This window comes from Cyanistes caeruleus, chromosome 3 (assembly GCF_971803275.1).
Source record: "Cyanistes caeruleus chromosome 3, bCyaCae1.hap1.1, whole genome shotgun sequence".
In the NCBI taxonomy this organism is placed as follows: domain Eukaryota; kingdom Metazoa; phylum Chordata; class Aves; order Passeriformes; family Paridae; genus Cyanistes; species Cyanistes caeruleus.
In genome coordinates this window covers 70933647-71077825 of record NC_141703.1, presented here as the reverse complement: position 1 = coordinate 71077825, position 144179 = coordinate 70933647, and the positions used below count along the sequence as shown (strand labels likewise).

General features: G+C 39.5%; 1 protein-coding gene and 2 long non-coding RNA genes across 6 annotated transcripts; 2 read left to right on the top strand and 1 right to left on the bottom strand.

Annotated features, from left to right (window-relative positions):
* Positions 1 to 43376: 43376 nt before the first annotated feature.
* LOC147654232 (uncharacterized) lies at positions 43377 to 54720 on the bottom strand. The gene is made up of 2 exons (XR_015284751.1): positions 54569 to 54720; positions 43377 to 47427 (listed from the first exon to the last, which is right to left on the bottom strand). It is a non-coding gene; the product is annotated as an uncharacterized LOC147654232 (long non-coding RNA).
* Positions 54721 to 55154: 434 nt separating this feature from the next.
* LOC111923643 (uncharacterized) lies at positions 55155 to 120616 on the top strand. Of its 4 annotated transcripts, XM_086881842.1 has the most exons (7): positions 112213 to 112438; positions 112515 to 112601; positions 113913 to 114041; positions 117169 to 117230; positions 117392 to 117487; positions 118488 to 118560; positions 119012 to 120616. In XM_086881842.1, the coding sequence occupies exons 2-6, from the start codon at positions 112593 to 112595 to the stop codon at positions 118543 to 118545; spliced, it is 354 nt and encodes a 117-aa protein (XP_086737968.1). In that variant the 5' UTR covers positions 112213 to 112438; positions 112515 to 112592; the 3' UTR covers positions 118546 to 118560; positions 119012 to 120616. The 4 variants fall into 4 exon arrangements, 1 of the variants encoding a protein (XP_086737968.1); XR_015284749.1 differs by lacking the exons at positions 112213 to 112438; positions 112515 to 112601; positions 117169 to 117230 and adding exons at positions 55155 to 55249; positions 60962 to 61051; XR_002861196.2 differs by lacking the exons at positions 112213 to 112438; positions 117169 to 117230 and having other exon boundaries at positions 112526 to 112601.
* A 1820-nt stretch (positions 120617 to 122436) lies between these two features.
* On the top strand, positions 122437 to 126839 carry LOC147654231 (uncharacterized). The gene is made up of 2 exons (XR_015284750.1): positions 122437 to 122519; positions 123116 to 126839. It is a non-coding gene; the product is annotated as an uncharacterized LOC147654231 (long non-coding RNA).
* The last annotated feature ends 17340 nt before the right edge of the window (positions 126840 to 144179 follow it).

Here is a 144179-nt window from a genome sequence, read left to right as displayed (position 1 = left end):
TGGTAATCATAGATAAGTTCTACTAAGGAGTTGGTCTGGGTCTGAGCTCTGACTGAAGCTCATCTCCTGCCCATGCTGAGTGGGTGTATTTTGGTGCTCAAATGTGAATTTTAAGCCAGATCAGGGGCCTGCTGCTCCTTGCAGGGATCCAAGGCAGGTCTGCTGTGTATAGTCCTGTGCTCCTCACAAAGTACAGGACTTCATAATGGGCTGTCCTTGCTACACATGAGTTAAGAGAAATGCACTGTCCTGTAGGTTTGGATTTGAGAAAGGGAAAATAAACCTTCTAAATCAGTATTTATCATCTGAACCAGAAGCCATCACAAGATTTGTGTCACCATACGCAAGCTGACTGAAATTGAGAGGTGATTGCATCAACTTGCATTTATGCATAGGGGATTTAAAAGTCCAGATCCCTTTTTAGTATGATTTAGGGATTTAGGAATGCCTGCATCTTGGCAGCTGGTACAGGTAACACCAAAACTCAGAGGGGGTGCTCCATGGTACTGCAGTCTTTGCTGAAAGAAAAGGTGTGATCTTCCTGGTAGAGGCCAATACTCTCTGATGAGCTTCTTTTAGATATTCCAAACATGGAGGGAATTAAGCTTGATATGAAATTAGTTATTTTTGTATTACACAGGACTTCTGTTTTAGTAGAATAATACAAACTATTCTGAAAACACAGTACTTGTATAAGTCACCCTTAACAAATGATAGCAATTGCAATGCAAAGTTCAGTCACAATACAAATGTGATTCCCATCACTGGATTCTACTATAGGCTCACTGTACTAGCTGAGTTGGGGAAAGATAAATAGGAGGAAAAAAGTTCTCCATTGAGATGGTGGACAGTCTTTGGAAGAGAGTTTAAGGAGTGTCTGGACAGTACTTTAAATCATTTGGTTTAGTTTTTGGTGGTTCTGTGAGGAGCATGGAATTGGGGTCAATGATTTTTATAGATCCCTTCCAACTTGAGATATTCTATGGTTATGTGACTCTATGACTCACTGTCATGACTCTGGACATCCTCAGTTTCTAGGAAGGGATGAGTGTGTTGAAGTCGCTTCAAGCCCACTGTTGTCTTCAAAATTCTTTCGTTAGTTTATTCATTTTCATAGTCTGTATTGGACTGACTCCCCTCATAATGGTCTGGATAACTCAAGGGGACATTTACAGCACTGGTTGATCCACTCAGCTGCTGATAGCTCTTTATTGAATACAAAGATCCCCTCTGGACCCCTTTGTGTTGAGATAAAGTCAACTGCTTTGTGTTCTTTGAGCTTCATGGACATGTTGCCCTTGCCGATCTCTTCTGAGCTTTATTCCACTGTAGGGGTTTATTGGTCATTCACATCCATTAGCTCTCAAACATACCCTCAGTTAAAAAAAAAAAAGAAAAAAAGAATCAAAATCCCCTCAAATACTGTATACTGAATCCATTTTTGGGCACATCCTCCTGAATTCCTCAGGCTGCCCTCCCGGCCTGAGAATACCTGTCACCAAAGGGCAGGTGCAGATGTGGTTCTGCTTTCTGCTCTCTCCTCCTCCATGCCGTGACAGCTGCTTTCTTGTTTCCTGCTGGATATGGTCCTGGACTCACATTCACTCCCAAATGCAGGCTATTTTTGGGGACAGCTAGGTGGCACAGGCTGGATCCATATCAGAGGCCTTGCTAACAATTTAGCAGACAGGAAAACTGAGTTGTGGTGCCCAAGGACATGCCCCTGGCCTTTTTCAGTTACTGGTGACAACGCCCTTACAGGTTTACAAAAGTGTTTAGATGTACCAAGAATCAGTGAATATCTTCAGATATATCTGAGCTTGGGGAACTTCTTATTTCCAGCTACAACCTGATCCCATGCTGAGAGAAACCCTACATGGAGCTTCTTTCATTTATCCTTGAATATTGTTTATTCACAGAAAAGAACATGAGCAAGTGCCTCAGAGACAAAGATCTCTGTGCTACAGCCAGTCCAGGTAACGAGGAGATGGACTGGCACAGGACACAGCCACCATATCAGCTAAATGGGATTGCTGCCTACATAGATCTGGCCTTTAGAAATGTTTGAATGAACACAAGAAAATGGGAACGAAATTATATAAACAGTTTATTATCTGCTACATTTTTATTACTTTTAAAAAATAAAAAAAAAGTGTTCCACCATTCACAGGTCATCTCATTTTGCATGAAGATCTATCAAAATAAAAAAACCCTACACTGTACAATAGATGTCTGAGAATGGCATCATGTGGACAATGTTTATTTCATTACAGACAGAATAATTTTTTCCTTTACTCCCCATTGTATGTTATTAATTCTATACAAATGCTAAATAAAAAGTGAAGTTTTTTTTTTGTCAGCATGCTGGATTACCTCTTTCCAGATTAAGTAAAAGGATGACAGTTGGGTTAGCTGAAGCTACTTTGCCATGGAGTGTTTTCTATCATGATTCCCTTGTTGGAAATGAAAGTGCAACATCACAGCAACATTTCCTTTTCACATCACTGTCATATAAAGATAATATTCAAGAAAAAAATGTTAATGGAGTAATTTTAAGACTGTCTTTGTGTAATGTAGAAATATGGTGCTTGTCTCTTCACACTCACTTGTAATGTGTATAGGCAAAAGAACAGTTCATATATTTAGGTTTACGAATAGAAAAAATTAGAGATATTACACATGAGGACATGCCCAGTATTATTTTATAGTCTGGAAGGGGGTCCCTGTGCCCATATATATTTAAGTGTGCACCTGCCTTCAATAAGCTGACATCAGGATATGCAACCAAACTGTATGCCAAATTTGCCTTGTAAAGCAAGTGTAAAAAGAGCAGACTTTTGGTCAGAAAAAAAAAAAAAAAAAAGAAAATAAGTAAGTATTATTAAATGAAAAGCAATTTTAGTTGAGATTTGGAGAAGAAAGTGTTTGAGTGAGGCCAATGGAACAATGGAATCAAAACCCCAATAACCAGAATTGTAAAGGACTTTTTAAACTTTTCTGTTTGGAAAAATCACAGCAAATATTTTAAGACAGCTCAGCTTGTCATGGGCTTTTGTGCAGATCCTTCCAGTTTTTCAGATATGTCTTCTCTGCTTGAGAGACTGACCATGTTTGCTTGGACCACGTTTGTTTGACTGCGCCCACCTAGCCCTTTTAAGGGCTGCCTTTTGGGCAGCTTTGTCTCACTTCTTTGCAGGGACCAGAGACACAGGGAGTCTGAGGTCTAAGAATGGCCAACAAGATTGCCATTGCAACAGGAGCCACTCATCTTATTCACTGCATATCTATTAATGTCATAATCCACATTACTGCAACTGAGGGGATAATTTGGTCTCACATGAAGGTGCAGAAGGTATCTTCAAATAAACAAAGTAATAGCACTGAATCCTGTCTGAAGAAAAACTCTGGTGGCTTTGCAGCAGACTTTGATGCACCACAGGCCGTTTTATTTCTCTCTACGTAGATTTGCACGTAGCAAACCAGCAAATGCCATAATCCCCCCACAAAGAGCAATGCAGACTGTGTGCAGGACCTGAGCAGAGACAAAGTGTCCCTGCTACAAGTTATCCATGGGAGGTGGAAGGAAAAATCCCCAGGTAGTTGCAAGCTGTAGGGGGTTACATTGATGCATTAGGATTTCAGCTTTTATAATTTTCAAATCCTGTACTGCTTTAGGGTATAACTCTAAACTCCAAATAGAGACTTAGTTACTGTCTTCACATTTTGGTCAGACAAAACAATACCTGTAGGTCTGAAACTCAAGGACACCCTACTGCCTCAGGCTAGATGCTGCTTTTAATTAAAAATCAAGAGAATAATTCATGGTGACTGTGATCTATGGAATTTATGAAGCCACCTCTGCCTGCTGCTCCCTCCCCCTTGCTGTAGGTGGGAGGAAGGCTGAGAGTGGGATAATCAGAGTGTGAGCTCACAAGAGCTGCGCTCCAGCCTGCCTGACCCTCCACTTGCACAAGCTCCAGTGGAAAGTAGAGGGGTCCTTCAGTACTCTTCAGTTCTTCAGCAGAGGTGGACAGTCCATGTCCCAGGGACTTTGAGGTTCACTGAAGAATGTGGTTTGGACTAAGTAGTGTGTATTTGGATTACCTCAGAAGTCTTCACCCTTTTGTGATTTTCCTTACAGACGTCTGATCCAATTTTTGTCTCCTTTTTGCTCTACAGAAGAGTTAAACACTGCTTTTAGAAGCTTCTGTCTTCCAACACATCTGACCATTATGTACAGAAAAGGATCTGTGCCTTTCAGAACTCAGGACCCTCCAAATGAGTTCCTGTTACAAGACTATCTGGAGCATATTTTGGTACAGATTCTGCTCTTTTGGAAACCTGTGATATGATTATAAAAAAGAAGGAAATTGGTTCTGAATTTTTCATTAAAGAAAATAGCCTATTAACACTTGGGTGGTTTAAACCTGTGTGGTAGTTCAGTTTGTGGTGCATTTTTGGATGGTTTAAACCTGTGTGGTAATTCAGTTTGTGGTGCATTTTTGGATGGTTTAAACCTGGTTTTATGTTTAAAGATCCTAGTTTCACCTGGAGCAGTTTTGGAATGACAAGTAGCTTGGAGTTCTGTGGCAGTGGAGGGTGAGTTCTCACAGGAGGAGGAGCACTGGGGATCTGCAGGTGAAGGGTCAGGCTGGCTCTTTTCAACCAGCCAGGGACCAACAAGGACTATCAGTGGAAGTGGTGAGCTGGAGGGTGATGTGGCTCAAAATCTGGAAAGCTGCCCCCCAGGTCCATGTAGTAAGTTGTGGCTTACAGTCTGTGTGCAGAAACATGATGTACCTTAATCCTGACTCCAGCTCTCACTGCAGCCTTGGGTAAGTAAACTGCATGGGACAAGGGAGGAAATGATTCAAGAGCACTGCCTTTGCTCCGCTGGGGTCAGTGTTCAAGAGGCTTGCTGAGCCTTATGGCCTCTGCCATAGAAAGAGTTAAATTTATGAGCTGGGGTAAATCCTGTAAGAAATGTAATGTGGATGATGAGTGCTTGCTCACAGCAAGTTTCCCATCTCTGTTGAACCCCTCACATGAGTTTTCCTTTGGTTTTAGTGCAGTGAAACTTATACCAGTGTGCTTTTATGCTTACATGCCAGAGGAACTGAAGAAATAGATACTTTCTTGGGCAGGTGCAGTGTAAGCTCTGTCAAGAACAACTGCACAACATTATGCAGAGGGAATTACACCAACACCTTCCAATGGAAAAGTAAAATTGCAGTTAAACACTGCTATCGGTAGCTCTACTATCCCAATGCAGCAGGAGAGTAGCAGGGCAGTGGTATGGTAAGCAAGAGGCACAGAATATTTATTTTCTGTGTCAGGCAGAAAAGTTGCAAAAGAATAAAAAATATGCAGGCTTTGAAAAGGACCTGATTTTTTTTTCCTCTGTATTGTTTTACTTGCTTGCAAATGGTCCTTTCCATGGTAAAGCATGTTTCAGAGAATAGTGGCCAGACTCCAGGTTCTAAAACTGATGATATCAGCTCTTCAAAGCTGCCAGATCAGAAACATAAAGGTATACATAAAAGGTTCATTTCAGCGAAAGCTTATTCATTATTTTCAAAGCAGAGGAACATTTTCCCCCTCCTACAAAAAATTCTCTTTCATTAAAATGTTTATACTGTGGTGTGTGTATGAGGGGCTGTCCTTTGAACACATTTCTTGTGGCCTACAGCACAGAAGAATTAAACTGGCATTTAACCAGTAGATTAAATGTGGGCAGGACCCCTCTGTAATGTGGTAGATAAGCAGGTGGATGCCAGATAGGAATTAATATCTGTCTGCTATAAGAATAACAAGCAGAGTAATATCTCCCTACAAGAGTTCACTGAAGACTTAAGAAAGACAACAAATGACATAAGCCTTATCCCCTCCTTTATCTCTGCCTTCCCCAGATGAATGTTGTACTTCATCTAGAAGGAACACAGTATTTCATATCTGAAAATCTGAAATAACCTTGCAAATCAGTTATTTAGAAGAGATTAAACGTTGCCTCTGTCTCCCCCAATGTATATTTTGAACAAATGGAAAATAAGAATGCGTGTAATTACTACATGTGAGTAATTGTAAACAACAAATTTTAATAACACTATCGCCAGCAATAATGGATTAATTGTAGCGCCTGGGGATTTTTCTCAGGAGCCTGATAGCAAGTGTGTGCACAAAGAGAAGAAAAGGCAGCTTCACTCCAGAGAACTCATTGCATGTTGGGCAGGAATGGAGCTGGTGGACAAACACAAGCAAGAAGGTGAGAGGGAAAGAGGACAGCAGCGGGTGCTGACCATGGAGCCACCAACCACTCTCACGGCACATCAGACAAGCAGTCTGCCTTCCTTTGGGAAGCCTGAGGAGCAGACAGTTGCTCCCAAGCCCTGCAGGGGATGCTTTGGATTCCATACTTTGTTTTTCAGACTTTTTTTGCAAAGAGTTGAAAAAGTCAGAAAAGAAGTTACTCTTCCATGAACAAGAGAGTCTGTAACACTTTCTACATCATATAGAGATGTACCAGAGGAAAAAAGAAATGGGCCAATTAACAGTCACATGAGATCAAATACTCACAGATAAAGCAGAAGATACAAGTTCCGTGCAAATAGCTACTGTCAAACCCTGATACAAAGTCTCAGGCAGTGAGATTGTAGTAGATGTCAGCAAATCAGTTAGTTCATTCGCTTGTTCAAAGCCAACACCAATTCACTTAATTTTTCCCTGCTGATACTTCTTCCACAAGTTGAGTAATTCCAGTGATAGGATAATACAACCTTTCAAAGTAATCTATTGTAGCTATTAATGATCTGTAACATTAGAGTTTTTCCAGAATTTCCTGTGTGGAAATTCATGATGCATCATCTTCTCCCTCAGAAAAAGTGGCACAGATTCCTCTTTCTGTGGACATAGCTCCAACCACAGTCTAACCGAAAGCTCATATTTTCCTTGAAAAATGATTCCCCAAACTGTACATAAACTCATACTCCTTGGCCTTTCCAATGCCAAGAAGTGTGGGAGAATGACTTCAGATGCCTTAGAATGACCCCTTCAGCCAGTACGAAGTTTGGGATTTGGTAGAAATTCAGTGTGGTGACTTGTGCACTGCTTTCAATTTCCCATAACCATGCTTTCCCTTCATTCTCCATTTGTACTTATGTAACTGGTTATTTCTACCTACCTTTAAAGCTTATTTAATTAAATGCTGATCTTTTGCAATCAGTATTGAGTTTCTGAAAAAATCATTCTGGACTACAGTCTCATCCCTAATTGAGTTTCTGACTTTCCACAACTGTTGTTACCACCAGCTAATTCAGATACAAAAGATACATATTAATATATCAATGTATCTCTTTGCTGTCTGTGTATATGTATATAACAATGTATATTTACTTCATCACACAAGTAATTCAGGAAGATACATGATAATAGTGGACACCTTTCTTTTTGAGAGTGAGCCACCAAAAATGGCTCTGTGTCTGGTTCTGCATCTGGTTGTGAACTATAGCACGTACAAAAGTTCTGAGCTTACTCATGACAATGTCATAATAATCAGTGTCAAAAATTTTACTCAGGTCAAACTATATATAAACTAATGTTAAGCTATATGATATTTACTATTATGGGCTTTCCCTGTGGTCCTTCCCTCATTCACAGAACAGGTTTGCCAGTTCTTGCAGGAAGCTAGATCAGTTTTGCAGAATTGGAAGTTTCAAAATATACTTGCTGCTACCATGTTATCTTTTTTTTTTTTTTTCTTAATTATTTTTTCTTTCTTTGGTATATTTTAAGGAAATTATTTGTTCCATCACTGTAAGGGGACTTAAAAGTTGAACCGGCTTATTATTGCCCACATTCCTTTTTACATCTGTTTGAAAAATCTTATCTCATTTGAAAAAAGCATCTCATTTGTCCTTTTCCAGTCTCCAACTATGTCACCAGTCCCTTACATCTTTCCAAAGATAACTGATAACTGTTTCAGAATTTGTATGAACCAATTTTCCAGACATGTCTTGGTAACTTTCACAGGGCCCATTGATTTATGAGTTACCTGAATACTTTTCATTCCTTATTTTAATATTTTGTAGTTGTGCTGGTTGCCATTTTATGACAACAAAAATCAACCAGGCATGAAATACTTGGCCCTCCTTGTCATCATCTGTTGAATGTTTTCCTCCTCTGATGAACCATCTCTCCTAAGATCTTTCTCTCACAATAAGGTACCTATAATGTATTATCCTGTTGTTTTTAAATTTTTCCTTCTTTCATATTCAAATATATCTAACACATATTTCTGCAAACCACAAATCTACACATATTTTTAAGACATGTGGTGTGTCCATGGATTCTCATCTGTAATTACTGTTGCTTCATGTATACCTGTTTCAGGTGGTTCCAAGGGCAAATTGTCTTTCTGACATATCTGAGGTGATTGCTGAAGCTTTGGGTTATGGTGCAACTTGGGGTATGCTGGGCCTTCGGGAACCGTGAGTTCTTTTGCTGTATTTAGACAATTGTTGCCTCATCCTTCTATGTAACGTCTGTCTTTGCTAAAACCACATCCTCTGGCTGTTGCTCATATTACAGCTAAACATGGATTCGGTGTCGCTTGCACTTTCCTGCTTAGCAATAATTTTTAACGTCTTTCCTCAGAATTATTTTCTTTTTGCTACTGGATGATCGCTGAGCCCAAACTTTTCTCTTCATGGATTTGCTTTCCCCTACTCTTTTCTGGGTTATCTGTCAGACTGATGAAGTACAGGGTGTGCTCTCTCCCTTGCTGTCTGTGCACTGCTTTCTGAAGAGGTGTTCTGGCACAGCTGCAGTGACCTGCAATGGCAGCTCCTCTCTTTGGGAGAGACCCAACATTTAGAACCTCCTGGCACTTTTGGCCTTGGTCATTACAAAGACTCATCTGGGTGTCCTGGATTATTTCTTGATAGGCTAGTTTAGTTACATTATTAGCAATTAAAAGCTGCATGTTTGCATGTTTGGAGGCTGCTACTTCAGCACACCTCAGGTAATTATATAAACCTCTGGGAAATTCAAATTCTGTATGTCAGAGAGTCAGCAGATGAGTTTGAAATCACATTAGGGTCATCTGATATGAGAATCCCTGGCTCTGGAGTGGGATTTATGAACTAAATCAAATATTGTAGGAAGCTTTCCAACATGTAATACAGTAAGAGAGACTTGGATAACATTTCTTAGCATTTATGTCCTCTGAGCATAAAGCTATAAAACTCAGTGGCCTCTCCTTAAGTAAAAGTATTTTCACATTTTACACTGCAGGTATTTGACGTGGCATCAGTTTTCTTCTTAATGCATGGAAGACTTTGTGCTAATAGTTGTGCAGTGCAAGCTGTCAACTCTTCTATGTGGCATCCTGGGCAACAAACTGAGGCAGCAAAATGTTACACAAAGAGGTGCAAGAGAAACAAGGAGGTGGGAAGTGAAGAGTGGGAGAGGAAGAATTTGTCCTAGAAAATTTAATTTTTTTTTTTTCTTTTTAAAGACTTATGTACAATATCCATGTCCACCAGCAGCATGGAAATAGTGAGCAAGCAAGGCAAAGGAGTTCTACTGGGGCTGAAGAAACACTGCATTTATAGCGAAAAGAAGGCATAAAATTTTCCAATTTGCCTTTAAAGCAAGAATTTGTCTATAAACTATGAAAGGAACAGCTCACCAGATGTTTTGTAACAATTGGTTACGTATTAAAAAGCAAGCTACTGTTTTAGTCTTAGAATTAAGAAATCAAATGACTTCTGATTGTTTCTGATATGCAACAGCATCAACATATGCTTTCAATGAATAGGAAATAATGGGCTCTGCAGTTTTACAGAAATTGTTACTTTGTTGCAACTTTCAAAGACATTTGTTGCCCTGTTCATGAAATATTTGTATTTCTCCTTATGTCAAAGGCGCAGTATTCAGCCTTTGTCCTGCTTTCCCCATTCAACAGGATTTACACGGGCTAAGTGAAAGAGGAATTTGTCCTCTTGTGGCTTTCCTGCAATTTTTTTCACTTGACCCAAAAGCTAAAAAGTAGCATTGAATTAAGCAAATCCTGTGAAAAGTTCTGTATAAAGAAAGCACTGCAGACCACCTACAGTGTGACACTTAGTGAGATGAAAGGATATTAACTTAGGAGCGCCTTGTGCTTTCAACTGAAATCTTGTTCCTTGTATTACAAACAAAGATAACTAACATAATTTAATTACACCCTAATAGTGGTTGAAATGTATATGTCTTTTGGCATAATGCAATTTTTGTTTAGAAAATAAAGTAACTGCACATACCCTACAATTTTGCAGGAATTCCCTCCTGTGGGAAAAATGTTACCAAGGGGCTGTTGTCTTATGCATATTTGCACATACTATTTATGTTAACAAGCCTGGGATTTTTTTTTTTCTCTTTTGAATTGAAATGAGGTTCATGGGGTAATTTTATTCCTTTCTCCTTTATTTTAAGACTCTCACTATCACCATGTCACGGCTACTCAGTTCCAATAATATGTTTGTGGCTTCTAGCATTCAAATGACAATGAATTGCCAGAAAAACAGCCACTTAAATTATTTTTGCTTTTAAATTAAATAAAAAATGTACATTAAAGCTTAAAAAAAAAAATAAAAAAATCAGGAAATATTACAGCTAAAGGCAAAAGTGAGGTTAACGGTATCCCTTTAATCTTTGCAGTCTCAAACATTTACTTTTACCACAGCATTAGCTCTACATGGATATATTTACATGAAACTGGAATGTATGAAAACCAGTTAAAGAATGTCACACAAATGCAATGAAATATCTCCTGGCAGCTCCTAACTAATGTTTTTATGCTAAACCTACTGGGCTGCACTGGTGTGACTGAAACCTCTGTGTTGAATATTCCACTGTGCTTCCTATTTTTATATAACAAACAATAGCTGGTGGGTTTTTTTGGCTTTTTTCCCCTCCTTTATTTTTTTCCCTGTAGAGAGACTTAGTAAAAGCACTTTTGGCTAGGTAAATATTTACATTTTTGTACCTAGGGGATTTTACCAGTTGAAATAAATTATAAATCAACAAAAAAAATAATCTGTAGAAATATTAATTTTTACACAAAGATTTGAAAAAAATAATTTATCTGCTTTCTTTAAGAGTTTAAGAATATTTTAAAGATGGATTTATCATTGATGATCCTAATGCCAGCACAAGTCACCAATCTCACAGTAACATTGCACAGTTTTGTTTAATCACTTGTTACAAGCTTTGGACTTTGGAATTGATTTTCTCAGCCAAAGATCCCATTGTGGAAAAATCCTGTAGACTTAAGTAAGTGGTAATCACCTCTACATACTTGTAAAAATAATTCTTGAATGTTGTCATCTTTGCATAGTATTAAATGCTTGAAAACTGTCATACCAGGGATGTTTCCCTATTACTATAGTTTCTGGATTTCAGGTGTTTCAAAGTCTTAAAAGTTTTACAAATATGTTTAGGGCTAGGAAGGAACGTTGTCTTTGGCGTTTTGCTCCATAGCTACTTAAAGGAAGATTAATTGTACCTGCCTGTGATGTGTTTGCTACTGCGTCTCTCCAGGCTCTGGCTGCTGGGTTAGGTACATGGCAGAACAGGACATTTACTCAAACCAGGACTAAATGGGGTTCCTATGCTTCCAGTAGAAGCTCATTGAATTTCTCTACTATCCCATCATACTGTGGGGTTTCTCTGAGTTAGAGTTCACAATTTCCTCTCAGATATCTTGTATATCCAGGTTTACATACTCTACCACAAGACACTTTGGGGTTTAACAAAGGGCAATATCTCTTGGTGTCTTAGCCTTCAGGAGCTACATTCATTGTATTTGAAAGGGGAGGAGGGAGCAACTCAGAACTCTGTAAGAGAACTGGTTTAGCAGCAGCAATTTTTTTTTGCATAAATTTGGTTTCTCTGAGTGGTTCATAAAATATGCAATATTTTGTTTATAGCCTTTGAAAATTAGCCTACATTTAGTGTTCACTGCAGGGCAGACGACCACTCGGATTTTAGACTTTTGGTACCTTATCTCACATAAACACCCTTTTCTTACGGTTGTTACAAAAAAATTGAATACAAAAGACACTGGGCTGTGAATGGTGGGAATCCAGAGTCTGTGAAGTGGCTTTGGAATGGAGCTCACGTTATCTCTTGTAAATTTTAGGGTCTTCAAATAAAACTTATTTCTACTTCAAAATAATTTATGAGCTGATTCTGTTTTCCAATTAGTTATTAATGGCTTGTGTTAACAGACTATTTAGAAATTATTTGCTACCTGGCACAAATGTTTCTAGCACTGGTCAGCTGAGTACTGATTATCCATATCAACTGATTCTCTTCTGCATCCAAACAAGGCAACTTCCTGCTGCTGTGCTGGGAGCTGCCAATGAACTGAAGTAGGAAAAGGTGTATTCCCCTACCCTGGACAGAAGGTACATCTCATCTCATGTCAGTATGTCCTTCACTGCAGGAGTCCAAACAGGTAGGAGCTTATACCTCTATGGGAATTGAGCTATACTCTCATAAGAGCATTTTTTTTTTTCCTTGAGGAATGCAGAAGATTAATTAAGGTTCTACACATAATTTTACTATGTGTTTCAGTGTTTTGGTTTTTTTTTACATCAACATGTTAATGTTCACCTTGTGATCTGCAGGCTGCAGATATTCTTCTGAGGAACCTTTTCTAAACTGCCTTTGCACATCCAGACTCTTCCACTTGAGGGCTTTGCTACTGGTCCTTAACTTTATGACTTTTTACCTTCTGGAACCTTGCATTCTATTCTTTTAAGATCCCTTTTCCATATTATTAAATATATTTTTGAATGCTTACCTTTTAACAGGCATGCAGTCTCTCTCGGCTGGAGATCATCTGGAAACTCAAACACATTATACTGAGTTGCCCACATCTCTCATGGTAATATCAGAGGAGTACCAGACCTTGTTTTAGGGTGTCCCTCAATTTTGGTAAAACAGTATTGAAAACTGCTTTCAGAGGGAAGACCTTCCAATAAAATTTGGAACATTATCTGGTAAGTTCCTTTGGAATTCTTCCAGTTGGTTTGTGATCCTCTCCTGAAGCAAAAACCTCTCCAGTGGCACCTGTGAGTAGCAAAGGCTTCTTCCCTACCATGAGCTCTGCCACTCTTTCACAACTTATGGAATACTGGGACTTAACACAGGTAGCCACACTTTACCAAAGCTTGGTGTTGACTCTAGCTAATGCATTGGTGGCCTCCAGCATGAGCTAGGTAATCTTTAATTACTCAAAAAGCCCCTAGACAGAGAAATCGGGAAGGCTGATGTTGAAATCCTTCCAAATTACTAGTTTAAGTTTGTATCTGGCACCATGCGGGTGCTGTGGGCAGCCCACTACACAAACCTGCATGAATGCAGGCCATTTGTATTGGTGGCTATAACTAATTTTAGCTTGAAAAAACAAACAGCCTATCTGTGGTTTTATTCAAAAATTGTAGTGGAATTCAATTATGAATGCCTGCTCAGAGCCGTTTAAATCAGAAGTTGCTGTTTTTGTTGAACACTAGGGTCTGTAAAAGGCAAAACTCCCAGTTTACACTTACTTGAAAGAATAACAAAGCAAAAAAATCCCAGGGAGAATAGCGAGGAGATGAAGTTAAAATGAGTCTTTAAAAGTCTTCTAACTGGTGCAATCACCTTGTGCAGCTGCAATATCTTCTTATAGTGATAATCGTACTTGTATAATTTCTTTGTTTGTACTGTGGTGGAACACTGTGCTGCGGTGTGAGTGGAGACTTCTACAATTATCTGTATCTCTGTGTGCTGATAACTGCACTTTTGGGCTGAAAATTATCTGTCTGATTCTATCCCTAAAAATTATTGGTTTTTTTTAGTTTCTGTATGATTTATATGTGAATTCTGTTTACAGGGAAGAAAAATCCCAAACCCTTTTCTGCTGTGAAAGGATTGGTCTTGTTTTCAGAATTGTCAAGTAGTCAGAAATACCAGTCAAGTCAACAGGAGCTGCAGGTGCTGAACACTTCAAATCAAGCTATTCCTTTCTTGTCTTCATGTGTGTAACCAAAATGACAACATTACAAGCTGAAACTTTCCTCATAACTAGTCTCTGAGGAGGATTAGTCTGAAGGCTGGTTTTCTCACTGAATGAGTTGATTGTGATATTGAACAATTTGATTTCACTCCCACGTATTTGCTGGCACTGTGTAGGCTGCAAGGCAAGCCCGGGCCCCTGAGCTGGGGGTGTGAGTGTGTGTACCCTCCTCTTCCGAGCACTCAGGGATGCAGTTTTCCTGAGGAAAGCATTTTGGCCAATGCCCCCTCAAACCTGCAGGCTTGGAGTAGCTGCTCTCACTCTGTGATTGAACTGCCCATTTCACACCCTACACCGATTTTCCTACTGTAACCCTGAGCCAGGAGAAGGGATCTGCCTGTCTGGTGCTAACAACTGATGACACTGATGCAGCAGCACTTGTGTAGGGACATCAGCCAAATCTGAAGAACCTACTTCACTGTGCTACTCTGTGTTGTCTACACTGTTATGGTCACCCCGAGCACAGGCAGCTGCCCAGCAATTTGGCACATGACTAAGCTTCCAGATGTTCCTTGTGTGTGCCTACATCATGGCACAGCCTTTAGACAGGCCCTTTGAAATGCCCTCTTTGTTGCTTGCAGTACTATGGTGCCAGCAAGATCTTGCTTTGGCACTGCAGGTAGGAAGGGCTGACCACTGCACAGATGGATCTGCTGCTGAACAAAACAAGCAGACAGCAGAAGAGAACAGAGCAGAGCTTAACTCAAGTGCAGTGTTTCCTGCAGTGTGTGTATGAGCTGTAGGGCTCCCTGATGCTAATGGAAGACCACAGACTGCCTTGTGCTCACCCCTTCTCTGTGAACCTCCTGGTGGGTTATCTTGATGTCATGTCTGGAAACTGGAGCACAGGGAAATTGTATGATTTATCTGATGTGGCAAAGTCAGGATCTGTATCTATCTCTCCTATCTCAGGCTGATTGTATCTTCAAATCCTTCCTTTGCTTTCAGTGTTATTTTGTGTTTCCCAAGTGTCATCCCACATCATGGGACAAATGCTGTACAGTCACCCAACTCTTGTTTATGGCTGGCTGGCCATTCTAGCCGTTTGGTCTAGGAGGGGTTAAAGGAGTCTAGTGATCATCTTTTTATTACCCCAGTTTATTTGCTTCTGCACTTGTTCTCACAGGGAAGAAATGAAATGTTTGGAGGTGCAGGCCTATGCAGATAAATCATAACAGCAGGCACCTCAGGGCCATCTCTTAAGGAGACATATTTTATCTGCCTTAAGGAGATGTAGTCTCAATAGAAGCAACAAACCTAGTCCAGTTGCATTTTTTAAAGTGCCTGCTGTTAACAAGAAACTTCACCAAAATTAGTGAGAATTCTTCATAAAAGCTGAGAGACAGACTGTCTTCTTTATAGCGTGATTCATGCTCTGAGTCAGCCTGTGCATCTCCAAATGGCCATGGCTGACCTCCCTCATCATGCACACAATACCTGACCTCGGAAGAGGTGAAGCCAAGTGGAGAAAAGAGCAACCAGAAGCTATTTATACCAAATGAGGAAACACGTGCGACGCCATATGAGGCAGCTTATATGTAAAGCCTTTCAAGTCCTCCACTCCAGGGTACTTAGATTGATGACTATGAACATGGTAAACATGAAGTGCTATTTTGTGTTCCCAGCCTGAAAAATGACAGCCCTTCTGTGATTATAAAATGTTATTGCCACTAGAAGGACTTCTTGTTTTGCAAGTTAGTTCTTCAAAACAAACACATTAGAGAAATCTTTGGTTTGCTGTGTGGTAGGTGAGTCAATGTTATCACCAAATCTGAATAAACAAGTGTTTATTTTTATATATTAAAAATGTAGCATAATAAAAAGAGTATTTTGAAGACATGTTTTAGTTTATTCTCATTTTGCAGTACAATCAATTTTACTTAATTTGTATTTAAAATTTCTTTTTCTCTGTGTGGCTTAACATAAAAATCGGAAAAAAAAATTTAAGAATATTTCCAGAGTCTGGTTATCTCCCAAATATTTGAACAATGGCTTTTGGCTTCTCTATCATTTTGGGTGGCTTCACCAGTTCTTGTTTAGGTAACACTGTGAATGCACATTTGTGGGTTCCAGTTTGACTTACAGGAGTGCAAATAATTAGCAGCTATCTCAACAACAAGATTTATGAAGTTATAGCTGAGCAGAGTACAGCTGGAGAGAAACCCGGTGTAAAAGACTTCTGGATTTTTCCAGCAGGCTTCTAAACTAGGGGTGGCAGCTATGTAGATGTTTTTATTGCCACCATTCTGCATTCCTCACGTGACTGTCAGGTGTCTTTTTCACCTTCTCAAGGCTGACAAAGAGTAATATCATCAACATTTAATCTTACTAATGTGTTAGGTGACTGCTGCATCACCTTCTTCCACACAAAGATAAAAATAGCACTTCCTTTCCCTTGGGCGAAAAATGTGTTTTTTCTTGCCACATTTTGCAATTCTAATGTCCTTTACTGCTTTCTTTTGTTTCAGGGGCTGTGAATATGCATTGCCTATTTTCCATCTTCTATTGCAGCGACTGAAGTGTCAGAGCATACTACATGAAGTGGATGAAATTTAACCCTCTTCAAAAAGTGCAAAGGAAGCAGGTTAGAACAGGATCCTAAAATCCTTGAGGAGTGAGTGGAAGTGTTTTAGACAGTGGGAGAGTACATATAAAGGAAATAAAAATGTTGAGCAAAAAATATTACAGATATATCCTGAATTTAGGATTGTTTTTATAAATATTTACCATCAATTATAACACTAATCAGCATATCTGAGCCCTTCTGCTGGTACAAATTGTCTGTCTGCTGCTGTAATGAAGCAGTGTTTAGCAGTGTTGATTTTTAGTGGCATTTTTAGTTGATTTTTGGGTCTTTTGTGATGGCAGAAATAAGTACATACTCATGAGAAAGAAAAGAGAGACTCAGTTTAAAACAGAATGGTGTCTTATACTGCCTGCTCTGTACTGGAGGTAGACAAAACACTCTAAAGAAAAACCAGCTATCGGACTCTATTCTGCCATATTCAAGACATACTTTGTCTTGCATCTGGGAAAGGCAGACAATTACAAGGACATTAAAAGTGTGGGACTGAAGAATGATGAGGACACCTCGAAAAGGACCAGTGTTAATATCTGTCTGGACACCAAATGCCAAGAAGAAAGCTGAGCAGAATGTGTCCAAACCCATTTGAACTTGGCATAATCCTCCACCCGAGGAGCTTAACTATGTCTGTTGCTGAGCGTGCTGGTTGTGACAGCCTTTAGGAACCCACTCCAGAACATAATGAAAAAATAATACAGAGATTTTCTTGGAGATTTCCACAAGCCCCTGTTTTACTTCTGGGTTTGTTTCTTTTCATGTGCATGGATTCATATTTTTCCTTAATTTCATCTGAAATACCTATACATGACACCTTGATGTATTTCCCATATAAACCACTTCTAAAGGCAGAAATTTTTAAGTAAGTAATACACAGGGTATATTTGATAGATCAGTTTCATACCACAGAAATGGCTGACTTTAGATCACATTAAGATATTAGATTTTTTTTTTTTACTTTTACATAGCTAGTGAGTACAGCCTGATCATCCTGGGGAAATGCAGCCAGTCCAGCCAAGCCCATCTGCATAGAGCAGCATCATAGCACACACACTTTTGCCTTTACGTACTGAGGATTCACCTTGCTTCTTACAGGGCATGAGCACTGCTCATCTGAAGTGTCAATAAAATACACTTCAGGTGGTAAAATTTCAGGGTCAGATCTAACATAAAAAGCACAAAGCAAATGCCACTTCATCCGTACATCAGCCATGCTGTGATCCATACTGGTAATCCCACAGAGCCTTACGCTTAAATGAGTGTTTGAGGTTTCATGACAGGAATGCAAACAGCCTGCTAAGTCTTAAAGCCAGTGTATTTCTCAGGTGGTAGGATTGCAATTTAAAACTCTTATTTCTTCATTCATGACAACCTTGCTGCTCTGCACATGATGGATGGTTCTGAGATATGTTCCAATGAGATGCATAGGAAGAATGAACTCCTGTGGCTCTTCGAAAAGCACGCAGTCAAAAGAGTTGTAGTACAATATTAGTTATCTAATATATACAGTGTGAAGAGTTCATTTCAGGAAGCTTTAAAAAGCACATTATACAGAAGATCCATTGTTGAGAAGTTGCTAAGAGGTTTCATGGTGCAGGCAGAAGATATAGTTACAAAATGTAAATAAAAGATACTTAATAAAATGGCAAAGGAACTCTGTGAATGAAATTCCTCCTGTGTAGCAGCCCATTCAAGGTTTACGACCACTCAAGTTCCTCCTAAATCCCCAGCAGAAAATTTCAGTCTTTAAGATTTCATCTAGATTTTGCTGACATGCAAAGACGTGTCCTGGATGGAATCTGAAGACCAGAGGAATGAAAAAAGACACTTCAAGTGCACAGAACAGCTTTTAAAAATGCCTTTTTCATCCACTCCCCTTGGCTAGTTTGATTGAATGGTTTAAAGCGGCTTATTTTGTTAACATGCCTAGTTGCTACTGCCTGGCTATGCACTGCTATTTTTTTGCTGAGAAATTAAGCTTTCTGAACCAGAGAAACCAATGAAGAAAACCTCAAATCTTTGCCTTGCTGGGGCCCTTTTCAAGAGTTCACCTATTTGCTTATGTCACTTTTGTTTGTTTTGCAATAAATTCAGTGCTGGGGTAGTCCCTTTAACAACTTACTTTTATGTTTTGCCACTATCTGAAGTAGTCTTTAGCCAAGGTCTCTTGGGGGAAGGCAAAGCACAGAACATTTTTTAATTCCATTAAAAATTTCATAGGTAAAATGATTTAAAAAAGAGTGCCTTGCTTTACTGCAGAAAAAGAATATGTTTTTCAACATTAGTGAGGAATATTATTAATACTTTTCCATGTACTCTGTTGCTAAGAAAAAGAAATAATTGTAAAAGCCTAATTATCCAGGCCCTTAGTCTTAACAGATTAACTTGTCCTTAGTTTCTAGGAGACAAAATGAAAAGAAGCGAAAACTGAATGAGGAACTTGAGATTTTATTCATCAGCTTGTCTTTCTCTTTCACTGCTTCAAAATGGAATGAAATAAAATTGTAAACAAAGAATTGAATTCTCACTCAGGGGTAGAGACTGTTCTCCATGGCCAGGTATTTTATCGCCAGGGCTGGACAGCAAAGGTCCCGGGCTCACTCTGGCCCCTGTCTGGCAGCAGCCAGAGGTATTGCCACCACAGAGGGGGCCTGACTTCCCTTTGCTCCCTCCTATCCTGGAAACTGCTATGCAAGACTCTCCCTGGAGGGTGGTGAAACCCCTGAGCAGCTTCCTCCAAACCTGCTCATAAACTCAGCCCACACACAGCACAATCAAGTCACTTCCATGGGGCTCTCCACAGTGGCCAGATTTATTTGATCATGTGGGTGTCATATAGGCTATTAATAGCCAGGACGAAGAAAATACAGAAGAAATAGAGCTTGGGGTATTGCTCTGAATATGAAATTTGGTAAATATTATGATTCCAGCAGTACTTGGGTTCCGCACTCAGACAGTCTTTGCCAAATTACATGCTCTCCTTCTTGTCCTAGCCCTGTGGCATTTGTTTCTCTTCCCTTTATCATGAGTGAATAAAAACAGAGAGAACAACCTTCCAGGAGGAAAAAACCTCAAGAAAATAAGTACAACTTGAGATATTCTTGTAAGGAAGCAAGGCCATTCCAGGAATATAAAGTGTCTCTTACCCTTTAGTGAGATGCCAAAGGCTGTGTCTACACAGCTCGGTGGCTGAGTTCCCTCTCTTGAAAAGAGTCTTGGCATGCCTGGTAGGATGCCTATGCACATGGCCATGGCCAGGCACCCAGGCTGAGCTGAAAGCTTGTAAATGAGAGCTGAAAGGTGGCAAAGATAAAAAACAGATTCACAAACTGCTTCTCTGCCACAACTTACTCTGAGATTAATGGGAGTTCATTTCGGGGCAAAGACAAACAAGCTGGCTGAAAAAACAGGAATGTGAGCTTCTCCTGTCCAGGGATGGATGAGTTTCATCTTGACAGACCTTAGCCATCTAAAAGTCAGAGGTCTCTCTTGAAACAGTTGGCTTCAATCTCTGCACAAAGAACAATGAATAGGCACTTCCAGAAGGTGGGTAGTCCCATTCCATCCTCTTCCATCCAAGATTTGTTACCCCAGAGCAGAGCTTGTCTCCCTCTGTTGTCCCTGGGGAGGGTCTAGAGACTAGGTCCCTAGCTCACTCTGTCCTCAGTCTTTTTTCACTTGTGCTTCATTTGGGCAAGTTTAGGGGTGACTGGAAGGTCTGCTATGGCACCACTGTGGTCTAAGGACTACGGTGAGCTGTCCTGTCAGACATGTGCCACGGCCTGAACGCTATGTATATGTTAATCCTGCAGTGAGCTGGTGTTTGGCAGGGACTGAAAAGACAGTATTCAGTCTACAGCTTTTAAATTGCACCAGAGCTTAGAGTTCATCTACAAGCTTACTGGAATACTCATGCACAGAAAAAAATAATCTGACTTCATGCTCACCAGATGTACCGCAATGGCAGGGCTGATTTTACAAAAGGAGTTGCAAGGTCCAATTTAAAGATCAGTTTGTTTGGATTGGAATATTGTTTAAGAATCAGATGAATTTCAAGTCAGTGAGTGCTCTGTTTTAGTAGAGATTTTATAGATATGACTTGCATGAAAACAGGCTCAGCTGACCTTCTCTTTCAAAAATTTGTTGGCTGTATGCTCCTTTTGCTAAAGGTCAGGAGTAAAATCAGCACCTCAGATAATATTAATGAAGGTGTTAAAGTTACTCTGATGTACATTTTGCATAAAAATAGTCTAAAAAATGGATTTACAAATTACCTCAAGATCACTTCAAGCATGGTTCAATAGGCAGATGCTTCTCCTGCTATGCTGCTCTCTAATGCCATGACATTCTTAATAATGCAGGTACAATCTGCAACCAGTATACAATGGTCAGGACACTCCAGAAGAAATGGAGCAGCTGGAGGCTGTCTGAAGACCACACAAGTCAGGGAGGTGGGATCCATTTACTCTAGCATTAGGTGTCAGAAAGCTGCAAGCCTGGTTTAAGCTAGTGGTCTAGCCTGCTCCATAAGCATTGCAAAGGTGGAGGTCCCTCTGGAGTTGAGCTAGCTTAGTCCCTTAGGCTGGGGAGGGGTGAACCTTGTCACATGTGCCTGGGCCACATATTTGGATGAGGTGCCTAACCTTTAGATGGCAGACAGAAATCTTCCCACCAAGATAAAAGAGAATTGATTCTGGGCCAGACACTCAGAGGTTTTACCTGCAAGGAAAAAAATATGAGTGTAATCACTGATACAAGGGGTTTCCAGGATGGTAACAGGGTGCCAAGACAACTCCCAGTTGGGGAAAGCATGGTTTTCTCCTTTGAGCAGAGTGTAACTCCTGTACATTAGCTGAAGGGTTAAAAGTTTAAATCTTGGCAGAGACAAGGATAGTGGGTTTTTCATGAGGTTTAGGAACATGGAAAAGGCAGATTACCCTGTTGTCACCTTTTGCCTACTCCCTTTGCCAACTGCTGACATGAAGTGGATTTTTTTCTGAAGATGAGGATTAATGTAATGGCTGCTTTTATTCCTCAGTATTTTTTTTTATGAAATTTGATCACTCTTCTTCACATTCCTATTCCTCACCTGCTCTGGGGAGCAAACACAAATATTTGAAAACAAAAGCAGTCCAGGCCAAAAATTTCAGACTATATTTCACTTGAACTCTCACCAATATTTCTCCTTTTAAATGCAGTTAATTCCTTTACAGTCTGATCACTGCGAAAACCAACTAGCTCTGAATTTCTTCAATACAAGATTTCTAAACGCTTTCATTGCTGTTTTTGTTTATAGATATGCACTGCTGAAGACCATATGAACAATATGTAAGATGTCTCTTGCTCTGGACCTACAAGGATAGCAAAATTAAAATGTTACAGTACTGCAGCATTTTCAGAGGTTTAATGTCGTGATGTTATTGGGGACATTGACAGAAATCCTAATCAAGGATGGATAGGCTGACCTATGGCCTGGATCCCAGTTCTGGTCAGAGTAAGGGGGAGTCAGTGTCTTCTGACACATGCACCCAGGTGTCCTTTGGCAGGGTGGCTTGTACAGCTTGGGAAACATTGAGAAATGTTCCTAAAAGGCTGTATATTCCTAAAAGATTGCATATTACAGAAGTCTTTCAAAGTTCCTGCATAGGTTCTCATCTAACCTTTTATTATAGTTTCTGTTTGCAGAAGCTTTTTGGTTGTTTTTTGCTTAAAGATGATTTTGGAAGGTATTAGTTGCCTCAAAAATGTCATTAAGGCCCGGAGCTGCAGTGTAAACACCAAATAAAGATGAAGGAATGAGTTTTCCTTAATATTTTGGTCAGAGGGCCTTCACTCGAGTGGCTAGAATCAGAGGCTTTAACATTTAAGAATGACTATATTTTGGAAGTGTGTTGCTGAGAAAGATGTGAAATGAAGAATCCACATTTTCAGAAGTTAGAGAGTTTTATAGTTTAGAGGACTGTAATGTCCTGCTTGTAGTTGTTTCTTTTTCCATTAATTTTAGTCAGAACTTCAAAGAAAACAAAAAAAAAATCTGTGTCAAAAGCAGATACAACTCACTTCATTAAATGCTGAAAAGCCTCTTAATATCTAAATTAAAACACATGTCTAATTCATTCCCTTTAACTGCATAAATACCCACACACTTTTTAATCTCATGAAACATATATTTTCCTAACTGTTACAATAAAAAATTGCAAGAAAAATACTTAGAAACATTGTTAATATGATAATTCAGTGTTATCTGATTTAGCAAGTCAATTAACCAGATCAAGGCCAGAAGATCTTATGTTTCTTTTGCTTGACTCCTGCTGAGTTGAATATGACTTTTGCTATGCAGAGATCAAGTAACCACACTGTTAATTGTACTAGAGGTACAGAAAGGGCATTAGAGGGAAACATAATCTGACAGCAAAATCAGAGGAGCCATAGGATGGAAACAACTGCCAGCCTTTATACAGGATAATAGCCTGCTATGCAAATGAGAGTGGCAGCTAGGAGGAAGTTTCAGTTCTGTCCAAACATTTTATTTTTATAGTGCTGTAATAATGAGCCAGCACAAGGATGACTGTGGTTGAAAACTGAGTTAGAATGAGGCACTAAGTCAGGCCAAGAATGCACCAAAGTACATCCCTGGAGCCTGTTCACAGCAGCAGCTGCTTGGTGTGTGCTGGAGAATTCCCAGCTTTATCTGCGATTGCAGTTAGGGATCGAAGGATCCTTTTTACCTCACATTTGTATCACTCTGCTTTTAGTGCCTGGCAGCAGCACCAGAAACACCTGAACCCTCCATTACATGAGATGTGAAAAGCAAAGCGCATATGGGGTCCAGTGGCAGAAGGAATAAAGCCAGCGCTTACATTTAGTGATGCACTCAGTTTTCTTCCTGCTTTATTGTTGAAAGTCTGCTGTTCTGCAATAAAAATGAAGGAAGAGAACCTGGGGAAAGGCAGGGAGGAGAAAAATTTAAAACAGTAAGTTTAGTGGGATTGAGGAAGCTGCACATGTAGTATTGGAAGGGGTTCTGGAGCTGCAATGTTCCCCTGGGTGCTGATCTCTACTGTGGAATTGCTTTCATCACCACATTTACAGCAGGAGAGGAATATCTGAAATGAGGTGGTGGAGGCTGAAGAGGAAGAACTCGTGGTTTTTTGAGACTGGGGAAGAAATGCAGCTTCATGGGAGCAGAGATATAGAAAGTATAGTTAGTGGCGAAAACCACACTTGTTACTAAAAGGATTTCCTGTAGCACTCAAACCCATGACTACTCAACTGGGAGATTTTACCCAGTATAAATAGATTTTTCTCCCTTTTTCTCGTAGCATCTAGGTGAGTTGGTGTAACCTGTGAAAAAGTTTCCTTTAAAATCTCAGTGTGCTGGGCTCTGGCCAGCCTGCTCTTCCACAAGGGAGCCGCTTCTCTGGTGTCAGGCTGGTGGGTGTGCTGTGGAGCAGAATCTGACCTTTTGACCTTCACGTATTCCAGAAATAATTTGGGAAATGTGGAAGTTTTTCTTAGCCTTCAGCTCTGTGGTGGTTTGTAATCAAAGCCAATACATAGCAGTAACAAAAGGAAGCTGTCACATTGATAACTCTGCACCGAATGCAAGTGTAAATGCTCTCTGTCCACAAACAGCTACTTTTTGGTGCCATTCATCTTCTGAATGCGTGCTCGGATTTTACTTTGGCTCTTTTGTAGATGTTTGTTTTTGCAATTTGGACAGGTGAAACCAGCAAGTATGCAATTTGTGTAAACTAAGTGGTCTGTTAAGTGAAAAAAGCTTTAAAGTATACTGGCTGCAGCTCTGATTTCTAGTCCAGCAACTCCAGCACAAGGACAGGACATGTGGATGAGGTCTTTATTTTGAAAGCAAGTTCCTTTAGAACAACAGAGTGATTTTTGAAAGGTGTGGATATATATGAATTACGAGATTTCTAAAAATGTCCCACAATAAAAAAACAACCCAATGACCCAAAACCTCAGAGGTTTTAAAAAAAAAAAAAAAAAAAAGTAACCTGTGAGTGAACTTAAAGGCTGTTATATTATTTTTAAAAAAAGTAAGCTGGCAATCTGTATTTCAAAATGAAGACTGTTCCATGGAAGAGATCTGTGGCTGGACTATTTTGCTATGTCTTAGTATTAAAAAACAACCCATCTGAAAATCTTCCCACTAGATATCCTGATGAAAACCAGAGTAGTGGCATAGATCCAAAGGAATTAATGGAGATATATCAATTTGTACCTACTGCAGGTTTAACTCTTGATTTGTATTCAAGAGCTTCAGCTCTTAGGAATACAACTAAACACTGATTTTCTCTGTGGTATGACTTAGCAATGGATGCTGTAAAACACCTCAAAGTTGGGAGAAAGAACAAAGAGGGGTAGGGGAGAACCAAACACAAGAAGAAATGTCTAAGTGGCCTCTGCATTTATCATTGGGCAATCTCATGTAGCTGGGAGCTGAACTTTGTTTGCTCAGGTATCTCTGCAGTTCCCTCTGTTGTGGGAAAGGAGCTGTGTGGCACCATCAGTGACATCTGTGGTCCCTGTTCTGGGTAGGGCACCAGCTCAGGAGATGTTTTGTCCTGTGGGTAGCCCGTGTTGGTTCTGATGTCTTCTGGATCAAAGGCAGTGAGCTCAGCTCTAGTGCAATGCAATCTGCAGTGGAGTGGCACGCATATTTTTGCCTGAGAAAAACAAACAAATATTTTAAAAGTATGGGCCAAATAAGCTAATATCATCCCACACAGGATTTCTAAGAAATTCTAGCAATTTTAGAGATAAAAATAACATTAATTGGAGCACTACCAGCTAAATTAAACCCTAGTAAACCTAGGGTTTACTTTAAATCCTAGGAGGGGAAAGACTTACGTAGTCTTGGTGATGATATGGGAAAATGGAAATGGGTAAAATAACAGCTGCACAAAAAGAGTAAATTCATCCTGCTACTTCCCATCTAATGTGCTGCTTCATACATCCACCCTTACAAGAATATGTCTTTAAACTAGTTATTTTTCTACTAGTGGGCCATTAGAGTGGCCTGGAAAGAGGTAAGACTTTTATTTCGTAATAACTTTTATTTTACCAGCAGTTGAAGCAAATTTTGAAGAGATGAAACACGAAATTTGGTTTAGTTATCTTTACAGTATGAACAAGATCTTTATTCAGAGTTTCTTACTCTCCTGTGTTTTTAGGAGACCTCTGTGGGAATAACTGTAGACTGGGAGCTGGATGTGCTGAAGGAAAATGAAGTCCCACTTCACAACAAGGTTTTCAAAGACCAAAGCAGCACTTTATCTCATGCATCTATGACCATGTCATGACCATGGACTGGTCTAATAGGAAAAATGCTTCAAATGTTAGTAACTGAAATATGCTAAAAAATGCAGAAATGACCTAATTTCCATATTGTGCATAAAATATCACAAATAGTTTCAAGAAGCTGACCCTGGATCTGGTATTAAGCCAGCAGGAACTAATTTTGGTCTCAAGTATGAAAAGGAAGAAATGATCAAATAGCTGTTCAAGTTAGCTCAATACAGCCACACTTCCATTTACTAGAAGTTCAATGGTATGATTATCTTTGTGCATTCTTTATGTTGGCTGTTGATTTCTTTTGCTTCCTATTTTGTTGAGCTCTGTAAAGGTCATCCAGAATCATTCACATGAATCTAAAATATGGCATGATATTTAGTTACTGTCGGTTATTTCTTTGCCAAAATAGAAAATGCCTGTAGAATTAAAATAGATCCTTGCATTATTCCCCATGGTCTATTCAAACTCAAGAAGCTGGAACCATTACTAGAGCTAAATTAAGGAGCATATGACTGATAAAATTTAACACATACAACAGAAGTTGAGAGGTATTCGGAGCCTGTAGTTTTTCATCACAAAACAAACCAATAAATCATACCAAATGATTCATATAAACATGTAGTAAGAGTATCTATTTACTTGTCCAAACCTTGAGAAAACTAATTTGTTAGTTTGAGCAGTGCTGTAGCTGCTGAGTGCTTTGCTCTGCCTTCAGATTTTGATGTATGAACCAGATTCACTGGAAATTAATTGGATGTTGTGAACTTGTCTTTTGGATTTTGATTTCCTTTGGTCCCCCAGACTGCTTGCAAGGACATTATGATCATTAAATATGGCTATTTCTTTAGACAGATATGATAAACTCTGTTCACCTGGTACTCCTGGCTGCTGGAAAGGAGCTCTTTGCCCTCCAGCCATCACTTCTCATGTAGTGACTGCCTGCTTTGCCACTGCCAAAACCTGGTACAAAACTCGCTTCTGAGCACAGGTGTTGCCTGTAACATGTAAATGTAGTAAACATGTTTTTTCTCTCCCATATGACTTCAGTCCTGATGTACCACTGGAGCTTTTACAGGAGTAATGAACTTCTGCTCCATCATAACAACAGACAAGAGAGAAAAACAAGGGTAGAGGGCTGCTTTATTTAGGTACATATTTTAGCCAGAACTTTGCGTGCAGGGAAAGAACTGAAGGGAAAAAATCTCTTTGCTTCATCTGTTAGTGGCAGAGAGAACTACAGCTATAGAGAGAACTTCATATAAATTCACCACTCCAAACATGTTTAGGGATACTTTGGGAGTCGCTATAAACTGATACAATGCAGAAATCTAACTGATTTTAGAAATGAAATAATATTTGTTTAGAAAATGACACCTGCACTGTAGAAAAGAATGCTGAATACTTTCTTCGAGGGTCTTAGAGACTGTCCTCTCTTTCCTTAGGAATCTCTGCTGATAAAAATTGCCTTTCATAGGTAGCAAGTGTTAAACAAGATGTAACATCTCTGTGTTTTTGGCCTCTGGCAGTTACTGCATCCGACTTGACGAGCCTGACTGAATTCCCACAAAGCACTTGCTTCTGCCTGACCATACCGTGTTTCACCCAGGCAGGGCCACACCTGCTGCTGAAGTGGCTGCAGGATGCTACCCATGAAAATGAATCCCACACCCTATATGGTAGAGAGGAAGGAAAGGTTTAAGTGTGCTGTCAGGGTTCATACTGGTGGGTGAGGCACGGGACACCACTCACTAGCAAAAGTGAGCTGAGCATTTGATTTTGTTATCGTTCATATGGGCACACTGCTGCTGTGATATTCAAAGCTGTGCTCTCCTTTACAGTGGAGATGCCTTTTCATCACAGATAGAGAAAGCATATATTAGTTTCAGAAACTGAAAGTGTAGGTTTGGGGTGTTTGCTAGCTAGGGATTGTCTCTTAAATCCCTTTGGTAATCGTGGTACCGATGATACTTCATGAAAGATGAATTATATATGTCTTTAACATATTAATTTTTTCATGGCTATTAACATAGAAAGACTCGTATTGCTTGAGGATATGAAGAGCAACTTACCCCCACTGAAGAAATTACTGGGATCCTCTGGATTGTCCTGTGCTGTAAGAATACATGAAAGACTGTGTGACAGGAGGAAGTACAGCTGGCTCTGTTGGACTACTCCTACTTCTTTTTTTTAACTTGCCTATTTTTGTTGGATTTTATTCTTGACAATATCCCTGAAGTATTTATGACCAAAATTCTTTGCACATGATTACTAACTCTTGAAAAGAGTCTCCTTCTCAAGAGATCATTAGATGGCTGGCATGGTTGACCACAAAAGCAAGGCAGAAATTTCATTCAGAAATCAAAGAAAAATGACATGAAAGAGAAAGCTAAAAGCAAAGGGAAAAGGGAGTTTGAATATGCCTTACATGGCCTATTGAGTTCACATTTTATTTGTACTGGGTAACATGAGGAACAGTACTGAACATTGCAGTGAAGCTCCAGGGAGCTTTTTAATTCTTTCCTTGCATCCCAGAATTGATTGTTTTCTGAAAACAGGTACCTTAGGACTCGCTGAGTAGCTTCTAGCCTTTTACCATGTCTTCCTTTGTTTTTGCACTAGTGACTCTCTTATTCCCAGACCCAGAAAAGCCATATGACTCTTGTTCCCTAGTGCATGAACTGACAACAAAACTGCCCCAAATTTTAACCTGCATGAATAGCAGGAACTGATTCTGTCTCCTGCCATGTGCTGCTGTGTTCTTACTTACCTATGTATGAGCTCATTTTGCTGGAGGGACATGATTTTATGAAATCTTAAAATTTACAGGCTGAAGGAACAAGAGGCTCTGTCCTGGAGTCCCTTTCCTTAGTCTGTGGTTTCCCTGCTTAACCTCCCGACTTCTCCTAAACACACTCATTTCTTCCATAAATGTGACCAGGCAAGACCTATTGATTGGCCTCACTGCTTTTCTTTTTAAAATGAAATATTGACTTTTCACAGTAAAATGATACTTTCTTTCTCCCTTTCATACTTAAACCAGAAAGGCGTGGATGCCTTGCATCAAGCTTTTGGAGGTTAGGGTTAGAGAAAGGTAGTCACTCTGGAAACCTTGTTGTATCATGTTATTTTGATGAAAGGACAATGAGAATTTGGCCACTGCGGTATGTCTCCCTGTGTGGGATGAGAAGAGACTCCATAACTGCACTTCTGAATGGCTGATGCAGAGGGATGGACTTGATGGTAGGCATGGACTTGTTCACTTTTATTACCTGCACTCTGACACCTGCACAGGATTAAAGAGAAAATCTGTTAAACAATGACTCTATCACGACTTGAGACAGCCATGTAGTAGTAGTTTCCCTGAAAGGCATCTGTCAGAGACTCTCTGGATGTCAATAGGAATGGTCAGAGCCATCTCTTTTACATACTGGTGGGGTGTTGAAAAACAGTGGGCACTGCTTGCAAGAGATGCAGATTCAGATTCTAATCTCACTTTGAATCCAAATAACTCTGCTGAATTTATATAGTTTATATTTGATTTACACCACTTGAAGACCTAAGAAGAGGTGTCTGAGGCTGCTTATTTCTGTAATATAAATCAACAAATTCAAGCTCGTCTGGAATAGTCAATGTCTGTTGTCAGCTTTCAATTTGCATTGTCAGAAATTTTTGCCTTCTTACTGGAACAGTAACCCCCAAAACCTTTGTGTTTGCTGGAAACTGTAACATTAAACCCTGGATCAAATACCCAAGACTTATGTTAGTTCTGTACAAGTCTTTATAGTGGTCCCTGGTGAGTTTGACTAAAGTTAGTAAGTGCCAAGCTCTATCTAGAGACTCTCTGGGCACTGTATACGACTTCTGCCTGGCAGATGGATTCTATGGAATTGAAGCAGAAGGAGAGTTTAAAAAAGGCAGCTGGGCATTAACTGGAAGGCAGTATGACATGGACTCAGCTGGTCAACAGCAGAGAAGTTTCTAGCCTAAACTTACTGTTTACTTACTTTTTTGTCTCTTTCAGATTAAAGACAGGGTAGAAAATGAGTAAGCCCCCTTAATGATAGGATATATGCAGAACAAATAATGTCTCCCAAACAATCTTAGTGTGCTTCTATTTATGGTGAACTGAAGATCTAGAAAACCATGGAGTAAATCTGTTTTTCTGAGGGCTCTCACTGTACTCTACACTACAACCTGATTTGTACAATAAAAACTAAACATATGGTGGTACCCTCTTGGCAGAAGCAGACTTGCTGTGTCTGCATGTCCTATCTTTTTTGTTGCAGATCTAATGATCATTTTACTCTCTGACACAAGTTAAGATCACTACTGTTGTGGTTTTAAAGTTATTAACAAGTAGCAAAACACATAAAGAAATTAACTTACATTCAGTTCATGCATATAACTAAGTTATATGCAAGGAAAATTTTACAAGTAATGTATAAAATATGCTGAGAGTAATTTATAATTTACTTAAAAACTGGATTTTGTTATTTACTGAAAAACTGGATTTTGTTATTATATGAAGTGGTGATTTGAACTCATGGGCTAAATTTTCTCATCGATTCTCACAGAATTCAATTTTCTCCAGTTTAGGCTGGTGTAACTGAGCAGAATTTGCTCAGTATGTTTAAAATAGAGACAGAAATTACTCATAACCAAGGCACTTGTTCATTACTATTCACACTTGTCCCCTTAGCTCTGTTGTTGCTGTTGTTTTTTTTCTATGGCAGCAAATAAACAAATTAACATAAATATTATTTGGTAGGTTGTTCTATTTAAAGGTGTTGAGACCATGGAGAGAAAAAACATTAATGATGGAAGCTACATGAAGATCCACCTCCTGCAGACTTTGTGTCTCTGTGATATAAGCAACCGCTCTAAATTGTTCTCAAGGTTTCCAGACCAATTTTGTTCAACCTTTAGTAAAAGATCACTTCTAGCAGGCAACCAGTTTTATTAATCGCTTGGGTGGTCATATAAGCCAGTGTGCTCTGTACACATATGTCTTGTAATAACTCTACAGTGACTATAAAACTGCTGCACATTTTATTATATGGTGACATATAGGCAGGAGAGGAGATGTTATAGCAGTAGGTGAAGCATATTTCTTGTAGCCTGGAGTAGTGAATGAAACTGATATTCAGGATTTAGAAAGAAAACCCCATCACTAGAGACAAAATTACAGTGTGGTGCTTTTCCTTTCCACCAGTGTTTCTGCAGGGAGATCCGCAGTGCAGCCTGCAATTCCAGTCCACAAGGGCTAAAAATAGGTGCCCAGCACTTGCTGGTTGCAGTACTTCACATCACACGAGCATGAGGGTCCTGGGGGACTGTGGTGAGACCCCCCATGATCAGCAAGCTGCACTAAGAGGCCGGCTCTCTTGCAGGAAAAAAATATCTTGTTTGTGAATTTCCAGAGTGAGGATGATTCTCCAGACACCCCTTGGCCTTTCTGCTGCCCCCAGCGAGGATGGGGGCCTGGGGGGCATCCGTGGTGGGCACAGGGGTATTGGGGTGTTGTGTTTGTCTGCACCTCCCTCCAGTCATGCCTGCCCTGCTGCTGGTACTGCTGTCTAGGGAGCAAATTGTTGGGTGCACTCAGTGCAGCTGGCCCTCGCCTGATGTCAACCCGCGTGCACTGGCTATAGATGGGTGAAGTAAAAACAGCCCCTGCTTTCCTGTTTACGCACTCAGGCTTCCTCTGAGAAGTTCTTGAATAAAAACAGCTGGGCTTGACAAAATAGCCTTTCTATTTATTGCGTTGGGAGCAAGCATAGTGATGGTGGAAAGGGGCTGGGTTGACCTAAATCGCCTGCTGGCGGCTGTGGGTGGTGTGACACCGGGTGGCTTCGCAGGAGGGGGCTGCTTGTGGCCTGGTTGGCGTGCTAGGCCCTGGGCCCAGGGGCAGCCCATGCTTAACACACTCCACCGCACTTACAATCCCTTTTGTGAGAGACCAGGAAAGAGAAGAAGTTCATTTTAGTGGTTTTGTGTTGTCCCAGGCTCTTTCCTTCTACCCTGATGAATTCTTTCTTCCAGTCCTTCCCAGTTAGGCTGTTAAAGCTGGATTTTGGGTGTTTTCCAGGAGCAGTAAAGGACATGTATTTTCAAATATGACTAGAGGAGTCATATACATAGTACATTTCTATAGATAGGAAGACGTTAGATCTTGTGTCTTAATAGTGTTTGGGGTATTAGCTGTGACAACTGCTCTTCCTTAGTTCACTGTGAGAAGCAGGACCTAAATTATTCTTAGAGACATGGACACAGGATAAGTGCAATTGAAAGGGACCTTGGAGTTCATCCAGGCAAAACTTCTGCTCAAGTCAGGGCTAGCAAGGATATAAGGAAGTGGAATAAAGCTGTGTCAAGGGAAGTTCAGTTTGAATATTAGGAAAAGCTCCTTCAAACAGAGGGTGGTCAGGCACTGGAACAGGCTCCCTGGGGAAGCAGTCACAGTACCAAGACTATCAGAGTACAAAGAGCGTCTGGATAGTGCTCTTAATCAGAAGGTTTACCTTTTAGGTAGTTCTGAGAGGAAGAGGGAATTGGACTGGATAATCCTTATGGGTCCCTTGCCACTTGAGTTTTATATAATTCAACTTACAGGTGGATCTGATTGCTAGAGTCCAGATATATTTTAAATACCCCAAAGGATGGAGATGCCACCAGCATCTCTGAGCTCCTGTCTCAGTTTTGCACCACCCTCACCAGATCTGGTCTTATTTTCCCTTAGTGCAGCCTTTTACTGCTCCTTCTCATCCCTTCCCATGTTCCTCTGAGAAGACTGTGAGTCTTCTCTACAACCTCCCACTGTGTAGTTCACGACAGCAATTAGACCCCCCCTTAGTCTTCTCCAGGTTGAAAGACTCACCTCACCATCAAATATCAGCTGCTCCAGTCCCCACACCTCTGCTGGAGGTGTCCTAGCTGGACAAAATCTCTCACACAAATGGGGTCAGTTAAATTACTCAGTTAAATGGGCTCAGTACTCCAGAGGGAGACACAAAAGTGCCAAATAGAGTGGGCAACCTCTTCCTTTAGTCTTCTTGCTACCACCTTGCTATTGCAGCCAATGCATGGTTAGTCTTTGAAAGATATTTATATCTTTCATATTTAACTTGCTGTCCAAGACCAGCCCAGCCCTTCCTTGAAGAGCTGCTGTCCTCAGTCTGTCCTCCTGCATCAGGTCAGTGTCAGCTCTAGCACATTATCTCAGAGGAACATTGCTCTCCTGTGTCATTCCTTCAAAGGGTTGACTGTCTCCCTCTAAGCCTGCCAGCCTAGCAAGTCTTTCACCCACCTTGGAATCTGCACAGTGTCCATGTCTTCCCAGTTTGTCTCTGGGGATGGTGCCACGAGGGACTGTGTCAACAGCCCTGCTGATGCTGAGGCAAATGACATGCACTGCTTTGTTTCTCCACAAAATCAGTCCTCCTATTGTAGAGGGCAACTGGGTCAGCCAGGAAGTTTGTCATTGGTAAATTTCTGCTGGCTTCTCCCAGCCACCTTCCCCTCCTTCCTAAAAATGACTCCTGTAAGGATTTCTCCATAATCTTTACCAGAACCAAGGTATTTCTGACTATTCGGTATTACTTCATCTCCTTGATTTTTTGAAGATGTTTTTGACAGACTGTAGTTTTCTTCATATATTGGAATTCTTGATTTCTAGTAGTCTGGACTAAGATGTACATAAGAGGTCTAGAACTTAGGGAATCTGTCAACTATTCCTTAGAGTAATCCACATTGCCTAAAAACTAGTGTTTTTAATTTTTGGGTGTTTGTCAAGATACTACTATAAGCAAAAGACAGATAACTTTACATTTCTTTATTTACCAGAGACAGAATAGCATCATAATAATGGAAAAATTTGAAAATAATAATATAGGTCAAAATTAGTAAGTATATTTGAAAATGAGAATACAATTGTAATTCTGTACATCCCAAATGAGGTGTCTAACTATTAAAGTAATTAAATGTCTTTTCAAGTGTAAGAGTTTGTACAGTGCAGCTTGTTTAAAATTAAAGAGTTTGATGGCATTTTGGTGGGCTTTAAACTAAAAATGCGTGTCTAATTTTATAAATCAGTCTCTTACCTGTGAGACAGCTAAAACCCCCAAACTACCATTTGAACAGGAGCAATACTATTGAAAGAACCTAGTAATAGGTCAGTGTTAGCGTGTATAAGTCAAGCAGCAAAGGGCAAAAACATACTTATTCACTGGAAGTCAGGGGATCTGTTCAAGGAAACAAGATTTTTTGGTATATCTGGATTGAGAAAAAATGCAAATGAAGTTCACTCACCTCTTCTGTCTTAGGTTAAACTGTGAAAAATTTTCTGCAGTGCTGGCAGTTTTGACAATTTAATTTTAAATGTGTAAAAGGTGGTGCTGGGCATGGTGTTCCTACACGATCAGATGATCATCCAATGGGCCAAAACTAATTGCACAGTCGAATCAAATCAATGAAGAAGTGAAAAACATTTCTATATTTTAAAAAGTATATTCTTTAATTTCATGTCATTGCTGGATTTCATAGTTCATTTGCTGTTGTTCCAGGCATAAGCCATTTGGCTTACACACACGTCTGGCCCACATTCCTGCAAGAGGTCTGCATTTACTACGGTGAGAGAGTCTATCAAAGAAAAAGAGAGAGATGTGAAGATTCTTGGAAATTTGATGACTGGAAAAATGATAGTTCTTGCCAAGGATTTTTCTGAAGACTGGAAAAAACAACAGGACTGGGACCAGCTATCTGTGGGGTAAGGGAACTTTTAGCGTTGACGTCTTCCATTCCTCAGAAAGACACAAATTCCAACCCATTAATCTCTGGTGGGGTCAGCAAGGTCTCCTGCTGCTCATAGTGCATCGGCAGTCAAAAATATTCTCAAAACATTTCAATAGGATTTGGGAGCTCTATCCAAAACATTTTTAAAAATGTCATCTGACAAATAATATTTTTAGCGCAGCCTGATACTTACTAAAAGCTTAAGAAGCTCAACAAAGTATCATGAGTTAAGAGTTTACAAAAAGCAAAAATCTTTCTAGTTGTGAGAAACAAAGCCACTGACATTGCTACTAAATCTTACAAGGTATTTATTAGCAAAAATTATAATAACTTTACAGATATAGACAGTGTGTGACAACAGACACTGATTTAAGGAAAAAATTCCTTTGAGCTATGGTAAGAAGAGGTTTCTCAACATCTTGGCCTCCTTGTTTCATGTATAAAATTCTACCTCTCTGCTGGTAAAGAATAGCCCTTGTCTGACTGTCAAAATAGAAAAAAAAAAAAAGACAGAGGCCTTGCTGAGATGATTGAGCCCTGCAATGGCAAAGATGGATAATTTCTCTACTGTGCCTGAGAGGAGGAGCTGTAAGGAAAACTACTGGTCTCATGTTCAAATGATACAAATTAGGCTATCTGAAATCATCAATAACATGGACCACTTAGACTGTTGAACTTTCAGAAAATTTTTAAGTTTCTCCCAGTAGTTTCACGGTTTGGATAATTTCAGTGAGGTTTTCATGCATTCACAACATTCCTAGTATTTTGGGAGTGGCAATAGCTTCTGATGAAAGTGTGTCAGTTGGCACAACTGGGCCCTGTCAGCCTCAAGGAGCACAGTGCCATCACCAAGATGCCCTCTGTTATTAATAACACAGTGCAGGTGATAATTTTGCCCATAGGTTCTGTTAGTTTAGCAAATGTTTATTCACACTGAAACATATTTTACTGGCAGAGAGCTCCAAATTCAGACTAATCCAAATTTTCTCTTATTTTTAACAAGTTTTGAGTAATTGTTTTCTGAGAACCACAATTATTCCTTTAAAAAAGTCATATATGTAGGGCTCCAACAGAACACATGATATCTTAAGACAGGAGGACAGAAGGTGCCTGCTAATCTTTTCCTGTAATTTTCTTGATCCTACAGTGCCTTGTACCGAGGAAATGAGACAGTGAGCCAAAACCATCTCTCCAGGGAGTTGCCAAAAAGATGCTTTGTCCCTGAACTGTGAAGATGATTTTTTATTTCTTACTCCTGTTTAAGAAATGATGCACAGGCTTGCTGGAACTTCTCTATTTGGTGCAATGATCACAACATGAGCAAATCAGACATCCACAATAAGGGGAAGACAACGATGTGTGATTACTGTTTGCACCATTGCAGGAGTGGCTTTAGCCTGTCAGTGCTTGTCTTGCAGGGTTTGGGTGGACTCTGAAGGTCAGAAGGCAGTGATGAACATCTGAAGACTAAGTTGTTTGACAAAGAGTCACAGATTCACACATTCACAGAATGGTTGATGTTGGGTGGGATCTCTGGAGACCACCTAGTCTGACTCCTCTGCTCAGAACAGGGTCACAAGGGGCTGTCCAGGACTGTGTCCCCTTGGGTTTTGGATATTTACAAGGATGGAGTCCCTATAGCCTTTCTGGGAAGCAAGTCCGATCACTGGATACTGCTGAGAAGAGCCTGGCTCCATCTTCTTTACCTCCCCTCCCACTGATTAACTGCATCAAGTTTTTTCTTTCCTAGGCTAAACAGTCCCAACTCTGCCATCCTCTCCTTGTATGACAGATGCTCCTGTGCCTTAATCATCTCTGTGGTCCTTCCCTGGAGTCACTCCAGTATCTAAGAAACGCTTTTGTGCTGGGAGCCCAGGCTTGGATCCAACATTCCTGCTGAGTCTCACCCATGCTGAGAGAAGGGAGAGGGTGACCTCCCTCAGACTGCTGACAACATTTTCCTAATGCAAAGCAAGATGCTGCTGGCATCAAGGACACATTGCTGGCTCATGTTCAACTTGGTGCCACCAGGGTGCCCAGATCTTTTTCTACAAAGCTGCATTCCAGATGGCCAGAGCCCACTTGTATTAGGGGCAGGACTCGGGATTTCTCTTTGTTGAACTTTATGATTCTCCTGTTGGTGCATTTCTCCACCCTCCAAGATCCCTCTAAATGGCAGCATGTCATGCTCATCTGGTGTATCATCCACTCCTCTCAGTTTAGTATTGTCTGAAAAGTTACAGAATGTGCATTGTGTTCTGTGATCCCGGTCATAAACAAAGACACTAAACCCTATGAGCCTCAGTACCAACCCCTGAGGTTGAGGTTCCACTGGTGACTGGCCTCTATCTGAACTTCATGCCAGTGATCACAAATGTTTGAGCATGGCAGTTCAACCAGTTTTCTGCCCATCTCGTTATCCACTCATCTAGCCAGTATTTCACTTTGTCAGTGAAGACTTTATATGAGACAGGGTTGAAACACTTGGTAAAATCAAGATTAAAAAACTTCACTGCTTCCCCCTGATCCACCAAGCCAGTCATTTCATCATACAAGGCTTTCAGGTTGGTCAAACATGTTTTCCCCTTTGTAAATCCATGCTGATTGCTTCTAATCACCATTTTGTCCTTCATGTTTGTAAATGGCTTCCAGAAGGATTTGATCCCTCACCTTCCCAGGGACTGAGGTGAGGCTGGCTGGGCTATGGTATCACAGGTCTCCTTGCTCTTCTTGAAGATAGGAGTGACATGAGCTCTCTTCAGCTGTCAGGATCTTTTGCTGCTTGTCATGACCTTCCAAAGACAATTGAGATTGACCTTCTAGTGATGTTGGCCAGATGTCTCTGCACTCATGTGTTTGTCCTATCAAATCTTATGTTCTTGTTTATATTTCCTAATCTGATCCTTCTCTACTATGGAAAAGTTTTCCGTGCTCCAGATTTTCCTTCTGGTCTCATGGCCTGGAATTACTGAAGGCTGCTCTAATTGGTAAAGATCAAGGTGGATAAATCATTGAGAACTTCTAGGTCCTTTGTCTCCAGGTCTTCTGCCCCCTTCAGCAGCAGGGCCACATTTTTCTTAGTTTTCCTTTAGCTGCTCATACACCTGTGGAAGTCCTTTTAGTCACCGTTTATGTCTCTCCTGAAGTTTAACTTCTCATTTTCTTTGGCTCCCAAAACCCTGTTCCTGCACATGCAGACACTGTGTCTGTAATCTTGAGTCACCTGCCACTGCTTCCATCTCATGTACGCTTATGCACAGTGACAATTCATGTCTCCACCCCTCCCTTCTCCTTCCCTGCTGCTTGGCAGGCAGACAGCTAGGCCACTGCCAGAATTGCTCAAAGATGTAAATGGTTTGGCTGTCGTATAAGGCACTTATCTTTAGGTGACTACCCCACACTGCAGCAACAGAAGTTGCAGCCAGCAATTGAGTTTTGAGGTCTTGACTAAAATGCCTGCAGTTCTCATCAGTGACTAAGCACTGAATTTTGTTTTCACTAGCTCAAAGTCAGAATCTCAATTACTGAGTAAAGTGCTGTGGTCTTTTCCCAAGCTGATGGCTTGATATCCAGATTTAAACCCCAAACACATTTTCAGAACTTGGCAGGTGTAATGAAGCAGTGGAGACAGCTTTAACTGTGGCAAAGATATTGAACAAAACTGGCATGTGGAGGACAGGAAGCACATGAATATTTCAAAGGCAATACTAATGCTGTTGCTGGTCACTCTCTTTTGATACATCTTTGTTAAACCTTGAATAGCCTGTGATTTTGCTGGCAGTGAAGTCTTGTCTTAATAAAGCAAGAGGAACATATGCTATATTGGCACTGCTTGTGTGTTGGGGAGTCTCAGCTTTTCCCTCCATCAGTTTCTTTCAGAAGTTAATTGTCAGAACAGCAGTTATGACATTATCCATTTATTGCTGTGCTTCTTGACTCCGTTTTCCTTACTAACAAGGATGTTTTTGTGAGTATTTCCATAATGCTGTGCAGCACCTAACCCATTTGACTCCAAAGAAGCAAACATAACAGTAGACTGGTTAATGCCTTCTACCATATTACTCTGTGAAAAATGGCCATTTAAATGCAGGCTAAGAGGTCTCCCCAAAATGGGCCAACCAGATATGGGCAAGTCGGTGTAGAGAAAAGAAACAGAATCACGGAATCACAGAACAATTTGGGTTGGAAGGGACCTTTGATGCTCAACTAGTCCAACTCCCCTGCAGTGAACAGGGACACCTTCAACTACATCAGTTATGATAAACAGGACAGCGAAGGCACAGACTTAATTTTCATGTTTGTAACTCGGGGCTTGCCTGACTACTGTGACAACCTCGGCGGCTGTAGGTAGGGACAGAAGAGGTGACTATCAGGTGTTCCCTGTATTTTGGACCATCTGGTTGCTGGAGTGCCTTCTGGGCCAGCAAGATCTGCAGCTCCTGCTGCCACTTCAATTGCTGCCATCTAGTGTCACCTTGTGGGAGGACAAACAGCCAAGGTTGTGCCTGTTCTCATTGTGACAAGATCAGGGAAGATGCTCTCCTTTTGCCTTCAGAATCAAGTTGACTAGCAAGTGTGGTTTCAGCCATGGGAGAGGCTAGCTTCACACAGCTTTTATCTCTGTTTTACCTGCTAGCTGGAAGCTAGAGCAGTTATCCAGGAGCCTTGAGCTATAGACACTCTTTTCTACTGAAGGAATTTGAATCGACATCATCTATTTACATCTATTTATTTATGACAGTGCCCTCCATAGTAGCATAAGCACTTTCTGCTTCTAATCTATTTCTTGTCCTGCCATATGTGAACACCCTCTTGCCACTTCTAGAAATGCCACCACAGTGGCTAGGATTTGCTGTCTTGGTTCTGTGTTGTGCTAGAAATTTGGGCCATGACTAAAGTGAGTCTTTTTACAAGTTTCCTGAGGCAGGCAGGATTTCTGGTGTCCTCTCTCTCCTGCAGTACTCCAAATCTGGGACAGAATCTACTTCTTGGACTACTGAAAGGGCAATTGATTTACTCAGTATGGGTATGTAGTTACCAGCAACACACAGGAACATTTTATAAGGAAAGTTTATCTGAAATAACCAGATGAGACTCTGTATGTGCTGTAATTATCTTAAAAAACCAGCCTGCTCATTTGATAGTACTTTTTTTTCCATTAGAATGTGATTTTCAAAACCTTTATTTTTCCTGACCGCAGTATCCTAACTGATGAAGAACACCCACTTGTAGAGAAAATTTGAAAGGTTTTTGCTAATGGATACAGCGGGGTTTTAAGATAGAGTCATAGGTCCTTTGGCCTTAACTGGAATTTTTTAGGAACAGGGATCCTGAATGTGCAGCAAATGCATCTATATGTGTATTGTCTAGGGTATTAGCAGAACTATTCAAGTGCAAGTAAATATGGGAATGTTATGTTGAAAATCTCAGTTATTTCTAATTGATGAAAATACCCTGGTGTTTATACAAACCTACACAGTGACTCACAATGAAATGAAGTCAGCAAAATACCAGACGTTTTTACATCCAAAACAGAGACAAGTGCCATATGTTCATAAAATACTTTTCTCCTTAGTAAATGTTTATGAAGAAAATGAATGGATAATTTCCAAAAAGAGAGACTTGTGTAATACTATTTTCAGATAACAGAAGTATTTTTCATTTATTTTTTTTCCTTTTTATTTGCTTATTTTCATTGCAAATTAGACACATAGAGAAGTATCTACTATAGCACTTGTAGATATTACTTTATTGTGCTTCCTGACCACAAATACAGCAAAAAATACAGGAAAACATTTTTCCCTGCAGACCAGAAACCTCTGACTATTACTGATTGATAGCCCAGGATGTAATGCCCATGGTCAGACAGAACTGTACCTAGTAGCTAGATGTTGAACCTGGTGGGACGCGATGTGGAAGACATTTTTCACCTCAAAGCTTAGTCTTGGGAGATACTCAGTTCAATAGAGGCTGAGCCCTCAAAGGACATGATAAGAGTTACTGTTTCTCCCCCAGTTATGGGAAACTGGGTAGAAGCAAACAAAGTTTTTAGTCCTGACCCAAATATTCTCTTATTGAGCTTTTCTCCATTAATCACAGTTATATATGTTTTTCAATTGCTTATGGATCTTTTAATAAGGAGAATACTAAGCTACTGATCAATGTTGAAAGTATCAGCAGATAGACCCAAGCAGATTCTACAGATAAGTAGCAAGTGTTTTCTTTGTTTTACAGTATAAGGACAAGGAATCATTAAATGAAACTAGTAGGGGCAGTTTCAAAGCAAACAAAAGGACGAGGCTTCATTGAGGAGAGTTAAGCTGTGGAATGCTGTGATGAAAAATACTATGGCTGTTAAAGGTTTACATGGGTTCAAACACAGCTGAGCACATGCACTAGCGTAAAAGGTCTACCAAGAGCTGTTAAAGGGATAGATACATTCCCAGCCAAGGAAATCCCAAGTCTTGTTTTCAAGTCTATGCCTTGTTTTCATACTCTTCCTATTACATCAGTTCCTGGAGCTGAGCAATAGGCTGGATTGACCTGTGGTGTGAATATGTCTATCCTTAGTATATATATTAGCTACATGTTTGAACTTTGTCTTTCTGACAATAAGATGGCAAAAAGGAACTCTCACATTCAGTTCTGAGCAGTCCTCAGTAGCTCATAGTGGATTCCAGGTAGCAGGAGAGTTGCAGAATGTAAGGAATACAATGTGGTGTGCAATACGAGTGCGTTATGATAGCGATCCTGGGAAATAAAAGAATAAGGACAAATTGTGTTTTTGTTTCATCTGTCTGGGAGAAGAATCATTCATTTGACTGAGTTGCAGACTTTCATAATCTGGAACAGTACACTGCCTATTTTTGTATGCAAAAAGAAAGTCACAGAAAAAACACACATGTATGTGGATTCATCCAGACTCTTTGCTGGTGTTGAGAAATAATTTTACCTGTTTCCTAGATTCAAAACAAGCTATTGTAGCTAATCATACTATTAACATTTTAATTTGCTTTGGGACTACTCAACCAACCACTAAGCTTATTTATTTTCTTTGACTTAGCTGTATTTTTGACATCTGATGGTTTTTCAGATGTTGCTGCTCACTTGGTCCAATATAAAGTATCCTCAGTTACTTTCTAGTATTTGAATAACTGCGTGTGAGGGTAAGGGATGGGTTTACCACCCTTTCCTGTTCTACTGGAGAATTTGATATCTGGCTTCTACACAGTATCACATCTGATATTCAGAGCTCCTTAATTAGACCATAATGGGGTAGGAAGTGTGCCTTATGGGTTGTCCTGCACAAATTGTCTGATAATTTATCATGGTCTCAGTGGTAGTTCTGGAAACCACAACCCATATTTTGTTTGCAGGCAGGTTTTTCTTAATCAGATGTGGAGGTATTCAATCTACTTGGCGCTTTGTGTCTCAAACTTAAGGGACCATGTCTACAATCAGTGGATCTTTCAGGGTTTTATTTCTTTCATAAATTTGTAAGCTGAAATTTGGTTTCCACGTTTGTGAGATGCAGGAAGACAATGTTTATCAAGTCCCTTTTGTTAGCTAGAGCTGATGATAAGGCATTTATCATAGGCCTTATAAGGCAATTATCATATCATATAGCTGGCTGACATTGTCTCTACAATCCAATATCTTGATACGAAGCCAGCATTCAAGAATGCAGTGCTGGCATTTGCATTTCCAGGTGTCAAACTTTATATGCTGATCTCCAGTCTTTACTGGTCAAGACCTAGATCTGTTCTGGAGCAGTTTTTGAGGCTACTGTGCTGGTCCTTCAAGTGCAGAGATTCTTTAGCTCTTGCAAATTCTCAAAGTTGTTGTGCATCCACTGAGCTGCTGGCAGGACAGCCCTAGCAGGATGCTGGTCCTTGCTGCTGAATGAAGCTCCTCGACCCAGTGATTGCTTCAGACTTCCATTGTCTGATGATCATGATTCTCTTTGCAGTCAGGCTGTAGCCTTATTCAGTGTGCACTGCAAGGAGCAAGGGTGATTTCCTCTCCTTGCTGTTTTCATTTTGGTCTGTCTCTTCTAATGTATTTACATAAATCTTTAATTCATATATTCGCACAATGCAGAGTAGCTCAGTATTGCAAGCTTTGAATTTCACCTATTTAACTTATGTGGTTTTTTTTTTTTTCAAAGCTAATGAAATGGTTTCTGGCATCCTTTTAGCATGTACACTTTTTGAAAGCTCGATATTAATAAAAGTAAATTTTTGTAGTTTTTGCCATTTTTCATGCTGTAGTTCAGTTGTTGCTGTCTTGCATCCATACTCTGTGTGTTAACCTGGGACTGTATGTGCATGGAGACCCATAATCTTTTGTTATTCTTGTAGGTGGCTCTGAATGCCAAGCATTATCTTAATTTCCTATATTTGCCACCATGAGAAATTCGACATACATCTTGCTTTTTTTTTTGTTTAAATTTATTTTTGGTGGGCTCAGTGAGAGAAAGACCTGCTGTTTCAGCACATCACAGCACATAAACCACTCCTCAGCAGGTGTTTCTGCACAGGCTCCTACCCTGTGAGGAACAGAAAATTACCAAAGTGTGTTTACCTCGTGCAGCCAAAAGCAGCTTTCCTGGGCATGCCCCATGGCACAGCTGCTGCTCAGCCAGTGGTGGGTTGGGTATGCTCTCTTGAAGAGACTCCAGAAAATGGGACCACTCCAAAGCAATTCCTTAAGCTATCTACAGACTCATTACCCATTTTATCTCCTCTCTGGTCAGAACAGGAAGTAACATCCGACTTCAAAGGTGGCTCCTAACCTGGGCATTGTTTCAAACCCAAATGGAAATAGGACAAACCAGGCTGAAGAAGAAAAAACCTGTGCCCTCTCCCAGGTTGCAGCAGTAACCACCTCCCACATTTAACATGGGAGAGAGAGCTGTTCTATCCCAAGATAACCCCATGGTACCTGCACTATGAACCTACAGCTCATCCTGCTCCATCTGCACCCCACCTTATGTCTGTTGGTGAGGACCATGTCCAGCTCATTACAAACTGGTGTCTCTGGCCCTACCAGGCCCAAGGGCTGCCCTCCCTCCATACATTTATGCTATCTTGATATACATTAAGCTCATCAGAGTCTTGTGGTAAAAGCAAATGAATCACAAATGAAGGGAGAAAAAGAGAAACTGTTTTCACATGGGTTCTGAAAACTCTGAATTCACTGTGTACTATCTGAATGGCAAGGCCACAGGCAACTAAAGGGAATATGAGAAAGGAAAACAGTCCCCTGACTTGCTTTCAATTTGGTATCTGCCTTCCTGCCTTTTTTAAATGGGAATATGTGGTGCTGTGGGTTGGGAAATAAACAGATGTAGCTGGAAGCAACAGATCTGCTTCTTTAGTCTCACAGCACAGCAACACTTGAATAAACACGAAATGTCCCTGGGAAGAGCCCTCCTGGAGCTACTGCCAAGTGACAGACGGGTGAGTTGAAAGGTTGCAATGAGGGAGTCAAACAGAAGGGCACGTTCATTAATGCAGAATACAAGGAGAGAGCAGGGAGAACCAGTACTTGAGGAGGCAGAAGGAAGACTTGATGCTTTTGCAGTGATGAAGTACTGCCACTGGAAATATGGTGGCATGCTAACAGGATTTTTTTGAGTTTTTTTTTATCCTAGTAAGAGAAATTTCCCATAAGCTTGGTAGAACAGGGAATATGCATAGCTTTGGCAGGACTGTATATAATTATATAATATTATTATATAGCTATATAATGATATAATATTGTGATACTTTCCTTGTACATTGTGCTGAGAGGAGGGGAATTTTGAAAGCCTACTACATTAATACATCCTTTCTACAGGTATTGCTCTTGCTGTAAGGTAGGAGACACCTCACCCCAGTATGTCGTACAGCATCAGGTATTTTTTGTCACAATTGTTGCTAATTCTCATCATTAATTAGTAAAGTAATTTCAAGTCTTAGTCTCATGCTAGAAGGAAACTGAGGGGTGGGTATGAAGAGTAACTGAAAGAAAGTCTGTTTTATTTCCGAGAGACCTGGGGTGAGGCCAGATCTTGCGTAGCAGGTAGTGTTCTCAGAACAAGTGAGAGAGTTTTAAGGCAAGAGCTTGTGAACTAGAATGAGACCTCTTTTCACTTCCATTGCAAATTTTATATACATCTAATCAGTAGTAGTTTTCTCTGAAAATAAAGATGCCCTTATGTTGCAAGTCTTGCACAGCAGTTATATGCTTGGAAAAATGAAGGTACTGTAAGACTTGCTGTGTTTTAGAGATCTTGGACTGCTGGAATGGAAAGCCCATTATTTTAAAAGGAAGCAAATCCAGATGACTTGGATGTGTCACCAGTCAGCATGGGCTCTGAAGCTACCTGTTTTCTTACATCTTCATTTCCTTCACTATGTTCTTCCTCCTGTCCCTAGCCCCATCTTCTGATCTTCTTCATCTGGGGACTTCTGAAGGAATCAACAGGATGCAACCATGTTTTTGTTCCCATGGTGTCTGATTGGGGTGATATTTCTCCACTTGATGTTTTTGGCTTCTCCACATTCCTCTTTTTTTTCTATGTTTTAAATAGGCTGAAGAGGATCTCATCACAAGTTAACAGCAGAATTCCCTTTTGACTCCTACAGGATCTCCCACTCTGTCTGGAGAAAGCAAGGACTGAAGGCAGAAGCTGGAACTTCTATGGTCAAAGAGTGGTTTTAATCCCATTCAATTAATCTACACCAATTTGTATAAATCTGTGAATTTATGACAAAGCTCCGATTTTTTGCTTCTGGGTGTTAAGCATTTGTTACTTCAGTATGATGAATGACCAATATATGCAAATTTCTGTCATTTGCTTGCCCTTATACATTTTTTTTTCACAAATATATATCTACTGTCTTACTAAATATAAATATTCTACTAGAAACTTTGCAACAGTTATGTGTCTATGAGCTGGAAAACAAGGAAGAAAATTTTTGCTCAAAGAGAAGAGGATGAAAAAGACACTCTACTTTTTCAGTAGCTCATGACCATATCCAGAAAGTTTTTTTTATCCCAAAAGGTGTCCATGATTTATCAGTGCATTATGCATCTTCTGCATTACTGAAGGTCATTTTCTAAGACATAACACTGAATAAATAAAGTGGTTCACTGAGAGAGAAGATGGATGTGACCTGCAATCACTAAAGAATCTCAGTAGACCTGCAGATTTTACTGAACTTGCAGGGATAGTTTGGAAATAGTTCTCCTGTATAATATAGCCTTTCCCATGCTGCTATTTAACATAAGAAAAGATTCATAGCTGTAAAATGCTTGGGGAGCTGCACTGAATCATGTACAGAAGAGAACTCTCAATACAAGATGTCCTAAGCTGAAGTCTTACACAACAGACATGCAAGTGCAAGGGTGGGTTATGAAGCAAGTATTGCTGCTAGCATGAAAACACGGTATGTTGCAATAGCAGGAACTTCCAAAAAAATTTCATCTCCTATCAAAAGGTAATTTTTTATGATGCAAACAGCTGATAAATCTTAGACAACATTAATATAGAACTAAAGTCATATGGCCAGGAATTAGACACAGTTCCCTGTGCAAGCGGATCAGACCTCACAGCATTAGTATGCAGATGAGGCACAATACTGACTTGAGAGAGAATTCCAGAGGAGTGGTATGAAATCATGCAAACTTCCAGGGCTTTTCTTATGAATAAAATATGAAAAATTGCTCACCAAGTGAAGATGGCCATTATGTTGAAAATTTTAGCAGCAGTTGTATTGCTTGCAATCATGGAGAGCATGTAGAGCTAGAAGATATTGTATTATTCTACCCATTTGGGACATTCTACTTAGATACACAATATTTAAACCTTTCAGGTGTTGAGAACACTGAGAAAACTTACTTCTAGAGAAAGATTATATGAGGCCTTGAAAACTTGAGAATGCTCAGAAAAGACATCATGTTCCCTAGTAGCATGTTCCCTAAAATGTTTGTTAAAAGCTTATTTAAACCCTCCTATCCTAGCAAAGATTTATTTGCACATCTGGAATTAGGTATTTAGGCATTTTCTTAAGAAGTATGTAGCTCCTTCTCATCCTCTCTACCAGTTCTATGATGTTTTCCATCCAGATATAGGTAAAGAGCTTGGCTTGGACTTCTGAACTTTTTGCCACTGAACAAAGGAAACCAGACACTGCAAAATTCTCTGAGTGTCCTATTATAAAGCACTTATATGTCCATCTTGTGCCAGAACTTCCTCCGTGAAGTGCTTCTGGTGAAATGCCAGGAGCTTGATCCCCTCCAAGGACTGGCAATTAAAAGGCCTCCCCAAGCCCTGGTTCTGCAGTAAAGGCAAATCTTTCTAGCTGCAGAGAATTCCTTAGCTCATAGTTGGGGAGCTGACTGCCTCACTCAGATCAAAATGCCAAATACTTTCCTGAACTTTCTGCATCGCCTTGTTAGGTACTTGGGTTCAAGCAGCAGATTGCATAAAAAGCCTTGGAGTCCAGGGTGAATCCAACTCCAGAATTACTTGATTTCATGCCCTTTGATTCCCTTGAGATGAGCTGTGCTAACAGGGCAGTTATCTTCTGCTTCAAGATTGTTGACTGAAGAAGTATCCTTCAGAAGGAGGCTGGATTTCCTTGAGTTCATCCTACATTTTAAGTACAGAGAGACATGTGGGTATGAGTTTTGATGACAGATTGTAGCTCTAAGCACTCTAAGCATAACTTTAGGTAAAAACCAAAGCTCTTAGTCTTCAAGAGATATTCTGCAAACATGGCAAGAAAACAAATTTAATTTCATTTTACTTTTTCTTCCAGGACATGCCTTGCTCACAAAGGAATTTTGAGAGGAAAGGGGTGGCTTGGCAGTGCAACCTCTTCAACAATGCTTAGATCAAAATTCTGGCATGATGTTTGAACAGAAGTCTCCTGTGGTAGTATACATTGTATACTGTCTGGTGTGCTCTGCCTCTTTAAGTAGCCCATCTTAAGCAAAAAACCTTGCCAGGGCCCAATCAAAGGCCTGCAGAAGTCAGTGATGGGCTTTAGTCCCTTGCAGAGACCTTGCTGCCATGCCCAGCCCTGCTCAGGTGTGCACCTGCTGCATCCTGGCCAGTGGCTCCACACAGAAATCCACTTACTCATGTTTACTGCTGTGGGACAAGCTCTAACAAGCCCTCAACACTAACTGGCTCTTCACAGCCGGAGTTCAAACATACAAAATGAGGCATACCCTGTGTATTCAGGCTCTTTCTACTCTCTAATCAACATCTATCTTTACTCCCCTGTCTAATTTCACCCTTTTTAATTTACTGTGTGAAACAATTACACATTTTTGCTTTCTCTAGTGTACATTTCCTCTAATTACAGCCCCCCAATATCCTAAGAAAGATTCTATGTAATTTTTTTCAGGGACTGTAACCGTTCTTTAGCTTGGGAATAGAACCTCAGCTGTGACCTTACATGTGGACCATTCCTAATATTAGGGGTCTAGTCTTTACAGTGTGACCACTTTGCTAGTAAAAAGGGGGTTTAGAAGAAAGGGAAATTATACCCTGATGAAGGATTGCCAATTCTCACACTATTATTATGAGTCTCACAGTATTTTGCTTGAAGTCTTAACTCCTCAAAGCAGGTGCTTTAGTGAAGGTCTCAGCTTTCTTTCTTTTGCCCCTTTTCCTTTTTCTATTTTTTTTCCTTTAATTTCAAGGGAATATTTCTAGCTCTTAAATTTATAAAGATTATCTTTAAAATTTCGTCCTGTTCTAGCAGGATCAAGAGGCAAATAAAAGCACTTCAGAAAATTAATTAAAAACCGAGATTTTCTAACCAAGCTTATGAACTAGTCCCATTTCCAGAATAAAGGACTGATCATATCATGAGATACAGTAGTCTACCAAGCTTCTAAAGACAAAAAATTGTTGTGAGTTTATTGACTGTTAGTAGTAAATGTAACAATTTTAATATCCTTCATCTTAGTTCTTCACCAAGTTCTCAGGATGATGACCTTGGCTAGATATTTGGGTTGACACAGTAATAAAAATTATGTGTGGAGCTTGGTAACACCACCTATAATTAAGGTTTCCTAACATTCTGTATTTTAAGATCCTGTTTTTTTGTTGCATATAATTTGCCAGATTAACTATTCAAACTGTAATTACTCAGGTGTTTTCCTGGGATAGAGGAAACATTTTTTCTGAGTAAATTTCTATCTGAAGTGTTGCTCTGCTTCCTAGAACAGGCTGAGAGGAAAAAGGTCATTTGAGAAGAGTTTGCATGAAAAAAGTTGAATGGTTTCACTGACAACTGCTGGCATTTACCTGCTTTGCACCAGAGGCCAGGGGTTTGTCAGGAAACAGGCACTGCTTCCAGAGGTGGGCCTTGTGCTATCCTGGAGAAACTGTCCTCAAATTTGGGCCAATTTGGAGCCCCTGCAAACTGCAAGGTCACAGATGTTTGTCTAACCTTTGGTTAAAAACCTCTGCTGCTATTCTGCAACCCCTGAAAGTAGATTGTCTTAGTACTTAACACTTATTAGAGAGGTTTTCCTAATATCTGTCTAGAATCTCCCTGGCTGTAAAGTAAGCTAAATTCCTCTTGTACAGCAGTGAGTGGACATAAAGAACAACCTATCACTGTCCTCTTCAGAATAACCTTTTGTGTACTGCAAGACTGTTATCATGTCCCTGCTCAGTCTTCTCATTTCTAGACTAAACAAACCCCATTCCTTCAACCTTTTCTCATCGTTCCAGTTTTCTAAATCTCTTATCATTCTCTTTGCTCCCCTTTTGGCTGCTTTCCAGTATATCTGCATGGGCTTTTTGCTGTGCACTGCCCCAAAATGGACTTTGTTGCAGTAATGTAATGCAGAGTGAGTACTGCTCCTGCATCATATACAACATTCCTCCCAATCCCACACAGAATTAAATTATTCTTTATTTTTTATCAACATCAGTTTATATATGCATTATTGATTTATCTTGCACAGTGACCTGTCTCTTGGTATTGTTGCCTGCTTCCTTACTCCTAATTTTACTAGCATTTTACTTCTCCTTTCTAAGTACAGGGCAATACATTTATCTTCACCAATTTAATTTGGTTAATTTTAGACAATGCCTCCAATTTATGAAGGTCACTTTCAGTTCTAATCCTAACCACTTAAAAGCTTTCAGATCCTTCTAGCTTGACACTGTCTGCAAATTTTACACACTTTCTCTCTTTTCCATTATCCAAATCATTAACAAAAATATCAGATAGACTAAACATTACAGAACCTGGTTGGACCACACTTGAAATTCCTTCCCAGTAGAATATCAAGTAGCAAAATAACTTTCTATGCACCCTTGGTGGGTGTGTGACCTCACATATTTACATGCTCCTGTTTTCAGTAGCAGCAAGAATATCAAAAGCAGAGAGCAGGAGGCAAAATTCCCGGCCCAGGAATCCACCTGTCTGCTGCTGCTGCTCCTGGAATTGTGCAGTAAAGCCCCCCCAGGAAGAGAAGTGGCAGCTCTTGTGGGAGGGATGCAAATGAAGTACAGAAGACCAGGGAGCAGAGACAACCTGTGAGAGGCAGAAAGGCTGCTCTGGAACCCTGACACACTTCAGTGTCTGTGCAGATGCTCCGGGGATCAGGACCCAACCATCTGCCCTGGAAAGCACACCTGCAACCTGCCACAGAAGAGAACAGGTTCTTGAGGCTGCTGCTGCTAGCTCAGCATCATGGGTCATAGGAGTGCCAGAGCTGGAGTCTCAAGCTGCAATTAAGACTGGGAAGCTGGAGAGGTTATTGTACAGTAAAAAATGTTTAAAAATATATATACACAAGTAAATCTGTGAATGTTGCAAAGACAAGTGTTCAGTACTCATATACCACAGGAATGAAGACTGCTGATGGAGATTTAATTATTCCCTTTTTGGGTATGCTTTGTGCAAAAATTTACAATAGCTTGATTTTCCAGTAGGTCTCAAGGAAAATGGTATCAAGGATTAAGTGTTTAGATAATGCTCCTGCTTGTCTTTATAATTCAGTGTGTTTCAGCACACTATATTTGCCACACAGTAGGGGTTCATGTAACACAGGCTGACAATGGATTGCACTTACCTTTATAAAATTCTTTTAAAGTATTCTTATCAGGTTAAATACAATTCTAACAAAACCAAGATGATAAGGAAAAAAAATAAAAGGAATCATCTGGCAAACTATATTCAAAGACTGCAGAGTCTGTGCATTTTTATTTATAGATTAAGATGGCTCTGCTAGAAGAGGCTGGATATAGGGAAAAGAGGAACATTTTTATGATGAATGTTGATCAAACAGTAATGGAGAAACCACCATTATTGACTGATACAGGACATCTCTTACAGGCATCACCTGTCAGGCCAACCACATGATGGACTTGTGGTCATTATTCAACAATCCAGTCTCCTGGAAGACACAAAGAAATAGGTTGTGCACCAGGTGGACTAGGATTGCAGGTAGGCATGAAATAATGGGGTTGGGAATGTTTTTTAATATGAAAACATCCCCTTTCTAGCAAGTTTTTCTAAAAATTAATTTTTCACTGTGTAAATAATCCTGAAAAATTTATGCTCATCAAGAAAAAATGTACTTTATGAGATATCTATTGATTATTTAGTCTACTGGTCCTTCTGACACTGGAGCTTCCTTGGATCAAGAAAAACCTAGAGAACATAGAATTACTCTGGCTTTAGGGATTTTCTTCTTTCATTCATGATGTGCAAGTTAAGTGTTCATCAACCAGTATCAAGGACACACTTTTGCAAGCTACAGAGACTTTTTTAACATTATGGTAACCCAAATATCCTCTTACTAACGACATAAATCCACCCTAGGCAGAGGTATGAACATTGGCATGATATCATGAGCTACAGAAGCTTTGAAACAGATCCAGTGCTTAAACAAACTTTTGCAGTTAAGCAGGCTTTGGGATTGGATCAATTTACACTGCTTTTATGCTGTTTACTTCAGTGATACTTTTGATGGCAGTGTTACTAATGGACATATTATGCAAAGGTGCTGCTCCCCTCAGCTTCATAGTAGAATTTCTGTCCAATTTACTGAAAGCAAGAACTGATTCTGAATAAATTTTAGGCACGCAATGAAGCAGTTATCCTGAAGTTTACTGTCTGAATTCTCTCACAGGTCAATGGAAAGAGTATGAAAGCCTGCAAAATTTCCAGGCAGAGGCAGACACATTTGCCCTCTGGAAGCATTCACAAACACATGCTTCTCTCCACTGACTATAAGGGAAACTTGGCACTTTCTTTCAGGGCACAGGTTACTTATACACCTAAAGTTTAGGTAGGTTAGGAGGTGTTATACACAGAATATATTTGCTTTCTGCTTTGCAAACAAGAGAGAGGCCCTGTTTGCTCTAACACGTGCCATACATTGGAGAAAATCTAAGGGCAGTGGGCCTTAATCTCATTTTAGCCAGGTGTTAGCCTGGGGTAACTCACTAATGACAGTGGAGTCTTGCCAACTTTGCACCTGTGCAGTGAGAACAAAAGTAAGTCCATTAATGATGCTTTTAGAACTGGCTGGAGAACAGCAATTCCACTTCATGATAACTTTGAATGTTGCAGAATTGATATTTTTCCTATATTGGAATGAAAACAAAACCTTCCAAGCCCTTTGTCAGAATGTATTTGAATGGAAAAATGCATTTTTGGATCAAAACCCCATCACATTTCTGTCTGCGCTTTCCTTCTCTTTTCCTCTAATCTTAGAAACCTCCTTCTCTCCCCCAAGTCAACATGGTCAATTTTCCATAAAGCCTGTCAGCCTCAGCAGAGAATATTGGTTTGGCAAGGAACTTCAGGAAAAGAACTTTCCAGACACAGCCATTGGTTAATTCCATACAAAGATATAACAATTAGAGAGCAGAGAACAGACAGGAGAAAAGTTACCAGAACTATAGATTCACTTTAATCAAATCCTTTCCTGAGCTCTGAGAAAGATTCTATAACTTTTTGCATTGTTTTTGGTTTTGTTTTTTTAATTTTAATTTCTATTGTCTTGTCCACTTGTGACTTGCAGCTGAGACTACAAGCAGTAGTGCCAAAACACCACTGGAAGTACCGTACTTTATTGTTCTGGCCATATTCTGGTGTGTTGGTACATATTGTTCGTATGCTCTAGAGGAAAGAAGCTGGTTCCTATCAGATTTCCAGCTGAGGCCAGGCTGGGTCACACAGTAGTTTCCAGTGTTGCCGTCACAACCTAAAGATGACAAAGAGTATGACCCTCTGCAGGACAAGGATAAATTTGAGGCCATTTCTCAGATTTTTTTGAATGGCCATAAAGGTAACTGGTCACTTTTGCTTCTGTGTGCATCTCACACTGGGTGCTGAATAACCTTCAGACATGGTACTCTGGGTAGTTATTCTTGAATATCAACAAATCCATCTTTTCTTCCCTTTTGCCCAGAAGAAAAGGTCAGAAAATTGTACCAGCTCTGAAAGTCTTAATTCAAGCTGCTTAAATTGCTGCTCTGTACTTTTCGTGTCAGAAGTATTTTCCAAAAGTGAATGTGTCACCTAATATGTTACTTTTTTTAGAAACAAACAAATATTTCCTGGAGATTGCTGAATGTCAGTTATTTAAAATGCCGCATTTATCCCGGAGTCCTGCCCTGCAGATAGAAAAGAAAGTTCTTATGTCCACAGTTCAGAGCAGCTACCATGGCCCATTAAATACAGTCAAATTTTGTTATCATTCTTCCTCTTATCCTGCCTCCCTCTATTTTTTTCCACTTAAATAGATTGGACATTCAGAGCATCTCATGCATGTTGGAGGAATTTCTTGATGTTGGCAACAAGCTGATATAATGGCAATCCCCCACAAGCAGTGCAGCAGAGAAGAACAGAGTTTTTGGACTTGCCATCTTTACAGAATATTTCTTCCAACTCAGGCAGTATCAAAAAATCATACATTAGAGACAGCAAAATAATCAGGGATGCACTAATTCTCTGTAGGGAGTACTGAAACAACTACTAATAATGCAAACTAGCAATTGCACAAAATCAAAACCTAAACTAACAAGTGAGGAATGTGAGCTACAAATTGATGTTCACTGATCCTTGTTCTTACAAATCCATCAGCCCACAGGAATCTTTGTAAAGCAGGAGCCTCTTTCTTTTCCACCATGGGGCTTCTGGGAGCACATGGATCCCTTTTCTTTACTGTACATATACTTTTTAGAGAACAGCAGGTTAAGCTGAGGGTCTTGGGTGTGCTTTCAAGAGGCTCAATGAACTTAGGCCAAGTCATCCAAGAATCATCTGGTGAAGAGTAAAGATTGGAATCAAAACCTCATCCCTGTGGCATAATGAGAGAAACATTCATAGCATAAAACCTTTTCCAGGCAGGAGAGAAGAGCAGGCCTCTCAGAAACCTGCTGGATGTTGTCAAAAGGATCACCTTTGGTATTAGGGACTATGGCAAGTTGCCTTCTTGTTCCTGCCTTGGGTATGTTTTCTGACCTTGTCTTCTTCATATATACCAAAGACTGGACTCTTAGTACAGATATCTGTTTCTGGTACTGAACTGGTCACACATCCAGTCAACAGAAAGGGTGGTCAATGAAATCATAAGGCAAAATTTGTGTATAGGTACTTAATACAGGCAGGAAGACTTGTGTCCCTAAAATGCATCCTTTTCTTCACAGCCCAGTCCAGGAACCTTGGCTTACTATATCCCACATAAATACCTGTGTTGTAAGCCTGAACTTAGGTTACATAAATCCCACCCAAAATAACACTTACCTTAGAAAATAAATAGCCAAGCAGTCAAATAAAATTTGAGCAGAGCATCATGACCTCTCCCACCAGACAGTTTCTTCCTGGGAAGAAAAAGAGGATGAAGCATACACAAGGGTATTAATTTGCTTTGACTAACATGTAATTAGGAAGTGAACAGATGCACTACAGGTGCAAGGCAGTATAAGAGTCTGTGTGAGATCAGCATGCAGTAGAGACACAGTGAAGTTGGTTTAACTAGGGAGTGGGTTGCACACCAATTACATTGTTGAAAGCCTTGATATATACAGTAACTGTTTAATGATAATGGTGGAAGAATAATATTTAGAAAAACAAGGAAACAGGGAAAATGCACCATATTTCTAAAAAAGAAATCCAGAGAAATCTTTGTATTATTTTAAAAGTAAATGCATGGCCTAGTGTCCTGATTTCAGCTGGGATAGAGTTAATTTTATACTTAGTAGCTGGCACAGTGCTGTGTTTTGGATTTAGTATGAGAATAATGTTGATAAAACACTGATGTTGTAGTTGTTGCTAAGTTGTGCTTACTCTAAATCAAGGACATTTCATTTGCCAGGGTGAGCAGGTGCACAAGGAAATGGGAAGGAGGATGTCCAGGGCAGCAGACTTCAACTGGCCAAAGGGATACTCCATACCATAGAATACCATGCCAGTATGTAAACAGAGGTGAATTGCCTGGGAGGGGCTGATTGCTGCTTGGGAACAGGCTGGGGACTGGCCAGTGGGTGATAAGCAATTATGTTGTGCATTACTTGTCTTTCTAGTTTTAATTATAAAAAATTAATAATTTCTTTCTCCTTTTTATTATAGTTACTGTTACTATTATTTTGTTGTTGATATGGCTGTTGTTGCTTCAGTTATGAAACTATTCTTGTCACAACCTACCAGTTTTACTCCTTTTCCCAATTCTTAGTCCCTCTGTGGGGAGCAGGAGGGAATGAGTGGCTGGGATTAAACCATGACATCCAGCAATTGAGATCTGAGCCATAGAAATACTTTGTATTGATATAATTGGGACATTTAACTATTAAAATCAGAGCCAACACCTTTTGTTGCTGGGATAAACCACATCTCCTAAGCTCTTCTTGCTGCTGTGTCTCAAGGCAGTTCCTTCTGTTACCTTCACCTGTTGAATCCAAAAATTCTGCAGGTTGTGCCCACGCACCCTTCCAGCCTTGTCCCCTGAGCTGTTTGTCCACAGCCTGCCAGGGTTTCTGCTCTGCAGCTCCCTCTTCCTTGAGGTAAAAGCCCCTTCTGGAAATACCTCCTGGAGAAGACTGTTTTGATTCTGGTGGGGGACATATCTGTGAAAGCTTTTCAAAGCTCTCTTTTTATGACGTCTCGTGGTTCAGTCCATATATATTTTAGCCTGTGATTTAACTAAACCTTTCTGTCTTTAAGACTAATAATTTGAAATCTTTCTGATTGCCATGATCAAGGCAAGGTGACTCTTAAGCTACTTTTGGAGCAAAGACTTTTCTTTGAAGTGTTTGTTCTGAGTCAGAAATTTACTCCAACCTGGGTTTTAAGTGACCTGTAAGTATCTGGTTAAACCCTATCAGGGCCCACAGAGATTCTGGCCTGTGTTTCAAACTAAGCATGTGCTTAAATAATGAATTTAAATTAATGCTTCTTGTATCAGGGCTTTAGTTGATTTTTTTTTCAATAAGCTGGTATAACATTTCATTCTAGTTGATGAATTGATGTCAAAGTGCCAGAATGGTTAGGTTCCCAGCCTCTAATTTCAGATCTTCCTCTCTGATCTGGGATAGCAATCACTGTCTTGATTTTACACAAAGTGTTTGATCCTCCATGCATGTAAATAAAAATCAAAGTTTCCATTCATTTCTGTTGTGCAGGAGTACTTCCACAATATACTGGTGGTTCCTGTGGCCTGACACTGAAGCATTAAATTAAGAAACATGCACTTTTATCTCCAAATCTCAGACTTTTTTCATTTAAAAATACCTAAAAAAGCAAGTACCATCACTTGTAGCTTAAAAAAAGGAAAATAATTTTCACCTTACTGTTAAAAACAAACATCCTGTTTTCTGCAGATTGAGCTACACAGCTTGGGTTTAAACATGAGACAGAAAGAGGCTTTTGCCTAGCCTTATGGTTTTGTATAATGGTAATTATATGCATGAAAACTGGGTTTCCTTCAGCAGTGTTTCTGTCAACAAAAAACATATTGTTATGCACTATATTCTCTCTCTCTATTTTGTGTTCACTTATGGACTTCAATATGATCACCACTGATGAAGAATGATACTTCTAAAATGAAATGTGAGGGTACACAATGAACAAAGAATTGTAATGTCAAATAGCTCAGATATGAAGATAGACAAATTCAAAATAGTGATCAGACAGTATTTGGAGTCTAAGAAAATGTGAGGCAAAGAACATGATCCTAAGAAAATGTTGGAACAATTCAGCAAACTTTATGTCAGATGCTCCATTAATGAAGGCCATTAACTGAGATCTATTACTAAGAAGAAACCTGTGGTCCAATACAGGAATTATTTCATGGTCTGTGTTTTCATTCAGGATATCAGTCCATTAAATGATTAGAATGGTACATTTTTGCATTAAAATATGTCATCTAGCAGTAACACAACAGAGACATTAGTCAGGACTCTGAAATCCTGTTAAATTAAAAAAAATTACACAAAGATACAGGATTCTTAATTATTTCTAATTGAAGTTTCTTAGAGTGGCTTGGATCCACTAGTAAATTCAGTCAATAAAGTGTTTTGATATGATTGAGAGCAGGGGAATGAGGAGAGAAGGTAATAGGTGCAGAAATAAGATTATATTCTGACATCTTGCCACCCTGGCTAGGATTTCTGGGCCAGAGTGATGATTAAGCTGAAAATGAGCTCTAGTGTGGGGTAGTGTGGGTTTTCTCATATTCTGTATGAATTCGTTGTACTCATTCATATATACTGTTCATATATTCCTATATGAACCGTAATGTGATGATTGAGTAAGAAAGGCAAGATTAATTTACTTCTCTACATGCTAAATAATTAGCTGCTGCTAATTGCACAGTGTGCACCATCTTGACATGTTCACATTAAAAAAGAGTGAGACTGCAGAGGCTGTAGCAAAGAGTGACATGGAAAAGACCTGCTGGTGAGAGACTAGAAGCCAAAGTGTTTGCCAAAATAGTCATTGTGAGATGCCATAATTGCAATGTGCTAGCACCCTCAAATTGGGAAAATATTGTCTGCTTTTTTGATGGAGTGGAGACAAGGACTCAGCTGGACAATGAGCAAAACCAAAAGAAGTGGGTTTAAAACTGGCTGTTTTTCTGAAACATTAGTCAAGATATTGATCTCAACAGAGGGGTAGCAGATAGAAGACCAAATGAAATGTTAAGATGTTTTGAGGAACTAAATGTTTTCTTACTCAGATTTTTAGATGAAAGCAGCAGAATTAGGGACAGTATTATTAGAATACAGACCTAATCCATGCCACTCTTCTCTCAGCTGCTACAAGATTTCGCTCCAGGGATGCTGAGAAGAAGATAAGTTTCCATGGAAGCAAGAACAAAGGGGAACTTTCCAAGGAGTAATATTTAAATCCTGAACCCTGAATTTCTGTGTGACCTGGAGCTTTTGTACACCTGGTTGATGGGGAAGGTTTTGAACCTAAAAAATCACTGACTTGAATTTTAGTGAGAGTTCACTGCAGGAACCTTCAGTGAGTGTTCTGTGATGAAACTGTGTAATGAGATACATGGATTCCAGAGATGTTTTTAATCTGAAAGGTTACTCCATCAGAATTATTGCTTATACATATCATGGGCTAGAATGCTATGAATGACATGAAAATAAAACCAAAATACAAATTCATACATACCAAATTTCCCAGAAGCTGGTGATTTTGGTAAATTGGGATGTAGATAAAGCTGTTTGTGGCTTTAAGTATTTAGCATTCAATTGAAGAACTTGCAAGACCAAAACCACTATTTGTCATCTAAAGTTTTATAGGAACAGTATAATTTTGTACAGTTCAAACTTCATCTTCTTCATGTCCACCTCCAGCTCACAGAACAGCAGTCCTTGCTGGTTCCATTATCCCTTGTTTCTCACACTGAAGGACTGGTGAACTCTGTGAACCTAATAACAAACCAGTTCTAGTAATTCAAAACTCATGTGTGTCAACCTCTTAATAATTACCACTGTACTGACAGGCTTATTCCTGCTTACATCAGCATATGTAAGCAGGCCCAGTACTTTCTTTGCTTTGATATGATATCACATTCTCATTTTTTCTCCAAGGACAATAATTATAACTCATGGTCACTCAGCAACATGTATCCAGTGACTATGGACAGTGGAGTTAAATCTTGTTAGAACTTTTACTTCATTCCATTCAGTTTGTATTAATTTAGACTATTTACACTTTAAATCCCTAAAATGGAAGTACAGTTAATTAGGTATTATGGAAAAATAATTTTCTTGATGAATTCATTAGTCTTTTTAATTTGACTTCTTGCTGAAGAGCTGGATGAGAAACTCTTCCACTCTTCCACGTTTCCATTCAGAAATGCTTTTGAGTTTGCTTTAAAAAAAGAGATAATTAAATGGGAAAGAGATGCTATCCACAGCTCTCTGGATTCAGATATCTGTTGGGGGTTGCAGTGTAGTCATAGAGGTGATAAGACTCAGCCTTTAGGACTGCTCTTTAGTATAGTACAGAGGAGGAAACATTATCTTGTGGGAGTAGTTAAAGAGGGAAGGAATGAACGTTGTCAATGTCTATTGCCCAAAATCCAACACCTGTACTTCTTCAATAGGTCCATGTGTTGCCTGGTGACACCTCTGAAGAGTGTCTTGCCACATTTTCTGCTGAGCATGATGGTTGAGGGGCTGCTAGATCTGCTCTATCTATCTATCTATCTATCTATCTATCTATCTATCTATCTATCTGAGGTATCATGGCATAGGCATCTTCAGTGCAGGAGAGATCGTACAATCCAGTTCTCTGGTGGGTGAAAAATGTGTATTTACATTTCCTTTTTCTAGGTAGGAAGGAAATAAATTATATCCTCAGAGGTGTGAGTTAGGGAAGGAAATAAATAAGATCTATGCAAGAGGCTTTTCTTTTAGGAGTCAGTAAAAGAAGTCCAGTGGCAGACATGCATAGAAGATCAGACATGTAGAAATGAGAAAATTCAGTTTAGAAACTGAAGCAGCCAAAAGCCAGAGTGTGTAAAGTTCCTAAGATCAACATCTGCCATCTGAAAACTTTACAGATCCAGTGTTAGACACCATGATCTTTTATCAGTTGTAGCTTTGAGCAGCACTGTGGGACTGTTCTAACTCCTGTGCTCCTGAGTGATGTTCATTAAAAGAGAAAAAAGCAGCTGAATTTCAGAAAAGCTTGTTTTGTATCGAAGTGTTAGGGTCCAGAGGACACTGTCAGCTCAGAGCTCCTACCCAGGCACCCTCAGAGCTTCCCCCACCCACCCACAACACAGGACCCTATGTCAGTCCCCCTGGCTTCCCCCCCATCTACCCTTCCCCTGGGCATGGCTGGAATGGCAGGACAGGCTCTGCCTCCACCCTGGGGAGCCCCCAGCTCTGACGAGCCTCAGGGAGTCCCGGGTCCCCATGGTGCCCTGAAGCAGAGGATTCTCCTTATGATCCTGGGAGCCAACTTCTTTCACAGTAATCCATCAGTGAGGCGATGGCATAGGTAATGAGTGATTGCATGCCTTGGCCTCACGTCAACAGAGACTTACATGAACCAGAGTACCTAGTCTGGATCAGAAATGATATGCTGAGACTGATCTTAACTCAATTCAAACTTGTAAATCACAGATCATAAACTATAATGAGACTTCACTTTAAGTAAGGACAAGAAGAAAATCTGTGTCCAAAACACCTTGTATACAGTGCAGACTTGGCCATCAGACACGACGATGACATAATGTTGGTCTTTATGGAGTCAGCCTTTTGCAAAAAGCCAAATTGACTGGACATTTCTTATTCTTTTTTTTAAAATATATTTTATAGTAAAAGAAACTACCTTGATTTAGACTGCTCGTTGTACATGGAAGAATCTGCTGATACCTAGTTTTGAATTTTCCAGTGATATGTGGCAGCTGAAGTGAGGTTTTCTGATCATTTATTTTGAGAGAAATTAACAGAGGGTGTTAACTTATCTCTTACTTTTGATAACTTATCACAAATTGAGCAGGATTTGTGAGAAACTGATGCTGAATTTCTGTGGATATGGCCCTTCCATATGGTTGGAAACTTCTGAACATAAGGAAAATTTTGTCTCTGGCCAGAAATGTTGAATGGAAAAATTCAATTATTGTTTGATATGGAAAGAGAAGGTGAGTCATGCTCATTTCTTCCACAGTGAACAGCATGGACTTTCTGCATCCAAAGACACAGAAGTAATTACTACTGCTAGTGAAAGTGGGAGCAGACTGACCTGCACTATTGGGAGGTAAGGGCCTAATGTGATGCAGCAAATGCCATGATGCCCTTTTGATATGGTAACAAAAGTTTTTCCACTGATTAATTTCTTTAGTCATATTTTGAGTAAGTTTGATGATTGCACATCTTACTGTCTGTAGGAGGCAGTTTGATTGAAAAAGGAGGGCATCACTGTCACAGAGAGGTTATTTTCCAACAATTAATGCTCATCTGCTTGCATGTAGCTTAATGTAGTTGAAAGTTAGTAAGAAAAACCTCATGGATCTTTTGGGATCTTGTAGCCAGTTTATTATTTTTTAGGAAAACTAGAAAGCCTCTGGGCTGCCTATGTACACAGAGGTGTATGAGCCATTTGTTCTGTATCAAAGTAGTCCTGGATCCTGAGGGCACAGGGAAGGAAGAAAAGGCACCCAGGATTGCACCTGGGATGTTTTTCTTTCTCTCTTTGGATCTTGGAACACATACCCTGTGAAAAGAGGCTGGGGCAGCTCAGTGTGTTCAACCTGGAGGAGAGATGGCTTCAGAGGGACCTGAGAGCAGCTCCCAGTGCCCATGGAAAGGTCACTGAGGGTACAATGAGCTCTTCAGTGGGATGCACAGAGAAGGGTCAGATTTCTGGAACTCAAATTAGGTTTAAAGGTGGAGGGTGCATGGGGTAAAGGCATGGGGTGAGAGATACATCACCTCATCTTTGGAGGTTTACAGACAGCTGACAAAGCCCTGAGCAGCCTGATCTGAATTCAGTCTTGACCCTGCTTTGAACAGGAGGTTGAACTAGAGACCTTCTCAAACCTTCTCGAACCTCAATGAGTCAATGTCTTTGGATAATAAAAAGCAAAGTAGTGTGACCTCTTTAGCATTACAAAACATTATATGCTCTTTGTAAAATCTGATGTATTATTATCATGATTAGATGAATTATGACTAACTTTACCACTTATTATATGTATAAAAAAGAATATACTATTTCCTTCTTGACTAGTTATCTTGCTCTTTTAAAATCATATTTTCCCCATTGATCTTAGTCATAACATTAACTGACTCATCTTAAAATAAGTTATTTACATAATCTTCCTATAGTCTCTATGCAGAGTTTTTTTTCTGAAAATAGCTTCATAATGTTTGATCATTGTGTGATAATTATGTCTTTTCTGAATGAAAATTCTGCTTTTAATAAAATCAGGCAACAACATTATCTTCATGGTCCCACAAAGGACTATACTTGCAGAGAGTGCAGGTCCTTCTAAGTAGTGTGAGATGATAGGGTGGATTTCCTTGGAAGAGCACAAGCTTCAAAGGGTTTGTATTGTAGACCATGAAAATTCAAATTTGCCTCTTCAGCAAAGATGGAGAAGAATACTTTCTGTAAAGGCAGCAGCAGGATTTACTTCCTAACACTGTCAGATATGTCAAAGAAATGACATGTCATGTCAAAGAAAAAGCCATTTCCTCCTGAAATCTTTACTTCTGAATATTGTTTCTTTTGTTTTAAGATGACCTTAAACTAGAAAGGAAAAAAATGTTCTTTGATTTTGTAATTTTTTGCCTTGATGCTCTACTAGGAATTTTTTATTTGTTTAGATATAATCTGCACCAATATAAAGAAATAATTATAGGAAAGACAAGTAAAATGGTCCTGTAAATTTGCCACTTCTAATTCCTTTTCTTATACTATGACCTCCTCTTCAACCCTCATAGTGTTAATCTAAACCTCTCATTTTCCTCACATAACATCAAAGAATAACTCAGGTTTCTCTTTAAGGGATACATGCAAAAACCTCTATTAAATCTTCAGCATACATCAAGATATTCAAGTACAGAAAATTATTCAAATTTCATTTCAGTGCCATTTAAAAGATATTTGTCAAGCTTATTTAAACAACTTACTCTCGTGAGAGTTAGTGTTTGCTTCATTTAGCCTTCCTTTCTTTAATGAACTAATATTGTTCCTCCGATGACATTCATGAGTGCCTGCAGGACTTCCTGGGTGACTTGGCAGAACTTGGATTTCTGGCTCTGTGGCAGCAATAGGAGATATCAAAAAGGGCTGTGTGGTCTAGAGAGGGCACCTTGCAGCAGTCCTGGCTGTATCTTTTAATGCTTTACTTTGCATGTGTATCACATACACGAGTAAACGCTTAGATGTTGGACAGATTTGCTTACAAAGCATTTACTAAATATTTTCAAGGTACCCACAAATTCCAAGAGTGCAAGAAAGAGGTATTTCACTACTTGCCCCGTTGTGAGGAATTAGTATACATTTTTTTGGTCTTATTGTGAGAAAGACCTTCTGACCAAGTGCAAGATTTTAACTAGCCGGGAATGGAGCTTAACTGTAATTTACTAGGCTCAGGAACAGTTAAAGACCAAACCAGAAAGATCTTCTGGTTCCCTGCCAAAGTAATAGTACCATATTACCAAAGTAATAGTACCAGGGACTATTTGTGCATAGTACTGATCCATAAAGCATTTCTTTTTGGAATTTCACACAAAGTCCATCAAAAAAGAGAATGTTATCCCTTTAAATTCAAGAAAATACATTTGCACGTATTGAAAATGTAGCAGGTTCCCTTTAATAAAGGTAAAATCAAGATTTTGGTTTACATTTCCTTAATGGTTTAGCTAGCTCCTCTGTATTAAATAGGCCCAGCATTAAATAGGGAGAAACGTCTTTCCATAGAGAAAGTGGGATGTTAACTGCAATGACCTGGCCAGATTCCGGTTTGAATAATTGCACATACTTAAATAAAGTGCCCTTTGACATTTCTGTTTAGGATAAACATAATTTATCCCAAGTGATCTTGAACTGTGGAATACTGATAAAAAAGTCTTTGCATTTCATGTGAGAGTGAGCTGTATTACATGGATGGGCAAAACTAATCTGGGCTGTTAATGTGCCACCATGTGTGGAAAGGCTGATCCTGTGGAAACCAGTGGCAGAACTTCATTATATTCCCTAAGTGCAGGATTCCACTTATCATTCCTGTGTCTGGTTTTGCCATCAACCTCACACGGCATCTTATGTAAGTTACTTCACTTCTTCATAGAAAAGGTTTATCCCCCCTCTAAATCAATGTAACTTAAAAACTGATCACAATTTTAAGAACAAATAATAAACACCATATAAGGTCTCTGTTTTGATATAATTATTATGACCAAGTCAAATAAAAGTCTTTTTAGTTTAAAGTTTTCCATTACAGTACTTCATTTTTCAGTTACTTGTGTCAAATGACCTGAGCACACTTATGTTTTCCCTGGAGGGTAGGGACGTCAGCCTCAGATCTTTTGGAAATGTCATCAGAAATGGCGTGCATTTTTCCTACATCCTTCCTAGCTGTAAAGAGCTCCCCATATTTGGCTGAATTGTGTCCTTCTTGAAACCTTAGTTCTTATTAGCTCAGCAGTGACCTGGCAGAAGTTGGCACTTAGGTTTCCGAAGATACCATCTGCACTGGGCATCCTCTGTCCCAGGGCTGTAGGAGATGAACATAACTTTCCCTGTAATTTCTCCTCCTGTTACCATGTACGGCTATGGCACAGCCTCTAATAGCAGGGTCTAATATCCTCTGCTCCTGCTGCTTTTCCTTCTGGTGCCCTAGCAATGAAGAGATGGAGGCAACCTGAGGGGAACGGGAAGGATGCAAAATCAAGGGACACAGGATGAGGGAAAATCTGCTCAGAGCAACTTACTCAGCATCACAGAAGAATTCAGCGGTACGCTCAAGCATAAAATTTGCTTTTCCTAGAATAGCGTTATGGTTGCCAGATATGCTGTGTAACGTGGGATTTCCTGAATTATAGTCTCAAATTCCACGAACTCTATTAAAACATAGAGGTGACCGGTTTCCCTGTATATTCCAGAACCACAGTCTTTGTAAAATCTGATAATCTACTACAAACTTTGATCTCCATCTTCTCTGTGGGTGTTTTTGTGTTTCATTCCTCACATTGTGTTGGTAAACCCACTTCTGAGGGTTATAACAGAAGGCAACAAAACCCACACATTCACATGTAGGATTTATGCCACTGCTAGAGTGCGATATGCCTGGCTGACCTCACGGTGGGCTGCAAAAGGACCTTCAGAAAAGCGGGTAAGGAAGGAAGAGAGTAAGGCTGAGAACAAGCTGAAATACCAGTTTTAGTTCTGGACCTGAAAGTGTTGAACAGTTGGGGAAAAAGGCTTTCTGGTGGTAACCCCAGGCCCCAGTACATGGGGCAGGTGTGATAAAGGGGTCACAGTCATGTCTCATGCTGGATAAATGGTTTTGAGACCGTTAGGGCTTCCTGACACCAGGTAGATCCCTCTGAACAGCCCAGTCTGGATGGAGTAAGACTATTCACAGGGATTCTGCGGAATAAACTTTGTGATCAGGTCCATTTTTGGTGATCTTCACTTTTTTGTTCTATGGTTGATATGCCGGCATGTTTTTGACGGTCCTCAGATTGGAACCAACCTGAGGGCCTCTACTTGAACTGATATTCAGTGCTCTTCAATACGTGAACTAAAGCCACAGTGAAAGCCATCAAGAACTGCTGGATATGAACAACCCTGGGCACATTGTTCTTGTGCATGTGCTGGCACTTCAAAGGCCCCAAACTTTGATTTCCAGGGACAAGCAGGCTCTGTGGTGTGCCTGGCAAACACACAGCTGGCCTCAGCCGACCACAGAATCTGTTGACAAAGGCTGTCCTGAAGGTGCCTTGCCTACATCCTCAAGTTCACTCACTCCTGCCACCTCCTGCAGATGAAGCTGGAGGCTGTTGGAAAGAGCTGTTGCCTCCACTGCATGTTGTTGTGGGTCACCTTTCCCCTCACCTGTTCCTGGCGGCAGCAATGCCTAAACAGTGTAAAATTTTGTTTTAAACAGCTCGGTTGTCCTGGTCTTCCTCAGCATCCTTTCCCCTGCTGCACTACGTCTCCAGGCACAGCTCCTCTGTGCCATGGCTGTGGCTGCTGAAGATTGTCTGTGCTTGCTAGTGTTCCTCTCCCTATGCCCCTTTCCAGCACTCTCATTAGGAATGTGCATAATTCTGTGCTTGTAATTAGTATATGCTGTTTGAGGCCTAATTATACTGTATGTTCTGGTTTATCAAAAGCTGCTCATCTGTTGTGTGAAAAACAGTTTAGGAATCTCAGGCTGCCTTCTGCAGGAGTCCTCCTCCTTTGAAGTGGGAAGATCAGAGTCACGGCTGGGTCAGCACAGCACGAGTTCTGCCTCCGCTCAGGGTGCCGGGTGTCAGCAGCGGAGCAAGATGTGCTCCTGCTGTGCAAACGTGGCTGGAGTGCTTCACGTCCCACAGTGCAGCCCAGAGACAGCCCTAATCCCCTGCTGAGCCCTAGGAACAAGCCATGTCAGAGCTAGCTGCATTCCCTCCTTCTTCCTTCCCTTTCCTCTCTCCTTCCAGTTAAATCTTCTTCTTGCTCTTAAGCATTTTCTTTTAGTAGTGACACCAGCTACCTTCCTCTTTTTTAAGAACAGTTGATATTCACACAACCCTGGAAAAAAGTACTTTTTCATAGGCCATGGGTCAGTATTTTCAATGGAAATCATAGTGTGTAGTATCACAAGCTATTTTAAATCTAATGAGAAATGCAGGAAATCCTGCAGTGAAATAAAGCTGACCTTGGTGACCGTGACTGTCTCTCAGCATTTTTACACTGGTGCAGTGTAAAACATGAAGAAGCCTGGTCTTAAACAGGGAGGCACAAATATTTATTCTACCTAATATTTTATAGAAGCAGGGAGTAAATAGCTTTTGCAACCACCAGCCCCAATATCTATTCTTTTGACCGAGGGAATATATTTTAAAAAGGAGTTGAACATATGTAATAATAAAAGGAAGAAGAAATATTTTCTGCATGTATTACAGGATAAACTAAACCAAAGATATCCTGACACCTTATTTTATTGCATTCCACGTTTGAATATATCATTAAGAGTTTTGTGGGGTGGGGGTAGAATATCTGGGAGTTATCCAGTGTAACAGCAAGGATCAGAAGAAGGTGCTCTCACTCACTTGGGAAAGCTGGCACTTGCAGGCATTAATAACATAAATGATAGTGTGTCCAGGGCAATCATCACCTTGCTGGTTTTGGACAGTGCCTGTTCTCTTCAGCAAATGGAGATCTCTTCTCTTTACAAATGGGGCACCTCCTCTACAACTACTCACTGTGTGATTAGCAGGACTTGGGCCACATGGAGCAGCATACAGTGATAGTGAATGAGATTTGCCAAATGCAATGGATAGCTGACTGAGAAAAGATCTGTTGGTGATGCAAGCTAACCTCATGCCACTGAAAGATACGTCAGCCTATCCTAGGAAAGAAAAATGTGATGTGGAACATAATCTTTTGGGTGTGTTAACAACTCAAGACTGTCTAGAGAGTAACAGGACAGGAGTGAATGCCACCCTGTGTCTCCCATGGAGGCACCCAACAGAAAATGAAGACAAGGCTCTTGTGTGTCACAGCACCCTGCACACCTGCAGGATGGTGCAGAGACTCACCACACGCAGCACTTGTCACAAGGACATCCAGACACACTCCGTCCTGGAGACCTGACAGATTAAACACAGAAGGAGATGCATGGTGGCATCAGATAGATGTGACATCATGCTAATAAATCGTGTTAGTGGCACTCCTTGTTTGCAGGGCTTATGTGAACTCTTCTGCTTTCTAGAAAAAAGGAGAGTTTTACATGGTTTGTAATTAAGTGTCTGCTCATGCCTACAGAAAGCTGTATGTGCCACATGCTGAGGATTTAAAGAGTATGTATAATTTGTAGGATTAACCCATATATTTTTATATGCATGTATATGCCTACACTTATATAAAATATATCTTATTATGAAGCATCAGATATATGTGTGGCAGCATGAACTATGCATACTCTCTAAGTATTCCCCACACCCTGAGTCTAAAGAAAAAAGACAAAGACTGGTTCTTGCAGAAGCCTGAAGAAAGAGGAAAAGGTTCCTGACCTCAAAGTTAGATGATGTTGCTTATCCATTTGGAAATATGCTCGTGAGTCTCACTGGGAAAGGTTTCAAATACACACCCCACTGCTTCAATTCTGTCATTCAGTCATACTGAGCTTGCAAAGCAAAATACAAAAGTGGTGTCAGAATTGTGATGCAGAAGTTTTGTTTTGGAGAAAATCAGACAATCCCAGAGGATACCTGCAAGAAGTTCAGTGCCCTAAGCACACAATATGCTCAGACTTTGGGAAAATTGCCTGACAGGCTTTCAATAAGTCCTAGACTTGAAACACATATCAAGATACTTATTTTTAGTGTCAACAACAGGCATTATGTCCATAGCAGGATATTTTGGCATCTGATCTGATAGATTTGCTTATATAATTGAAATAATATCTTGGCTTTTTCTACTCTTGGCTTCTTATTGGGGAAAAAACCCTGAAAAGATGAGGAACATGAATCATAATAAAAATTGTAAATTTTGTGGTATGTATTATCGCTTGGCTTGTTTTGACCAAATGATTTTAGAGAACCATGTTATGCTCCTTTCAGAAGATTTAAATGTTCTCTGAAGTCAGTGATTCAGCAGTGTTTCTATGAGAAAGATTGTTTTGATGATAACTCATTAGGGAGGATAAAGTCAACATGCACATTGATTTTAAAATTCTATCTTGAAATGTATACAACTGATTGGTTATTATCTTTGAATCTGCAGGGATTGGCACCTAATTTGTTTAACTCCTTGGAACTGGATTTAGAGAATTTAACATGAAGCCTTATTTAGAGATGTTGGCTTTAGTCCACATTCTGCATCATGTGCAGCTGTCTTCTGGATCAAGGTGATTATAGGAAAGAAGACAGGTCATGGTCAAGTTCTCATACTCAATTATCCTTCCCTAACATTACAGGAACAAACTGGGGTTACTAAAAATTCTTAATAGGTTTTATAAGGTCTAGAAATCTTCCTTATCCCTTTTTTCATACCATCTTGGTTTTTACACTCAAACCTAATCAATCCATGACAGTAAGTCTGTATTAAGATGGTTTATCATAAGGAGACAAATTGCTTTCCATGTTATGGTATATGACTTCTTGATACTACTTCACTTGCAGTAAACCATCATTACAGATTGTTGTTGAGAATCAGATTACTTCTGAAGAAGTGTAACTGTGCCTCAAATAAATTAGTTCTCGGTATCTGTGATCTAATAATTGAAAAAGTATATGGGAGAGTAATTGACTGTGAGTTCAAGGAGAAACAGGAAGTAGGAAATCACAAAGTTTCCAAAGACACCAGACATCATGTGAAGGTGAAGGAAAAGAGGAATGGCAATGGTGACTATACTGAACTGACCTGGGCAAAGGGACCTGAAGAGTCCTTCCAACTTGCTGGGTACAGTGAACAACTACAGTCCCATTCATAACCTCTGGAAATTCTACCACAATACTGCTTCCCTAGTATGTAATTAAAATAGGATCTTTCTCAGACTGAGAGTTACAGCCATAGAAAAAAAATCCACATGAGATTTTTATGCTTTCTTTTTCTTTTGTTTGCATGTGTCTGGCTGAATAACAAGCTGAATAATGCAGCTCTGATTTTTTTCAGGTCACAGTTATACTTCATACATAACATTAACAAATATAAACTATCATAATCAGAAGAAGTCATCATGCATTGGTGACATTTACAATGCTTTACTTTTCATCATCTGCTGTACCAGGGAACCTTTGGAGTCTGCTGCTGGCCACTGCGTGCAAAGGCTGCCTCTGTTTTGTCTGGTCTAGAAGGCCACACTCCTGAGTCTAAAATATATCCCAATGCCCTGTGAAGAGCATCTTGGCTGTGCTTTCCACTTGCTTTTGCAGCTGCACTGTCCTGGAACACAGCAAAGTGAGTGGCCTGCGGCTGTGGCTGAGTAATCCTGAATGGACAGAAGGAGCAGTGAATTTCCTGCTGTCACCACAGGAAAGCACAGGGTGATGCTATGACCCTCTTTTGTGGTCATCCCACTATGACCCTCTTTTGTGTTGATCCCCTGTGTTAGATTATATTCTGTTCATTTTTGAAATGTCGCTACTAGAAGATTTGAGAGCTGCTTTATAAAGTGTCCTGTAAATATAAGGTCACTATAAAGTAAAGGGTTACTATAAAGTAACCACTGCTTTGTTTTAAGGTGTGTCAATGTCATACTGCTGTGTTAGGCTGGAGAACTGAGGGACCATTTTCAGTTTACTGCAAGCCACTGGAAATACTTTCAGGTTTGTAACCACAGCAAAACCCTTCTATTTTAGATATGGTCAAATATAAATTCACTGGCAACAGAAAGCTCGCTTGTCTGACATCAAGAATATTTCCCCTCTGAGATAATATAAAAAGCTTTGAGGTACTTTTCTGGAAACCTTGACATTTGCTTTATTCTCTATGATTTTATAGAGGTTTTGTGTGCTTCTAAAGTGCATTGAGAATTTAAAGCTATAGCATTTTGAAAAAGTGAGGATCAGTGGTTAGCACATTAAGTGAGAGTCAGGGGACATCAGGATAGCTCTCACAACATTCTGGAATAACTTATCTCTATCACTGTTCCTTATTTTCTGCTTTAGTCAACATAGCTATATCAGTGGTTATCTTTCATGATTCTTGCACACCCAAGTCAAGCATGATAGCGATTGTGACTATTTTTGTGATTTTTAAAGCATTAAGTTTTTTGATTAATTTAATTTAAAATTATGCAAATCTTCAGGTTTTGCAGGTTTAACAGCAATGAGAATTGCTAAGTAAGTCTTAGTCATGAATGAAGCTCAAGGAAGTGCTCATTGCCCTTAAATCTTTCTGTGTGGACTCAACCTACAATTTTTGCAAAATGTGTTTCTGGTGTATTTATTTTTTTTTATTCTTCTTTTCTTACTGTGACAACAATAAAATAACAATTCTTGTCGGGTTCTAGTCATATTCTCTCTGGCAATGGCTGGACCATGGTGACAATATTGGGAACTTAATATCTTGGAAGATCTCACTGTAATAACACTGGTCCCCTTCCAAAACTGACTTAAAGGGGTTCTAGGTTACGTGGACTATGTATGCATCATTTCTCTGTATATTTATGAACAAACTAGCAGTTAAGGGCTGGTTTTATAAAGAATGCATGTTAAACACACTACCAAGGACTTACTGAATATAAAATCACAATTGCAAAAAAATTATATCTTTTTCAGAAGAGTCAGCCAAGTGCTGAAAGTGACTCTCAGCAAAGGAGAATATGTTTTGCAGGTATGTCAGCTCTGAGTCCATCCAAAACAATAACAGATATTCAAAAATCTATGGATGAAGTGTTAGTCATAAGAACAAAATAAAGCATTCTGCTTTGCAATGATACAGTCTTTTTGTTTCCTTCTGTGGGGGGCTATAGAGGCTGCGCAGTGGAATAAGATACAGATGTAGAAGTCAGACCTTCCTTATCTTCAACATGATCAGCTGATTTCATGCATGACCTTCAGGCTGAAGCTTCAAAAGGGCCATTCAGCATTAAAACCTGAGATGTGAACAATCCAGGGAATTTTGGGATGATTTTCTGGGCAATTAAGTCCACAATCTTCCTAGGAACAATTACAGCTCATCCATATGCTGTGCTGTGTTTTCCTTGTGAACACCCTCCTTAGGCACACCTGTGATGTTGGGAGAAGAAACTGGGGCTGGAGTTTAACCTCTCCTTCCTTTTCCCAGCAAAAATGCAACCCTGTGGTCTCTTCTACATCTCACTGCCCTAATGTCAGTTTTAGAAAGCCACACTATTCCCTGCTGCTCTGTATGAGTGACCTGGGATCCCTAGAGCTGCTCACTTGCTGCATCTTCTTCCAACCTCTTGAGATCCTGAACATTGTGCCACTCCCCTACTTTCTTTGTCCTCTCACCTGCTGCACATTCATTCCCAGATTTTTTCCAGTCCCAGATTTTATCAGGACCTGGAAGAATCCAAGTCAGGGTTAACAAGAAACTATTTCTGTGGGCAATAAGAAAATTGGTGGTCAACTACCAGCTTCAATGTTTCAAGTGTTTGATGCAGGATAAGAACTTATGTGTTTTGTGAGTGGGAGGGCTAAGGGAATTGTATTGCTTCCTCCTGTCTTGAATGTGGTTAGACTAAATCATAGGGTGTAGAGAAAGAAATGCCAGCTGTGCTGCAGTACTGCACAATGGAAACAGCATCCACAGCTGCAGTCCTTGGTTTTGGTGACAATGTGAGGAGTATTGAGACAAGCAGATTTTGACTTGTTTTTCTAAGAATAGCCCTGCCCTGCTGATGTACTCTTGGACACAGCACTATTTCCAGAGAACTGAATTTGAACAAGAAAGTCCAGTCAAAGCTAAAATGCTCTTGGATAGGTCAGATCCCAAAAGACCTGGTTATTTTAAGATTGACCTTTACAGTTTCAGATCAGAGTCTGCACTATATTTCAATGGCACTTATGTAAAACTCTTTCTCCTGGATCTCTGCCTCATTAGCTATACTCAGTTTTAGCGTTGAAAAGTTGTAATTTTGATATAAATGAAGAAGACTTAAAAGGGGAAAAATAAAAGGGCTAATATGGAGGTATTCCCAGTGCCTTACTAATGAGAAGTGAAGAGAAGAAAGATTTTCTTCACTGATACAGAAACTTTTGACATGTGATTCCAGCCCTCTGGAAAGGATGAGCCTGGCATTAAAAAACCATATTTCTTTGCATCCCATATAACAGGTAATTTTTACTTTCTGACAAAGAAGGCAGCAAAGCAGCAAACCCCACAAACCCACAGAGTGCAAAAGGGCTGCTGTCCAGTTGATTCATATTTAGTGAATCAACTAAGCTGCAGTACCTCACTTGCCCATTGTGTAATGTCTGTGGCAGAGCTATTTTCAGAAATGGCTTCAGCAAACAACTTTGAGACAGGATATAGGCTGAATATCAGCCCTTCTGGGTATTATAACACTTCTGGATTGTGTAACATGCCTCTCTGAGAGAATCTCAGGAATCTCTTATATTTCAGATATCTGGGAATGTACTTCATCTTTTTTTTTTTTTTTCCTTTATTTTTGGACTGAAGTTTCTGTTTATTTTCAGTTTAAGTTAACTGAAATTTTATGTGGCTAGTTGGAATGATATGGATATTTATAAATAACATTAAAATTCGGAAAGTCAGTGATGGATAGTTGACATTTGAAGGCCTATTCTTCTTAATGGGATATGCATTGAAACATATGATTGAAGATCTGAGACATCCTTCTGGACTTTCACTGTCTCTAAAAGCTATGCCACTGACTTTCCCAAGATTCTTCAAGTAAAACAAGGGAAATACAGACCCTTCCCCCAGCTATTAATGGGCTGCTTGCAAATCTGGGGGAAGATCCAGACATGCAGGATCTCTCCAGAGGGCAGATGCAACAACCAGTGCATAGTGTACTGCCAGAAATCAGGATTAAGGGAGCTGGAAAACAGGGAGTGTTGCTGGTCTTGTAGACACTGCAGTTCTGTGCTTGTCCCTCGGCCCTGCAAGAGAAGATCAGATGGATTTTGAATTTCTGAATCAATAGTGTGTTCCTGTTGAGTATTTGTCCAGTCCATTTCCCTGTAGGATGTCGACACAAAGGTGGGGAGGGATAGCACGCATACACTGGTACTTACTTTCTTTTGGAATAGTCAGTGCACAGTTCTGTCAAAATTGTAATAGATCTTGACTGTTGAAGAAAATGTAGGGCAGAAATTTAAATGATATTTTTAGCACCTTCACTTTCACTACAGATTTATTTCTTTCAGTGCAGCTGCACATATTAACCCATTGCTATGATCCAATGTACACATTTACATCAGTACCTCTGCTTCCACTGGGTTAAGTGCAGTGCTTCTCAGCTCTGCCTCCCTAGCTAGATCAATGAAAGGCAGGTACAAATCTTTTGAGGGTATTAATGTTCTAGAGAATCATTTTGTTTCAATTAACAACACCTCTTTCATTACCTGAGGCGTGGCTGAAACACTGCATGTCTGTCAGGTCCGTCTTGCTTCATGAGAAAGTCACAACTAGTTCACTAAAACAATTAGCAAGAAAAAACTCCTAAATTGCTCTCTCCAGTCCTCATGCCTCATCCTCTCTTCCTTCCAAATTGGGGAATTCTTTATTTCAGAACAAAACCCCTTAAAAGCTAGTTTTTTGTTTTTGTCTGAGATTCAGACTATCCATTCATTTCCACACCCAGGTCATGAATTCACGCTTGCTCCTCATAGTTTGGGACAACAGCAAGAGGCACCCTCCAAGGGTGGAACCTCTTCTGTGCAAACACACCACTTGAAGCTGTACAGAGGCTACTGTCAGTCTGGGTGGAATTATGTTTGTTTACACAAAATAGAGAATGTAATTCTCACAGATGAGGGGAGGTCATCCATGGTGCCTGCACGTAGCTGAGCCCTTGTGTTACTCCTATGCCTCCAGAGAGAAATACTGGAAGGTACTGGAAGGTTTATTTACACACCTTTGTGATCTACACAAAACTTCTGAGTCCTTTCTGGGAGCTTGCTCCCATTGTCTTCTCTGATAAATCTTGGCTTTTGGCTTGCTTTTTTTGTTGTTGTTGTGGTTTTTTGTTTTGTTTTGTTTTGCTTTTTTTTCAACTGGATTAGAGCCAGTAAGAGCTAGGTAGATGAACAGCCAGAGAGCTGCTTGTCAGCCTCTGATTTTACACCAGGGATTTTGCAGGAGGCTGCTGAGGCAGTGACCTCTGAGTGCGAGGTGAGGACCGTGAACCCTGCTGGGATGCTGTTGAAGGACTGGCTCCTGTTCTGTGCAGGGAAAAAGAAACTTGGCACAATGGCATCTCTACTGCTGGTAGTGAGCAGTCCTGCAGCAAAGTAGTCACTCTTCCCTGCCGTGGTGTTTGTGGCCAAAATAACTGGTTGGATACTGCAAATCAGAGCCTGGGTGTGGACTGTCACATATGCAGTGCAGAAAATTGAAGGATCAGGGGTTTTTAGAAAAACAGAGAATAAATCAAATTGACAGTATGGATGTCTTTACTAACACTGTTACTCACCCTGAAGAGGAACTATTTAAGCCCTATTAAATCTTTTACGGACCAAGATGAAACCTGCTTCATTGTGGAGGCAGAGATAAGGGAACTCTATTAGCCAGCACTTTGTCCATCCACTAATTAGTTTCTCATATTTAGAAACTATTTCCTTGTTTTCTTTTGATAAGCCTGAATCTCATCAGAATTTTTACTCAGAAGTAGGAGACCCTCATGCCAAAACTGCCAGTGGCTCATGGAGACTGCAAAACCCACTTTCTCTGTATGAAGCAGGCCAGGAATAAAATCAAGCCTATTGCACCCTGGGAGGGTGCTCTAACCAGCAGTCTCTGAATCAAGCAGACTCTGAAAAATGATTTCTTCTTAAAGTTCTAAAACGCCTATGCAGAAATCTTGTGTTGAACATGGCAAGATAGTAAGGAAAATGTTGGTTATAACAAATCATTTTTTCCAAAAGATTCATGGAAAAATTCCTGAGCTGCTTTATATTAGGTATTAAGCCCACTCTGGTCAGAGGTGCAGCTTTACCAACAAAAGAAGTAATACGAAGTGTTGTCTGTAGTCTGTTGGACTAGTGACAGTAACAATGCTAAACATTACTGGAGGCCCTGGCAAAAGAACAGGCACAATTTGTTGGCTTTGCAATGCAGGGTAGGGCAGGATGAATAGAAATGATGGTCTAGTGAGTAGGTTATGGGATTGCAATGCAGCAGAGCAGGGCTCAGCTCCTGACTTAGCTTTGGACTTTTTTGTAACTTCAAGGAAGATGCTGAAATCTTTCCTGTGTTACAGTTCCCCACCCTAAAAGAAGGATAATGGCAATTTCTTATATCCACAGTGATACAGGCAAGGTAAATGATGACTTGAAAAGCCTTGAGATACTGTGGGGGGAGGGTCTAGACACAGAAATGCTCAATCCTATATCTTTCAGTTAAGGAAAGAGAAGGCAGAAAATATTTTCTAAAGACATATTGCAAGATTATTTTCCTCTCTCCCAAATATGGCATGTAGAGACATATTTCAATTTTTTTTCCTCTATCTTCTATTCCTATTTAAGTACATTCTTTTCTTCCCTTGTAGGCAGAGACATATGTATAGCCAAGCAGATGATGTCTAAGGCATACGATGTTCCTTCAGTATTGCTTCAGGTCTGATTTGATGGTTTTCTGAAACTGAAGTAATCAGAAGTTTTATGTTTGATTTCATAGTTCTTCAGTTTCTGAGAATTTAATATTTCACTTTGACCCTTCAGATCCTTCAAAACAGCTTATAAAATCTGCATAGTGTGGGAGGGAGTATTTCTGGCAATCTCTGTCTTTCCAGGAGTCATTTTGTGTGAAGTTATTTTGATGGATTTGCTATCACATTAGTCAAAGATTTTCTCTACTAAAAATTTACGCATTTGTTTTCATGTAGGAAAGCAAACAAAAATCACTCATTTCTAGAAGATAAACATTTTACTCAACAACTTTTGGAGTGTAGTTTCCTTTGAAATTCAGTTTAAAGAAATAGATGAGAGCTAAATGCAGGCAAAATAGATCCAGCTGTATAAAGTCAGGCATTCTGGAGCATGAATCATTTCCCATGACAGAGGGCATTGCACTATAAAGGTATCTGTTGCTCATGTTTGACTTTAGAAGAAACCTGAATAACTTATTTAGGCTAGTTACCTGGTTTTGGCTAGGCAAAGTTGGGCAAAGAATCCATATAATTGCCATCAGTACGTATACATTTTAAATCACTGCATGACCTTCTCCGAGTGTTTAGACATAGATTAAAATAGGCTTTCCAAAAGTCAGGCACCTAAAATGCTGAGCATTTTTGGAGCTGCAGGACTTCTTACATACAAGACTTAGGTATTTTCTGTGGAAGAGATTTGACTCTGGCTTTATTTGGGTAGCTGTGCTGCTGATGTGATCTGGCCTCAATACTACTCACAGATCTCTCTGCCACATGCCACCTTTTTGGGTAAGAAAGCCCCATGACAAATGATCAATAACATTCAAACTAATCTTTTAGGTGAAGCTGTGTGATATTTCTGTTATTATTATTTTATTTCACAAGGACCAGTCACCCTTTGCGTCCCCTGCCTCAATACTTGCTCAGCCCAAGACAAATCTGTCACCGTGTCTCAGGGCCAGACCCCAACAAGACTTTCTAATGGCACCTTCTGAAGTCTTGAGTAGAAATTAGAGTCATGGGAATGGAAGAAGACTGCCCAGGATGGTGAGTTTTGCTTCTTTTAGACATAAGATTTTAACTGATAGACACAATGGGGCAAAAACATAGTATTCTGTTCACCTTGTTCAGTATTTGTAAGGCTCCAGTCACCATGGCATCTAGGCATGAAAGATACCTTATGTCAGCAGGATATGCATCAAAGGAGTCCTTTTCTAATGGATAAACCTGATATCAAAGAACTGAAGAAACTGAACCAAAATTTACAGGTGTCCTTTGCTTTGATCATTAATTAAAATGTGACTTAAACTCACAGTGTCCCTATTAGAGGACTTGACACAACAAAGCATCTGAGGTACCCGACTATTTCTTGTAATGCTGTGAAAGACAGGTGTTCATTCCTGGGAAAGCTTTGAAGCTAAAAATAAAATAAAACAAAATTAAAATTAAAGGATATATCCAGGTACATAGTAATCATCTTAATACTTACATTTGAGGGGGTTCTGTGTGTGTGTTAAATACTGACAGAACTCCTGGCTGGAAAGGAATGCAGACAATGAGGCAAAAGTAAAGCCTTGTATGTCATTTGAGATCAATTGTCAGAGAATTTGTCTCAGCCATGTCATTATCAGATTAATAGTTGAGTTCCAATTTAAGCTGGAGTTATTTGGATAACAGGAATCAAAAGGAAAGTTTTTGCAAACAATTTGCCTTAGAGCAAAATAAAAGTGTTAGAGATAGGTATTTTTGTGATTTTCACCACACCCCTTGAAATTCTATGCAGACTACATTGCTTTGTAGGCAGACCATGATAGCCAACCCCAGCACCCTGGGTTATTCCAGCCTGGAGGTGTAAGATGGATCTGGGCATTTCATTTCCCCAGCAGTTAGCCCAGACACAAGAAACCCAGTCTATAGGTATTAATGAGCTGTATGGCTGCCAAGTACGTTGATAATCCAAAATAACTAGATTAATTTATAGATTTGAAGATCATAGAATATCCTTAGTTGGAAGGGACCTGCAAGGACCACTAAAATCTAACTCCTGATACCTTCTTGCAACAGCTCATTTGGCAAGTGAGCATTCCTGCAGCTTTTCCTCTGCTTTGTTCTCAATGGCAAATTAAAAAAAAGTCTTCTAGCCTTGCCTTATTCTTTTGTCTTCTACTCACTTTGCTTTCCATCCCTTCATCTTCCTCTCTTATTCATCTTTCAAAGGTTCACAATTTAGTATTTTCTCTCTCATGTGAAATAACATTAAACATCCCTGGGGTTGAATTAGCTTTTACACACAGGGAATAGGAAGTGCCAAAAATCCTGCCACGCAACCCAAATAGTTAACAACTTCCTAAACACTAAACACACTTTACCTTCCCTTCTCCTGCTGTGAATCTATGAGTTTCTCTACATTTCATAAATAAATTCTACTATGTGAGTGGTTGTTGTGGAGTGTGGGGGCCCAAAATGAAGAAATTTCATTTGTAAGAACATTGGATCTTTGAGATGTGTCACGTTGTGCTGTAACCCTGAGGTGGTAGTAGTCATCTGTGAGTGCAGTGTGGCTTCCAGTGCCACGACCAAGTATTCACCTTTGGTGACCATTGGTGTCTGTCTCCAAATTCATGGTTTTTCAGACTGAGCAAGGCTACAGAAAAGAGGATCCTCCACCTGTCAGTGCCTCCATAATCTACGCAATCTCCATAATATACAGGTACTGTGGATACTAACAACAACTTGTTAGACCCTCTCATCTCCAAGTGTAGAATAACTGAATAATTTCTGCAGCTCTGGAGAGATGCTTTTGACTCTGTACTGTGGGTACAGTGGCAGTATGGGAGAAGACAGTGCCATATCAGGTCTGGTTTGTTCCATCTTAGACAAGAAACTCCTGTTTTTTTTTGCTTCCATTCAGTGGGATTTGTGTCCCCATTTGGTTTAAGTCTTGCTATAACAAATGCCATGTGAAAATCTGGTTGTCTCATATTATAGCATGTAACAATTAAACCAAGGGTTTAAAGACTAACCTTAGAGTTTTCCTCTATGTAATTAATTTTACATCTTTAGGTTCACCAGGCTGATTTGTGAAATTAAGGATTTGTATGAAACATCCTATACTGAAAAAGATGACTATATATGAGCAGACTCAGTAAAAAACTAGCAAAGCAAATTGCAGGTTTTTCTGGCAAGCTTTCTGTAAGAAAGGGTGACACTAGGAAGTCCTTTGCCACTATGAGTGACATCTCTCATAGCTGCACCCTTTAGTAAAACCCATATCAAAGCCACAGAGGTGAAACATTCTTGCTGGTGAGCTGACAGCCCCGTTATTTTTCAGAGACTTCTTCATCAGGATTCATGTTCTGGTTTGGCAGAATAAGTGACTCCTAGAATAGGAAGATATTCTTCCCAGACACAACCCCTTTTCCTTTCCTGATGTAGAAGGACACAACAGTTTTAATATCAACTGCTAGTTTTTAAGTTATTCTTGCCCTTGATATTGCACCTATAGGTAGATTGCTAATTGGTGGATATATCTATTAATTGTAGACTACATTAAAAAAACAAAGTTTAGAAAGGACTATTGACATTTCTAGCTGTAGCCTATTTTCACCAGATGTGTTATGCACATTCACAGATACTGTATTTTCATTCCATTTTTAGTTACCATCTTAACTTATTCTTTGCCACTACCCTTAAGGAATATTTCTGTGAAATACAAAAAAGCTTGCAAGTATACTTTAAACAACCAATTAGACAGATGAACGGCACAAAGAGTGAATCAACAGTCATCCAGAACATCAGACTACCACAGACAAAACTTTTTATCCTTTTCAGAAAAAGTCTGCTTGATTTCTATTATCATTAACATCTGCACTCTTCAATGCTGATCACATGCCTTTGAAGAAATCAACTCCACATTCCTATACATTAAGTTCTAAACATGGACTCTTTTTTACCCTCTCCAGCAGAGTTGCAGTATCACCCTGTTTACTAATGACCTAAGAGCCTGGTATTTGAAGAAAGGGAAAACATAGACAGTATCCACCCTCCTTTACTCATCCCAAGACTTGTGAAGACAGTCACTTCCTGTTCACACAGCTCTTGCTGATGTGAGATTATTCCATACCTTCTAATTTCCACTTAATTTTGGTAATCTTGATGGAAAAGGATTTGCCAGGGGAAAAAAAATCCTTAGAATAAATCATTTTGATAATGTAGGGAAAATATAATTCTGCCATTAGAAGGAACTAAATAAAAGAAAACCATTGAATGTCAAGGACAGATGCAGCCTGTGTTCAGGTGGGAAATGGAAGGACAAAACTCCCTCTGCTAGGGTGATCTTTGGCTGCAATGTACATGAACTTCTGGGACTGGCTGTTACAGCTGTGGCTTATTTAATTGTTTATTTAATTTTTTGTTCTGTGAAATATTGATTATTCTGAATTATTATTATTATTGATTATCCTGAAGGTCTGTATCAGTAAATATCCAAGGAGTCATTAACCAGTAAGGATATATGTTTAATTCTGGAATCATCACTGTATCTTTGTGTGTGTTACTAATGACTTGATCTGTCTTTTCTTGGCAGGCACTGAGAGAAGGGCTGAGTGTAACTTACACATACCTCTTCCAAGAGTTGTAAGAGAGGGAAAGTCTGAACAAGAAAGCTGAGAAAGAAAATTTTGTGTCTGAATGAGAGTAAATAGGTCCCTAAAATTGCAGATTTGGCCAGGGAAATAATTTGAGATGGATTGTTTATTTAATGAGGAGTTAAAGAAATGGCCTTTATTTAGATACGGTAAGTTTGCTGATAGGGGCCAAGACTTGTTGGAAGAATTAAAAAAAAAAATAAAAAAATAAAAAGGTGTGGGTTTAGGTGAAATTCAGTCTTGAACTGAGCACCTGTCACATCTGTGAGGCACAGGATCTGCCTGTATAGGAGCAGCAGAGCAGATTCATACACCATAAACACAGATAATGAGTGTGTGTGACTTTTTCTGCATGACTGGTACAAGCCTGACTTTCACAGGTGGAACTGTGAAATCTTCAGTAATTCAAAGCTCTGCATAAGTGTGTTTGCACCATCCAGAACTAGTGTGGTACAACAACTAAAATCATATAAAAGTGAAATTAAAGAACCCTGAATTATCATCCAAAAGCCTTTAAGGTTGAGTATGAACAACAAGAATCATATCTTGTAGATCTATCTTGTAGATAGATCTTTAGCTATATATTTCATTTGAGTATTTTACTGTTTTTCAGACAATTGTGATTCTGTGGATTACATTTAATGAGAAAATGTGGACATAGTCCCCTATGTCCTTCCTGTCACCTTCCAAATACCCAGTTTGAAACAGCTTTAATATATCAATCCAAAGTGTAATTTCTGGATCCTTGGTGACCAAAGAGTAAATGTTTGGATGTTTATAATATTCTAATTATAATTTTTTCCCTATTCTTTCATAAATTTCTAGAAAAAAATACTTCCTTTTATAACTGTCACAGGATTATTTGCACAACACTTCTGGCATTTTTCTTCTGGACCTATATAGGTTGAATAGAATGAGGCTGGTAAAATTACCACTGCTGTGAGCAACAGACTTTTTTTTCCAGAATTTCCCTTGTGTAATGACAAACCAAAATACAGTTTCATCCAAGGGTATGATGAAAAAGTTATAGGGAAAGTACTTGACTGGCAAAAATAACTACTTCTTCATAAATCAAGGCCCAGTATCTTTTCAGACCTTTCTTGGCAAGCCTAAGCATCTGATTTCTATGCAGGAGTAAGTGGATGAGATTCTATGGTTTGAATTAGAGACGTAGACTAGATGATCTAATGTTTCCACTCTAACTTCTGCATCTCTGAGATGGGGATAAGGCATGTGAGTCAGGCTTCTTCTACATGAGCACATTTAACCACAGAACTTGTTGGGGTTTTATGGTGCTAGGTGCTAGGTCTTCTCTGAGGAACTCTTGCATTATCCCCCTGTTCCGCAAAACCGAAATTTTTCTTTCCAGATACTCAGCTGAGTAGAGCTGCTGGGAAGTTTGCAGCTGATTTTGATAATAACTGTTACAGAGTTTTTTGTATCGTTTGTAAACTGCAAAGAATAATAATTCCTGAAAGCAGTTAAGATTGTGGTAACTGAGAATATGAGCATGTTCTTGGATTACTGCTGTGCTTCTCCAGTTTGAAGCTGTTTGTTAAAGACTGCAGACAACATGAAAATGCGATCAACCAGAACCGTAAACAAAAATCCCTGCCCAACAACCACATGGAAAAATAGCCAACCAGAGTCTGGATTACCACAACTGTCAACAAGATTTCTATTCAGAAATCCTCTCTTTGGCTTGTCTTCTAATGCTTTTTCTGATGGAAAGAATGCTCTTAAAGAAGGCAAGCTCCTTTATATAGTTGTTTTTGATCACATACCAAATAGACTTTCAACCAAAGAAAATGAATAAACATCTGTAGGAATTTGCAAACAATTACAGCATGTTTTTTCTGCCTCTCCCTCTTTCTGCCTATCTTAAAACAAGTGTACATGGACATGCATAACTTTTCAAATTTGTTCAATATTCAAGTATTATCCAGTGACATTTTGCAGTTGTGGAATTTTTCAATCTGTGTTGCAAATTTTCTACAGAGATTGAGAACTATGCAGCCAGATTTTGTTGTTTCATTCTGTCAAATGGGATGTTGAGTTTTCTTATGACATCTTTTGCAGGAGAAGCTTCCGCAGTAGCAATATTTGCAGGAAGAGGTGACAGGACACATATCTGGTTTATGGGAGCTCTATTTTGGGTATTTGCAGACAGGATTACCAAGAGCTTTCTCAACACAGAGCTTTAGAAGTACCACTTTAGAGATAACACAAGGAAAGCTCTTGAATTTTATTCAGTATACTAAATGATACTGAAGCTTCAGTTGCTGAGATGCTGGCTTTGGACTTCCAAAGTGATATTTGCGGTAGTGGAACAACAGAGATAGATTCAGATTCACGATTCCAGTGTTTGACTGATTCTTCTTGATTTTGTGAAGAACAAGAAATAAAGCTATGAAGTAAGAAAAGAAACCCGTATGCATAAAATGCATAAAAACCTGTTCCAAAACGGAGAATGTTATTGATTATCTAGTTCAAAGCACAGGTGCTTTTGTTAATGGCAAGTTATGACAGCTGGAACATGCTTCTTTTATTTAGTCGGTAAAATGAATCACGGACTCTCTCATTACCCCGGTCTGTCTATAAATTCAAAGATGTGAAGCAATGCTGCTATGGCTAGTGCTCTGACTGTGGCCTGATAAATCCTGTGTTGTCTATCTTTTGTAGCTGTTTGTACATAGAGAGCTGCTGTGAAACCAGTCACCTCCATTTATGTGCAACATAACACTCCTGGTTTTATATAACAGCTGCTGTTTGAAAAATACTGGTATGCAGACAACAAGGTCCATAACCTGCAATGGAAATATGAGGCTGTCAGGCAGTTTTTGCTCACTGACCCAGCATTAAACTAGTGACAGTTTCTACAAGGGATTTTTTCAGTTCTGGAAATACAGCTTGAAAAATGGATCAGATTCTGCAATTGCTCTCTGTGAGGAGCATGCCCTTGCATGCTAATAATCTGGATCAAGGATATGAATCTGATAAACTTGTTCTACAGTAGCTTCAGGAATGATTTTAAATGAGTCATCCTATTACTGACACTAGAAATGGCCTGCCCTGCACTGGTTTTAAGTAATGATCTCCCCTGGTGCTCAGTGCCTAGCCTGCCCACAGAAACATCAGTCATTTGGAGACTTCTGCAGTTCTCAGTCCACTAAGATAGGGATGAAAGACTTCCTTTTCTTCAAGGTTCTCTTTACCAGGAGCAAATAGCTATGGCAGGCAGATAATGGGAAAAGTACCTCCCAAGAGCAAAATGAAGTTTTATTTAATGTTTCCTAGGATAAACACTGCATTAAAACCTATGCATGAGAAAATTTCTCCAAACAGTTGTTGAGACAGAGACAGAGATGCATAGCAGTCACTTTTGCCACATCACTCCAAATGCAAAAAAACCCTAGAGGAATACATCCCTCCATTTGCTTGTCACCCACAAATTGCTGGGTAGGTCATGCATATCTAATGCTAGCCTATATCTAGACACTTCATTTTCTATACAGTAACCTGTGGTTTTTCTTGGGAGTCATGAGTTTTGCTGAACTATTGCCAGAATGAACATTGATACCAGGTGCCTACTCTGGCAGAATCCAGTATCACACCTACAGATAAAGTGTAAAATTACATGTGTCATGCCCAAGCACCACAAATTGCTCTGACCTTCATCTCAAATAACATGATAACTCCTGCTTTGAGACTTCAGACAATGCAACTTTGGCAAAAGGCAAATTTTTCATAGCCAAGAACATCAAACCTCATGTCTTTTACTGCACCAAAGGGGTTGACTTATAAAGAAAATGTATTGCCAAATTGAATCTACCTTTGGTCTATAAAATAAAGCGTACTATCCTGGGCAAGCACAGTGATAAACAGTCTTTGACTGGTTTGGAAGGAACCACAATGGGCTGCAGTGCTGACTGCTGGAGGCTGAGATGTGAAGGTGATGCAGATAAAAGAACATGAGTGTTCATGATGAGAGAAACAGATGGTCAGGAATGACAGTCATCTCCTCTGAGATTTCTGACTCTTGCTAAAGTGTCTGGGGTGTCCATACTTCATGCTTATTGCTCAAAGGCTGTTGAGAATTTGAGAAAAGCAGAGGTCATGGCTGGTGGCACTGCACAGGCACTGGGGAGGAAGGTGAGGACTATTGGGACCCTGGAAGCTGCTACTGCTGTCCCAAAACCACTGACGCTGTGTGGGCTGGTGAGAGCTTTCTTGGCATATTCCCAGATTAACCATTCACATTCAGCCAGTTATAAAACAAATTTGTGACTTGAATTTCATACCTTAGTTTCTCTGTTCACTAGCACATTTTGAAATTTTGAATCTTTCAAATGCATGGCTGATCTAATTAACCTCAAACACAAAAAAGGTGTCTAATTAGCAATTAAAATTTGAATTTGAAAGTGAGACCTGATTAAGCAGATTGTAATTTTTTCTTGGATGATCAAGTCAAAAGCACCATACCCTTCTGCTACTTAGAGTGAAGTGACTGGTCCCAAGGACTACACTTATAAACAGTCTCTAAAAACATGACTGCAATGTTTCCTCAAAAACTTTTGCATGAGGAAGTTCTAAGGCTGTAGAGAACAATGTTTTTTTTTCATACAGAAATGCAGGAGTTTGAACTGAGGAATGGATTAGACTGCAGAGAACTGTCAGCAGGGATCAGATGAAAATTTACACATTATTAAGATCAAAAGAGTAATTTCCTAATTTTTTATTTTTTTTTTTAATCCATTTTCAGGCAAAGACAATAAGGTTATTCAGGACTTTCTACTTCAGCTAGTTTAGTGGGATAATAGCCTTACATCTGTGATTTTTTGAATTTGTGTGGACTAAATAATAATTACAATTTATAGACATAATAGTTATTATGTCACCTATCTTAATCTCAGTTTTATTTTAAATTTTTTGGAGCTTTTTTGCATTTGCTGAAAAAAACAGGTAAGGAAAGTATTGGCAATTCTAAAATAAGTGACTGTTTAGCATATCATTGCTAATATGGAACTGGCCTGGTTAATGACGTTCATCTTTAAGGACAAAGATAATCATCTTTATACTTTGCAAATTCCTTATTAGCGTGCAGATAGTGTTACTATAAATTCAAGCTGCATATCATAAGCCACACATTTTTAGCTGTTAGAATTCATTCTCTGAATATTTAGTAAGATGATGAAGGGATGAACGGCGACTCCCCAGCTGGACACAATTCCAGCTCAAGCAAGACGATAAACTTCAAATATGAAGATGGAACTTATGGATTCTGGCCAGAACAAAATAGCATTTCTCCCCTGGAATTCCAGTTCAAACTCCATTCTGGAAAGAAATTATTCTAACAAGGTTCTTCGCCCTTTTAGGGGCTCTTGGGAAAAAAAATAATGGAGAAGCCAAGTGTGTGGTCTTTTGAAATTTCAGAGTAATTTGTAAAAGAGACAGCATGGGCAGCTTTTAGGAAAAGAAACAGAAAAAATTGCTGTAAGTTGACAAGAAATATTTGCTGCCCCTAAGCTCTTATAACAGCACCCATGACCCTGCAAATAGAATTATTTTTTTCCAGCAATACATCTAAAATAATGGCCTTGATACCCATGAGCAGATTTTTGAAGTGGTACTTGATTTCACATATTTTTAAGGAAAAAAATAAACATAAGAATAATTAATTAATTCTGTTGGGATACATAAATCTTGATGTTTACATTTTGAGATCTTTTTAGATTCTTACATTATCTTTACCCTTGAAAGAACTGAACAGCTTACCTTTTTTTTTTTGTTTTTTCAGTTAGTTCATATAATGGCACTCATTTCTTGGGGAGGGCTTTTGATAGATAGGTCCTGACATGCAGCAGTTCTAACTTAAGGCTAAGTGATCTCAGCCTGTGAGCCCACACTGTTTTTTCCTGAAGGTATGGCAATAACACAGGGGTCCAGCAGGAGCGTGTGTGACTGCAGTCCATACAAATCTATAGAAGTGCAAAAATCCTCTAAACACTGTGTGTGATCCTAGATCCAGCATATCTTTCAAAGTCATGCATTTAGCATTCTAAGAAGCAAACATATTTCACTGTAGACTCAGGTCTAGTTTCATGCCAGATCCAGGCACCTTGCCTTAGTCACACGACTGTCCTGCGACCTTTCCCAGCCAGTGAAGTCAGAGGTCTCTTTTTATGCATCCAGAAAGAGATGCCTTTCTGCTGACTCCATGGGCAGTCTGGTGTACTGACACTCCTAATTCATGCACCTTAGTTTGCTCTCCATAGCTAAGTGGGGTTGAATTCTGGCCCCAGCACATATATCCAATTTGTCTCCAATTGTAGACATTTACCTCCTTTTGATACTGACTGTGTTACATACTGAGCCTCAGGCACGTGAGCCTGACAGAAGAATAAAGCAGGAGCCTAACTAGCATTTAGTTCAAAGGAAGTCAGAGGGTTTGCAAAACATTGCTGGAAGTAAGATGCAGTGTTTTAATTCCATGAATTACTGGTAATTTGAAAAAATTTCCTCACAGAGATCAATGGAAAGACTCTGAGATAGCTTTTAGCCACATGAAAGGACCTGCTTACTTTGGGAAGGAAATTCAGAATAATCAACAATTTGCATTTGAGATTCTACTGAAATTGATGGCCTTCTTTGACAGTTTTGCTTTTGAAAGACCACTAGATAAGCATGGTTGATAGACTGCCTTCTTCTTTTGCACTACACTTCAGTGCCTGGAGCTGCAGTGAAGGAAAAATGAAGGAAATAGAGTTGTTACAGATGAATTGTTTTCACATGAAGGCAAACACCCATTCTCATTTTCAGAGCAACTTTAACCCTTAGATGCCACTATTTACTGTGAGCCTGATTTTTCTCATTCAAGATGAAAACTTAGCAAGATCAGCTTGTTTCAATACAACCAATTAAAACATCTTAAAAGATCTTCCCAGAGAAGCTCTTAAGCAGTGGTTGCCACAGAACCTCTTCCAGCAGGTAAGAGGAAATTGAAAACCACTAGTACAGCACTCCATTTTGGAATAGAGTTTGGTTTTTGGAGCTGGGTTGGGTTATTCTTGGTCTAAAAAGACCTCAGCAAGATGCAGAGCTGGCAGTCACCCTGGCTGTGACTTGTGTGAAGGGCACAGTGACTGCATACCTAAAGGCCTTTTGGGAAAAATACACTCTTGTTCTCTGGAGAGAGATGACCTGCACACTGCATGCTCTAGATGGAAGTATGAAGTAGTCCATGGTGCAATATCTTGGCAAGAGTTTCCAAGCATACAAGAAACCAATGAGAAAAATCAGGCATCCCTTTCATTTATGGAAATGCTTTTGTTTCATGGAAGTCCTGGAGAAAGCCCAAGTGTGCTTTATGATAATCCATATTCACATACATGTCTTCTGCAAGACTGAGGCATAAATAATTCTAGAGAACAGTTCTTGGAAACCATCATCAATAGTAGTAATATTTTAAGACTTGTGGGGACACATTCAATTAAGGCTTCATATAATTTCCATACCAAAGAAATCCCCACAAAACCGAATAAATAATAGGGGGGAAAATGTTTCCAGCCTACACTACCATATAGAATGGCTCCTTTACACTGCTTTGGAGATGTAAAGGGACTTTGAAAAGTTTTGAATGAACTATTCATGGGAGACATAGAGGATATTAGCACAAATGAAAATCAGCTTCATGAATATTAGGGAATTAAATTATTGACTGGATTACTTGGCTTAAGAAATTCAAAGCTTATGAATCCAATTCTGACTTTGAAACTTATTAACCTTTTCTGGTTTGCTTTTTGTTTCATCCTTTCTTCTCAGCCATGACTTGAGATTTTCTGTTCTGTGACTCAGCTTCAGATGAAGGGAAGGGGGAATGAATGGTTTTATTGCAGGCAGTGCCGTAGCCTAGTTGTTGGATACCTGCCGAGACCTGTGATGTGGATTCAGGCTGTGGATTTCAATCCACCCATTGCCTGAAAGAACACTTGAACTTCTTGACCAAGAGGTCGATACCCCATTTTCTTTTATATCGAATTTGGTGCTATCTCAGTGAATCAGAACCATCTAATAAATCAGTCTCCTCTGGAGGCTTAAGTGGGATTTCTTTGCTCACATCTGAAATATCAGCAATTTAGATATCTTGCTAGATATCTTGTTAGATATCTTGTTAGAATTTAGATATCCAGCTGTTTGGTCAGGAGAAGGACTTCTGAACTTGCTTGAGCATTTAGGTTCTCTGAGAGGTACAATGATATTGTAGCTCAGGCCAGACAAAGTTCCTATGACTGAAGAAGTACTCCAGGCAGGACTGAGGTGAGAAGTCAAGGTGCAGCAGGGAGAAAAGAAAGGCCTCAGCAGTTAGTGAAAATTAATTTGGGAAGTGCCAGAGCATTCAGGGTGAGTTTAAGTATTGTCATGAAGGTTGGACTTTCTACAGTAATCCTGCAAATCTCTCGTCCAGATTCGTGTGGAGTGTACAAATTGGTTCTTTTCTGGAAACAGGATTCTCCCTCATCCTTAAAGCTTAGTTAGGATTCTGGACACAAGACACTGGATGCAACACATACCTCCACTAAATCCTTCAGGACATCTAGGAATTTATTATTCAGTTACAAAGGGATTAATAGGATCTCTGAGGCTTAGGACTTGATATCTGGGTTCAGTAAAGTTGCCCATTTCTAAACATCAGAGGAAACTTCCAGTAGGCAATTTCTGAGTGCTGAGGGAGAAAAAAAAAATTTCTTGAAGACTCAAGACTTGGCAATCTGAAAAGCTTCTGGTGAAAGAAAGAATTTTGCCATTCAGTAAGCACAGACCAATTTCTGTGTCTCTTGGAAAAGCTTGAAAATTCACAGAGGGCACAGTTAGGAAATATATGTTGGGCTCATAGAAAGAGCAAAACAAATAGATGTAATGGCATAAAAAAATGTATGATTTATGTTACATGACCTTTGAGTACATAACTCTATGAACATAAATCCTGCCAAAATACAGGTGAAGGCAGGAATAGGTGGCAGTGTCAGAATCTGGGAATTGTGTTACTCATTTGTCAGTGAGAAAGAGAAAGGTGTGCATTAACTGAGCAGAAGGAAGGAGTTTCTACTAACACTCAGGTGTAATGGCTTATTCAACCTGGGATGAATATTAGCAACATATTAGCAACAGGAACGTATTCCTGGTCTTCGTAGCCTTAAATGTGCACTTGGGTCGGGTTGTAATGTTACATTTCTAAGTCAAGGGTCAATCATATTGAAAGCCCAGTAGAGCTGGCATATTGGAATGAACTCTTAGTTTTAATACCAAAAAAAGGGAATAATTTGCCTTCTGACTACCATGCCAGTGGTACCTCACTGGAGCTGAGATTCCTCTGCAGCTCATGATGCAGACCATGGTGAAGAAGCTGTGCCCCTGAAACTTGTGGAGGTCCACAGGGATGCAGAGATCCGCCTGCAGCCCATGGAGATGCCCACGCCAGAGTCGGCAGATGCCTGAAGGAAGCTGTGTTCCTGTGGGATACCCATGGAGAGAGGGGTCCTTGCTTCCAGACTGGAGCAGCCTGTCCTTGAAGAGCTGCACCCTGTAGAAGAGTGACCCATGCTGCAGCACACTGCAGAGAACTGTTCTCATGAGATGGAACCACTCTGGAGAAGTTCGTGGAGAATTGTTTCCTGTGGGAGGGCCCCCATGGTGCAGCAGGGGGACAACTCCTCTCCCTGAGGAGCAGGAGTAGCCTTGGGTGATAAACTGACCACAACCCCCATTCCTTGGCTCCTTGCTCTGCTTGGATAGGAGGAAGAGCTTGGAAGGAGAGAGGGTTAGGGGGATGGAGTTTTTAGCGGTCTTATTTTACTTCTCATCCTGCTCTTATTTTGTTAGTAATAAATTTACTTCATATCTCTGAGTCAAGCCTGTTTAGCCCTTGATGGTATTTGATGAGTGATCTCTCCAGCTCCTTGTCTCAACTCATGAACCCTTTGTCTGTCCAGCTATAGAGGGGAGTGAATGAGTGGCTCTGCCTGGCATCACCCACTACAGAGCTGATGCTGCTGCTGCTTTCACTTTTCTACATTCCCTAAAAAAATCATGTTAATGCATTTTAGGCATAATTTCACTTAATAATTTTATGGCATTTTGACTTCTCAGTCTAGTAGGCATCCCATCTAGAGCTTGCCCATGCAGAATGTGAACTTGTGAACTATTAACACTAACCTCAAATAATTTCTAGAATCAAGAGGTGGAACAGCACTGAAATCTTGTCATTGTCTATATAACTTCTACAGAAAAAAAAGTGATTCCTAAGGAGATAAAAGAGCTACTGGAGAGGCTGCTTATGAGCTGAGGTGGCGACTACACAACTTGAGAAGCAGCATTTATCCTTTCTGTGCTTGTGGTATTGCTAATGGGTCTGAAGGACCACGTGTTCACTCCTCTACAAATACACATAAATACTGGCATCAGTTATGGAACATAAACATCTTCTGGGGTAAAGTCCTTTGTGGACTTCAACTCACTTAGTAGCAAATAGTATTAATACATTAAGTAAGGAGATACCAGAGGAGCCTCTTCCTACAAAATGTCTTGGAAAGATGGTCTCTGCTAAAGAATGTCAGTCTGAATCTTCTCATGAAGGCCTGGAAGTTCATCTGGGTTTTCATCTAAATCCTCAGGGAGGCCAGTAGGCAAAAGAGATATTATCCTCAGAAACATGTAAATAAGTGTTCTAAACTTCATGTATTATCTTGGGTTGAATGAGTGAGGATTTATTTGGTTTTGGTGGTGTTTTTAGTGTCTTTGTTGTTGTTTTAGTATGTTTATGTTTTTCTTCAATAAGAAAAAGTTATTTGTTACAGCTTATTTTGAGTGAATCTAAGGTGTTTTCCCCTCTCTTTAGCAGCCAAATTAACAATCTCTCCCAATCAGTTATTTACCTCTGACACTCCTACAATCATGATTTGTTCATAACAGACACTTGAAGTAGTTCAAGAACAGAGAACAGAAGATTAAGGAGAAACTCATCCTTACTGAAATTGATGAAACCAAGGTAGTTAATTCCCAGCTAAAGCCTATCACAGATTTACAAGTCCATGATGACCTAGGAAGCTTATAAGACTTTATCTGACAGACTGGAAGTGGTCAGTGCTGAAGGATGCTCAGAATGCAGGTCCCTAAGGCAGGCAGACCTGCAAAAATCCTCCAGGAAAAAGAAAGATTTGAATTACTTATATTTATAAAACAGAAAGTAGGAATAAAACCATCACCACCAAGAATGTATTTTGTTATAAAAGATCTTCCATCGTCCAGACCCTGTCCATCATCATTATACAGCATACAGTGGTAACAAAAAACAGTGCTGTTGCATTTTTCTCAGTCTCAGAGAGCCATGTGAAATACTAAAATTATGATGGTCTGTTTGGTTTCAGGGAAGTGTTTGTACTGAATTAAAAATGCAGTAAAGGCTAATTGGAGTTGATATATCTCCTACTAGATTAATTTTGATTCAAGTACTATATTATATTGACATTGTGTTAGTGATCAAGATGTTCTCTAAACTGAAAGTGTTTCTGAGGGAATAATTACAGCTTGGAGAAAAAACCCAAAAGATTGAGGGTGTAAAGGATTAAAACTATATAAAAATATGAGTATATATTTCTTTTGCTTTAGAGAAGCTACTGAAAAATAAGCAAAAGGATTTGCCTAAGTAATTGAGTAACCCTTGAAAATATTTTGAAGGATCCATGATCATTAGATATGGATGGAAGAACATTCAGTTCAAGGAAGTTGCATAATTTGGAATGCCTCTTGCCTTATGTTAGAAAAAGGTATATAATTCTTAATGTTTTCATAAATGAGAAAAAGGTCCAGGGCAGCACAAGCACAATCACAAAACCGGTGTGATCAGCACAAGCTCTCCTTGTGTTCCCAGCCTTGTTCTGCCTTCACTACTTTCAATATTGCTTTGTCAGGAGGAATCTTCTTTGAATTTGAAGACAAAGTTTCTCCTGGCCCTGAGAAAGTGTAATCAAATCAGTGTTTATGGTTTTGGGTTTTTTTATTGTTTTGACCAATGAGCTGTTCTTTATGAACACAGTTTTCTTGGCATGGACCTGAACTGTTAGCAGTTGACGGCTGGGAGGCTCCATGGAAGCTCTGCTACCTGTAGGAATTCTGCCAGGTACCCCCAAAGGGACTGTATTTACTTTCTTTTCTATCCAAATGCACTAGCTGCCTCCTTTGCCTCATGTGTCCACTTGCATTCACAAATTTGATTTTTTCAAGCTCACCCCAGGGAAGTTAGTAGGCATAAAACAACAGAACGACTTATTTTAGGCAGGGTCACTGTGTGCCTGTACTTTCCAAGATTTTGATTTCCTGTGTGAGAATTTAACATCTTATGACATATGAGTATAAATATCAGTCTTCTTCCTACACACAGAAAAAACAAGACCTCACCTAAGAAAGTCAGCTCTTTTCATTTTGTTTGTTTTGGGATGGAGGTGGGCACGGAGATGTGTCAGCTGCTTGCCATAGAGCTGGAGGGAGGAGACCTGTGTGGGTCAGGGTAAAAGAGAAGTAACTCCTAGCAAAGGAAGGAAAGGAAGGAAAATGGTGAGGAAGCTGAAAATGGCCCTTTATCAAAAAGGATGACAGGAATCTGTGGGAACCTGGCTGGCACTTGGAAGACAGAGGTACATGGATTCTACTGTGTCTTTATGGAAAAATTCAGTTAAACTGCAGTGGGACTTGAGCCTTTTTTTGGGCATCCAGGAAAGCCCCCAAATTGAGAGTCCCCATTCATTTTTTTTTAAAGAATAAGTAAAAAAGAAAAAAGAGTAGCCTCAGCATTAGGCTCCCAGTCAGATTACTCTGTTGCTAACAAGCAGCAAACCCACAGCAATGGACACACCAGGTTTCTCTAACCCTTTGCTATTAGCATGGAAACTCTGCTCTTGGGGACATACTGTCTTTTGTTTTTGCCAGAGGATACCTCAATGGTACACTTAACCTGATGAAATTTTCACCACCTTCTCTGGGAGTAATTCCACAATCTATTCATGGCAAGCTGGCAATATATTTATTTGCAGTGTGTGAGGGATGCCTACATTTGACTGCAAACTCATGCTGCACTTAATGGTTGGCCAACAATAGCTAGCATGGAATTGGGACGTGTTCCCAACCCAAACCAGTCAAAAAAGGAAGAGTACATGTCCTACAACTAATTTTCAGAGTCCTTCCACCCTATCATTATTAAAACAATGAGTAAAATAGTAGTGGATCATGAACATATTAATACCTGTTAAACAAAGTTTCATAAAGATGCTTACCTGCAACTGGCTAATCAGGTGTTATCTAAGAAGATGTAGAAGTTAAAAAAAATAGATAAAGAACTTCAAAACTTATGGAAGCATTGAATATTCACTTGTTTTCCCATTTTTTGCTAGAATAATCTATTTCACAGCCACGCAAACCAACTGATAATTAGCAACCTTGAACAAAATGTCCCCATTCATAAATCAAAATTATTCATCACAAATATTAATTGCAAATTTATCCTTTTTTTTTTCCTTGTTCATGAATATTTTTTCCATGCATAAATATTCATTGAATAGTTTATGAAAACAGATTTTAGTCCGTGGGTTGCTTGTAAGATGTCATTATATCTGTATAGTTCCTACTTGTGCATCACAATTAGTCAATAATTCACACAGGTATAATCTTTTCTCCCTAGAAATGAGATTGTTTGCTTTAAAACCAAAATAATATGGAAAAAAGTATAGGGGTAATTGCAGTGCTGCAATCATTTACAGGAACAAATCACATGGACTAAAATTCGAGTAAAGTATGAAGATTCATGATTATCATGACAAATACCCACAGCTGTGTGGGGATTTATAAGCATAATATATTATAAAAGCACAAATAGCAGGAAACTCTGCTTATTTTTTCTATTCACAAAAGTATTCTTGAATCACAGTATTATTCTAAATGCCCTTTCTCACAATGATACAATTTCCTGTTTTAATCTCTGAGCATTAATTGTAACTGTTTGTCAGCTTCCAAAAATTGTTAGACAAGATAATATCCGAGCTTTATGTTCACTTGAATAGATACTGCAGTCTGTCCTTTCCCTGTCCTCCTTCCAGAGCATCTCTTTTACTGAGGAAAATGAGACAAGCTGCTCTTTCAATTTTTGTTGCTGAGAGCCATTCCCCCATCAACTCGGCACCTTTTAACCCTCATGATGTGATGTTGATGGAGCTGCCACTTAAAAACAAATTCTGTGTGGCCATCAGGGAGCTTCCTGCCGTGATGGAGATGACAGGGCCTTTTTCAGGAGGTTGCTTTTGAATCTGCTGTTGGGGGGGAAACCCTTGTTGTTTGATATCTAACAGCATTTGGTTCAAATGTGAAATCCCTGGGCTCATTCTGGATTCCTCATGTATAGGAGGCAAAGGCACCAGAGTGCTTGGGAGGGAGTAAAATCAAGGGAAGGAAACTCTTGCTTGGCATGAAGCCTTATTTACCCAGTCTTGTGGAACAAACAAGCAAACAAAAAAACCCTGTCCAAAACAAGCCCCACTGTGTAACCCACTGTTTGCACTCAGAGTTCAGAATATCTCTTGGCTTTGAATTCAGTGATTTGAAGTAAGAAGCTATAGGAATGCCCTTGGATAGTGACTCCTTTTCTTTAATACACTAATTATTCTTTCTAGACTTTCTATAATACGGGACTTAACACTGCTTATTTAACAATCTTCTTTTTCTAGCACAATGGCCCTCTGAACAGGTGGAAGGGATTTTATCCAGCACATCTTTGGTTGTTAGCCAGCACATTCTTGCTCTTCCAGACGTGAAAATATTTACATATTAGTATTATGAAATAACATCTTTCACTTTATATAAAATTTGTAAAATGGCACACTAACAGCTTATCACATACTCATTTTCAGCAAAAAAAATTGTACAGAAAAACACACCTCCACCTTGCATTTGCTGCCCCTAGCTAACACCAACATTTTAATGTTAACTCTTTGTCCCTGGGAGTCGATTTTTCCCAGCACAGCACCTAAATGCAAAATGCATTAGCGCAAATGTCTGAACTCCAAACCCATCTGGCATTAGGAGCTATAAAATATTGCCATACTTGTCTACAGTAGATTTTAACAGACTTTCTGGACAATATCATTTAAAAAACATTGTTGTGCAATGGAATTAATTAGCACAAGTAACATGTACAACATAAATTTTTATTGTTTCTTATATGCCATAAAATTTCCAAGACAGAAGCATCTGGTAAAACCATACTGTCTGACTGGGCATGGCATTAGGAAGGCCTAGATGGGAGCAGATGGAAAGTCTGAGGATGAAATAAGAACAGATGGGAAGTCTGAAGGTGAAATTTGAACTTAGGTATTTCGAAGTTCACATGGCTGAACATAAAGTCCCATTAAACGTGGTCCGATGAAGAGTTAAACTGACGGGCTCCACTGTGCCTTCCCTCCTTTTGTATTTCCAGTGTCACTTAGCTGCCAATAATGTTTGTGGCAGCAGTTAAAAAAGCACTTTCCTTAACTCTGCCTGCTCGTTTCAAACCCGAGTTTTTGTCATCCACTCTGTACCTGGGATTTTATGAAAGTGCTATTGCTATAAACATGGAAAAGCATTTTCAGGTTTCATACAGAGATGATGGCTCTCCCTTATAATTTCCCTCACCTTCATCTGGGCAATTGGGCAGGCACAGAAATCTGTGCTGGTGGGGAGGCAGCAGCATGAAGCCAATGAGAGGACTCCCTCCAATGGGAGGACAGACCCATGGGGCTACAGAAGGTAGCAGAGAGACTCACCCATGGCTGGTGTCACCGACAAGAAGCCCAGCTCCTGCAAGCATACCTTCATGTACTGTGCAGTTGGCTCATTTGAATTGGTACCGCTTCTTGGAAATACTTTCCCTCCTACTGTTTTTCCAGCAGAACAGGTCTGTTGCAGTTTTAACTGAGAAATACCATCCAAAATTGTGGGAACAAATATGATTGCTACCTATAGTTAGAGACAAAGCCACAGAGGAGAAAAAAACGGACCTGTTCCTTAAAACTTGGAGTTTTTTTCACACCTTGTTGGGAATCTGTGAAGGGTTTTTGTTTTAGAGTGAATTTACCTCAATTCAATGGGGTTTTATAACGACTGAATTTGTGCAAAATTCTTTGCATGGATGATATTAGCAAATGTGGTGAGCTGAAAAATAAGGGCCTGGTATTCTTACTAAACCATCATACTTTGTATGAAATTCTTACTTTTAAAACTTATGAATCCCTGATATGTGATTGTCAACAGAGATAATTTTTGCAGCTCCCACAGACATACAGAATTCCCAGTTTACAGCTCAGTTTATAGTAAGCAAATACTGTACCTGTTTCTTGTTCTTAAGTCAAGGCAGAGAGAGATACTTTTCAAATTTAAATAAATCACTCTTCTCAAATGTTGGAAAGTGCATGATAATTTACTCACTGATTCTGAAATATTGTTAGGATTTTTTTAACAATTGCCATATCAATTCTAGGACTTGATGTGTCATTTGGAAAGTGCCAAGAATGGACACCCTTTTACAGTTCAGCAAGTTCCCAGGTCTCTTTTCTCATGCACGTGGCCAGCTGGGTATTTGGGAAAGGCCATTGTTGCCAATCCAGGTGGGGCACCTGAGTCAAATTTGTTGTGGGTTTTCAAAGCCCAGGAATTATGTCTTTCTTCAGGCTAACAAAGCACTTTGCCATTGTTGTCAAGTCAGTCACTCTGCTGCCATGTCATGTCATGTCATATCACCTGGGTCTCGAGGATCATCATATTCTAAACTTCTGGAAAGCTTTTGGGTAATGGTCTGAGAAATGACAGGCTCTCACATGTTCCTACTGTACTTGAGGAAGTGCATTTCCCGTGATTAATGGCCTCTCTTCGTGCTCTGCACAATGCTTTTTAAGATTTTTCTTTCCCTGCTGTAAGCCAAACCAAAGAATGTTTCCAGTTTCTCAGGCTCTATTTACCTTCTCTCTCATTAGTGGAGGCTCTCTCTCCTTGCTTTCTGATGATTGTGCACATACTTAAAGCCTTCTGACTATTTTCAGCTGCTACTACTTTGTTCCAAAAATCTGACACAGCGGAACGCATCACCTCGCTGCCGGCGTGCAGCAGGCACTTCCCTTGGACTTCTGCCCATTGCCTTTGCAGTCCAGTGGGGGTACCAGGTAGAACTGTGACTCCCAGGGTTTTGTGGGGACTCACTGAGCCTGACACGTGTGCCCTGCTTCCTGACACCATCCCTGCAACTGCTTCAGAGTTTCAAAGGCTACAGGAGCCTGGCAGAGTGAGGGCAGGGGAGAGAAGGCAGACTGGGCAGCCGATGTAGCCTTTTAGCCGTTCACCATGGACCACCAGAGAATAATGTGCTATAACTCCTTGCCTAAGAGAAGAGCCTTCTCAGCTCTTCAGTACTATCCAGTTTACGAGGTTGTAATCTTTTTTTTTTTACTCTAACTTTTCCCTGACGACAATGCAATGTATTTTTAGTAGAATTCAAGGGTGAGGCACTAAGGTTATACTACCTCACCTAAGGGTTGCCTCATAAACGCAGCATTTTATTTTCATGGACACTGGTGTGGGTGGTTCATAAAATATTGTAAACAGTTTGTTTTGTAGTGAAATAGCCTGGTAAATTATCTTTATTTTTATGTTGTACCTTACAGCTCCCCTGAGCTCTTTTAAGGGATGTTTGTGAGCTGCAACTGTGGAAGGTCACCCCTCTCTTGTTTTCTTGCTAAACTTAAGTGAAAATATGATTTTATTGAAGAAAAAAGTATAAAATATACCAGCTGAACATTGGAAGGATCAAGAGTATTCGAGGTAGAGCAACCTGTTTTGCTGGAATGAAGCAACTGCATTTATTGCCTACCACCTGTGTATCTTTTTTACTGCTGTGGAGCAAAGAGATGCAGCATCTCATTTCAGGTGGGATCTATGGGTCCATTACCCTGCTCAGACTGAGGGGATGGGGAGGCCACGACTGGTGTGGTACCACAGCAGCAGTGGGTGCCACACACAGGGTGAGGGGTGATGCGGAGAGGTGCTGCTGCTGTAACACCCCTCCTGTGAATCCATGCCTCTGTGACTTCTTTCCAGTGCTCCATGGGTGTAAATCACCTACTTGCATGAAAAATCCTCGATTCAAACACATAAATATGTGCTGATGTGTAGGAGTTCTATGGTGGGTCTCAGGGTGTTTGAAAGGCAATGGAATAAAATAAGAATAAAATTACACTGAAAAAAAATGATCCCTACTTCTTTCCTTGGATGGTTTAGGGGCTATGGCTGAAGACACACAGCTTGGTAAAAGTCCAAGTAAACCACACGAATTTTTGTGTCTTTCCTGCTTATTTAAATCTGTTTCAGCTTTCAATTCCTTTCTGAACTCCCTGCAGTTATCTATGGCTCATTTATTTGCACTCAGTAACTATTTAGGGTTGTGAAAGATCTCAGATAAAAGTCTGCTGTCACAGTTAGTGAAGGCAGGACTTCATCCACAGCATATGCATTTATCTACTGACCATTATTGTCAGAGGCATTGTCTTTGCTGTTGTCCAGGTTTTGAGTTCCGTTTTTCTCTTTTAATATAGTGACATATTTGATAAATAATTTACAGAAATGACTGGCATTTTGTTCACAGTGAGTTTCCTGACGTGGTGCTCTACTATTTTTTAAATTCTTTGGCCTTATGAATGTAAGTGCTGAAATAACCTTGTGCCTTTCACATTATGATTGCTCAGGGACTCCAAGCACAGATGAGCTGGGTGCAGTAAGACTGGACAGGTATAGATATGCCTTTTCGTGTTCAGGCTTGGTGCTCAGCTTTACAGTGATTTCTCAAAGCACAAGGTGCACAAGAGACAGACACAGAGTACTCAAATGGATTTCTTGAGGTCCTCTCCATCCCTTTCCTTGCAACCATTTTTCTCTCCTGTGCTCTGGGGCTTCTGGTCTCTACCTTTATCCACTTTCAACACCAGGTTCTCAGTGCTGTAGCAGTGGGATTTTAAACAGTGTAAAATGAAAGCTGCATTTACACAGAGAATGTGTGTTTCATGTAAATATTATTTCCAAGTACTATTACGTAGTAATCAAAATATAACACAACATAGTTATGTATATATTTTTACTAACATATTAGAAGTGTGATAATTAAGAATAATTAATTTGAAATACTTCAGAATTCATATCATTGTGTGTGCAACAGGTCAAGTACTTGTTAATAAAATGGCTGTTCCTAACAAAACTGCACAAACCCAGGATCTCTGCTGTTTAGGAGAAAAGAGCTTTTAAAGCAGTAGCAGTCAAATTTGTAATGAAGAGGAAAAGACAAGCGAGAGTACGAGTGTTGCAGTGTTGATAGCAGGCAGCTGGACAATTCTCTGGAAGATGACCAGTAAGCTCTGACATTACTCTAAGTAGCTTCACGAGAATTGATCCAAGAACTATTCAGAAAACTCCTGTGGCATGATTACACTTAAGTTGAACTCTTTTTTTCCTGTTTTGACTATTTAAAAAATTTCAGTGTTACCACTATACTTTCCGTGAGGTAGATTGCTTACATATGCTGGCTTGGCCCATTTTGGCTATTTTTTTTTCATGGTCAACCTTGGTTTTCTCCTTTTTGTTCTTTCTTGGCACAATCCAATCTAGATTTGAGAATTGGCAATACATATTGTTAGTGTCCATTTAATTCAGCTCTGTCTGACTTGTCTTCACAGGTGTTTTCACAGGGGCAGTTGTTGGGAAGAAAAAAACCAAAGCCAGCAAAGTGTATTGCAAGTTTACTGAGCAGATGTGCCATCTCAAGGGGAGGAAATCTTTCCTTTTTTGGCTCCTAGTTTTTAATGACAACCTCAAATACTAAATATGTTCCTTTTAAGATTCAAATGCCCAAATAAGTTTTATCAACAGCTGGTGAAATGTAAAGCAAAAGTATGGGTGTTTCAAAGAAATTAAAAAAATTCAAGACCATTGGTACACACTGGTTCCATGCAGCAGTAGAACAGTCCCTTCAGCCAGCCTTTGGGGTGAAGATACTGCTTTCTCCCAGACAACCAATACACTGAAGCAAAATGCTTAGATATTGCCTCACTGAATATTTTATGCATTTGGCTGATTGTGGTTTATGAGATTTAGGGCTAGAAGGAACAGCTAGAAATCTAGTCTGATCTCCTGTTTATTTGAACCGGTTAGCCATTGCTTGAACCAAATCTGTTCCTTGACCAAAGGCAAATGATTTTCATTTTAAAATATAAGGACATCTGTGTTTGAAGAAATGGATTTCAGCCAGTACAGTGCCTACTCTTACCAGAGAGTCTTAGGGATAGAGGACAGAGACAGGAAAACTAAAATCTGATCCCTACTCTGTGATAACTTTCCGAATAACAGCAGTGTGTAATGAGGTCAAATGTCATAGCAACATCTTTTAGTAGCAGTTAGGAGATTTATTCTTCTGCTCTGTACTAAAGCATATTTTCTTTCAGTAGATCCCAGTTTACTGAACAAATGTGTTGCTCTAAATAAATGTCCTGTCCCCATTCTGTTATATTATTGCATTAATCTGTAGGTGAGCACCAAATTTGTTCTTTTTATTTCTAATTAATATAATAGCATTGACCAGTATAAGACACAGTAACAATCCTTATATAATCCCAATACTAACACAGCCTTTCACCCTAACAGTGCTCAAGAGCTGCTATTTGGCCATTTCTTAGATCTATTAAATAAGCACCCCCAGAGATGAACAGTGCTATTTTTTATCAGAATATTATGTTTTATTGGTTTGAATGATTAACAATATTCCCAAATAAATCACTTTTTAAAATAACCCTTGCCATCTGAACTTACAGTCTGAAAGATTATGATCTGTTTAGGTTTTTGTTTGTTTTACAGCAGTTACTGAATTGACATCAGTTAATTCTGAAGCACATACTAACTTTTCCATTACTTTGCCTAAATATAACATTAAACTAGTCAAGCTGTAGTTATCAAGATATCTGCTTGCCTATTTAATTTTTATTCAAACTAAAAATCTTCCTAAGTATCTTTGATACACTATAATCATCAGCAGGTTCATTAAAATTAGCACCACTGGCACAAATATCACTGTAGAAAGTTATATAAGCATATTTCTTTAAAATATTTATCTTTCAGTTAATGTAGTTCAGAGTTTCTTTAGATTTTTGGAAGTAGCCATTCTGAAGCCTCGCATCTACTGTATTCTTTGGGGCTATCCTTTGTTTGGGTATGTTGAATGCAATGAGGTCATGATCATTGGTTCCTAGGCAACGACCAACTTCTACTCCAGTGATTAATTCATCTTTATCCATCATATGAAGTCCAAGGCAAAGTAACCTTCTGTGTCAGAAACTTATGCTCCATAACTGTTAGAAAGCCTATGACATTTCATTAGTGTGAGACTTTGAGCACATATTCCAAATGGAAGCTGAGGTCTGTAACATCCATATGCTTCCCATTCATTTTTTTATTGCAGACATTAACATTTTTTGTCAGGTAAATAAGCTAATATTAATCTGTTTATTTTGAAACACACTGTGGGTTCTATATTTAGTGAGATACTGATAAATACATTTGCAAGTATGAACTATATAACTAGACAGAGTAGAAAAATTTTGTGAGGTATTTTGCATTTTTATAGTACCTTCATCTTACCATCCTAAATGGCCTCTGAAAAATGAATTAATGCACTATTGCTAGAAATTTATGCCAGTCACTGCAGTTTCTTTTCTCAGTAAAGTATTGAGCCTGATAAAATGTTATTAGCTTCATTTCTTGTAAGTAGGGAAATGGAAGGGCAAAGTGGTTACGTTCAGCATTTGAAACGTGGGCATCTCATCCATATTTAGGTACCTCTGTGGCCTGATTTTCAGAGTTGCTGAGTGCCAGCATGATCCCATTAGAGTAACTTATCAAGGTCATGAAAAAAATCCTGTACCAGGAATAGTCTTGACTCCATGCCCTGTATGTTAATGATTTGTAAATCCAAAATTGAGATATCAGCTCCTTTATGGATAAGGCAAAAAAGCCAAGAGTTCTTAAGAAAAAGAAGAAACGGGCCACATCCCCTCACTTCCAGTTTCATCAGATCTAAACAATTTCATCTCTATCAGTTGGCATGAGCTCACAGCCATATTATACTGTTCTGAATACCTCCAAACTAGCTTTAGTCAAAGCACAGAATATTTATTTTAAACAAGCTCTTCAAGGTTGCTGCCTCTTGTTTTGATGTATTTCTTCATCTGTGGGCTGCTCACCCTCCTCCCAGAGCAGGCAGGGATAGTTGTAGCCTGGTCCCTGTGGTGAATGGTTATGGAGGATCCACAGGCAGCTGCTTTACTTGGTGGTCTGAGACAAATTTCAATGCAGCAGTGTGAAGATGGAGAATAAATGCAAATTTCTGTAGCAGAGAGTAGAAAAAAGGAATGGCAGGAGGCAAAGAAAAATGATGGCAAGTTAATTGTTCAGCCCTAGATGAAAAGTCCTATGACTCAGCCCCATGGAGACTGTTATCTCATAGCTGTATGCCATCGAGGTTTTACTTCATAGGGCTGGAGAGTGATGGAAATAGAGGCATTAAGCCTTAGCCACCAGCTGGGCAGGGAATTCAGATGCTGCCAGAGCAGGATTGCTGAAATGAAAAAGTTATGTTTAGAATGAGTTCACTGGAACATGACCCTGTCTGCACAAGATTTCTTTTTTTTTTCTTTCTTTCTTTTGCTATCAATTTTTGGTAAGTGGCAGGCAAGTTCTGGGTCAGATTCCTGATATGAAAGAAAAGAGAAGCAGAGAGAAATAAAAATTTTGGAAGAGCAATTAACCAGGGAACAGGACTTAAGAAATAACACCACTGCCATTAACTGTCTCCCCTGCTTTACCCCTCACCCTCATCAGAAGGCAGGGACTGAGGAAGGAAAGGCTGATGTGAGCAAGGGACAAACATTGTCTTTACAAGTATTGAGCAGTCTGGCTCAGTATATCCTGTCTGGTGCAGGGTCTTAACTGCTTACCTTTCTTTCACCATCACCTTTAATTAAGCTCCCTTAAGGGTCACTGTGAGCATGGGAGCTTGGCTTTTTTGTTCTCTACTCATTTTTATACTGAACTGACACTCTAGCCAGATTTTCCGAAGCGTGCAACTCCCTTTTGTATCACATTTTCCACCAGATGAAAGCGTGGGGAAGAAAAAGGGTGAATGTGATTTTGATATATTTTTTCTTTTTTTGAAAGCTGAAGAACTTTATGTTATTCCCATTCCTGCTTTGATAATAAAGAAGTTGTGATTGTGCCTTTGTTTCAAAGCCTGCTAGGTGAAAATTTCCCCCTGTGGTTCCCACAACTCCGCTTTCAGGATAGCAGATTGATTTTGTGAGGAGCTGTTCTCCTGATGCTGCAGAGAGGTGTGCAGCATTTGTGGCATCCTCTTCTCCCCAGAGGAGCCCCCAATAGCCCCATGTACTGTTGAGCACACCCCTCTGCAGTCCCAGGTGGGACATGTCGATGCATTAGCTCCCAAGGAAGGGATGTCCCAGGCTGCACTTCCAGCCCACAATGAGCACAGAGTGTGGTTTTGCCTCATTCAGCAGCTGATTTAGAGTTTGACAGTGGATGTAAAGACAGCCCTGGACAGTAAGGAACTTCATGGAAGGCCTTTGTCCTGGTGTTATGGCCAACCCAGGACACATACAGCAAAGAGTGTCGTGCTGAAATACAGTGCAGAAAACCTCTGTCACAGCTGCAAAAGTAAGACAGACTCTGGTGGGGTTTTGCCTCATTCTGGTCTTTTCACACTTGGGGATTCTTGTGAAAGTGAAAAAACATGTTTTCCATAGCTTACAACACAGGGAGCAGGGGCCCATTGCCAAAATACAGTCTGCTCAGAACATTTCAAATGCTCTAAAGTAGCTAAGCCACCCACACAGAGCTGGTAGAGGGGACTTAGAGATCCATGGGAGATCCACACCCGTCTAAAGCCACAGCTGAAGATCATGTCAGATTCTCTGCAGCATTTGAAATGGCATGAGAAGTCCATGTTGAGGCAGTTTAATGCTTCCCTGGGAGTTCACGGTAGCTGGAGATTGCAGGACCCAGCTGGGTTAGCATAACAAGTGCTGTCATTCATGTGCTTTGTTTTGTATGTGTGTGTGTGTCAAAAACCAGTAGGAGAGGTGCAGAAATGACCCTTAGTGACACCCACCTGGCCCTTTCCAGCTTCGACTTGCACATTGATTTTACTTTTTAATATGTCCAAATTTGGCTTTTATGGAGAAACTAAGATTTTCCAGATGAGTATTACTAGAGGTTACCTATGAGCAGTCATAATTAGCTGCAGCAACAGCATTCCCTCCAGTGTTGGAAGGGGGATAATCCCAAGGTGCTCTTGGCTGGCTGCTGCATGGAACCTATTTTAAGGCTCTTCTGTGGTGGGGGAAGGCATGAGCTCAGGCGAGGGGGATGAAAGATTGCTACAGTCACAGGACAATTGCCCTGCACAGGTTCCTGTCTACCTTACTTGCCTTTTCTGCTCCCTCTCTGCCTACACAGTCTAAGGGACTTAAAAAAAAATAATAAATACACAGAGAAGTGAAACATAACTGGTATAAATGTGGGACATGTGGAAATTTCCTGGGTTTCCCACTGCTGAATTTTGCTGATGTATGAGACTAACAGTACAGGGAGAGTTTTCAAGGTTTTGTGCATTTACTAGAACAAAGATTCAAATTTTTGGGGATTCATTAAATGCTAAACAGTTAGCACAACTGAAAGGAAAATATTATAAAAATAGTCAAAACAAAAACTGCTCCAAAAGGATAACACCAGCAGGGAAAATGTTTGCTTGCTTTCTCTGTAAACAAGTTAGAAAGATTATTTATTGACATGAAAACAGTTTATAAATGATGAGGCTGGGATAGAGCTTGAGCTCAAGACTTTTAATCAACATTATGTTCTGCTTCCAAATTCTCTGGGACTACACAGGGTCCTAAGTAGAAATAATGTTAGGAACAGAAAGAAAGCAAGAACTCTTTTGCAGCCTTTGCTGTTTGTCTAGGTTCCATACTGTGATCATCCCAAAACCTTCATATAGAAGGAAAATAAGAAGGAAAGGCAGGGAAAAAAAGTTAATTTCTTTTGACATCTTCCTAAAAAATGACAATAGAGGTGCAAGTGACGTGGCTTGGGCCTGCTAATTACAAGTGCTTTCTGAGGCAAAACATATAGACAAGACAGATACTGAATTCTCTGTTTTTTCTGCTTGAGACCTCTGCACTTTCCCAGGTCTTTCAAGCTTGGGTTCTGTAAAGTAGGAAAGTTTCCTGCCAAAAACTTTATCTGAGTTGACATATTCCCATGAAAAATCTTCAGCGTTGTTCCATAAACACTTTCATGAAGTAAATAAATAAAATTCCACACTAGCTCTGCTCTGTGTGGTTCCTTGCTAAATATCAGTCCAGATAGGCAAATAATTTTGACAGCATTTTCCGACACAGGAGCTGTCCTAGAAAAAAGACTCCATTGTGTCCTCAAGTAGAGCTACTGGAGAGGAGATTGTCAAACTCCTTTACAATATCAGAGCAAGTAATCCTCACAGAAAGAAAACACATCTTTTTCTGCTGCTGATGAGCTCATCCCATGAGGCAGCATGGTTTATGATAGCCCTTGATCTTTTTATCTTGACTGGTAGTTTGCAGATCCTTTAATTATGCACAAGTAGCACATTTTTTTGGTGAGATCTGTGAGCTGCAGGGCTGCCTAATGCAAGATGATAGCTTCAGTTTTTGTGAGCCTTTTCAAAAGCAATTTCAAAGTTAAGTAAATAGCTCAGAAACACCTGTTGCTTTATGCAGGTGAGGCAACCACTAGCTCATAACCTGAGTTCTTTGACTGTTCTTCTCAGGAAAGAAAGATTTTTCCCCCTTTCCAGCGCTGTTTTGCCCAGGCAGGAGAGAGCTGCTAGCTTTCCGCATTGTGGGTTTGCTTTTGCTGGAAGGGTGGAGAAAGGATGAGTACTGGATAACTTCAGGGAAGATACTGTACTAATACTTTCTTGTGGAAACATCTTATGCATGTATTATGACCCCTATGTTGTATGTAGCAGAATACACACAAAAAAATGTTGTCATTCACCACTCTGTGTTTTGAGAACATTCATTTCTGCCACGTTAAAGCATCTTGAATTTTACATGGCAGGAATCTCTACCTGCACTGTACTATTCAATTCATTAAGAAACAGTAGCAAAACCAGGGAGAATAGCAGAAAGATGATATAAAATAATCTGAGAGGCAGGTGTTGTAAAAACACAAATGAGCAACCTGATTAAATCTGATTTAGAAAAACATTTATCAGATGAATATCACCCAGAATCTAGTAGGCAAATTGAAGATAAATACTTAGACAGAAGTTATGTTTAGCAAGAGTAATTACAACCAAATGCATTAGTTTTCAAAGCAGACAGAAGATTTCTAGCTCTTGCCTGCTTTTGCATTATGTTCTATTATGATATTGCCTGAGTTGCTTCAATTAGAAACCTGAGATGCTGCAGGGATATATTCAATAAAACATCATTTCTAACTGTGCATTCTAAATCCAAATGCATGAATTAAAGGAAATTAAGGGTTTGTCAGGCAGAGAACCTGTGCTGGCCTGTAGAGGTTCCTGTCCCTCAGCTGCTAGTCAGGGTCCCTCACTTCAGATGTGGTAACAGAGCAAGATCCATTGCTGCACGGCGCCGAAAAACAAGGTCAGTTGATGGTGACTCACATGAACCCATGGTACTTTGCTTCACAATGGGGTAACAGCACACGCACAGTGAGCTACTGTGTCTCAGCTGACAGTCTGGAGCAGCCAGCTGGATTGTGCCTCTTGTATAGTGTCACAGCCTGGGAGGTTAAGTCACAGCATGATTTATCTCCATAAACTCCACAGAGTATCATTCCAGGCACACAATCTGCAAAGACATCTCTCCAGATCAGAGAGTCATGAGAAAAGAGCCACATAATAAAAGGCTTGGTTTATTTATAGATAGAGAAAATATCCACAGTATAAAAATATGACTAGGGAAAGATACACTTGTGAGTATTTAAAAGATACAAATAATAATGAACAAGTAAACTGTTTTTCACAGTGCAGCTAGACACTGGTAGGATCGGACAGGCCTGCATACTGGAAAAGAGTTTTTATTTCTTCATTATTGCATAAATTGCAAGCAAACAGCTCCCAGTCAGTGACAGAGACCCAGCTGTGCTCGATATGATCCCACATGTGGCCTGTGGCAAGAAACTCGTTTTTGCATCTCTGACTCAGAACTTATTTATTTCATGGGGGGGCTGTTATGAAACTCAATTAGCACTTGCAAAGCTTTTGGATGGCAGTTACAGCATAAGTGTGAGGTATTATATAATGGGATGAAATTAAGGACAGTGAAGTCTGATTATCAAGGAAAAGAAATCCCAACAATCTGTTAGATTGGGGAATAGTACCATAGGGGAAGAAGTGGATGGCTCATTGCTTGAGTCAGTTAATTCTGGGCTGGATGTGGCACCTGCAAATGTAACGTAGGGCACGACCTTCTAGTAGGAGAGATATGGTGCACATGACCTTATTTCTGTGATCTTGTGCTTGGCTGTATGACCAACTAAGGTTATATGAGCTCATATAAACTTTACATCATTTCTCATGTGTTTCTCATGTGTTTAAGGACTCTCAAAACATTGTTGTGGTCTGTGCTCAATTGATGAATACTTAATATACTAAAGTACTGGAGATCATTAGCATTCCTGAGGTTGTCTGGCATGCTTTGTTTATGCAGTGTGGAAATGGGAAATATTTCTTTCAGCCTTTATGAGATATTGGCAGTGTCACCTCTTATAACCATCAGCCTACCAATTATTTGACAAAATATGCTGATTATTGAAATTGCACTGTTAATAAGCGTCAGTGCCAGAATATTGTTAGGACCTAGAGCCTGTGCCACATGGAGGACACAGACCATGTAGAGGGTGTGCAATGCTGTGCAATGGGTTGGTTCTCTCCTCAATTCCCTAAATCACAGAATTTGCAGACTGACCTGTCCTTGTTAGTTTCCATAACCTTTGTGACTGGTTAGCAATACAAATTTTTATTCCCCCCTGCAACAGCTTATTTATATACTTATGCCCTTGCTAGAAACTGGAGATGGATTGCTAGGTTTTAAGGGGATTGCAGAGAGGAGGAATATTGAGTTCTTTTTTCAAGAGGCAACTCACAGGCCTCTCTTGATTAAGTTTCTTTGTTAGGTACCCACTTTTCTTTTTGTTTAAACCATGAAAGGCAGCAGGCATTCCTCGAGAATGATTTAGATTTTCTGCATCTCTGTGAAAGGATCTTATCTTCACTGAACAAAAAAAAACCCCTCTGAAACATATCACTTGCTGATATACCTAAGTGTACCTTGTGCTGGACTGTGCCAATGTACAATATTTGGAAAAACATTCTCTGAAGAGACAGCCTGGCAGATGTGCTTAAAGAAGTAATTCAGTCACTAGGTTTGAGTGACCCTGACATGCATTTGCCATCGTCTGTTCAGCTCCAGAATATCTGTGGCAGCAGTACACAACGCACAAAAACTAATCTGATGCCATTGTGCTTGACCAGGTACACCAATATAATTGGAACCTTCTGGGCTGGTATATTGATATCCATTGCTATGGATACCTTGCTCTCTAATAATTTCCACTGCTTTAAAAAATGTTTCTTGCAGTAACTACCATCACGACATGACAGGGGCCGTTCCAGTTGCAGGCACCAACCCACTTGCCCTTGGTTTGTTGTTACAGCTGCCTTTGCAAACTGGTCCACCTCCTTATTTCCTGCTTGAGAGGTAGTACCATAGGGAGGGATGATCCTCTCCAATGACTGAGAAGTACTTTCTGGTCCCCCTGCACACAGGAGTTCCCCACGGCACATCACAGCCAGTCCAGGGCCACTGACCAGCCAGACCCCTGATGTGGCCAGCCTGAGAGCAGCCCATAGCAACCAGCCAGTGATGACAATGCTGTTGCTGATGAATGTTTGCTGTGGTGATCTCATGGTGATGTGATGACATTAAGTTGAACAAACAAAGCAGTGGCTAATTGACTCATCAGTAAACATTCTGCTAAACAGAATTAAATGGAGAGAAAGCTCAGTGAAATGATTTAATAGGAAGCTCCTGATGACAGGGTTTTATTAATTATATCTTCACACAGCCAAGGAGGTACAAAATGAGAGACTGGAAAACTTTCAAAAGGTTTTTGGAAAGAACCATCCCAATTTCAGGAGAGGTTGATGTTTTCTGTTTGTTTTTTTTTTTTTTCTCTGAAAGATAATACAAGTTTTTTTGAACAAGAGTTTTTAATGGTTTTTTAATTTATAAGCTGCAAAATAAAAGATATATTCTGTAACAAGTAGGACACCAGAAACACACACTATACACACTCCCCTCCATTAACATAAACCACAATTTCTAAACTATCCAAAATAAAAGCCAATCTTCATGTAAATTAACAGAATTTAAATAGGCAGTTTTTGACTTCTAGTCGGTATTTCAGTAAAAAGAAGTCTACAAACCCCAGAATTTTTTTCAATGAAGGTCCTCTTTTCAATGTTAGCTCTATATGGAGATGGAAATATGTCTTAAAAGGCAACCTTTTTCTTCTTGAGGCTGTTTTAATATAGCACTTCTCACACAAAATTTCTAAAAGGATTTTGTGATGACTCTATAGATGTAATTGTTATAGAATATGTCTTAATGAACAGTTTCCATCCTGTGGCAAGCCTTAGGAACACTATTACTGTGATGTTTCTTTTAACCACAACTTTGTTAAAATAAATGTTATGAAAACTTCCAATAGGAAGGGACCTGTATCAGTTCAAAAGTGGTAAGTCTCCAATTTGACAACCTCAGCTGCTACTTCAATTTTCATGCTCCCAACAACACCCTACCAGTTTTATTAGCAGCTGTGTTAGCACTACACATTTTTCGATGGCATTTGTTGTGAGAGATCTCAGCTTCCCGCAGCAGTGCAGGCCTGCGGTGATCACACAGCTCTCAAACAGCTACAAAGGCGTTCCTTCAAAACTGGCTATTGCAACATTCAGCAGCACCTACTCATGCTCCTGCTTATTTCTGCCAGACTAATTCCTGTCCAGGAGCTGGAGCCCCATCTAAAATTCAACTTCTTCCTCCCAGAGAGCAGCATACAATTATGCCATTTGCAGATTATTTTCCTCTTGACGCTTGCCTATGTGCAGAGGACCAAGGATTTCCACTTTCTGTTTGTGGGACAACGAACCCAGGAACAATTTTATCCTCTCTCAGCATAGCTACAACAATCCTCTGTGTGTAACATGATTATCTGTGGCAATGTTCTTTGATTTCATTTCCCTTCTCCCTTTGCATCCAGGCCCCTGCTCTTAGTAGCTCTTTTCCCACATCTCCAAGTTCATCTCCCTCTCATTTACAAATGCAGAGGTTTTCATGCATGAATCAGCTAGCTTCTTCTCATTAAATTTGTACCATTCTTCCTGCTGCCTCCTCCTGATCTCCCACAACTCCCAATCAAACCACCATGGAGTTGACAAAATCCTTTCCATTGCTCTGACCTCAACCCCCGCTCCCCTGAACCTCTGCATTTGCTTGAACCTCTTAAACATCTGTGTTAACAAGTTTCTTGCTGGGGGATTCTTTCACTCTGCCATTACCTGAGAGCACCCTCTCTTCACTCCTTTCAAGGAATTCCCCATGACAATCCCATATTCTTTGTATAGTCAGCCAGGAAATTTTGCAAGTAAAAATCTGTTCTGGCACAATTGTGTTTCTTTTCATATGGTGCGGGGGACTTTTTTATGTTTACAGCCCTTTCTGGCAAGGACCTGTAGTCAGAGTCTAGATTAAATGTACCAATATGTCTGTGGCATTATTATGAAGGAGAAGCAGATATAATATGTGGAAGATAAATGTTCAGTTCTGGTGATATACAAAATATGAGCTACTTCCTTAATCTTTGCAAAAAAATAATTCCTCCAGTTCCTTAATATTTGCAAGAAAATAGTTCCTCCTTCTTAGAGATCCACACTATTAACATCACCTGTCTAAGCCTTCACAATAATTACTTGCATTATTTTAATCAGAGGAATAACCTTATTCCTTTAAATCTTGATTAAAAATAATTACCAACTATAAAATGTTCCTAATGTTTTTGTTTGAAGCACCTTCTGATGGTTCTGTATCAAGCTAAATGAGGTTCTTCAGGTGTGCTAGGAACACAGGAGTCCAAATGACTCAGAAACCTGCAGTCCATGTGGGGCCTGTGACTTTTAAGTCACTGGTTTAGCTCAGGGGGTACTGATGATCTTCAGTGGAAAAGACAGTGCTGCTGCTCCGTCTGCTGTTGAATGCACATAATACTCACAACTTTTGATTGCTATTACTCGTGAGCACTAGCTTCTGCTTTTCCCTTTCTTGCTATTGTTACTACATCCTCCCAAAAAGCACATCTATTTTATCAGTCTATTTCCAGGATTTATGGAAGTCAGCAGAAAATATTTTTCACACTGCTTTCTCAGGAAGGAACTACCTCAGTTTGGATGAGTTTGGTAAGCTTGCTTGGTAGAGAGCAAATGATGCTCTAATTGATACCCTCAGCAGGAAGGGGTGATAGTGAATAGATTAAAAAGGTTAAAATGCCTTTGATTAAGGTGAGTGAAATGTCAGGATGTCCTAGGAAACAGAGTAGCCTTAGACCTTGGTGCTTAGGTTGCTGCCATTCTGTGCATGAAAAGGAAATACTTAATTCCTTACCTTCCTTCAAGAATGTCACCATTTTATGAAGGAGACACATTCATGCAAATACCAGGGCCTTTATATAAATAGGTGAGGAACCTGGATGAACAGATTATCATTTTAAGCTCTTCTGCTGAAGAAAATAAATGCAGTTAGGTGATTCATAGATTTCTAAACTGGATTGGAAAATTGTATTAGTTTTACAAATTAATTCAGCTGACAGCTGCTGAAAAAATCTTTTAGTTTGTCTCACACTAGAAAGTTCAGTTGCTTTAGCTGATTGCTGGGTTGGTGAAGGACAACAGGCAAGTTAATTAGAACATATAGGCAGTAGGGATAAACATTGTGCTAAATTTAGCAAGGCATTCTCCTAGATTGCATGAGCAGCAGTAGGTGTAACTGCTCTCCAAATTAGGATCAACCATTACAATGAATTTATAGGACTCCCAAGGGCAGTTGACTTAACTGATGCTGCCATGGCTAAATGCCAGTTTTTCTATTGCCCAGTAGCCCTGATTTTCTGTTTTTCTTAGTCAATAACCACAAAATGATAGTAAAATAAATAAAGATAAGCTACATACATACATGTATTTGTCAAAAATGGATTGGGGTGGAGCAAAAAACTGTCTGAAGGTTTTTTAAATTATAGTAATTCTGTCAAGACTTTGTCTTGCATTTGCTTAGTTTTACACAGGGTTGGATCAAATAATGAAAGAATATAAATGCTTTATTCAGAAGTGCAGGACTAAAGACTAGGTGGGTCTGTATCCTTAAATACAAATGCACAAATAAAATGACAGTGGAAAATTGCTTCTGACATTTAAATTAACAGATAAGGAATTAACATTGGTGGGAGTTAATGAGCTTTAACATTATTAACTGTCTTATTAACTGATTGAAAAGCTTACCTGCAAACTGACTAGTTATGCAATTAGGTGTACAGAGAAAAAGCAATCCATCAGCCATTAATAAAAAAAAAAAAAAAAAAAGAAAAGAGGGTAATACTTTCTTTTCCAAATTGGGAAAATGTTTAAGGTGATCTGGAAGGAAAACATTCTATGACAAAGCCTAGGTTTATATGCCCCTGGAAGTATTTGCATGAGATCTGTGATAACTTCTTCCAGGTGTGTCTCAGGCTGAGGAAGAAAGGGCTTGAGATGCTGGATCCACACCTGAGCTGCTCCAAATGCTGTGTCCTGCTGCATGTCTCTATCAAGTGTCCTTACGAAAAATATTTCCTTCAAGACCACAAGGTGAGACTCTAAGTGGTGTTGTTACCTTCTTTACAGTAACAGCTTTGTAATAGATGGATTATGCTGTCAATTCTTCCATTTCTGTGTAACAGTTATGACTTTGTGTGTTCCGCAGATCCATTAAGCTTTATGCTGGCATTTCCATTTCCATCATTCTTTTCATCCTCGATTTATGGTCCACTTAGTTCTGTTTACTGACTTAGGATTACATGGTCAAAGCAGACCAAATTCAACTTTATAATCAGAATTAACAGTGCGGTGTCATGTACTGTACCTCTTTGCTATGGGTTAATGTGAAAAATCCTGGCCATTGATAATTTTTGTTCAACTTATAAAATGTTAGCTCATGATATTAAACATCATTCTGGCTGGCACTGGAAGCAATGAATGTTAGTTACCTGGAATAAATGAAATAACAATTTCAGACAGGAAAAAATGACTTTGGAAAATTCTAGCTGAAATTAATCCTCATTAATCCTTCTTCAGCATTTGTCAAAGATGAGTAATCTAGTCACTAAATTGTTTTCTTAGAAAACACTTCTGCAACTGTCTTATCAAGGCCTATATTCAAAGGAACAAAAGCAATACAAGTCTTGAAAATCTGTATTTCAAGGCTGATTTGTGTTTTGTCTGCTAGGCAACTGCCACTGAAAACATGAGAAGAGAGGAGCAGTCATTCCAAAGGTAGTGCATATGTCTTGGAGTGCAAGCCAAGTTTCAGTCTTCCACCTACCATTCATTGATCCTTCACTCAAACCCCTGGGAAGCTGAAACAGAGCTTCTGCCCCTGCCACTTCCTATGACATACATTATGTTCCTTGCATAGCAACTTTCTCTGTGTTTTCCAGCCTTTAACTGAAGGCTCAGGTCAGATATTAGGATGACATTTACTGTGGGTGAGGGTGGTGAGGTGCTGGAACAGGTTGTCCAGGGAGACTGTGGATTCCCTATCCCTGGAGGTGTCCAAGGCCAGGCTGGATGGGGCTTTGAACAACCCATAACTAGTGGAAGATGCCTCTTCCCGTGGCAGGGATCTTTGAGCTAGATGATGATGATGAAGGATCCTTCCAAGCCTGGATTCCATGATTCCATCTGAAGGTCCTTTCATGGCTGCACTGTGCAAGGGTAGATTCTGCCCATAAAGCAAGTGAAGCATCCCAGAAAGTTTTTGCATGCAGAGTTGCTGTCCTCTGTATGTGAATCAGCACGAGGAATTGCATCAGTTTAAAACGGGTTTGTAGGAAGTAATGCTGGTGTTTTTACCTGTTCACACAGATTTAAAATGGCTACTCCCATTTTGCTGAATCTTCAAATAAATAGAAAGTATAATTTTTCAAATGAATGCATCCTACAAAAAACACTACTCCAGCTATGGAGAAGAGCAGACCAGAACATGGGCCTTTGTCTAGTGTTTTAACTATCACTAAGAATACTGTTTGATTTATAATTTTGCTTCTGTCAGTCTCTATATTTTGGGTTTGAAGAGAGAAATGCATACGTGTGACAGATATTAATCATATATTTTTAAATTTACAGCAGGTTTATTTGAATGTGGCATTGTGAGTTTGCAGTCTCCCTTTGTAGAATTAAGAGAAAATGTGGAGCCGTACTCTGACAGGGCACTTTGTTACCTGTGGAAGTTTGCAGTGTGAATTAGTATATTGCAAATCTTAAAGATCTCTTTCTAATAGGGGTATAAACCCTGTGACAGTACAAACATTAGGAGGAGATGGTACTGATTTACAGCTTTCTAGCTAAAGACAGGAAAGTTTTAGCTTTATTTTGAGATGAAATATGAAATGTAAAGCTCACTTGAGACCATAGCCTTTAAAATACTTAGAATCAGTCAGCTGAGGAATTAACTTATTCTCAATAGGAGTTAACATAAACTATTTTAAAGCTCAGTGTTTACATAGGTCACAAAAGTTGAAAACAGCTGGAGACATACTTCATGCACTATTGCTATCTATGTAAGTAATGGAATTTTGTAAGTGCAATGTACAGTAAACAGCCTACTGAAGGAAAAATACAAGAAACATGAATAGCAGTAATTTGTTAGCTAGAGTAGGTTAACTCTTACTGTGATAAGGCTGACAGGCTTATTAATTAATGACCAAGATTCAGACCAGGTGCATGAGATTTCTTTTAGCTGCAGTTTGTACTGGGGTGTAACAAATGCTGATTAACAAAACAGTACTTACTCTAGAAGTTAACTGGGTGCCAGGTATGCATTTAAGGCCCTATTCTTCAAGCTGCTCTGTGTTCCCTGTGAGGCAGTCATCAACTAGGAGGAATACTGGACCCCATCTTGAAGGTCTGACTGAGTGCTGAGGTCACTCAGCCTTTGATCTTTTTTAGTTCACAAGAAGCCAGAGGCACAAAGTGCTATAAATTCTTACTAGACTCAATTTTGTAGTATTACTTACACACAGAATTTGGGGGTTTATGGTTTAGTTTTCTTGTAAAACTGTTTGGGACTACTGGTACTTCCCACCTGACATATTGTCTAACCCTTCAGACTCCTGTAATATTTGTCAAGCAACAGAAAGACCTTTATATTTTAAAATTCCCTGAGTTTCAGAAGTGGCTGCTTACTCTTTTGTGTTAATTCAAAGTTGGGTCACTGCTAAACCACTCTGGAAAGTCTGCAATCTCTTGTACCCATTAGTACAAACACAGGATTATGATAAAACAGAGATTGTTTCCTTTGCTGAGTTGGCATTTCACAGTCAAAGAAATTGGGTGATTGTTACAGTCTTCACCCCTTTTCATCATTCCTAGTCATTATTTCATCCTTCCCAGAGCACAGCTCTTGTTCTGTCACCTGAGTGTCTGTATTCTTTTTATAAAGCTCAAGCAGAAGCTGTCTGGGACAGCTTTAAAAGTGGATGTTAAACTTGGAGTGATTTAAGGGAAAATTTGTCCTTTTCTGGAGGTTCTGCAGGTGAAGCATCATGACAGAGTAGTCTGTATAAATAAATTAGAAAAAGATCTGGTCCCTTCAAAAACATAATCTAGAAAAACTATATGGATCCCTGAGGAGGGAGCTGGAAATTTTTTACTTACAAATAGTTCCAGGATACGTTTTGTCACCACAACTTGAGACTTCTTTTCACTTGATTGCTAGGGAAAAAGAACAGAGATTAATATGCAGTCAAGGTCATGCTTTGGGCCAAAAAGCAGCAGAAGGTAAGTACACCTACCTCACTGGAGCATCTCATCTCCCCTCTGTAACAGCTGCCTGAGGTTTCCAGACAGGAAACAAACCATTTCACTGAAGCCTGAGCCACATGCCTGGAAACTTGCTTCCTATACTGCAACCAATGCTCACTTGTCTTCTCTGCCCATAGTGTGTGTCCATGCTTTGAGGCTGCTGAGAAGACTGCTGCACTCTTGAAGCTGCCACCTGACTGCACCCTGAGAAGGCAGACAATTCTGGGTTGCAGGTGACTCAGGATTTTTATAAACACAGAAAAAAAAAAAGATGATCATCCTCTTGACAAAAGTGTCTTGTGCCCCATTTCTAAGTTAATGGTAGAAAAGGTCTCTAAAAGGAGGTATCTGGGGTCCTGTGAAGAAAATGGCCAAAGAAAAAAGTCATTTGAAAGCCTCCATACAAAGATCTGACCTGCCTGACTATGGCACCTAAGCTTAGGATCTAATTCGTCTAATTCGTCTTTTCCTATTTTCTAGGGTGAGCGTGTTATTTAAGGGAAGGTATCTTTCTTGGTTCAAGTTAGAATGCTTAGACCCAAAAGATGGCTTACAGGTCAAGCATATGCTGTTAAAAAAAATAAAAGTAAACTAATTTTGACTCATTCTCTGAAATGTTTCAATAGTCTGCATGTCTCAATATCATGTCTCATCTCTGTTCCTTACAGAGTTATGTGATTACTGCCTTCAGCCAGTGAGGGTCAAAGTCTTACACATAGAAACAGGGAACTATTTCCAGAGTTTCGCTCTTTTGTTCAAGTCACCTACAGTGTGAATGCACATGATCAGTAATCTCAAAGAGCTACAGATGTAGTAGCAAATATCCCTTTCACTCAGCTGATGCACTGATTATGCAAATAAATTTTCACTGATAAGCTCTACAGCATCCACTTCTTCAAACTGTCAGGAGGCAAAACAAAGCATATGATCTCCTGATTTCCTAAAATCTTCTATAAAGAACAGAGATCCATTAAATATACCAAATGCCTCAGAACATCCCAGTGGTGTGTTGTTTCTGAGCCCATTTAGCACTCGCATTGGTATGTAATACTGTAGGGTTTGCTGCAGATTAGTATGAGGCAATGTGTTGCCAGTTTGAAAAGAGTGTTAACAATTAAAAAAGTGCCAATCAAAGCAAAAACATGAAACATTACACAGCTATTAAGAATATTATTCAGTCCTTTTAAATGATTGCCAATTTAGATAGTTCTCTTGTTAAATCATTCTTTTTAGCTATTGTACTGAATGCCAGTTTTCAAGAACAAGATGGTCCACAAGCTTAGCTCATTAATGAAGACACAACCTGGTAGGTAATTTTATAATTAAAATGGGTATTTTGAGCACTAGGCTGACTTTTGCTACATATCCAACTCTCAGTTGAGTAAGAGGCTTTATGCAAAATAATTTTAAAGCTAAATTGTAAGAGAAAGGGAGGCACAGTTGAGCATTTTGACTGTTTTGAGCAGAACAGCCTTAAAATGTTCTGTTTATTAACACAGTGGAGAAAGGTTTGTGTAAGGTTAGTGTTAGAATCACTTAGGATGGTAATTCCTTCTGCAAAGCATCTGCATAAATTAGAAAAAGCTGCCAGATTTCCATCTGTTAGCAATACAACTTCAGTCACAAAGACAACTGTCGTGACAACCACACTGAGTTAGTCTTTCAAATAAAACCTGTTAAAAGCTACTGCCCTCCAGCCTCCACCCACTGCAGTTAACAGCATTAAATAGCACTCTAACTGGTATTTATTTTCTTAGGCATTCCTCACTTGTGCAGCTGCTGGTACACTGGCCTTTGATTTTAAATCACCTCAACAGGATAAGAGTTTACAGTCTCTGAAGGACATGATGTATGTGAAGTGCTTGTCTGAAAGAAGCATCCAACCTGAACTTTCTCAGGCTGATGTTACTGGGTTCTGTGTACTTGTCTCTCACCTATTTTGCATGATCTCATGTCTGGGTACTGTGATGGTTCAGATTACTTCTTCCAGATGATGGTAAACCACAGAGACCACTGAGGCTGTTCTGGACAACAGGTCTAGGTTTAAAGGTGGTGCAAATCACCTTTAGGGCCTTTCTACCCTCCCCATCCAAGCTCCTCCTGCAGTTTTTGATGAACTTGGGTGGCACAGCAAGTTCAGGCTAGTTTCAGCTCATCCATGAAATCAGTGCTGACAACAATATCAAAGCTATTAGGAAATTCATTTGTGGAAGGTCTCTCATTTAACAGTCTATTTTTACTCAAGCATTTCAGCGTCTTGGGGTAGCACATATAACACTTACTGACCTTTACAGGAATAGGCTCAATGTTTCTAAAGCCCTCATTGAAACATGGATATGCAAATGAAAATACTTTCTTGTAAGAGTAGAATTATTTTAGTGTTGTTTTGGGCTGTTGCCTGGACTGGACTGGGCTGCTCTCAGGGACAGATCATTGGTGGGGCCAGGGGTGCTGGAACCCTTCCCTCATCCATGGTGGGGAATGTCTGTCCATCTGCCAAGGCAGCCCCCTGTTCCCTCTACAGCTCCCTCCATCACTGGTTATCCCTGGTATATGTACTGCATACTGACATTGGCTACACAGCTAGGATAGAAGAAGGGAGCAAAAATGAGTCTCAAATATTTGTAACTTGTGGTTTAAAAACAGAGAAGAAATTTCTTGTTGAAGGCTGAAAGGAACTGTTCAGTAACTCCTAATGAGTGTAATAAAAGCTTGATGTTGTCTCCTGGATGTTTAAAAGCGGCCATTAAAAAGGTCCTTCACATGATCAACACAGAATACAAACCAAAAATGTAAAGCAGTGATTTTTCAGTTATCGATGTCAGCAGAATTTCCATAAATAACATTTCATTAATTTTTGTGCAAAAACTTCAGATTTAGCTGTGTACATCCTTATAGAAGGAGAAGATTGTCACTTCCAAGGTTTCTTCCTCTGGGCTTCATCATATGTTTTATTTTGTAGTGGAAGTATTCCTGATATTTTATTGTAATCACACAGGAGCCAAAGGGCATTGGACGCCTAAATATCAGATGTCATTTATTTTTCATTAAAAGGACCTTTTCTAAAGGAAAAAAGAGCAAAGCTCCCTGCATCTTAGAGTTAGGTCACCTGAAAATATTAAGGTTTAGAGTTCCTGATTTCCTTCAGCAGAGGATACAAAGACAGTTCTCATGTCTGCTGGAAAGCATTGCGATGGGACTGTGTAATATCTCTTTATGAATTTAACTTATCTTGTCTGACAAATACTTACTACCTGAGCGCCATATGGAACATTTTGTTGGGCTCAGTGTGCATCCTTTCAGGTTCCTATTTGGATGACTTCTGATTTCATGTCAGTTAAAATGAACTCACTTTCCATGTCTTGGCCTTGTCTCCCACTTGCTTTTTTTTTTGCACTGGCATCTGCATGGGGGAGAAACAACAGCTCAGCTCAGGGCAGGAGGGGAGCCCTGGGGAGAAGTGCGAGAGAGGGAGGTTATCTACCCCGCTGCACTCTGTGGGTGCTCAGCATTGCATGTGGGTGAGCCATGTGCTGGTGCTGGAACGGTGCCAGGCGGAGGTATGAGAAGAAATCAGCACCAACCCTCCCTGCAGGGTCAGGGCAGAAGCAAGGCAAGGTTTTATTGACACCACAAGGCACGACAAATCTGCTCAATGCAAAGAGATGATGCAGTTTAAAAATGGGGTGCTAGGACACTGTAAGAGTAATATCTTGGGTTCAAAACTAACATCACTGCCCTCTGGCTGGCTCAGGTGTGCTGAAAGTTAGTCAATAATGACACAGCACCTTCAAAGCATTTACAGTGTCAGCCAATTAAAATTCCTTCCCTAGCACTTTTATTCATGTTTGTTAAGGGTTAGATTGAGCTTTTAACTTCAAGCAAAGAGCTGTGGGAGGCTGACTGGAGTAATGCTCCTTCCAGCACATCTCTCTTATGTGGGAGGCGTGATGATAATCAGCTGTGGCTCTTTCCAGGACACAGCCTGTTTCCACGGGGCAGGGAAGGTGACGCTGCAGCCGTGCAGCAGCTGGGATGGCAGGCAGCCCCCACCCCAGGGTCCCTTCTCTTTGGGCTGATGTTTGGCTTCCTGCCTTATCTGCCTGCACCCAGGCTTATCCTGCAACCAGGCAGAGTGTGAGAGTGGAGGAACAAGTTTTGTCTGGAGAGACATCATGTCCAAGGAATGGGGAGCAGACTGAACCCTTTGCCTCTAGTTCCTCTCTCGATACTTAGTTAGCTGGGGCTGCCTGGCCCAGAGGATGGTCATTCACCAGCAAAAGACTTTTGCTTCTGGAGTGCTTCTCTGGCATAACTGGAGGCTTCAGCAAAGGCTCCTATGGCATCTTCGGTGGCAACTCTGTGATCTCCTTCTCCGAACTTAGCCACAACAATGTCTTGTGGTATTAAAACTAATCTCTGGAGTTTCCTCTAAGCAATTGCAGCCAGAAGTGACAGCAAAGTTTGGGCTGCCTAATGCAATTGCACTGTCTACTGATACAGTAATAGTTAATGTCACCACCCTCTAACAACATTAGCCGATCTGTAAACAGATAAAACAGAGGCTGCTGGTGATGTAACTTTGTTGATCATAAGATTAGAGAGCCTGCTGGTCTTTGTTTGAGCCCTTTAAAGAAAATCACAGAGATTAAATAGAGAATTTCCAGTGATTTTATTATTAGTGTGTAATATGTTTACTTAGTCCTGATTAAACAAGATAACATGGTAAAAAAAAAAAAAAAACTAAACCAAAAAAACCCCCCATGCTTTCACCAGCTCTAGAAGGGATAATCAACTGGGGAAGCTTTCCAGCACACTTCAGTTACACAGCAAATGTAACTATATCAGTGCAGCAGCCAGCTGAAAAAGGATCATGATTCTGGAGCAGAATTCATATGCTTTTGAGTGCAAGTCCCAAATTCTTCCTGCAGTGCAACAGGAGACTGTGCAAGAGGCTCTTAGCCTTTGTACAGGGAGCCATTAACAGCAGGGATGTGATTTTACTGTGTGATGGGAGGGGGTGTATTCCTTTGGGTTAGGATCCAAAACACACCAGGTAGTCACTTTCTGCTTCAAGAAAACCTTTCACATTAGAATAAATGTTCAAACATGGGAGACTGAATATAATTATTTACATTAAATTCACATGCTTTTTACTGATGTTTTTTTCTCCTTACTGGAGGTGTGTATGTTCCAAAGCCAAGCCCTGAAGGCCTCTTTCTGTCCAAACTCCCCAAGAGTGTTTAAGCAGGGACTTTGTGGCTCGTAAGTAGCTTTTTCTTCCTTGTAGCTCATTTTCCAGAGAGGTCGGGTAATGATTATATCATTTGCTACTTTGGGCTGCATCTTTTAAAGTCACAGCCTAAAGTGAAGATTCTCTTATTTTCACTGATGTACTCAGCAGAAAATAGCAAGATTTTGAAGATTTCTGTGAATTTTACTTTCAATTTTCTAAGTGTTTTTTTAAGAATACTGCCATGTCCTCAAAAAAACCCCAACAAACAGTGGATCTAGTTAAAAACACAGTGTTCTAAAGCACACTGCCAAGTACCCTCATTGCTGGGACAGTCCAGAATGAAAGAAAACATAGCAACAGGTATCTCCCAGCTGTAGATGCCAGGCCCTTCACACTGTTTTGGTGCTTTGAATAGTGTAAATATCCTCCTCCAAACAAGAGGCTGGTGTTTGCATCTTCAGAGTGCAAGAATGGCAGCTGTGCTGTGTATCCAGGGCAATGTAAGGCTTCAACAGTTTGCTTCTAATGAGTTAGCTAGAGTACAGGGAGTGTGAGCTGGTGGACTATGGAGCAAGATTTGTGTTGACTGTGTTTGAAAGCTGAAATAGGTGCTTTTGTCCTTCAGGACTGGCATACCCACTCAACCCCCAGCTCAAGTCCATGATCATAAAAACATCAAGGTTCTGGGATGCACAAAACATCAAGATGAAAGAAAGTTTTTTCTTGTGTCTCTTGCTCTTGGAAAAGGTACTAGCTCAACTAGTGCTGCCTTCTCTTTGTGTGTAGCTCTGTATATTGGCCTGTCCCACCTTGGTATCTCTGCACAAGGGCTCAAAAATAAATAAAAGAAGATCAGTGACACATGCAGACTGAAACAGAAAACTAGTGCCGTGATCCTTGTTCCATGTTGCATGTCTCCACTGTCTTAGAAGAAGGATATTATGAAAACACCTTTTGAGACCTCAGTGGAGGGATACCACTTAGAATATTTCATGAAAACAATACCACTTAGAATATTTCATGAAAACATTTCTTCACAGCATGCAAAGGCAACTGTTTGGTTCTGCTGATACAAGCAGCGCCTGATTGAAATGGAGCAAGCAAAGATGCTCCCTCCACTGACTCAGGAAGTGCTTTATACCTGTCCTGTTTCTAATGATAATAATAATATCTGTTCTCTGCTTGTTACAAGGTAGTTTTAAGAAGACCTGCATTGTAAATTCCTTTATGCTGCAAGAATTAATCACTGAGATCAGACAGAGAAGTCTGAGTTTGATCTTAGTATTGGTCCTCACTACCATTGCTGACATGATGAAGATGTATATACAAATTGTACACTGAGTTAAGCGATGCGCTTGCTGAATATGACTTGATTGTCTTCTGTGGGGATTTAAAACTAAACTTTGCCTGCTGGGAAAAAAGAAGGTCTTCCACCAGGTCTTAGAAAACCCCAAAGTGTTGGCAGCTCTGTGGTAGCTGCCAGTTCCTGGGCTGGTCTCATTTTACTACAGGCACAAGGATTCTCATTTCTTCCTCAGTATTAATTAGTCCACATGAAAAGACATTCTGAGGGACAAGGCTGATGCTGTCCCAGTGGGCTGCAGAGACACATTGGTGCTTTCTAGCCTGGGAATCTGCCCTTACATTTGTCAAAACTCTGATGGGATCCTACGGATTAATAATTCCAGATGGCAATGCTCTGATACTGAGTAGAAACCAGCCGTTTCAATCCAAAAACCATCAGTCATCCTAAGTGCACAGATCTACTTCACATGTTTTGTCAGTCTTCAAAGCATTTCAAAGAATCTTGAACAATTTCTTTGTTTGTAAGACATTTTGATGCAGATTTTCTTCTCCCCCAATATTAAAGCAACATATAAACAATTTTTAACTGTTTCATAATTCCACAAGTTTCTTCTTGTTTTAGGAATTATATTTGTTATAGTTTTCTATTTACATTTGTTTTTTTTTCCTTGAGAAAATTAGTTCTAATATAAAAAAATGTTGAAAGAATATTTTTATGACAACAAAAAATTTAGAGGAAAAAATAGCTACAATCATTGTACAGTTTGCTATAAAAGCTTTTCCTTAAGCAAGATTTTTTTTGACTTCAAGTTCCTCTGCAATGTGAATTGCTTCTGCACTGAATAGTACTTTTCAGCAGAAAAATGTTCTTCCCATGCCTTGTTTCCCAGCAATATCCTGAAGGGGAAAGTGAAGAAACTTTTTCTCTGTACTGCTGGTATTGGAGTTGGCAGCCAAGCCCACATTCATAGCAGGCAAACTGTTATTTGTTCCCTTTAGAACATATCGACTGTAAATGTTTATAAAGTGCAACACAGTGAATAATTCAGATATAAGTGGAATGGAATAAGCAAAGGAAGTATTGTCTGAGGAATTATTTGGCCAGTGTAGACTTAGAAACTATGAAAGTTTGCTAACAACCTCAGCAGAAAGGTAGAAAGGTAACATATATCTCACCTGATGCTGTGTATGACTTGTTCCCTAAAACTCTTTTATAACTGAAGGGCAAAGAACTTAATCAAGATCTTTAGGATCTTTAGAATCTTAATCAAGTGTTCATTACACATGAAGGAACATTGTTTCAGTTGGCAGCTACTTTTGGAAATGTCAGTCTTTTCCCATCCAAGCTAGTTGATTTAGACAAAATACTTGGATTTCTGATGAGTAAATTTGGTAACAGACAAGTAATGAAACCTCATGAGTACTTGAAGGAGACAAAAATTTAAGTAGACGAGAATATTAAAAATTAGAAAGACCAAAGGCTTTTCTTCCAAACTGTGCTGTATATTTCCTGAAGGCTCAGCTGTTTGTAAATCCTAAATTCCCAGCTTGAGATCGTGGCTGCTCCACATGAGGGAAGATTAAATTTAATAAATGTTTTCTTCTCTGAGAAATAAAGTAAGACTGGGGATTTTGTACAGGGTATTGTACAAGAAAAGTGCTAAGGTTTTGTGCTCTGTTGATATTAAGCCTTGCTTATCTGATAATGAAAATGGCAGCTGTAAAAATTCTAGTCAATTACTGTGCTCACAGTGAATTGGTTCTACAATAACCCTGTCATATCCAGGGCCACTGTTAAAAACCTTTATTTTAGGCAGGTCATATGTCAGGGATCAGTAAACACTAGCCATGGCAACACACACTTTTTTTTATATTTTCCCTCTCTGATTTTTTAATTTTTTTTATATATATAGAAGAGAATAATAAAACATAATTTCAGGCATCCTTCCCCTCAGTCATTAAATGAACTAATGCAACGTGAGCACACACACAAAGGTTGGAGGCTGGAAGCACATCATCTGAACTTCATGGCACACAAGAGCATTATTCTGCTTTTTTTGGGGCAGCTGTCGATAAGTGCTGTCTCTGGACTTCAGTACTTTGACTGTTCTCAAAACAGTTCCTTCTGTGATGTAAGCTTATCTGGATCTCCAGCTGGAGCCTGTATTTGTAGCTCCTCACTGTGCTTCAATCCTCAGTGCCTGGGTGGTCAAGCTTCCCGTCTGCCAGTCCACAAGGACCGTGAGCAGCGTTTTGGAGGCTTGCAAAGCCCAGCTCTGGGGTCCTTTGCCCGGTTCAGCTACATGCTTACAGAACCTCAAAAAACACAAAGCATACCATGTGACCTGCAAAGAGCTGCTTGCATTTTATGTGCCTTGGAAATCCCTAGACACAAATTGCTGTGCTCTGTGGGAGCCAGATACGCACAGAGACCAATGTGACAACACGCTGCCGTGGGCATGTAGCTGTATGAACCTACCCTCTGTCATTTGAACCAAGCTCTGTAAAATGAAATGGCCACCTTCCTGATTTCACTGATTTGTATTCATCTGTCTTTGCAAAACAGACACATTTACACCTGTTTCTGACATTGTGTTGGGTATTTTTATGAGGCATTTGGCATGGAAGAAAAAGTATTCAGGACTCTGTGTAATTTTGTTAGAATTCTGCATCAATTATCCTGTGAATATGACTTTTCATCTTCAAAGAACTTAATAAACATTTCTCCACCAGCAGTGATGTAATTCTAATCACTCTAGCAGATGTTGTTTTGCTGGGCTGTGATACCATGCCCCTGTATCCAGTAACCTGTGTAGCCAGAAACAGAGGCGCAAGACGTAGCAAGAGTTTAGCCTCCTGATTTAGCTTTGATGGATGTTACTAAAGCTGAAGACAATGTGGAAATAAATGTAGCTGTGTTTTGGGAAAAGAAGTATTGTACAAACCTCAAATTCTAAGCTAGAGGATGAGTAGTGACCTGAAGGAATCGGGGAAACCACATTTTATTGGGGCACTAAATAAAACATGCATACAAACACACAAAAGTTTTATGATGAGTTGGAGCCTTTAAAGTGATACTATGGATAAAATATTTTTTTGTTAGGAAATACTTAGCTTTATGTTGAAAATTAAGTGGCAGAGTCCAGAGAGAAATTAAAGCTATTAGGTTAATTTCTAATATTTTTCAAAACATTTTACAATAGAAACAATTTCTCCTCTCAGAATCTGGCCCTATTTACGTATAAACTGGCGTTACAAAAGTCAGGGAAATAAAACCAGGTGATTAGCTTCAATTAACAAAAGACTGACTCTCCTTAGCAAGCTTTTGCTATGATAAATCCCAAACTAGTGCGCTAAAAAACATCCCCATGGGCTTTCCACTCACACAGAGAAACACTTTCATGCACAAAACCACACTCACACATAACCACCAAAACAAAGTCCTTGGTGAAATACATTCCCTAAGGTGACCTGAAAGTGTTTAAATAGCATTTTGAACCACAGAAGTGCTTACTTTAAGTCATATTTCCTTTGTAATTTGTGTTAGTGCTATCACTAAAACAAGAGGGAAAACAGAAATGAGTTATTGCACTATAATTTCTTCCCCATAGTCCTATTTGCCAAGACTGTATGTAGCATATGCTGTAAATTCTGATATGTGATTACAGGCCTAGGGAAAAAAAAATCTCCCCAAAAGCATATGACAGGAATATTTAGTAACTCCAGTTAACTTCCTTAAACAGTCATACCTAATAGCTTACACGAGGAAGAAAACTTGCATGAGAATAGATTGCTAAATGATACTTCATAATGAAGTGTGTGCATGAGTGTTTATACATTTTTCTCTAAAAAAATAACTGTGATAAGAAATCACCACAGAGTGCTGGGCTGCCCTGCTGTCTACTCCAGGCTGAGCTCTGGCCTGGATCTGCTGATCCCGAGGATCAGTTTGAAGGATGTGCTATGGCCCAGCACTACTGGCTGCCCGTGGCTCCTGGCAATGTGGTTTGCTGCTTCAGCCTTTCCAGACCCTCTCCCATTGCCTCCCTTGGTGGGACAGGGATGGAGCCCTGGGGGCTCTGGTGGAATACTAGGCCAACCCAACCCTTCCATACAGCGTCTTGCTGTGATCAGTGTCCTGTGTCATCTCCTGTTCATCAGCTTCATGCCCTAGGGGCCTTTCCCTGGCTCTGGAATGCCCCTGCAGTTCCATTGCCCATTCCTGCACTCTCTAGCAGCCCAGGTGTGAGTGCAAACAGAATCTTTTACACACTTTCCACCCTTTATATCCTCTTTATTGATAGGGCATGGACAGAGAGAGGCTTCTCTTCAGCAGGCATGGAACCCCCTTGCCCTGTTCCTGGCACCCATGTGTCCATGCTCCAATGTGGTTCTCCCGCTGGCCTCCCGGGAGGACTTTGCTGCTCAGCCTGGCTAGCTGCCACGATAGGAGACACCACTGCCACTCCCTCCTGCTCCCTCTGCCCCACACAGCTGTGATGGAAACTTCACAGCAGAATAAGCCCTTTCTTCCAGTCCTCTTACGTGGTCTGTGCTTTGTCCTGGTAATGTCAGTGGGGCTAAACAGACCAATTCTGACCTCAGCCAAGCAGATACTGAAGAAGTGAGAGCAGAGAACATTGCTTTTGACAGTCATTCACTTTTGACTGTCATTCATTCATGTCTAAGTTAAAACCCACAAAAGTTCTTTATATAGATTCCTTAAAGACAGTGACTGTGATGAGTTGCAGTTACAACACTGGAGAATATCCTTGTACTTTCTCATAAAAATAAGCCACTACATGTACTCTAGAACAGTTGTCATGTTGTTGCTTTTTCCCTTCACAAAAATCTCACATTCTTAGAATAAAAAAAAGAAAAACTAAGGTGGCTCCAATAATACTCAAAGTTCTTATGATTTCAAAATAAAATCCACAGTTTTTTAAATTGACAGGCATTTGAAAGATCATATGTTCTGCAGAAGGCTATGGCATAGTTTTCTGGCTCTGTGATCTGAGACAGCATCTTCAAGCCTGCTCTCCAAGAAAATCATGGTTCAGATGCCCTTCACAGCAGTGTCTCTGTCAATACTGAAATCTTTTCACTGAGAGCTATTTTAATTTTACTTTCATTGTCTCCACTGGAATTGGAAATCCATTGTAAATGAGACGTGAATCTAGACATATGAAAGAGTAAAAAAGGAAAGTCTATGGAGGAGCTTCCTCTGGACCTTCTGTGATACTGTGCTTTAAAATAATATGATCAAATTTGCAAGCAAACAAAAGCTCACAGTAAAGTCTAATGCACTTTGAACCTCAGTTAAAAGCCAGCCCAGCTGAAGAACTGAAGAAAGGTAGCTAAATGACATCTAGGTAAAAATGAAATCCCCAAACTGGATAACTATTATATTCACAGGAGAGTAGACAAGAAAGTGACTGAAGCTCATCTGGAAAGGCAGAAAAAGTTTAGCTGTCATTATAAGTGCTGAAAGTTGAACATCTTACTTATGTCAAATAGGATACAGTTTACAAAATAAAAATGCATGTAGAGTTTCAAAATGCAAAAGAGAAAAATAGCAAAAGAGATGTAAGGGTCTAAAAGCATTCCTGCTTTAAAATGTGCAAACATTTTCTTCTTTACTGAAGTTTCCAAATGGCTCAGTCCCACGGTCAAACAGACTTAAGGTCTTTGATTTTTTCTTTGGTAAATCAGAGAGAGAAAAATCAGTCTGGGACTTGATCAAGGCTTCAAGCCTTGTAGGCAAGTGCCCTAACCACTAAGCTGTGGTAGCTGGTAAGTGGATTCTTCTATCTCTTATTTTGACCATAAATATTTTCTTGGCCTTCAGAAATTCTGCTTTTGTCTGTATGCTCTGGCACAGAGTCAAATTCGAGCAGCATAACAAATTATTAACAAATGTAAGATATTTTCAATTTTGCTGCAGAATAAGAAAAGGCATTTAAGCAAGTTGCCTCATTTCACCTTTAGTGCCCTTTAAAATTCAAACCAAATCTGATATTTTCCCCAGTTCAGCTAATAAAAGATAATGTCTTGCGTCATGCAGGTCTGATTCTGCTATGTTCAATCACTACTGGGACCATATGATGAAAAGTAGAAGATTTGTTGTATCTGTTAAAGGCCAAAAATATTTAATGAAAAATTCCTAAACAGAATTTTAGCTGAAATCATTGCTGGAACAAAGGTAAAAAGAGAGTCTACTGGAATAACTTGAGGTCATATATCAAGACTATATGATAGATAGTATGGTGTCTAAGAGGAATATGGAAGAAAAGAAAGGCTTAAGGTAGTTATAAGATCATTTTAGTACAACAAATGATGGATTAAAAAAAATTAAAATAGAAGAAAGAAGAGATACCTTTGGAATGGCGGAAGAAGATGAAGGAAAACCTGTAAACAACTGTTTCTAGGTGATATGAGAGCCTGCTACTTTTCTGATAGAGTTTAATTTTATGCAAAGAGAGGAGATATATGACAGCCTCTGAAAAACTAAGTGAAATGTTCTCACCTTGAACAGTTCAAAGTCATGTGTAGTTTGATGTACCTAGTAGTGGAACTTGTGATTCCTGTGATTCAGATCTTCCTATGTTGGTTGGTACTGGTGCGTCGAAACAATCAGCATACAAAATGATTAACAAAGCTGTAACAATTAAGAATTCTTCTCACTTCTGGCCATCAGGCTATGGCAGCTCTCCCTCTGAAACTGAAACCTACAAATCAGGCTTTAGCAGCTGAAGATTATATTTTCACAGAATCACAGAATCACAGAATGACCAGGTTGGAAGAGATCTTCAAGATCATCGAGTCCAACCCAGCCCTAACACCTCAATTAAACCATGGCACCAAGTGCCATATCCAGATTGTTTTTTAAACATATCCAGGGATGGTGACTCCACCACCTCCCTGGGCAAACCATTCCAGTGCTTAATCACTCCCTCCGTGAAAAACTATTTCCTAACATCCAACCTGTATTTCCCTTGGTGCAGCTTGAGACTGTGTCCTCTCATTCTGTCATTTGCTGCCCACATTTTGTGTTGTGGATTCAAAAGTGTTTACAGGGAAGTGTGTAGGAATAGTGTTCCATACAAATACTGCCTGTGGTTAAGATGGAAGGTGGACAGATCACAGTAAGACACAAAGGTTAATTTGGGGGTGAATGTTTCAGCTTATGCATATCAAAATATTGATGCATGAGTCACTGGCACAGAATAAATAATTTTTTGCATCAGAGTAATACAATGTTTTTGCTTAAATGCTTTTCAAATCTATGAATAATGCCAAATGAAATGATTCTTCTTTAGATCAGTTATTTTCCATGTTTGCTGCATAGCAAAGATACTGATTCTTACAGAATGCCTGGATGGATGTCCTCAATATGCCAAATTTAGGGAGAGGGAGAGGGAGAGGGAGAGAGAGAGGAAGTGCGGAAGGAAGTGCGGAAGGAAGTGTGGAAGTGTGGAAGTGCAGAAGTGCAGAAGAAAGAAGGAAAGAAGGAAAGAAGGAAAGAAGAAGGAAAGAAGGAAAGAAGGAAAGAAGGAAAGAAGGAAAGAAGGAAAGAAAGAGAAAGAGAGAGAGAAAGAGAGAAAGAGAGAGAAAGAGAGAAAGAGAGAGAGAAAGAGAGAGAGAAAGAGAGAAAGAGAGAGAAAGAGAGAAAGAGAGAAAGAGAGAAAGAGAGAGAGAAAGAGAGAGAGAAAGAGAGAGAGAAAGAGAGAGAGAAAGAGAGAAAGAGAGAAAGAGAGAAAGAGAGAAAGAGAGAAAGAGAGAAAGAGAGAAAGAGAGAAAGAGAGAAAGAGAGAAAGAGAGAAAGAAAGGAAGAAAGGAAGAAAGGAAGAAAGGAAGAAAGAAAGAAAGAAAGAAAGAAAGAAAGAAAGAAAGAAAGAAAGAAAGAAAGAAAGAAAGAAAGAAAGAAAGAAAGAAAGAAAAAGAATTCATGCCCTCTGTCAAGATGCAGTAACAGTATTGTTAGACTACTTTCCGATAAAGCTCTGCATAGAATCAGCATAAAGCTTTTTAGTTCATACACTTTTTTTGAAACTGGTGTCTGAGAGGTCACTGGCCAGGTGTTTAACTATTCTTGCTTAGAATAGAAGGCCATTATTCATTTTTATGTGAATAGTAACTGGGAGATGAGGAGTGGTAAAAATATATTCAGTTCTTAAATTAACACCTTATGACAACTTGAATTAAAACACAATGTGAGTGTATTACATTTCACTCTGAATCCACATGGTTGGCTACAGCAGGTATTGGACCAGCAGGAATCACTACTTGTCATATTTGTGGTAACTCTCAAATTAGCTATGACATGGAACAGCCTTTTGATCTTGACCATGTTCTACTAATTATTTTATCTTTGACAACATAGAAACATGTTTCAGCATATAACCTAAGAAAGAGCACAGTATAGGTTTTCTTCCAAAGCCTGCAAAAGCCAAGGAAGCAACCCCACACTTCTCTTAAATCCCTGTTTACACCCTCTCTTCACTAAAGCTGGATATGAGCCATAATTTCAAATGAAAATGGACAGTTTTCCTCTTAGCGTAGAATTCATTGCATCCAGTTTCAGATATCTATGAGAAAGGTGTTTAACCCTGATTTGTTCTTTTTTATTCTGCTTATAGTCAATGGGAAGAAACAAACAATTTTAGATAATTTTAGACATTTCCCTTAGAATAAAGCAAATAGTGCTGTAGAGTTGTTTTTTTGTGGTCCATTGGCTTGGGAGACCAGCTTGGATGTAAGAACATCTGGTAAGAGAAATCTCACCTAAGGTATCTAAGAAAGACCAGATGTATCACACCTCAGAAAAACCTAATTCTTTCCATGGACTAAGAGAATGCTTGGGGTTAAATGAGATGAATTCCAGCCTTGTTGTCTTCTATAAATTTGGCAGAACCTCTGTCTGTGTCTGGCCAGAGAACAATGGTTACATTTTACTTACAAGTGAAGTAGAAACACTCTTTGAAATTCTGGAATTTGTGAGAATCTTACCCAAAACAGTAGGCTTCTGCCTAAAGCATCTGCTGAAGAGCCTTTGGGGGAAAGCCAAGTTCTTGTCTGGTTTGATCCACAGTGAAGAATCAAGGCTACTTAGTGTAGGTGAGTGCCCTAACAAATGGGTTTGTATCTGCTTTTGGGACTGTTTCACTTAATATCATTGGATCAAGAAGAAAGGACCTGAATCAAGGCTGAGTAGTATCTTCTGCATGGGCCTCTTGTGGAAAAAAGATTTCACTACAGTTTCAAGCCATCTCTCACCTGTTGTCTCATTAAGTACAGAAAATTTCTTTAGAGAGCTTTTTTAAAACAGACACAGTGCCAAAAAATTACTGGGTCTTGAGAACTGGCACCTTCTAATGAAAAAGCATGTCAGCAGTCCTAATAAACTTCTCTTTCTGTCTCTCCCTGTTTTTTAGTTTTCACTAAAATTTTGTGATCAAGCCTAATGTAAGTGAGCAGAATTAATTTGTTTGTTTATTGTTTATACTAACATAATTTTCCACAAGAAGCATACTGGTCTGACTGCTTAATACTCTGCAGTAAAAAGATTTCAGTTCTTGTGGTCTTGATCTTTGGCAATCAACACAAATTCTTCAGCAGCAGCTGATGGTTTCAAACAGACTTTCCTCTCATTTGATGAACAGGCAAAAGTGAGTGCCAGCTTCTTTTCTCTTGTCTAGTAGCTCATGCATGTTCCAAGGTGCTCTTTGGCTTCTAGGATGGGGGTCTCTAAATTTTGGCCAGTTTGGGAAGAGTTCTCATTTTCCTGCCGTCTCGGTGTTCACTGAGACACATCCCTCTCAGACCCTGCAGACCGAATGCATCATGCAGGCAACACCAGTCCTCCTGGTTCCTTCCTCAACCTTTCCTATGGGTTTGTGCTTCAGATAGGTGTGACTTTCCTGGACAAAGGTCTTACTGAACTTCCTGGAAAGTTTCCAGCTGGTTCTAGAGAGAAGACTCTTTCCTTACTTTTAATAGAACATTTTCCCCCGCAGCCATGGAAATCAGTACTGGGAAGGCAAGTTTTCCTCTTACAAGCAGTGACAAGGATAAGGAAGAAACACACTTAAGACATCATTACACTGGAGAAGTGGGCTTTGACAGAACCCAGTGAAGTTCAATAAGGGCAGGTGTAAATTCTTCCAGTGTGGTTTAGAACAGTGCCATGCAACAGGACAGGCTGGTGAGAAGGCAGCTCCGAAAAGAGAGCAGAGTCCTGGTAGATGCCTTGAACTAGTAAGACCAGAATCTCCAAACTGAGGCAATAGAATATTCTTTGTTCCATGCTTCTGAGACTACATTTGGAGGTCTATGTCCAGTTCTGAACTCCCCAAGACAAGACTAAGCCCAAGGTACTGGAATGAGTCCAGTCTATCACCTGAACTTAGATTGATTAGCTGCTAAGTCCTTGATGTGCAAGGACCATATGAGAAACCTTGATTTGCTCAGTCTGAAGGACAGAAGGCAAAGCCAGATTAATGCTATTTTCTCTTGGTGATGCTCAACAAAAGCATGAGAAGGAATACATACACATACATACATACATACATACAAAGTGCAAAACAAGAAAAATATTTATTGGATATCAGGAAATAAATTTCACCATGTGGACTGTGTAACACTAGTGCAAGTTGCCTAAGGTTGTTGTGAAAACTCCATCCCCAGAGATAATCAAAATTTGACAGAAAAAAGCCATGAGCAACCTCATACAACATTATAAAACATCAAATGACCCCCTAAGATCTCTCAAATCCATTTTAGGAAGAAGGTCTTTAATGGGCATCTTAGGAAACTTATTCTTGGAATTAGGTGTTACCATTCTGTTGAGATCTTGGTTGGTGAACACAGTTGTGATAGACTCATATTTACTTATTAAAATGATGTTTATATCACAATTGGATGAGCCTGGGGAAAGGTAGATAAAGAATTGATATAAATTTCTTAAAAGTACTCATCATTCTCGTATTCAGAAATAATCTCTTACAGAAAAGAATTCACTTTTGGGGATCCTCTGGTGCACTAATTCAAAATTTTTCAGTATTTGCTATTTACAATTATTAACTAAACATTGCAACTTCTCAAGAACTAAAAGAGTTGTATGATATAAACTTATGTTTTGTAGATAAAAGAGAAGGAAAAAGTCTCCGGTTTTGGAAACAGAATGAGTTTTATTTGCTGTGAGTGTTTCTGGTAATGCAAGGCAATGTGGCCATGACTTAATAGAAAGAGACTGTGCAAGATGAGGTTCAAGCAATTTTTCTCAGAATTTTGGTTCTGAAGATTCTTCAGAACATGGCGCAACCCTGAGAGATGAGGAAGTGCCACTGTGTAGAAATCAAATTCATTTTGACTCAGAAGGCTTAAGGCAGTAGAGAGCAATACATGCGAAAGGCTCAGTGTAGTGCACTTATCTTTTGTTATTAATTTTCTGTTTCCTTTGAGACACCCACATGAAAGTTGCACAGCTGGTTCCTCTTGCTGTTATTTACTGCAGTTGCACATTGAATAATTTGCTATTTCCCGTGACATCTTGCATATATCTCAAACATCAGTTTCTATGATATTCCAGAAAAAAAATCTACAAGAGTACTGAAGAATTTACCTTTTTAAAGAGAGAATTTATGGTGAAACTTGTCTGTTTCATTATTCTAGCAAACCATTTTCCTTTTTTCCACTTTCTAACTAGGAAATCAAAAATAGTATCTGACAGAAGAGTCACTGAATGGCTTGAAGACTGTGGTAAAAATATGCTGGCATTTCACTGACATGTTGTCAAGAGTGATTTAAACCTTGGAATAAATACAAATTGCACATTTATTTGATACTTGATTATTTGCCCCCTACTCTGTTTATCCCATGGATCTAATGGAGACTCTTTCACCAGGATATACTTGTGAAAGGAAAGGAGAATATGATTGTTAGAAAAGGAAAATCTTCCACTGTACTAGGAACCCTTCCAAATAACCACATCATGTCTGTGAGGATATCATTAAATTACTCTACAGAAATCAAATAGAAATAGAGGTCTCTGCATCCTTCTGCATGTGCTCAGCATGCTGACAAAGTCCTTACGTGAAAACCAGCAAGGACGTATAAAAGAATCCAGAACTTTGAATCTAAGGCACTGAGAAAAAACTGGCTTTGTGAAGCTTTCTTATTGCTTCTGAATCAATTTAGAGCCTATGAAAGGTGACTGACAGACCAAATTCCTTTCTTAATACACAAAACAGGTGCAGCAAATGGTGATTTTTGAGCTTTCCCCACTGTACTAGTGCATTTTAGCCTTGGTTGAGGGGGACCACCTTCGGGCAGAGAGGAGAGTTCATCTTCCAAGCCTTTGCATTTTTTCCCCCCCCGTGTTCACTGCCAACAAAGACACCAATTAGTGCATAGCCCCAGCATTTGAAGCAAATGAAAGCAGAGACAACAGAATAAAGGGAGAGATGTGTTTGCTCCTGGAATTCTGTTTTGACATTTATTTTGGATTTTAGCAAGGCCTACAATCGTTTGCATTATTTTAAGGAAAAAAAAAAAACCCACCCAGTCTCATTACCATTGGATATGATGATGGGGGAAATGGGCTGGAAAAATCCTGGATCTTTGCTGTGCCTTATTCTGGAATTACAAAGACTAGGGCAAATTCTTTACTGCTGTGCCATTCAGCTATTATGTTTAACAATCTAATTAGAAAGGCTATGTTGCTATTCCCCATTATAAAAGCAAAGACAGTGCACACAAGCAAAACCAATTAGACAGCTGTAGTTTACAGCGCTGACTTGCCTCAAGGCTGGTTTCTAATGAACCCCCAATAGATGGTTCCTATCCAGAAACAGGACAGAAGGAACAGAGTGACAGTGTGCTATCTTTCCTGTAATCAGGCGCTAATGTCTGCTCTGGTCCACAGAGCTGACACTTGACCATTTCCTTCAGCGGCCGTGGTGGCCACCAGCGCCAGCACCGTGACACTAACCTGGCTGATAATGAGTGTCCCTTACACGGCTCAAAGTCATGCTAACAGGTGGCAATAAATCTAAAACGTTCCTCTCAGTTTTATGATTGCTGCTTTCTGCTCACCAGGGACTTGTTTTAACCGAAAGCAGACACAAAGCTGTACAATAACCTGCATACTTGCCGTGCTTTTATTTTTCAGCATGTATGGCTCAAATTAAGGCAGACTGTATTGAGTAGATTGCTCTCTCCAAGTTAGTCATCTGTTTAGTGTTTCCACAAGGCAGTTGTGGTTGTTCACAAGTCTATTAATTAAAAAGAAAATGATTAAGGAAACTACTCAGTGGGTTGATGAACCATTCAACCACTTCAAAACTAAGTAAAACATTAAAACAACCCCCCCTCCCACATTCCTTTTCTTGAATAGCCTGATAACAGGTATTTGTTTGAACTGAACTTTATAGGGCTTGTGAAAACACAAGCTCTTGTCATCACTGCATTTAAATGAGTTTTATGTACAAGAAACTGACTAGCGCTGTCTGAGATAGAATAGATGGGACTGTGTCAGCATTCCCATTAAAAATACCCCTATATGAGTCAGTTATAAAAAATCCCTCCAGGATAAATTTTGCATTTTTGACAGTAATACTTGGGTCAGAGAAAGCAAGAATGGGGCTTGCAGAGGAGTCTGTATAAATTAATATCTATTCAAAATTAAAGGTACATGCCCAGCTATATAGTCATATATTTTTTCAGCTGTAGAGCTGCATTGCTATTACTACTGCTATTATTTATCACCTAAAATATAATTTTCTCACTCCTATTATTTTGAGTTTCTCTGTTTGGGAGAAATAAGTGCAGAAATCATTCCCATCCACTATTTTCACCCAGTGTTTGTCTTCCCTACCCTTGTTTCAGTAGAGTCTATAGGGGTGGAGGGAGTTTAAACACGATGAGAAAAAAGTGAAAAATAGGAATATAAGGGAGTCAAGAATACAAATCTGAATTCCTGTTGTATTTATACAGTCTTAAATGAGACATTAAAGGTTAAAACTAAGCAAAGAGGAGTTTGAAATATGTTTTAGCCACAACACTACTGTTGAAAACTTGACTTTTTGGATCCCTTTTTTTTGAAGTCCATATTTTACAACGAGGTAGAAAAAATTTTCTGACTAGATGTCATTGTCAGAATGCTTTCAAAATGAAAGAATAAATAATTTGAATAGAAAAGCCTGAGCTGGGCGAAGAATTGCAAAAATAGCAACTAAAAGGGTAAAAACCTTTTTCTACAGTGCTCTCAACTTGTATCTTCAGTTAGGTCTTTTTAAAGAAATTACTTTCAAGGATGGTGAGGTGGAGTAAATATCTAGTTATAGACTTTATTAAATTCTGCCCACACTGGCAGAGGTAGCTTAGAGTAACCCTGTGCATGAAGGCAAATACAAAAGAAGGGGTTACCTAGGCTACTGTATATTTACAAGTACTTGCCAATAATATCTCTAAATGTAGCTCAAACCCCAACCAAACAAGATAGATAATGAATGCTTGTAAGGATTAGGAAAAGTGCCAGAGATAGCAGATCAAGGAATTATTCTTCATGGGAAAAAAATGTAGGATCAGATTTCTAGAGCTAAATCTAGTACGAATTCTTTACACTGAGGCAATTTAATTCTCCAAAGAAAGAAAGAAAGAGCTTTGGTGGGTGGGTGAGATGGAAAGTCAGCTTTTAAAGACCTTTCATGTTTGCAGTGGTCAGCTATTGTTTGGAGTAAAACTAGGTCAATTATTGTTGGTTCAGAAAGAGGTAAAAATTATGTCTGGATTTATTCCAAAACTTTTTTCCTCCCCATTTTGTAGTATGCAAATAATACAAAAGATGTATTTTCCCACTGACTGGCAGTCCACTGCCACATGTCTTCTCAAACCATGAGAATGGCATCTCCCTAATCAGCCCTGGATTAAAGGGGTTCTCTGCATTCTTTGCATGCAAACTGACTTTTAAGTTCAAACTACATATTGTGGACAGGACACCTCTCTGTAGAAAGAAGTCTATGAGTTGCTTATCTCACAATTGATCTATATCTAAGACCCCCACACCAGGATGGGATCAGAATTTGTGTTGAGGCTCAGCAAAACTAAGCCAAGATGAGAAGAAATAGGGAAAAGATAAATCTTTTAAATGACCTGCTTCAAAACATGATTTTTAGAGTGTCCTGAGTATTGATTTATTCTTTTCTTGGGTTTTGTTAGTTTAGCACCATGAACATGTTGATATATCATCTTGATTATCTTGCTGTTAAATAAAATTTCTTTACCTCTCTCTTAAGACTGTTTTGCATCTTTGTGCAGAATAACAAATTCAGAAGTCCTGGGCAAACCTGACACTAAAATCAGAAAAACAATGAATCCCTGCAAGCATACAATCATCTGTTTACATACCCTTCACATGTGACTAAGGATCAAACTGTGACCCCATCCTGTGCTTACACAGAAAGGTTTAGCACATATTCACACCCACTTCTAGGCAGACCTTCCTTGCAGGGGAGTGTAAGTGTAGAGGAATCCTTGATTAAGTCAGACTGGAGAACCATTTTGTCTGTTGCTCAATCTGATACAACCAGAAGTAGATGCTATAAAGAACTACAGGAGAACCCTGCAGGAGGCAGAGGCAGAATAATCTGCCTCCACAGAGATCTCCTGATCCTATTCACTAATTGTGAGAGACTAGTTTAAGCCCTGAAGCACTAGGTTTAATATCTCTTCCAAAAGTTTTATTTTCTTTAATTATGATAACTCTGGATATCCATGATATTGATATAATATCCAATCTCTTGCTGAATCTGGTGAAGCTTTTGGTCTCAACAACTTCCTTTGGCAATGAGTTCCACAATTTAATTACACGTAATATAAAAAGGTATTTCCTTTTATCAGTTTTGACTTGCCCACCTTTTAATTTCAGTGAATGACTTGTTTTTCCTTCCAGAGCCACAGTGGAAGCCCCTGATCTGCTTTCCCTGTGCTGTTTTATATGATAACATTAATCTGTAAAATGTTTTCATTTTTCTTCTCATTCCTTATTGTATAAAGGGAAAATCCTCTGTCTTTCCAATTTCTCTTCACAAGACCTCATTTTCACTTCTGTTATTTTTCTGTGATCTCTCACCAAGTCTATCATATTGTTTTATGGGATACAGTGTCTGGTGCTGCAAGAAGTATCTGAAGTATGCTCTGTCCTTTATATATGCAAAGGCATTATGAAGCCTTCTGTGCTCTTTCCATCCTCTCCTCCATGCTTCTGCAGCACCTGAATGCTGTTAGATTGTTTTGGGGAGGACTATGAGCCCTTAGTGCGCTGTCTGCAATGGTGCCTACATTTCCCTGTTTAACCAATCAATTATCTAGACTTTAATTGTAAGATGAATTCCACTTTTATCCTCTGATGTGTTTTACTTCATGTGTATCAGCGATAGTTGCAGCTAATTTAGAGGTGTCTGCTCCTGAATGACTGAGGTGATTTTGGATTTTGCTCTCCATTACTGTTCTTCCATACATACCAAAAAGAAGCATGAAACTAAGATTTGGCTTCACCTTACCTTCAGCCTTGGGCTTTTAATGAAAAAAAGCTAGAAACCTATGAGCAAAAACCTTTGAATTATAAAGAAACCCACAACTACTTAATACACAAATTTGCTATATAGGGACTCTAGAGACAGAGATGGGTTGCATGCTACCCCAGAGAGCAGTATGAGGAAATGTGGATTTTCTTCACTCTGTGCTTGTCATAGAAAACTTCACTGTGTGCCCTGCAAAGGTGAAAAACAAGGGATGACCGTCTGCCACTGGCCAGGAGAATTTGTTCTCTGATAGCACCTGTTGGAAGTCAAGATCACAACCCCATTTGTCTTATTTGTTCTATAGCTCCAAAGAAGTTTCCAAGTGCAAGGAGCTCAGTCTAACAAAGCCAAGAAGAAAGAATAATCAGGGCAAGAAAACAGGATTATTAAGGAAGATGGAAGATATGAAGAGTTAAAAAGCCAGAGGAAGTGCACATTATTGCCATTAATTTTTTCAGGAAAGGACATAAGAATCATCATGCTGAGCTGGATGTCATATCATTATAAGTAGACCCTTCTCATTCTTTAACCATCTACCTACCTATTCTACTTTCTGATACTTTTTTATAATTAAAACTTTTTATTATATCAAAGTTGCTAAACAAAGTACCAGCTTACCATTGCCTTAAATATAATTAGTTATTCCATCTGGACTGTTTTATTTTGATCCTAAGGATTTATTTTCAACCACTTTTTTCCCAAAAGCCTCACATAGGTTAACAGAACTGTAAAGCCACAGTAAAAAATCAATGCTGTGGAACATTAAAATACCAGCTGGTGGTGTGGAAATGTCTTGGGTGGCCTAAGATGTTGCCAGCTGTGATTTTGGGGTTGTCTGAAAAAATCTGGGAAGTTATGATGAACCTGTTCCTGGACAGATCTGGTGAGATTGCCTTTTCATGTTCTTTATGACACTGGCACATGAATATGAGCATCTGTAATTGGAACCATTGCACAACATTTTGAGTGAAATTCTGAACCATAACCTTTGGAAGCAGATGGCTTTCATCATGTTCACCATGTCATATTGCAGTAGTGGGTATGCCTGCTTATGCTGAATGAAAACAACATACTAAATTAGAAAAGATTATTTATTCATTTACTGGTTTAGTAATAATCAGGAAAATTATAAAGAGGAAAGGAAAAATATATCTGTTGAAAATATATTTGAATCCGGTCACTAGAGAACACTTTTGTAGTTTTCTGATGATATGTCACCTCCAGTTTTATCACTTCACTTGACTTTTGAATATGTAGGTGCTGTCTTCCATTTTATACACACATATGCCCAGGCAGACTTTTGTTGCTTTAAAATGTCAGCTTCATGAAGCATCACTTGAAAAATCCTCATGAATTTAACTAAGTTGGAGAAATTTGTGCAAAAATATAAGGTCAAAAGAGCCCTATATGACAGATCCTTGTTTGCCTGCTTCAGAATGCTTCAAAGGGCCTACTTATTTTCTTACCACCAAGGCCAAGAATATGTGTCAAAACTGCTTAAGATAGGGATCAGTTTTAATAAATATGACCTCAGACCTTCCAAGGTGTTTAGGTCTGGGAACACTTACAGTACATCTGTTATTATTTTGGTTCAGCTGAGTTTATTGCTTTAATCAGCAACATTTCAGGAGAGCTGGTATAAAAAAAATAAATTAGGAATACTAACTTGTTTTCCGTGTTTACATTTCTGCCATTATGTAACATTCTTTATCATGGCTAAAGATATGAGATGTCTTGAGTTGTGGCAAAGCAGCCCCAGAAGGCAGAGGAGAGTCAGTAAGTCCTTGTCTGTGAGCCTATGGAACTCCTAAATGCATTCAATTTATTTTGGGTTATGTACACAGGTAACAGGCGTGATTTGAAACCATGTGATATATTCTCCTCATAAACTTATCATATTTTTCTTAAAATTGATTAAGATGTGAAGGCTGCTGCCCCTCATGGATCTCCATATGCTGATGGTTAATTACTTTATTATTTATGCATTTTTCATGCCAATAATATTAGAAAAAACTAATCTCACAATAATCCACCAGGACCTGTGTAAGAACAAGTGTTACTTTTCCCTACTCATTTCATCCAATGAATGTTTTGACCTGCTTTGTAACTTAGTATGCTTGTTCTGCTCTGTTTTGTTGGGTTTGTTTCTTTCCCCAATACAGTATATTAGGGAGCTTTAAATTATCTATTCTATTATTTGAGATCATTCACTTCAAATAGGTCTAGAAAACATTCAGATGTAGAAATGACTGTGAGCATAGTAAATCTTCCAATTGTGCTTCATTTCAGTAATTTCTTCTGGAAAACCTCTCCCCTTTGCTGTTTTTTCCTGCTGCTAGATTCTGAGCTATGTGCAAAGGGATTCCATAGAAAATCAGAAAGTGACTTGTTTCTATCAAATTAGGAACTGTAGCTTAAAATGTTTAAAAAGAATATTCTGTTTCTCCATTTCCCATAATTTATATTCCATGACTCTGGATTTCATAGTCCTGAACAACTAAATCTTCTAGGCAAATATTTTTCTTACTCTCCTTCCAATCTTTTTATCCAAGTTCCTCAAATTCCTCAATTCTTCCCATTCCAGCCTAAAATTGAAGAACTTCCTGATAGTTTATTATCTGGAACTGAAACTATTCAGGGTCTTATTTGGATTCAAAAACTTGTTTAGATATCAAAAATGGGAGGGAGGTTTTCTGAACCTCAAAAATTTAGTGTGCAGTACCATCTTGTAACTAAGTGAGAAAGTTTAAGAGATCTTAGGATGCTTGCATGCACTTGACTATTTTTGAAATTAAAAAGCAGTTAGATCCAGAACATGCTAAAACAATTTTTTTTGTTTGTTTGGGTTTTTTTTTTGTTTTTTTTTTTTTTTCTTAACCAGGAAAGTAGGAACTGGACACCATTCTGAATCTTAATAGCAAAATATCCAGTACAGTAGCAGGTACCACAAGCTGCAGAACTCTGCTACAGTATCTGATCAAAAGTTGTGTGTCTTTAAATTAAGAATAAGATGATTAGAAAGATGGTCTGCAGTACACTGTGCTACTGAAGTTTGAGTGGATTGTTTCATTTTTTAAGGTGCCTGCCTAAAGTACATTTCTGATTCATTAAGACAGGAACATTAATAATGAAGAAGGAGAAAGGATATAAACTAAAATGAAGGCGTTTGAAAAGATTAGGAAAGGAAGAAAAAGGGCATGAGAAAATATATGGATAGCAGATTTCAGATATTTCTAAACATGAAAGAAAGAAGTAGGAGCCTTTAAAGCCTTTTATAAAGGAGGAAACATAATAGATATGTTTCTTTATAAATAAAAACAACAGAGATGTTAGCAAAAAATGCAATAAATAGGTGTTTTATTATGCAGCAAAGAAAACAGGAGACATATCTGTAGGTATTAATTTTTTGCTTTAATGACTGATAAAAATGTTGAACTACAGAAAATGAAATTAGGCATTTTGAAATATCTATTTAGAGACCATTCTGAACTGTTAATACTGATTTTTAATATATTTTGTATAAACAAGTAAGTTTCAGAGGCATGGATGAAAATTTATAATTGTATCAGGTATTTCAAAATGTACTAATCTGACACTGATCCCAAGAATAAGAAGAATTTGAGTCCAGAAAGGAAAATCTCTAGCATGTGTCAACCACAATGACTTTATGAATAGCTGGTCAGTCATCAAGGCTGATAATAAGATATTTTTATTCTAAAATGAATTTGATTTGACACCACACAAAGTTTTAATGGAAAAAAAATAAGAACAGATAAAACAATTAATTAACACATTGTAAAA

Bases quoted from the DNA above. Each gene is read 5' to 3' on its own strand.
- LOC111923643 (XM_086881842.1), top strand. The intron at 117,231-117,391 runs GTAAGTACACCT...CTCTGCCCATAG, and splicing joins GGGCCAAAAAGCAGCAGAAG to TGTGTGTCCATGCTTTGAGG. The intron at 117,488-118,487 runs GTGACTCAGGAT...CATTCTTTTTAG, and splicing joins CAGACAATTCTGGGTTGCAG to CTATTGTACTGAATGCCAGT.